Source organism: Rhipicephalus sanguineus, chromosome 4 (assembly GCF_013339695.2).
Source record: "Rhipicephalus sanguineus isolate Rsan-2018 chromosome 4, BIME_Rsan_1.4, whole genome shotgun sequence".
NCBI lineage: Eukaryota > Metazoa > Arthropoda > Arachnida > Ixodida > Ixodidae > Rhipicephalus > Rhipicephalus sanguineus.
Genome location: NC_051179.1, coordinates 134,679,935 through 134,824,113, shown reverse-complemented (window position 1 = coordinate 134,824,113; position 144,179 = coordinate 134,679,935). Strand labels below are relative to the sequence as shown.

Sequence of the window (144,179 nt, the reverse complement as noted above, 5' to 3'; positions counted from 1 at the left end):
CTCTTGGCTGGTACATTCAGTGTAGAGCATTTTCACTACATCGTGTATGTCTCCTAGACTCCAGCATCATTTCCTATGCCTACAATCATAGATATTCACTTGCTATTTTCGCCTGGCCGACAGCTCATTGCAGCAAATGCGCTCTCTAAGCCCCTGTTGTCTCCATGTCCATAGACTCATCTCTGGACAGTCATCCATCAGTCTGCTTGCTCGTTGGTGCATATTGTGACACTCTCAGCCACATAAGTGCAAACAGCAGTTGACAGAACCCTTCAGATTGTCATCAAGTATGTACAAGATGACTGGCCAGAAAAATGAAAAGTACACCCATGTACTCAGTGCTGGGATTGCAGAGATGATCTCAAGAACGACTGCTTTGCTGAGAGCTTTGCCTGGTTCTTCAAATAGCTGCCCAACCAGTGGCGCTCAGGAAATGCATATGCGTCATTGTGGCATCTGAGCATGCAAAGTCAGAGCATGAGAGGCCCTTTATTGTCCAGAGATGACACACGATGTGGAAAACATGGTAAGGCACTGCATCACATGTAAATACATCATGCTAGCCAACCACTACAAGCCATTGATGGATCTCCCTCTGCCAACCCTGCCGTGACAGAAATTGGGAATAGACCTATTATTCCACGATCGATCGCCACATTTAATTGTAACTGACTACTGCTCGAAGCATGTAGAAGATGAACAACTGTCCTTAACAAGTCGTGCAGTCATCTGCAGGCTCAAGAAGATTTACGCCCGTTTTGGAATTCCACAGAAAATCGTGACAGAAACTGGCCCCCGTTCGACAGCAAAACATTTGCAACCTTCAATGCCTCTTGGTCTATTCTGCACCACAAATCATCACCGCACTACCCCAGATCACAGACAAGCAGAGTGAGTCATCACAATGATAACAAAACACTCTCTGCTAGTCAGGAGAGGACCTGGACAACTACTGAGAAACATCCCCGACCAAACGTCCATCTCTTGCCGAAATGCTTATGAGCCGCCAAATTCGCACGTTGCTCTCATTACATCCGAACTTTCTAATCTCAAACTACGCAGCCAAAGCCCATCATCAAGGGCTTCAGGCCCGTCAAAGCAGAAGCGTGTGTTGCAGCATGTGTTGGTCCCCATGCGTATGCATGGGTACCAACACACGCTGCCCACGAAACCACTTGAGCATGGACAACGGGTCTGGTTCAGACTGAACGATGAATGCAAATTGGGCAGTGTCATGGCTTTGGGTGAAGAGCCACGTTCATTCATCGTTGAATATCAATGAGGATCAATATCGCAGGAAGAGCTTCCATCTAAGAAAAGCGAACATGCACCCCATGGACCCAGAACCATCATCTCAAGCATACCATCCACAGGCAAGGCACGTGGAAAACCTCTACCCTCTCCCGGCAATGAGTGAGACTCCTTAGCCAGCACATGAACGCTGCAGCACTAACAGCTGTCTACCAGCCCCAGCCACTACCCGATCTGGAAGACAAGTTCATTCCCCAACCACTGAGACCTCATTCAGCACATGCACCCTGCAGCACAACGAGCTGTCCACTAGCCCCCACCACTACCGGATCTGGAACACAAGTTTGTTCCCCACATAGAATAGACTTGTGAAGAAAAAAGCAAAACAAAAGGTGCGTGTTACATACAGCAGTGGCTGGCACCCTCTATGTGGCACAAAAAATAATGAATATGCCCAACCTGGCCACACTGGGAAGGGGGGGGGGGATCTTGTCAGAATAAGCATGTCTCCCTGACATGCGTACGTGTTGTGTGCGTGCTCAATCCAGGTCATCTGACGCGACCCAGAGCGCGTATTATGGACTCACCCATAAAAAAGCGGACAGCACAATGAACAAAGGAAATGAGGAAATGAGCCATGAACACCTGCAGGTTGCACACTTGATAACAGATATCTGGAGTTCTTGAAGTGGAATTTTTACTAGTTACAATGAACTATGGTTACCACGTAAACTATATTAGACGAATGCTTTTTCACAATAATGCCATCTACTTCTAATGCACGTCCACCTACATATGATGCAGGCATCTTGAACAGAGCTGCATTATTCAAAATGGTAATTTTTTCAGAATTAGTAAGAAGCACTGTATAGTTACCTCTGAAGAAACAGCATCGTTCTTCGGTTGCTTCACAGCATTCGTTTGTTCATGCAGATAGCGGGATGCCTTCAAATCTGCGTGGCATCGAACCATCCAGCCGTTATCGCCCCGTGTTCGCCTACAGACTGCTGCCGCCATGGGGACTACGTTGGAAATGACTTGCCTTGGCAACCCTCCTGGACCATGGCTCTGTCGCACAAGTTCTGTTCATCGACTACGACATCACCGTTTCCTCCGGATTTAAACGGACACCAACGGCCCGCGCCTTCCAGTGGGCGTGTGAACAGCATCGTTCTTCGGTTGCTTCACAGCATGCGTTTGTTCATGCAGGTCAGTAATGACACTTCGTTGTTTGCTAAGAAATCTAGCAATGCTTGTCTTCTGCTGTTCCCATGCCCACGAGTGCTCCTTGTTTTGCTTGTGCAATCAATTGATGTGTGTGGTAAGCTGTTTTTGCAATCAGGAGACATAGAGCTCAAACCCTGGCCCTTCTAATGGTGCTTCTGGCGTTGTTACACGGTCTAAAGACAATGCAAGCGATGATGCACTACAGAAGAAGCTTAATGACATGTTAACCCTGTTTCAAAGCGTAAACTCGCGCACAGCTATAATGGAATCTGAGCAGTCACGTTTAGTTACGTCTATTGCTGTATTAAAGGAAGTTCAGGAAACCATGAAGAACAACATATCTGATATTGATGCAAGGCTCTCCGCAGATGAAACTAACCCGCCTGCCACAGACTCTGCTCAGCAAGATCTGTTGGCCTTGCGTAAACTCGCGGATAACCTAGCTCGTGAAAATGACAAATTGCGACTTGGTCAGTCTCAGCTGGAAGACAGGCAACGACGAGACAATTTATTGTTTTTCGGTGTGCATGACAGTTTATTGGAAACATGGGAGGCAACAGAGGAGAAGCTGTTAAACATGATTTCTAGATGCTTTATCCCAGAACTTACGAAAGATGCGCTTGAGCAGGCTCATAGGATCGGTGCATTCTCAGAGGGAAAATGCCGTCCTGTTATCGTGAAATTTTGTTCATTTAAGACGAAGCAACTAATTCTATCTCATTAAGTGAAGCTCAAAGACAGGGGCATCTCCGTAAGGGAAGATTTTTCTTTGGAAACGCGTCAAGCCAGGAAAAAGCTGCTACAATTTGTAAAGGCTCAGAGCTCGCATCACAAACTTAGGTACAACAAACTGTACATTAACGGTCAGTGTTATAGCTACAGCGCTGCTCATGACCGCGTTTTTATGGAAAATAATTTTCGGGGACAGGCACTACTTCATGATAACGACGGCCCTAATACCTGTGACTCTTCACCTACTGTGCACGCTGTTCGTTCCGCTTGTGCGCAAGTTCACAATCAGCAGTTAACCTGCGATGTCACTGTTCTACCACGCACTGCGTCATAGGGATGCGCGAGGGGCAGTGGTTCAGTGCCTGCTACAGCAAACACTGTTTCTTTTCTTTTCACCAATATAAGAAGTATATTACCAAAGCGAGATGAACTTGATTTTGCAATTGATTCCTGTGATGCCGATGTTGCTTTACTAACCGATACGTGGCTTTCTTCCAAGGTAATGAACATGGAACTGTTTAACTGCAAAAAGAGGTTTAACGTATTTCGCCAAAGATGTGGAGGAGGTGTTTTAATAGCTGTCGCGGAAGATTTTGTTGCATCGCCCATTCATTTCCCAAGTAACCTAAAACTAGTCTGGGTTGAACGTTTTGTACGTTTTAAGATGATTTTGGGCATATGTTACCATCCCCCATCTTCGTGTTCAACTTTCGCTGACGAATTGCACGACGCGCTTAACATGGTCACTGTACGCTTTCCCAGCATTCTTATCCTTTTAGCTGGGGACTTCAACTACCCCACTATTGTGTGGAATAGTCCGACGCCTCATCTTAGCCCTTTCTCGACTGAATGCAACAAGTTTTTAACGACCTGTTGGGATTTCAACCTGTCACAGCTTGTTTCTGAATCTACTCGAACTACTTCAACTACATCAAGTATTTTAGATCTCGTTCTAACTAACGTACCGCATCGTATTTCTTCAGTCACGCATCTACCTCGCCTCAGTGATCATTCCTTGCTCCATTTTGATGTTGAAATTCTAGTGTCTAAACACATTAATCAGATAAAACACACTAGGAACTATAAACGGGCAGACTTCAATGCGATTAACCGTGAACTAGGTCTTTTTCTGGATGAATACTTGCCGGAGTTTTCACTGCGTTCTGTCGACGCTAATTGGGAATTGTTTAAGGATACAATTGAACGCCTTACTAACGTTTTTGTGCCGCTTAAGTCTTTGAGGTGTGACAGAGAATCGCCTTCGATTAATAAATTTTTGAAAAGACTGTCAAACAAGAAGAAACGTTTGTTTCGCTCGGCAAAGGTGTTAAATTCTGAGGTGCGCTGGGAATCCCACTTTGTCGTGGCCGCTGAGTACAAAGCTGTGTTAAAAAACGCCAAGGACAGATTCTTCAACCAAACTTTGCCTGCTATATGCTGATTAACAATCCTAGACACTTCCGGAATGTCATAAATAAGAAGGACACCACCTCATTACTACTTACATCCCCTGATGGAGTTTCATTTCCATCAAACGAATGTGCTTCTGTTCTCAACAATGTCTTTGCGGAGGCTTTTTCTAACGATGTTTCTTGTATTAACAGCGACTACCCTGTTTTTGACGCTCCTCGCATGGACCCAATGGTTTTGACGCACCGGGCATTCAGAGCATTATAGAAAATCTTAAACTTTTCTCTTCTTGTGGCGTTGACAACATTAACTATAAATTTTTGATTAATACCAAGTCGTACTGTTCCATAATCCTTACTAAATTGTTTGAACAATCGCTTGAAAGAGGTTGTATTCCCAGTGATTGGAAAGTAGGGAGGGTCATTCCTCTGCACAAGTCTGGAAATAAACATTGGCCTAACAACTTTCGACCCATTTCACTCACCAGTATACCGTGTAAAATCATGGAGCACGTCATATACTCTCATCTTGTCTCTGTTTTAGAATCTAATAACTTCTTCAGCACAGCCCAGCACGGATTCCGTAAGTCATTTTCTTGCGAAACCCAGCTCCTATGTTTCACACATGGCCTTCACTGCATCCTCGATCACGGATCCCAGGCAGACTGCATATATTTAGATTTTTTTAAAAGCGTTCGACAAAGTCTCACATGGGCTGCTATTTCTTAAATTACGTAATCTTAACATTGACCCTAATGTACTTGCATGGTTGATCTGCTTTCTTTCAACCGTTCTCAATTCGTAGCAGCCAATAACTTTGATTCACATCACTTACCTGTCCGTTCTGGCGTGCCTCAGATGTCCGCTCTCGGGCCCCTTCTCTTTCTCATCTATATAAATGATTTACCGACTAACATTTCATCTTCAATAAATCTTTTTGCTGATGATTGTGTTATTTACCGCGAAATTAACGACAATAACGACGTCTCTTGCATTCAATCCGACATTAACAAGGTTCTGGATTGGTGTAACACTTGGAGTATGAAACTAAACATTAATAAGTGCAAGCACATGCGCATTTCTCGTAATTCCAATGAACCTCCTGCTTACCACATTAACAATGTTACTCCTGAAACTACGTTCTCTTATAAGTACCTCGGTGTTCACATTTCTTCTAACCTGTCCTGGAAAACTCACATCGATCATATCATAAATAACGCCAATCGCATGCTTGGGTATCTTCGCAGGAACTTTTCTCATTCATCCAGTTCAATAAAATTACTGCTTTATAAAACACTGGTTCGCTCGAAATTAGAGTACTCTGCATCAGTCTGGAGCCCTGGCATTGATTCACTCATTTCAGACTTGGAAGCTGTGCAAAACCGTGCCTGTCGTTTCATACTCTCTAACTATCACCGAACAAGTAGCGTAACCGCCATGAAATTAAGTTTGTCCCTCCCTCCTCTCTCTCATCGCAGGTCTGTAGCTTCATTATGTCTTTTTCATAAAATTTACTACAACAATTATCTGAAAAACAAATTACTCAAAAGGCCCTCGTACATATCAGCTCGCATTGATCACCCCAATAAAGTTGGGATTCCATCTTGTCACACTAAATGTTTTCATGACTCATTCGTACCCAGAACTTGTGTCAGTTGGAATGCCCTTCCCTAGGACATTGCTGGCATAGCAGATATTATTATGTTTCGTAAAACAATTGCTATCTTGTGAATATATTTATGCTTGTTACTCTTTGTATAATTTCTATTTCTGTCATTATCAAAATTGTTCTCATTTATTCCCGCTGCCATTTTCCCTTGTCTTGTGAGTTTTCGCCAGCCACTTTGTATTTTAACTTTTTTGTTCTTTATGATTTGCTGTTTATTGTATTCTTTATGTGTCCCCACTCCCCTCTGTAATGCATTCGGGCCCTGAGGGTACAATAAATAAATAAATAAATAAATAAATAAATAAAAGTGTCCCCCCCTGAACGTGCAGCGTACTTGATGTTTAAACGGCCCCGCCACGGTGGTCTAGTGGTTATGGCGCTCGACTGCGGACCCGAAGGTCGCGGGATCGAATCCCGGCCGCGGCGGCTGCATTTTCGATGGAGGCGAAAATGTCTGAGGCCCGTGTACTTAGCTTTAGGTGCACGTTAAAGAACCCCAGGTGGTCGAAATTTCCGGAGCCCTCCACTACGGCGTCTCTCATAATCATATCGTGGTTTTGGGACGTTAAACCCCAGATATTATTATTATTATTGATGTTTAAACAGTAGTGTACCGCAAACAAATACTCGATGGCCATCTTCAATGTGATATTCGGGATCAGCTCCTTATCCACGAACAAGTGACAGGTGCATTCGAATATGGATTGACCTAGAAAATAGCAAATATGCAGTGAAAAAACAAATACTGCTATGTTTACACAAGCTGGGCAGTGTTACACATGTATTCTCTAGAAGCTAACAAGAATTAACTTTAGAACAGTCTTACAGGGAGATGAGCCAACACTTGTACCTTGAAGTGTGTCTGATAAAATAATACAAAATGAATAAGAATGTTGATTTATGAGGGCTCCGAACATATAAATAAGGGTCCTTAAATGCTTTTCTCGTCACGAAACTCTTCTGTCACACTATGGAAGAGCTTCGTACACTATTTCAAAGTTGCCCCATCGTGGTGCCATGCACTGCGAAGCTGAGGGCATCATTCGTGTACGTAAACGTTTGCACAGTGCAGCGTGAGCTATAGTCATGGTACATCTTCTACACATGCAGCACTATTCTTCGAGTCATACGAAGAATTGGCGGCTTGAGGGAGACGAAGATGCCACGCACATGTTTGGTGCTGACGGGCCATTCCGTTTACAAGGAAACAGCCAAAAGTTGTTTGATTGATCGAGTTTCAAGGAGCAGCATGAGAAATCAAGGTGGGTCATACCAATGCTAAAAGGAGGTTCCAACTTAGAGGTGAAGTATACATGTCTGTGCATGAAACATTTTGATGCCTCGAACATCAACACTGCCTATGACTGCAATATTAACAGCGACGCTGGCTGTGTCTCCGGTGTGTGAGGATAGAATGCGTGGTGTAACCCTTTGTAACGTGTTCTGATGACTCCTTCTTAAGAATTAAGAATATTATAAACTCTAGTGCATTTAGTGCCAAAATACCTAATCTCATTGTTTCAGCATCGGGACCACGAGCAGCATGAATAGGTGCTGCATATAATTTGTGGGGTATTACATGTCAAAACGGCAACATAACGATGAGGCATACTATAGCGGTGGGCTCTGTCAAATTTTGAGCACCTGGGGTTCTTTAACGTGCACTAACATTGCGCAGTACACAGACCTCGCGGCCGCGGCGGTCGCACTTCTCCTTAGTTGAAATGTGACCGCTGCAGCCAGGATCAAACCCGCATTTTTCAAGCCAGCAGCTGGGCACTGTAACTTGCTGTAACCACTAAGCCACAATACAGGAAAGTGGCGCAACATGGGACAAATCGAAGATGAGGGAACAAGTACAAGTGCGCTTGTCCTTGTTCTCTCGCCTTCGATTTTGTCCCGTGTTGCGCCACTTTCCTGTATTATAACTATGCACCAACTAGCCCAGCAAAAGGTTTTATTAAACCACTAAGCCAATTGCACAGTGACATACTAAATGCTCAGACAATTGCCTAATCAGAATGCAGTTTCAGCTGTGAAGGTCACGAAACTTTCCATTCACCTTCATGCTATGCTAATGGCCACAAGGAAGACATTTAGTTGTGAGGTCAGCCGTACATTTATATTATCTGAATCTTTTTCAGAAGTGGCATCGCTTTGCTGGAAAGCACGCGGACCAGCTCAGGCTCTGTTTGCATTTGACGAAGTTATGCTATGGAAGCAGCGCCTGCAGTAATGGTTTGTTTTATCTCCTGACAAGATATTGTGCACTGTTTAAGCGAAAAGTGAGCACCAGTGTGGGGTAACGATCTCGTGCTTTGTGCTTACAATAATTGGTGCCTACTTGCCAATTAATGTGGATGCAACAGCACACATGTATGACTAGGTCTTTCTATAAATGACACCATTGGGGCTTTGCTGTGAACACGCGGCGTTTAATTTTAGGCAAATATTAAAGAGTGGAACCTACTGAAGCCTTGAAAGATACAACGCTCGTCAGGCTGTGCCGGCCGCACATCATTCGGGGCAAGAAAAAAGAACAGCCAGCGGCCTGCATGTCTCAAGCGGCTTTTTAACAGCGAAGCTGTGTAAGCTGCCGTATTACGTAAGCCGTATAACGATTCATTCGCTCACCACTGATCCACTCATCATAAACAGGTCGTAAGTATCGCACTCATTGCTTGGCCTTCTCTTGCAAAAAAATTTTTGCTAGTGTATATAAAGTTTGTAGACATCTATATATGTGCCAGAGAAACGGGGTAAATCCCACTACTCACCACTGGTTCACTAAATAGCTCCTCCCTGTCCTGGTTACGACAACAGGGACTTATACTCTGTGATGAGCAACTGTCGTTTTTTACTATAAGGCTGCCGAGCCAATGATTGATTTGCCAAAGCTACAGTCGCTTGGTAATGCAACACAAGCCGAGACTTCGAAGGAGGAGCAACGACAAGAAATTCTAGTGACTGAAGATGAAACCATGGTCGAAGTCTTTCACGGCAGGGACGAGCCTGAGGAGGTCCCAACAGCCGAGGTTAGAGCAGATTTCTCTGATGATAACTACGATGAGTGCGATGACTAAGCTTGCTCAATAAAGATGACGTATCGTTAATAATTGCTGCCTTTCTCATTCGTACTTGGGGTCAACCTCGGTCAAACCATTTAGCCAACTACTGCGCCTAAATATAACGTCGTAGTAATTGGCTATACCGTCGTAGTACTTGGCTATGTTGTCATAGCACTTGGTTGAACTTCGCTATGATTTGTAGCACCTAGCTAAAGCCTAGCAACGATCTAGAAGCAACCCGCATCGCCCAGCTAAGGCCTAGAAACAACATAGAAGTAACCAAAAATAATTTTAGGCATTTGCTATCGGCCACCTTGTTTTTCAGCTTCATTTATTCATGATTTACATGATATAGTTTCCACCATTACAACAAAGTTCCATTCTGCGCCCAATTTCCTGCTTGGTGACTTCAATTTTCCCAACACAACATGGAATAATGGCCAACCTATCTTATCATGCTCTTCTGACTCACAAGAATTTTTGGGTTATTGTTCTACTTTATCCCTATGTCAACCGGTAATGCAAGCCACTAGAATTACACCAAACACTTCTAACACTCCTGATTTATTCTTAACCAATCGCCCTAGATATTCATCAGACACTCATCATTTACCAGGTATTAGCGATCATTTGGTAATTAGATTTTACCTTTATGTTTCGTTTCAAAAACTTCCAAAAAGCATGAAAATTATTAGAGACTTAAAAGCCAACTTTGAAGCAATAAACAACGAATTGTGCAAGTTTCTGGATGAATTTCTTAAGGACGTTGATAACCGTAATGTGCAGTCAAACTGGAATATGTTCGCGCCTGAGGTAGAGCGTCTAACTAACAAACACATTCCAACCCGTGCCATAACCTGTAATCTACCTGCGTCTTGGTACAATAATACTTTAGAATGCATGTCTCACAAAAAAAACGTCTGTATTTTTCCGCAATGCAAACGTCCACTGACTCTCGTTGAAAAGTTTACACACTTGCATCTAACGCCTATGTAGCCGCCTCTCAAACAAGCTAAAGAAACATTTTTTATCAACCACATTACCATTTGTGCTAACACCCAATGTCAGAGAATTCTGGTGAGTCATACATCCCCTTTTCGACAATTCCATCACCCTTAATGATAGCTCCGGTAACCCTGTTCTAGAAACCCATTGCGCAGCTCTGTTGAATGAAGTTTTCGTAAACAACCTCGCAAACTACCGATATTACTCTGCCTGTACTGAACAGCTATAACTTATATTTACCGATGCCTCTGATAACTATTGAGGTTACGGGTGTAATTCGCCTAATGGATTCATTGAGGATGCATTCGTCGCCTGGATTTGACAACATCAGTGCCAAATTTCTGAAAACACCTCTTCGTATAGCTCTATTGTATTAACTAAAATTTTCCAGCAATCACTCAAAACATCATCTTTCCCACTCGCATGAAAAACAGGAAAAAGTTATTCCTTTACACAAAACTGGAAGCAAAAACCTCACCTACAAATTATCGTCCCATATCACTAACTAGCACCTGCTGTAAATTATTAGAACGTATTATTTTTACTAACCTGATGATTTTTCTTCAACCTAACTCATTTCTCACACCTTCACAACACAGATTCCACAAAAACCTATCTTGTGAAGCTCAGTTATTGTCTTTCACACACAAACCACACAAGATACTTGGCCGTTCTTCCCTTGCTGATTGCATTTTTTTAGACATTTCAGAAGCATTTTATAAAGTAAGCCATAGACTTTTACTTCATAAGCTAAGCATACTAAGCCTTGACCGTAAACTTTTAAAATTTATTGAGTCGTTCCTTGTTAATCACTCCCAGTTCGTAACAGCTAATGATCATAACTCACCACTTAGTCTCGTACAGTCAGGAGTGCCACAAGGCTCGGTCCTGGAATCTCTTTATTCCTTATTTATATTATTGAATTAACTTTAGCAGTAACTTCCAATATACACTTGTTTACCGATGACTGTGTAATTTTCAAAGAAATAACTACCCCCCAAGGTATAACGACCCTTCAGAACAATCTTAATACCATCTGCAACTGGTGACAATTGTGGCGAATGCAGCTTAACATTACCAAATGTAAATTTATGAGAATATATATGTCGAATAGCTATCTGTCTGTGTACCATCCGCATAACATTTCTTTACAAACTACCCGTTCATATAAAAAATTGCAGTGGCTTAGCTCGGCTATGCCAGGATAAACGTAGCGTTAGCCAAAGGTTCAGCTGATTATTCTTAGCTTTCCAGGTTGTCTAGGATTATTAGCCTTCTTCTGCTCATTCTTCGTACGCTGAACCGCTAATTGCCAGGCAACTACTTCGGGATCCGATGATATAAGCTTCTCGGCTATTCTGCGCCGTTCAGCAGCATTTGCGCTCTCCTTCTTCATGGCGTCACTCACCTGAAAACGCCAGTCAGAGGCGCTATCAATCGGTTCTAGCGCAGTGTCAGACGGCGAGTACACAGCGAAGGTGAACTGCTGCGCGCGCGCTGGCGCCAGTGTGTCTTCCATGGCTACGACGTCACTCCTCTCGAAGGCGCAGGCAAGCAGCGGCGAGCCGCGCGCGGCGGTGGCGGAGAGCGCGCGAGTTCGCGGTGGCGGAGAGTGGTGAGCCAGCTGTGTGACATCACTGATCCTCGCGCATGCGCAGCGCGGCTCATGAGGATCCACGCGAAATCGGCTCCGGCTAGGCAAGTGTAGCTAACGCTACAATACTTAGGTGTACGTATAACATCTAACCTAACAAGGAAACAAACGTAATGAGTACATAACTAATCAAGCCAACCGTTTCCTTGGTTATTTGCGCCATGGTTATTTGCTTCTAGTGGCAGGCGCTGATTCCATATGAAACTGATGTGGAAGTGTCGTGCCCAGATGAAAGACTGTACTTAAAGTCTTCCACAAGTTCCCACTAATGTGCCCTCCCTCATCAACACTAGTGTTCAGCTATCAGTAATAAATTTCGCAATCAATTGAGGAATCGGCACTCAAAACTGGTGTTCAGCCACCAGCCATGAAAGCTAATTTTCATAATAAGTTGTGCTCGTTCTGGTTGCGCGGCACACAGTACAAGTTGCACATGGAAGTACACAAGCTGTCATCGAAATGTGCGCCTAAAGAGTGCTCTGTCAGTGACACTGGTCATGAGACTACTGTATTGTCACTCATGGTGTCTCTGGGGGATTATCTTCGAACTGGAGTTCTTGTGTGCCCACACTGCGCTTATTGACTACATACATGCTTTTTAACTGCAGCTCGAGTCTGAACATGACTTTGTCCAAAATCCCTTGAACGAACTGTACTGCATTGACTTCGTTTTTTTTTAATAATGCACCACTTTACATACACTTTTGTCATTAGGTTTATTTCTAAATTGACATCTACTGTCCTGCTTGATGATAATCAGCTTCCAAACGTCATCACTTTCAATTAGGCTATCAAGCAGTGCTCGCTGTGGCAACACTAGTATGTGGCGACATGCGCCATGTAGTCTTTCAGAGAATCCCATATGTACTTTGAAATATTTGCTTTGATATATGTTGAAAACTTGGAAATATTAGTGCAACTCATATTTTGAAACATTTATTACTTTAAAAGGCGTATCGAGCGCAACTATAGGTGGACAAACTGGAAGGTGGTCAAGGAAATCGCCTGTCATCTCAATAGATGCCTGAAACAAGAAATAATGTAGCAGCACTTAAATTGATCACAAATAACATTTCAATTATTGATACATTAGTATACATGCGAGATATACGTTAGTTCCGTTGAAGCACATTTGCTGTTAGGTCCGTTAGTGTCAGGACAAAGAAACCTGGCTAGTGAAATGAAAATTCAGGCTAATCATAATTTTTATTATATAGGAACATTTTTATGATTTATGTATCGGTATTTATTTTTTACAGCCGAAGAATTCGTGCGAGAGGAGCTGCTTGGCTATTAGGTCGCTATTTTTTCTCTGGATCTGTGCGTGCATGCTCGAAATGCAAAATAATCTAGAAGCACAGAAAGCATATTATTAAAATTACCCAGGAAGGTTTAAAACAAGACAGCATGATGATTATGACTGAACTGCAGTTCGAAAATTTTCGCAAGCTTCGTTCTTAAAGTTCAGCTTCGTGAAACCAATAACGCACAATATTTAGCCGAGAGCTCCACTGCCATGACAACGGAAATATTTTCTGGTATCATTGTGTTTTGAGTGTATGGCGTCAATAGCAGCATAATGAAAATGTGTGGCAGAGGCAGTGGAATAGTATGCGGTTGTATCACATACAGTGGTAAAATACTCCGATGTTTGTTCAAGATGCACAGCGCAGAGCTGGAGGAGCAAGCATCTATGAGAATGTCAAAAAGTGATTGAGGACGATTATTGCATGTACTGAGTACGGAACAGTCTAGTTCAATGTTATGCAGTTCCTGTGGTATGACACACGGTGGAAAACTGCACAACTAGATGTTTGCACCTACGAAGCTGCACATACGTGGCTGGTCGAGCATGATAAAAGGGCTAGGTTGATGGCGCTGCTGCTGATCAATGCAGCCACGGTTATCCAGAGGGAGGTGCAAGGGGGAGCAGCCGCACCCCATAAAAATTCCGAATAATTTTTTGTATGAAGGAGCAATAAACGACAGACATGCACACTCAGGTCCCTCAAATTTGTGTTTAATTGCCTAAGTATTGCCAGCCAACTTTATACGTTACACACTATTGACTAATTTCTTGCGAATAAACAAACACTCGCCAAAGTTTCAACGAAAAAATTGACCGCGTATCTGCGTGCTTCGCTGCAAATGTCGTGTAAAGACGATAGAAGAGGCGCTGTGTGAGATATAGACGCCATCTGGCAATACGTCGGGAAACATGAGTGCTGTGTTGCGTGCTGGTAGTCCCGGCGCAGCAGCAGGCGAAGACCTTTGCAGAGAAACGACCGCACTCAACGAGTACTCCCCACACACTCTTTTATTTACACGTCGCCTGGGTAAAACAGGAACGCCAGAGCGGCGCCCACAACCGGCAGCCTGAAGGCCGCCCACAACGCTGCTTTTTCATTTTTTAAATATTTTTTTTCACCTTCTTGGCCTTCTCAAAACTAACGTTTTTCAACACGAACCCATGGCATTCGTACAGTGCAATACAGAACCGAAACCGAAACACAACAATGAGCTCGTGCGAAGGGCACGGAGGAAGGCAAATTTCAGCGCAGTCGCATTTTCAGCTTTGCTGAAACAGCGCTCACTAGACGACGAGGAAGTAAAAGAAGGCACAGGACTGGCAGCGCCTGTCCTGTGCCTTCTTTTACTTCGTCGTCGTCTAGTGAGCGCTGTTTCAACAAAGATGAACGGATACCAACTCGCTCAAGCTTTCATTCTTATGCATTTTCAGCGCAGCTTAAGAAACTAGGGTCCTTAAAATTACGTATGTATGCATTTTCTATTAAAGGAACACGCCGCCTAATACTTACCTAGTGATGTTGCACCTCAGATATGCATATTTACTTTTTGATCGACAACGTTCACAAGTATGAACAGCCGTACCAGTTCAAGACGGCTGGCCCTTGGGCAAGTGGTTCAACTTTGGCCGAGTGGCTGAATCGAGGGACGTGCCGACAAACAGAAAGATAGACAGAAAGACAGACAGACCAAAATTTCTGCGTTTAAGTTCCCCAAGAAAGACTATCGTCTTTTAAAAAAAGAATTTATGCCGTTTCGACACCACTACGGGTCTCTTTTTCGCATACGCCAAAGTTGCGACGAAAAAAATGCCCCCACCTCCCCGAAGGGAATCGTGAGGAAATGCGAATGTGTTTCTTGCGCTGAGAGTACACGGCGTAGTAATTTTAATGGCGTAAAGCTGGACAAATCGACGCACTTAAGTGTCTCCCTTTTGGGCGCCTCTTTCAATGAACGCTTCCTACGTGCGTTCGTAATCACCTCAGGGATGTTGCCACCGCCTTCAGTGCAGCACAAACGCGTTTAGAACGCGCTGTTTTCAGGCTGTGCCACGGCAGCACAAACGCTACAAATGCGTTTGAAGCGCACTGCATTGAGGCGGTGGCGCAGGGAGAGAAGAGAGAGCGAACGGCGAGAGAAGGAGTGGCGAAGCACTGCACCTACCCTCTCCACACACGCGGAAGCTCCGCCGAGCCAATGCCACCTAGTAAAAAAAATTGCGCTGGCCGAGCCAATGCCACCTATTCTAGAGGGCGCTGGCCGAGCACCCGCGATGCGAGCGCCCTCACACGCCAGAACGCGCTCCTCCTCTCCACTCACTCTCCGCTACTCCGCCCCCACCACCTGCTCCAGTTGCTGGGGGCGAGGATAAGCGCGCGCGCCCGCAGCTGTTGCTATGGGAGAGGGAGTGAGAGCGGAGAGGCGTGCGGAGAACGCCGGATGCCTTACATAGCCCAACTAAGAAATGCATTCGCATTTAAAAAAGATTTCATGACGTTTCGAGACCACTACGAGTCTCTTGTTCACATACATGTATATGACGTTTCGAGACCCGAGTGTTTGTTTATTCATAAGAAATGTATGCCTCTCGCCAGGCGGTGTTCCGTCAAACGCTGGATTATTGACTAATCTTGCCGGTCATGAAAAGGAAGTGAAAAAAAACTCTGCATATGCACCCCCTGCAAAATGTTTGCAGAAGCCCTTGAATTTAGTGCAGCCATTCGCAGTAAAATGGGTCCTTTAAAGCACATCTCCCTCAGCATTTGACATGAATGAGGGCCTAGTGCAATGCTACGCAACTTTAATGAAACATGTGCAACTACGTAGATACATGCATTACTTTTTCCGTGATGAAACGACACCAAGAATGTCACTGTCTGGGGCAACTTGTTGGCACTAGCGTCGTTCAGGGGTACAATAGTTTACTCCCATGTAGCACTCCAAGTTTCAATTCTGTTACGAGCTAGATATGTTTTATAATTATTAAGGTGGTAGGCCACTCGAAGAAAATTTGTAAAGGCAGCCAGCGTTGAAATAATTTTTTCTTCAAAACAAGCATGTCTTATTTACCTTCCCCAGCCATTTATAATGCAAAATATTGATTATTTTTTAATGGGAGCTAATTTTTGTCAGAAATTGCATTAAAAGTGGTAGTCACACCAGCAGTGATAAGTGACTAATGGGCGGCTTAATTCAGCAAATCTTTAGCATTTCTGTAACTAAAAGTTGGAGCTATGCAATGAAGTAGGATAAATTTTATGCAGTAAGTATCAATGGAGTAATGTAAAAAAAAAAAAGACGGGCAAAAAGAGCCAATTTTGACTGAACCTGTTTGCAAAATCAGCTGTGAATTAAAAAATATTCCACCAATTTTTTTATTCTAGTTTATTGCACAGATATATATGCTGAAAATTATTATACAAAATTTCAGTTCAAAGTACACACTGAGAATGAAGTTATGACAGTTCGCGTCACATGATTTGGAGCAAGTTCTTATTTTGAGAAAAACGTAAACAAAGATTTCAGAGCTTGCAAAAGGTGTTGAAACTTAACATACAGGCCTAAAATGCACCAGACTCATAGGTGGGCCCTTCTTGAGAAGCGTTGTAGTCTTCTTTTGTTCGGGTGGCTTCTCGTCTTTTCTTCCTGGCCTGTTTTGTCCCATCCGCTGACTTGGGTTTAGCATTCTGCATGCGCTGGTGATTGTCCTGAGTGAGCTTTTGTCGTGTAGCACCCTGGTTCTATACCAGCTCGCCTCAGGATATCTCGGGTGCTTATACTGCCATTAGTAAAGTGTGCCACAGCATAATGCAAGGCAAACATTATTGTAGGCAAGCTTACATAGACATCTTTGGGAGCCCGCTGCCATAACAGACCATTGAAGCACTCATTTTGCATTTTCTGTTTTTTCATGCAGGCACTTCATTAGAAGTTCATCAGAGCACAAACCATTGTACACAGTTTTAACTTTGTTGAGCACATCATTTGGAAGTCCTCCTTTGTGCACATACTTCCGTTGGCCGAGTGCTTCGACCCTTTCTGTGCCCGCACCAGCTGTTCGGTCCAACTGGGCACAGGCCATGTCTCGGGTACTTGTCGGGGGAGCTGCAATGAAAAAGACTGGCAAGGCTAGCCTGTTTCATTGCAGAAAGGTTCCCCACACTAGCCCCTGTAGTGATGCCGTAGTAGTTTTGCAGGCGGTCAATGAGGGCATCAGTGAGCTTTTCGTTACCACCGAATCCACGCACTGTCTTCTCAGTTTTCTGAGGCGGCAGCCAACACGCTTCTGGACATGCCCAATACATTCGAGTTTCTAGACACTGTCCTTTCCATACATGTCTTCCACAGCGGCATAGCTCTTAGAAGCCTCTTTTTGGTTGCGACCTCTCAAATATTCGGTATAGACCAACCGTCTCCATACATCCAGCACTTCCTTCATTGTTTGCTTGACAGGAAGTGTCGTTTGCCTTCCATTCCTGATACGAAGCACCTTCTTTCCTGATACGAAGCTTGCTTTTGGTTTTGCAAGACTTACACGTGCTAAAAAGGGCCTCAACATCGATCACTTTTCCCGTGTCAACAGATATCACAGACACACATTCGTTCAACGATGAATGGCCACCCTTCTGCCATGTGCTATCACCTGAAACACCACACTCTGCACTCCCCACAACACGACGAACTTCCGCAGCAGCATCAGTCATCGACTTCGACGCCACTTCTCCTGCCGCTGTAGAAAGCCGAGACGATAACTTGTCGTAGGCGGAGTGGCGCGGAGGAGCAGGCATGTTCACGACTTTGGAAAACGTTTTCGCACCTGCGTGCCCTTTTCCTAAGTGGCGCATCGCGTAAACTAGACGAACATTATTCTCACTAGCACGCCACACCTTTTTTGACATATCAAATGGATGCTCAAACCTACAGTCGGTACACACGACCACATAAGTTGAGTATATCCCTTGGCGAGACCGTTCCTCGGGCTTCAGTGTTGTGCTCAGGCACTCACAACATGCCAGTGAGGAAAACACTGCTGAAAGGATGTCAATGTCCACCATCCTGTTCTCTTGGATCGTAGAGTTCTGTAGCGAAGCCTCGTACACCTGGGTTATGTCCCCAAGCTTCATAGCGGTCGCCAAAACACCCGCGCCTCTGTCAGAAGGCAGCCTCATGGTCATGTAGAGATTTCAAGAAAACTTGCGCTTCCTCCTCCTGTGTGTGGTGCACTTAGCCATACTGGCAGGAATATGGTCCAGGTGGCGTAAGCATAGAGTCCTAGCAGCGTTGACACGTGCAACAAATGCAGAACGAAGCCTGACGTAGCCTGACCAAGGTAAAATACAAAAATTCCACGAGCGTCGTGTGTCCCCCTTGTAGCCGTTTTTAGAGATTTAAAAACAATTAGAAACACAACATTACATTTAGTGACATCCTCTTATGTAACATTCAAAATAAAATTTATAAAGTATTTGGATTGTCATTAATATAGAGGAAACAACAGTTACTTTCTAAAGCAACACATCTGGTTTCGGTTTCGCTATACGAGCATGGGGTAGGGGAAAACTTGCGTTAATTCGAAAACTAAAGATGATAGGAGGATCACTTTTGTTGCAGCATATTTTTGAATGTCTGGGCGTACACAAAAAACAAAAAACTAAAAATTAATCTCGCGGAAAAAGCTTTGAAGGTGGCCTACCACCTTAGGTGTGATAGCTGCAATATGAACACCAGCATGAGCTCATGGTTCCTGCTTGGCCAAACACTTTGAAGAAGTGCTTAATTGCCTGCATCCCCAGCTAATAAACTTCTTAGCAATATTTCACCTATGCAGTAAAAATCGGAGAATGACCACTCACCAATCAATGACTGCCAACATTGCGCCCCAGTAACTGACACAACCGTGCACGAATGCGACTCACATGCAACTCATGTACGTCAACCGTGCCTCTCACCTCATGCACTTGTATCATTTGATTGAGGTTATCCTTGAAGTAAGCGGCTATTAGGGGTATTAGTCCTACTGTTCCAGCATCACTCTTTCCGAGGCTCATTTCTGCTTGACTTATCTTCAATGTCCACTCTAGAATAGCGTCATTTCCAGTGTTTGACCGAAAGAATGACGTCAGCAGCAGCACAACATTATTTGGCACGTTACTTAATTTTCCATTTAGTCGCACCCCTGTAAGTCTGAAAAAATTCAACACATCATAAGATTCAATTCATGTTACCACAGGCGATTCTTACAAATAAGGTAACCGAGAGCTGGCCGCATTAGTATATCACTAGAATACATCTACAAACATGAGCCTGTTGCATGTTTGTTTTAGCACATGCCAATCATCTGTCTGCATAAACACATGGTTTTTCTCGATTGTGTTAAGCAAATTGAATACTTGAATGTTTAGTAACATGTCAATACCTGAGCGTATAACAACTGTCTTTTCTTTTCTCTCATCTGCACTTTTACAAGTAGTCAGCTTCCTATTGAAAGCCATTTCCATTCGAACATCACTAAACAACTGGTGCGCTACACAGCAGGTTTACAAATAACTTATGGGCTTACTCAACTTATATTCTTGTGTTATTCAGTCCCAAGATGCTCACCCTATGCCTTTAAGCTTCCAAATTCATTATACATCAAGCATGATTTAGTTTAGTTACATAGCCATGTTGATATGTGCATCACTTTGCATACACCACATCAGGATGCCAATTTTTGCCCTTTGTTTTAGGCGTTTTTTATCGTAAAGTTCTTGTGTGCACAAAATGTTGCTTATATACTCTCTGGAACATCTGAAATTCTGAAGTTTACCGTAAAATCCCGAGCCAGCGCCCCCTGCCCCTTTTTGACAGACTTGAAATATGCGCCAGTGACCGACCGAGTGCACCCCCCCATCCCCCTGTAGCCTTTTTTTAACCTGTTCTCTGCTACAGAATCCTGCAGCAGCTTTTCGCAGGAACCCAGACTCTGAGTCTTCAGATATGTGGACGATTTTTTAGTAGTCGCATAGTGTGGTGCCTCGGGGTTGCATTCCGAGTTGTCAATATTGTCACATTTAAAGAACGTGTTGTTCTCCTTGTCCTAACATGAAATCCCACACGAGGACCTCCTCCGGTTCAGTGAGAACAGTAAACGCGGGCGTATTTTATAAATTCATTAGAAGCACAGGTGTGCAGTCTTCTTAGCGGCTCCTTCCCCGCCACATTGTATTTTGGTCCGAAACCGAGCAAGGGCCGCCCTCCAAATCTTATCTCATGACCTTTCACCGTAGGGGGGGGGCACTTGCTCAGGATTTTACGGTATATGTACTACAGCCTCTGTAGTGTAGTTCCTGCTGAAGTGTAAATAAATATACTTTTGCACGCTTTTCTTTCCTCCTTTGAAATAATGTTTGCGATATGCAGAAATGAGGTCTCGTTTTAGTAGCTGTTCAGTACTTGTAGGTCCTTGAGCTGTAGCTATCTACAATTAAAACTCTAACGAAACAATTTTACGAATTTCCCTCTCTAAGGAAGAAATTTCCATTCCCCGGCAGGTACCCATAGGGTTCAATGTTGTCATCAACCCGATTTAACGAATGTAACTTGGCAACTTGGCGCCAAATCCGATTTAGTGAAGCTTTTTTGTAATAAATAAGCAAAAAACAGTGATCTCTTTAGTATTATCCTACAGATCAGGTTTTCTTTGCGAATGCACTCTAAAGCTACCACGGTGAAATACTTAGTCACTTCAGTAACAATATTTCATTTTGAGGAGGCTGCATGCAGTGCCCATGCACAGAACGGACTCAACAGTCGGCAGTGCAATTACGTACCGGAGGGCGTTAGGGGTGGCAGCGGTTAATGTCCCTGTTAATGATCCAACAAGAGCACTACGGTTGCTTTCAATATTTCATAATTTGTGTGACAGAAGACACTGAGTGTCTTCTCATAACTATCTTGCTCAGCTGGCTTACACAATCACTGCATATATTCTCAACATATTTGCATATCGGCAGCCTTTCGTAGATTCACGTGTCCGTCTACCTGGCCTGCATCACTCAGATGTGGGAGGCTTATGTTCGGGCAATGCTCATGAATTTCACACATGCATATGCGTAAGCTAGCGGCAAATGCAATGTCATGGTAGCCTTTAGGAGTCACTATGTTACAATTTTGCATTTCCGAAGACTGAAAAAAATGTTTTGATTTTACGAAATAATTCGAGTATGCATGCATGGTTACTGTTCCGCTAAATTGAGCTCTAGCTGTATGTTAAAGCTAGAAGATCGCCCTGTATCTATGAACATGAACAGAGAAAGTAGTACTGAGGACCTGACATTGCTGACTTAAATATGGCAGTCACTACTCCACAGAGACTTTATAGACTTTCTGTGTGCATCTTCAAAACAATCACATACCTTAAACCAAATAAGTTCCTGTGGGTACTACACTAGCACTCAGTAAGTCGCAGAAGTAGAGGATGAAATGCTATGACACTTCCTGCTGAAATTGATGGTAACATTTTGAAATACATATTTTGCTCAGCTTGTTATTTTCTCGGTGGTCCTGACACAGCAGTCAACTGCAACAATCAGTTACGAAGACGCTTACCACCATTGCCACAAGTTGTCAATTTACTTTTGTTTAACGTCAGCAACAACTTGAGCTTATTTTTTCTGCTGCTACATTACACTTACAATATTAGTGAATGTCCCTAATAGTTCACTGAAATGTATACCCGAGGAAATAGTCGAGAAGATGTTCCTTCTTGAACAGTAATGGCCACATCTGCTTTACCTCCTTCGGTGAGTTCGCAGGATCGGAAGAATTTATATCTGCTCTGATGAGAGGGTAACATTCGCTCATAGCCTTCCACTGGAGGGGGACGTCCTCTTCACAGGGCGCTTTTGATGCTTGCTGTGCCGAAACGTTCTTTGCCGATTCTATCTCATCGGCCACTAATGCGACAGTAGATTGCTGCCAATCAATGCAGCCATAAAAAGAATTTGAGGTTTGTTTTCTTATTTTTGCGGAAACAGAGAGCGCCTCTGAAAGACGCTTCGAGCCTCTTCGTGTGTTCTCAATTCGGGTCTCAATTTTGTAGGCAAGGCCTGCCGAAGAAACCGGGCTTGACCCAGTAGCAGGATCACCAAGTGACCTCGGGTACTTGCTGACAGCAAGGTTCGCAATGCTCCTGATTTCTTTTGCCGATGGCCGGTCCTTTACTCTTTGGCACGCAGCAGCTACCATTCTTACTACTTCCTGCCTTTGTGGTGGCTTAAGAGATTCAGTACTGTTCATTGCGTCTATTAAATCATGGCTTCCACGGAAGTTCAACTTTCGAAACAAAAGATGGAGCTATGTCGGTGCGACTTGATGGGACTTCATTGGCATCTGGAAAACACGAAGCATTTCTTTCAATTATTCCAATGATCCAACAGAGACCACAGCAGCACTATATCTGGTATACAAAGTGTACCTTAAGCCACTGCGTGCTTTTTCTATAAAAGCAGCAATGTTTGAATACACTTGCCTGAAATCCACTCTCTGTTTCATACTGTAAATGTGTGGGTGCCACTCTCGGCGCTCTCCACCAGGCAGCTGAATGCTTCATCATCTACCTCTGTTCCGTCTAGTAGATAGACCTGCAAGCAGCGGAGTTCACATTTTTAAGGGCGAAGCTCCTTAAGGCGGCACCCGTTCGTCCCTCGTTGTCGTAGTCGTAGTAGTCGTAGTGCGTAACCAGTCTTACGCTTTGACCTCCAAGGTGGTGCCGGTGGGAGATTTTTCCTGTGCGTTGTTGAACAATAAAAAATTCGCAGCGTGCGCGTTAACTAAAAGCCGAATTCTTCTGTCTCTCATTCCCCATTAGCAGCCATTGGCATGTTCCAGTAGAAAACGTTAGTAGAAGTAGAAGTGTAAGTGTTAGCTAAAAGCCGACTTCTTCTGTCTCTCATTCCCATTAGCAGCCATTGTTTACCTCCAAGGTAGTGCCTGGTGAGATTTCTCCTGTGCGTGATTAAACAATAAAAATTTTGTTCAAAACGCCGTTGATTGATGAAATAAACCAACGAAAGACGCCAGATGTTTTCTAAAAGCAAAACGAAAGAACGCCAGATGTTTCTAAAGCAAAACGAAAAGACGCCAGCTGCTTAACGAAAGACGCCAGATGTTTTCTAAAGCAATGGTTTTCTAAACAATGAAAATTCACAGCGTACATGTCAAATTAAAGTGAGCTGCAAGTCGTCATAACTCATCGAACCTTTAGTATAAACGCGCCCGATCTCACGTCGGTGATGATGTACTGGGCAGAATTCACGGAAGATTCACGGTTTACCGATGAACCTCCGCAGCTTCGCCCACTGATCATCATTCAATCCGTGGATATGCTGTGATTTTTTTTATATTTTGCGCAGATATAAAATGCACATCAATTTCAGGCTTTGCAACAAGGAAGTGCTTGCTATATTCCGACTCCCTATGGAGAGGCGAGCACAAGTTTTTTTTTTTATCTTGTTCAAAAAATTATAAGTGTACGGACATCACAGTGCCAATAAAACCACTTGCATCTGCAGCCAAATATTCTGCATCGAGTTCACTATTAATTGCTAGACTTTTACGTGTCAAAAGCCAATATCATTATGAAGCACGGCGTAATGAAGGGCTCCACATAATTTCGACCAGCGGGGGTTTCTGGCCGGGTTCGAACCTGCATCTTCGTTTCAGCAGCCAAGTACTGTTACCCGAAGCTGCCGCCGCTGCTCATCAAGTTTATTCTTTTTCTCCGTATGCCGAAGGTAGAATATATGAATAAAACTAACATAAACACAAAAGACATTTAATAGGAGTAATCACATGGGATATTGAAGGCTTGTTAAGAAGAGAAGCAGCAGCAATGCCTGGCCATTCCAAAGTACTCAGTCAGCATCAGAAAATATACACAGCAATGAGCCCAGTTTTTGTACACTCATAAGAGGAAATAACGGGCTGAAAATAAGGAAAGGAAAAGGCAGTACGCACATCCTAGTTTTCGACTGCGGTCACAATGCATTATAAGTCATTAGCACTACCTCAAGATATATTTACGAATCTTAACGTTGTCACTTCGACGCATGTCAAATTCCACTGCTTTCCTTTTGAGAGCATCAAGATCGCTCACAACTGCAAGTTTTTTATGGTTTTGTCAATGCTCCATATCTTCCCAATCATCTTAAATAAAAGAGGAAGATGTATGGTCGCTTGTCTAAGAATGCAAGAAAGCTCTCTGGTTGCCAAGACAGACATACAGTCAAAGCAGCACTAAACGTGTCCAGCAAAAATGAAAATCGATAAAAGAATTCTATCAAACCTGCAAGGTGGGGAATTAACGGAGTGAAAGTGAGATACCTAGCCAAATCATAGCTACAAAGGAATACCATACAAGTTCCTTCAAGGTGAAACTTCATATCTGAGACAACGTTCTCCTGGTCCGGGACTCACACCAAGAAATACCTCCTTTCTGAAGTAGACACTCCACCGCCTGAATTAAGTGGCTTGCAATGGCAGCATGAAGGCGCACTTACCAAAGACCTGCAAGCAAAACTGCAAGGTTAGAGAAAGAAGTTCTGTAGAAATGTATCTGGGAAAAGAAAGGTAGATTAGTCTGCAATAAGATGGAAAGGAGGGCTGGTTAGTTAGGCTGCATAGAAGAAATTTCCGCACACCACACAAAGACACAACAAAAAAGTTCGCAAGGCCCAGTGCAGGCTAACTGACCTTTATTCCATGAGGAAGCACATATATATATTACCGACAAGCACCTCGTAATCCTGCGCATGAGCAACATGCACTGCATATTTCTTTACATAAAAACGACAAATGCAATGACAGAACCGATACGCTGTCCTGTCTTGTCGAGCAAGTTGATTTCGTCTTCATTCAATGCGGTAGACGGATGACTAACACGTGCATCTTGAAGGCTGGAGATATTCCAAGCTTCTACAATCTATCTTGTTGTGTGATTAGGGTGAACATACAAAGCAGCAGTTTGATTACACAATGGACTACAGGACTTCAATGAACAACGCGTGCAATCTAATGCTACATGCATGTCCAGCCTTCTCTACAGGTTGGTCAAGTGTTCTTTTATTGCAGCGTTAGCTACACTTGCCTAGCCGGAGCCGATTTCGCGAGGATCGTCATGAGCCGTGCTGCGCAAGCGCGAGGATCAGTGATGTCACGCAGCTGGCTCACCAGAGCCGGCATCTCACGCGCTGTCTGCCACGGCCGCGCGCGGCTCGCCGCTGCTTGTCTTCGCGTTCGGGAGGAGTGGCGTCGTAGCCGCGGCAGACAAACTGGAGCCTGAGCGCGCGCAAACTCTGCCACCGCCGCGCGCGACTCGCCGGCGCCCGTCTGCGCTTTCCAGAGGGGTGACGTCGTAGCCTTGGCAGACGTATTGGCGGCAGCGCGCGCGCAGCTATTCGCTTTCGCTGTGCAGTCGCCGTCTGACACTGTGCTGGAGCCGCTGAATAGCGCCTCTGACTGGGGTTTGCAGGTGGGTAACGCCACGGAGAAGGAGAGCGCAAACACTGCTCAACGGCGCAGAAGAGCCGAGAACCTTAACTCATCGAATCACAAAGTAGCTGCCTGGCAATTAGCGGTTCAGCGTACGAAGAATGAACAGATGAAGGCTAATAATCCTAGACAATCTGGAAAGCTAAGAATAATCAGCTGAACCCTTGCTAACGCTACGTATATTCTGGCATAGCCGAGCTAAGCCACTGCAATATTTCTAACCTTACATTTAAGCATCGGCCGGTCTGACCTACATAGAGAGAGAGAGAGAGAAAACTTATTTGTGCAGGCCTGAAGGATCATCCTCGTCGGGTGGAGCACTTAGTTCAGGGCCCCATTGGCTCTCGCCACACCACGTGCCCGCTGCATCAACCGACGCTGCTCCCGCGGTTCTGAGCTGGTCAGCGCAGTCTCCCAGGAGGATTGTGAGGGTGAAGGAATAGGGCGGCAGTCCGGAGGTTGTGAACATTCCCAGGTGCAGTGGTCCTCCACAATAGGGGCAGTATGAGGGATATTGTGTGGGGTGGAAGAGATGAAGGATGTAAAGGCAGGGGCATGAATTAGTCTGAAGCTGCCGCCAGGCAACAGCGTCCTCTCGGTTGAGTGATTTGTGTGGTGGTGGGAAGTACATACGGCTTTGTCGGTAATGTTTTAGTGTTTCAGTGTAGTTGAGTGGTTCTGTTGGTGCATCGTCTAGGTTGGACAGCTCTTCCGATGGCGCCCGGTTTGAGAGCTCTCGAGTTACCGCATTAGCGCGTTCATTGCCATGGAGAGAGGCGTGTCCAGGTGTCCAGACGATACGCACCCTGTGTACCAAAGTGGGGTGTATTGATGTCAGGATACGGTGTGTGTAGGGTGTGACCATTCCTTTCGCTATGTTCCTACAGGCAGTTTGTGAATCAGTAACCACGGTAATTGGTCCTTCCGATGCTGGTATTGTGAAGCGTCTATATTAGCCAGGGCGATGTCTTCGTACAGATTATTTATAGCGAGGCAAACACTCCCTACTTTGTTTCTTACTGAGAAAAGTACACTCACACCATACCTAGTGGCCGCCTTCTTAAGCTCATGTGAAAAACCATGCATGTAGGGGATTACCACAATTTCGTTAGCGTCTTGGCTTGTTTGCACCGCCTTCTCCTCAAATTTTTCTTCGATAGCCTTTTGCTTGCAGTTAGAAGAACCGAGTGAGTGTGCTTTTCGCGGCAAGAAGCAAAGTAGGGGATGGTTTCCCTGCTGTAAATAATCTGTATGAAGACAAGCCTAACGCTCGTATCACTAAGAAGTGTTCGAAGCGTCTTGACCACTAGATTGTACATTGCAAAAGAAACATAGTTTACAAGATCCTATTCAAATGTAGTGAATGCTATGTAGGCCAGACCAGTCGATGTAAGATTCAAAGAACAATTGGCCAACCTGAAGGGAAAGCCGGACACGCATTTAGCACTACATTGTGCACGTTGTTCATTGAAATCGTGTAGTCTATCATGTAATCAAACTGCTGTTTTGAATGCTCACCCTAATCAGCAACAGGAGACATAGTAGAAGCTTGGCATATCTCGAGACTTGCAAGACGCTTGTGTTAGTCATCCGTCCATTGCATTGAATGAAGACCAAATTAACTTGCTAAACAAGATGTGGTAGTGTATCGGTTCTGGTAATGGTTTTATCGCTTTTACGTAAAGGAATACATGGTGAATGTTCCTAATGCGCAGTTATTATGAGGTGCTTGTCAGGAATGCATACATGAGCTTTCTTATTGAATAAAGGTCAGTTGTTAGCCTGTGCTGGTCCTCGTGAACTTTTTCGTTGTGTCTTTGTGTGGTGCGCACAAATTTTGCACTACGTAGATTACTCTGTTTCACCTTGTGTTTGTATATCACCACCTCGCAAATTTTTCAGCTGCGAACCTTCATCGTAGAGGAACCCACATGGGTTTCCTTCGTAGCAATTTGTTAAGGCTGTATAATGTTCTCTTGATAAATAAATAATAAACTGGCAGCTTTCTTTAAAACTAAGTGCACTGTGGCATCACAGCAGAACTCGAGTGCCTTACTCGATGTCCCTGCAGCTACGCCAATACAGTTGCACTGCCAAAACACTGTTGTGTTCTACATATCACATACCTTCGTAACCTACCCAAGCCCATTCCCACCCCTTTACTTCAACTAAAATATCACTGAAGTTAGCACGCCTGATTTAATGATATTGTTGTCTTTAAGTTTAAATCAACAATTTTCTTTTACAGTGCTTGTCCAGTGGGGCTCCTTCACATACATTTATATCTCTTCTGGTGTAACAATCCCACCCCTCGAAATTAGGTTAGCAATTAACCCAACCCTTAATTTAGAGATTGTTATGTGCTTGATGAAAATAATGTCTGGGTCAAAGGTGTAGCCAGAAATTTTTGCTGATGGGAGGGGGGGGTGTTTAACTACCCTTTATGTATGTGCATGCATGTGTTTGTATATGTGGGTGTATATATACAGATTCTAGGGGTGAGGGGCCGAACCCTGTCCATTGCAATGTCAGTGGTCTGGGTCACGCAATATTAAAATATATAGTTGCCCCAGTTAGAGTCTTCCTTAAATAAATTGTACCTTTCTGGATTGCCCACTATGAAGATTTGGCGTAATGTTACTTTTAAACAACTGCAGGAACAAACGAGGTGATATAGCTGTTACCTGCACTGTCAACGTCATCTTACAAAAAAGTCACAGTTTCGCCGCAAGGGCGAAGCAATGAATGCGATAGCAAGGAACTAATGCTATACGAAGTGAGGCTCGCCAATGGATAGTCTCAGTTTGAACAGCGCTTCTGTTGCAAAGGCGGCCGAAGCAGCGAAGGAAACTAGCGTGCTTCAAGTGTCGAGCTGTGACACTTGATAGTTCGCGCGCTCATCTTCTGTTTGTTCGTTTGGCGGCGTCCCTGAGCTCGAGTGACATTCGTACGCGCCGTAACATGAGCGCGGACATCACGGTGAAAGCGTGAAACATTCCTCTACCCCTCGCCACGAGAAAACCGCGCGAGCAGACAGCGGAAGGGCAAGCTTCTCCCATGCGCAAATATAAGAAGAAGCGAGCGAGCTCGCCGACGACTTTTAAATGCGCCCGTCGGGCTCCTAGCGCCACCTCGCTGGTAATGAAGGAACGCTTATTATCGCCTGCTGTCTCTGAGTCCGTCCAGCGCTAAATGGTGTGTATATAACGCTCGCCGTTAGCTACGTGGAGGATCTGCGTTTCGTGGCGTAGTGGATAGCGCCGCTCGCTGCGGGGCAACAGGTCCCTGGTTCGGATCCGCGCTTCGGAAGCATTTTTCTGAGTTATTTTTCTTGGGGGCCTTTATATATATATACATACTTATACATATACGGTGCATGACGGCGGCGACGGCGACGGCGACGGCAAAATCCAGCCGAGACTGTCCATATAATTGCTATCGCAATAAAAAACCGCAGGGATGCTTCACAAAGTTATTGCTTCCTATGTTTTTACACGGGCACCTCGTACCTTGATAAGCCTCATACAAGTGTGAGGTCTGGAGCCTGATGACAAGGCGACTTTGGAGTTTGTATGGTTCATATGCATGGACGTCCTTCAACTGAGTGATAGGCTGGGTCAAAGGTGTAGCCAGAAATTTTTGCTGATGGGAGGGGGGGGTGTTTAACTACCCTTTATGTATGTGCATGCATGTGTTTGTATATGTGGGTGTATATATACAGATTCTAGGGGTGAGGGGTCGAACCCTGTCCATTGCAATGTCAGTGGTCTGGATCACGCAATATTAAAATATATAGTTGCCCCAGTTAGAGTCTTCCTTAAATAAATTGTACCTTTCTGGATTGCCCACTATGAAGATTTGGCGTAATGTTACTTTTAAACAACTGCAGGAACAAACGAGGTGATATAGCTGTTACCTGCACTGTCAACGTCATCTTACAAAAAACCGCAGGGATGCTTCACAAAGTTATTGCTTCCTATGTTTTTACACGGGCACCTCGTACCTTGATAAGCCTCATACAAGTGTGAGGTCTGGAGCCTGATGACAAGGCGACTTTGGAGTTTGTATGGTTCATATGCATGGACGTCCTTCAACTGAGTGATAGGCAACAAAAGTTCTTCCGCGTCGAGCTCTATTAACTTGTATAGTTTAAAATCTGGAAGAAACGTAGATGCACGTTTTCGCACAAGAAATAATGGAGGTCCTTTATGACCACGTTCGACGACTATATGCAGCAGCTTTCCAAAGTTGAGGTAGTACTGGTTTCCACCAAGAACGACATAACAGCCTGGCTTGTAATTTGTGCCACACGCAGTCACTGATGAAGCGCACAAGAGGAGTTGAAGGTCACATTTCAAACTGCTTTGGATAACGCTCTGTGAGTTCCTGTCCCAACTGGCGATATGAGAGGCAGCACTCAAGTCACTGAACTGTATAGGGCTACCACAAAGGCCATCCTTTAGCAAGTAGGACTGGAACAACTGGTGCTTTTGTGCTAGTTATTTTGTGACGTTAATGAAGTTGCCAGACGCCCTGATGCAACGCTTGAAGTAAATGTATTTACTTTCGAATCGAAGGGACCGCACCTTCACAAGTGGCCCGAACTGCCTAGTTAGCTCAGGGTAATGAGATAAATAACGGTGCTTTGGGCGGAGTGCAACTGTAGGAAACAACCTTCTTCTATTATAAATATAATCGCTTATCAGAAGGCTCAAGTATGACAGCTGATCACCAGATATAGCAGCGGCTGTGACAAGCTCAACAATTTCCTGGAGGTTAAGGAGGAGCACCACACTTCGTTGCTTGTATCCATGACCTTGTCACCAACTAATATAGGAAAGAGTAATAGAAGTGTGCAATTTTGCATTGCCTGACCTTCAAATCTTGTGCCCTTTAAATTCACTGGTGCTGGCTTGTACTTAAATTTCGACTCTACGGTTGTATTTAGGCGCTGGTAGGAATACCAGTTCATTGACTTCACGAAGTGCTTGATCATTAACGCAAGGTCGTAGTCCACCACACCATCAAAAAGGTCACGTACAAGGCATGATGGAAGGCCAGGAAGGCAAACATGAAACATGGAGAGCTTGTTGAACGGAGAGTCTTGCTTCACACCCATCAAACCAGCTTCGTTTTCTTTTGCACGAGCGACTGCCTCAGTGTAGGATGGAACAGTTCTTTGCTTTGCTGGCTTGTCATCTTTGAAGTCTTGCATTGTTGTCGTGTAGAATCGACAGATATAGGAGGCTCTGCTGAAGTCCTCAATAAAACCACCAATGCAATGGCTTCCTAGGTTGTCACCACATATGAAAGGAAGCTGTCCAATGTAATGACGGCCATTAACCATGATACCTCCTTCAAGGTCTTGCAAGTCACTGATGAGTCGCTCAAAGACCTTGCTGCAACAGAAGTGCTAAATATGCCTCGCGCCACAATAAGGCTAACTGCTGAGAATCAACAACAGTCCTTACGTAAGATGCTGGATTTCCAAGCGTGAGGTAGACACCCAGCATTTGGACCTTCCACAAGCAGACCCAAGGGTGTTAACAACTTCAAATGCATCCCGGTACAGAATAATATGAACAACATTGGCATTTGAAGTCCTACGATTCTGAAAAGCACGGCCATAGACGTCAGACTCTGGAGTTTCCAAGATGTGTGGCGCCACCTGTCGGAGAAGTATTGAGTAGTGCATAGTCCGACTCTCTCGTACAGTTTGCTATGGGACCAAGTGCAACTAGCGAGTGCGAAACAACGATTGAGCTTAATATCGCGTGTGTTTGCGCATTTAGCACTCAGAATGAGAGCTGTGAATTGCTCTCCGCTAGTCGGACGCGCCACCGAACCGTCGTGAAGTGCTTGCTGGATCACTCGCCTGAACGACGGCGAAAACAGCAGCAGACGAGAGCCCTCCGCACGCTACGAAGAAACTCCGCAAAAGACGCACTGTTGCGTTGTGATTTGCCACGGACGTAAAAGACTGAATAACAACGTTCAGTTTTACCGATTTCCATAGTTGTCGTACGAAGAAGAAAGGCGAGAGCGCTGGAGACGGGCCGTTGCGAGCGTGTTGGGTAAGCGAAGTACCCGCGTTCTCCACAGCCGGTGGCATGAATGTGTGGCTCTGCTGTTGTTTTGCGTAGCCCCGATGCAAAACCGTGGTAACCTTGACTATGAAGCTCAGCAGAGGCTCTGACCGCGGTGCTTGTCGTGTAACACGAAGTGAGCAGCTAGAGGCAGACTGGAGATGCGTGATACGCACACCGCGACGAGTTGGTCGTCACAACATAGCATTGCGGACGTATGTACGTTTTGAAGGCTCAGAGTTCTGGTTCTAACTAGCTAACACCAAGTGCGTCATACAAGTAAATCGCAGAATGTTGGTCGTGACCCCCTTCAGGTTTGTTTCGCCCGTGTCCTCCGCGGTTGCCGTAGCTATCTCGGAGGCCACGGTATTGCCTTTGGTTGTACCCCGCGAAAGTGGACACGCACGTATCCCCATTTTCAGTACATGCAAAGGAAGACGACCATCAAGAGACCATTTGAGGATGCGTAATAAAACACTCCAATGCACAGGAAGCGAGAGATGAATTAAGGGAGAATGCAACTGAAAACGTGAAAATCGCCGGAGCCATTCGCCCCTGATGAACCAAGTTTTGTACCACTGATCGTAAGATGCATAGCTAAGTAAATTGATCGTGTATGTAGGTACTTTATCGCTGTGGCATACGTATACACCCAATTTTAATGCATTTAGGCTCTAGATAACGGATGTCGGAGGGCTTGCCTCGAACTCGGTGTCGTGTGATGCTCGCTTGTACTTGCGAGTTGCAGCGCGCGGGAATAATTAAAACTTCTTTTGCATTGTACTCGCAGTTCGCTTTGATCAGCTTCCTTTGTTTCTGAAGCGTGGATTGGCGGAAGAAGCTTTCCAGGTCCTTGATTTTCAGGAAACCGCGCCTCGACACCAACGAAAGAGGAGGGTTATATTGCGGCCTATGCACATTCGCTTGCGGGCGGCTCTCCTTGCACTACCCAGTTAGTGCCAGGGCTACGATGAGGGCGCTGGTAGCGGTGTTTTTCGCAGCGCCGCCTGGGCAGAGTCTGACGTCTATCTGTGAACTCACAATACACTCCATTGCTGTTTATCTCCACATTAAAGGGCATTTGCAGCATATTACCAGGCTGAGACAGCAAGGAATAAAGGGTCTGCTTCACTAGCACGTAGCTATAATGTCGCATCTCGTTTTTTGAGTCTAATGCCAGGGATATTTGAACTATCCTGTTGTGATGAAGCTTCTCTGTATAATACAAATTCCTCATATAGCTTGAGCGGAGGGCACCATTGCAGGACAATGCTGTAGACAGCGCACTGTTTTCAAAGGAATGTTCAATTGCCCAGTCAACTTCCCCTGGTGACTTTGAATCGTTTAACTTCATCTTCAAATCTGACTTCAGCTGCTCTTGCGAAATACTGTGCAGCGTCTTAGTGTCCGCAACAATATTCTGCAGAGTTGAGCTAGGAATCAGATGCTTTGACTCAAGCTTCAGGGTAAATGTTGCTACACTTTCAAGAAAGGAGTCATGGCCAGAAATGCTAGGCTCAGACATCAGAAGGCAGTTCAGCCTGCAGTGTTGACTCTCCGGGAAACATGGACTGCCCATCAATGTTGTTGCTGCAACAAGGAACTGCTGCGCATTCCTTTTCAGCCACATGTGCTGCATCTACTTCGTTGATTTTCTCCTTGTGGTACTGGGAAAAATGGTTTTTCAGTGAAGGCGATGTCCTCAGCTTGCTACGACATCCATCATTTGGGCAACATACTGAAGTTATCACCCCTCCCATGAGATGTTTTTTAAGGTGCTGCATTAAAGCTGTTTTTACTGCCCATTTCTTTCCCACAGCCCTCAACAACATAGTCTGGCTGAAGGATGAAAGCTGCTTGGTTTATAAAGTGGTCCCAGGGAATGACACCTTGTTTTATGGCTTCGCATTGAGTTGTAGTTTTTGAAGGCAGCCTCATAGCCAGCACTGCCACATGGTACACCTCTTTATGACCCATTACGGTTCAAGGTGTGCTTGAAAAAAGCTTCCAATGATGAGAAATCTTCGTTGCACTTCTTGCAGTGGTGTGTCATCTGTCATGAAGAGGGGTTGGGAAATTTTTGCATGATTACTAGATTGCAGCTATGTATGTGATAAGTGTTATAAAAATTTTTCGGATTAATAGGGTGCATTTACTACCAATATTGGTCTGTCTGATTTAAAAGTTCATAATTTAAGAGGTCCATTCGTTTCACCTGCACTTCGTGAACGGGTTTATGGTGGTGCTGCACCCCAGCATTCATTTTACAAGTTCGACATAGTGATATCGGCAGCATGGTAATTTTTTACAAAAAGTGCAGGCGGTTCCAAAGTCTGCACAAATTCTCTGAACTCTCTCGTCAGGTAGCAGTGCAGAGTTCGTGCAGCACAAGATGGCTGGAACTGCAGCAAACAAAAAAAGCCAACTGCATTTGTGTCTATTTAAAAGGCGTCCTACAGGTACGTCAGTAAACTTGTTTCGATGGTTGCAAATGCCAGGCAACGTAAGGGACACCAACTTTCATGATTCACAACAGTCAGAACTCGCTAGACAACCAACAACAACCGAGGGTTTGCACGACACCTGCACTTTTCGTTTCGGCATCGCGCTGCTGAAACGTTTCCTCTACAATGACGGCGCCTCCATAAAAAAGTTCATGTTGTGCCAAGTGAATTGAATGGACCAGAAAGCATGCTAAGTAGTTATGTGCGTTTTCTAAGGACGCCTTTTTAATCAGCATGATTATTTGGGTACCTGCACCAGAGAGTTGAGAGTGGAGTGGAGTGCGAAATTTTATGCAAACAAAATTTCATAAAATTTTGAGCAAACGCCTCCCTTCCCAAGTCAAAATTACTGGAAAATGTGAAGGCGGGCGCTTTCCCGGAATGACGCCAGTATTCAATATGGCGATGGCAAAGTTTTGCCAATGGAGGACAAAAAAACTGGGAGGGAGCGTCACGTGGTAGTTTTGAAGCCAAGCCAGCCCATCCATAAAAACATTAAACTGGAGCATGCTGGGAATTGTGACCAGCGCATGGAGAACAAGGGGGGGGGGAAGCGGCGTCCGAAGAGGTTGGCTTGTAGACGCTAGGCGCGCGCGCCCGTCAATTATAATTTTTTATTCATGAGCCGACCAAAAAAAGTAAATGAAACAGGAGCATGATGGGAAATGTGACACGACCACGAGGAGCAATCGGCTTCAGAGGAGGTAGGCTTGTGGACGCTAGGCGCGTTGCCCCCTATTTTTTCTTCCGTGCCTTTCCCGCCGAGAGGACGTACTCAGAAACCTCGCTCACGCTCATGGCACGATGCATTGCAATGGTGGTGACAGAAAACGACACCACCAAGGCAACGCGATCAGATCGCGAGAAGCCTGTCATGGAAGCATCTGCGATGACGAGCTCACTCCAACGCAAAGGCTGTGGGCAAGACAGATCTCGAAGGCCTTAGTTTTTCTCGCTACATGCGAGAAAAAGAAAAGGAAAAAAAGAACAAAAAGCTTTTTATAAAGTATTCGCTTCGAACTGGAAATTAAGATTTCGAAGTACATGCTTTTGCTAGCGCGAACCTGAAAATCATCATGGGTGTCGTGCGCCAAGTTCGGGGCGCGATCATTATGAGACAAACAAAAATATGACATATTTCAGGCGCAGGCACTTAGGAATCGGTCTACTGAATAGGATTGGATTGGATTCAAGAAGACCAGCATTGCATGGACGTGGTGCGTGTGTGTCAGGGCTCTTGTCAGGGTGAACGTTTTAGATTGGTCAGGGTGCGCAGCGGGAGGCGGTGGGGAAGCTTTTTTGAACGGTGCGGATATTTGAAATTATCAGTGAAATTGGAGGGGGCTCGTGCTCAGGTTCGTGCACTTGCTTGGAATTTCACGGTAAGAAACGAACGATCGACATGTCATTATATTGGCTAAGCATTTTACAAAACAGGGACAATGTTCAAGCATATGCTCTACTTCACTAGAACTCCTTCATGTTTACGTAGCTACTCAATCATTAAGCAAGGAAGCACCCGAAATGAGCTTAATAAATGCATGTTCAGTAAGACTGTACATTAAAAATTATTTCGGAATATAGTTCAACTGTCCATTCAGCCGCATTCACCTTCACTGACTGATGTACAGGATTCATTTGCAGGCATACCCAACCCCACTTATGCGCATTTGACGCGTTCAAAAAAGTGATAACGACGCACACTCTTTAACCCCTGCTCCCGCGGTTACACCCTCTCAGTCAGATACTCATTCACGTCGTACATCCCTACAATCTCTAACCAGAACTAAACATGTATTACTTTCGCACCCCGCGGCGATACTAAAGCGTGTTCGTTTTAAGCACGAATGGTATTCCCCGGGACGTCGGCGCAGTGCGATCAAAATATCATATCCGTGCCGGCTGACACGCTGCGCATCTTCAGCGCGTCGGATTCATCAACATTTTAACCGATCTACGCTGCCCCAACTAAAATAGCCGTGCTGTACGTGACAACCACAGCTCACCAGAGTGAAATTTTTGAGAGCTCCGCGGCGACAGATGCAGCGGGAGAGATCGAGAGAGAGGGAGGTAATAAAATGAGAGAAAGACATAGAGGTAAAATTGTAGCATCCGGTTTGCTAGTAGTACAGGCTACCCAACGTAATACCACCGTTTGCAATATGCTAGCCCGCTGTGAATGACTATGCGTATTATGTGCGTAATAAAATAACACTTTAGCAACCACATCGCAATCTGCAATGTACTTATTGAACTTGCTGCATAAGAATGATTATTTTGGTCCACGAAAATGTCATTTCGCCCTATATTCCGTAGTAGCGTGCGCTGCCGAACCGTTTGAATTTTTTTCCCCTGTAGCGCGGATGCCATCTCTGATCGCACTTATGATATATAAGCAAGAGATAAGTGAGCACTCCGTCAATGTGACACCATACACGACGCGAATCACCACCACACCGGCCCATCAATTAATATATACGCTCTTGGAGCGTTTCAACAACGTATGAAACAAGCACCGGCACGCGATTCGAAGATTGGTTTCAAGTTCCCAGGGTGACCAGTCATGCAGCTGGACTGTACAGCAAGCTCTGCGGTCTAGCTGCATGACCTCAAAGAAAAACGATGGCTGAATATGATGAAACGACTCGCCCGAGATTTACAGCGAGGAAGCCCGCCAAAAAATAAAAAGCAGGCGCACGGGCATGCGGTGGGTCGGTGTTTCGTGGATATACAACTTCCTGACACAATAGATCAATCAAGTTACTGAAACTTACCGTACTATCCTTTGGCAGAGGCTGGCGAGTCCGTCACAATGTCGACGCTGCACGGCTGCACCTTGTTGAGAAAAGCGCGGGATCAAACCGGTGTCGAAGCCACGCTCATGAAAGACGAAAGTATTCCGTCGCAACAGCGGCTTGAGCGCGCGCCTGGCAGTGTTCTTGCGCGCGAGCTTTCGCGAGTGTAAGACGTCGCGGCACAAATTCCAAACAAACACGTAGTGCGTTCAAAGTTTTAATGCTGCAACGACGAAGTCGCTGTGGCACGGGCCGTTGTGAATTGTAGAATGTAACCGCACTGACCAAAGACCAATCACAGTAAATGTAATTACTTATCATGCCCCCTAACAAAATTCTGTTTGAAGACGGGTTGGGAACCGTTGAAGCGCGCTACAGATTGCGGGCGCTACGGCGTCTGTGCGGCTTCGGTCCCGTTGGCTGACCTCGTAGATGCAGGGGCGTAGCCACGTTAGGGCACACCGGGCCCGTGCCCCCCCCCCCCCCCCGAATTTTTTTTGCCATAGCATACAGAGCAGAAAATGACACTCGACCACATCTGCCTGCTCGTCCCCACTACAGATCAAGGAGGTGCACCCCCCGAAAAAAATTTCTGCCTACGCCCCTGCGTAGATGTACGGTTTTTAGTAACAGTATAAGCAATAAGTGCGCAAGCCAAAAAGTGCAGTCTGAGTAAAACTTCGAAACACTAGTAAAAAGTGAGGCTCGAGAGTAAAACTGCCTCACTTTACCTTGCTTACTTCATTCAGCTATTTTCTACATGCCTTGCTTATCCAATGGATGCGAAATCTCAATGGGGCTCTATAGAACATCATACGTGATAACTTTTACTTCGATCGGCTAGCCGATAAGGGTGGAAGCGAGAGCTTTTCTATAAAAGCAAGTTTCAAATGTAGGACAAAGCCGTCCATCTATTGTTGCTAACGAGAACGGCTGAACGCCATGATTCAGGGCACCTTACACAGTCAGATATCTCACACAATTGCACCTAATGGTATACGTTCAGCTGCTCAACCGCATCACCTTCACGTCGTTCTTATTTCGAAGAAAACACAAAAGTACGTATCGGTCCATCTCAGTGGCTCTGGACATAATAAGGTCCATTGACATATGTAACGAAGAAAAGGCCGAGAGGCGGCCTAGAGTCAATTATAAGTCTAATCAATTTTCAAGCCATATCGTTACTCCTTCCAGTACAAGCACAATACCAATCGGGGCAGCTACCGTTGTCTTCAGCGTAGCTTTACGGGGATGTATCAGGTTGGCTGGCGTATTAAAAGCAAAATAGATATAAGAGCAACTCAAGAACTTGTTCAGCACAACCTTCCAATCAGCATCAGAAGCTATTTTGTTTTTGTCCTTCTACCCACGTCTGTGCGGATTTTATGCCGCTACTTAATTTATGTTTTTTTTTTTGGAAGCGGGTGCACTCACTCTCCAAATGAGCATACAAGGGAGCATGCTGCCTAACTGAAGAACACAGCATCTTGTGGACACATAGCAGCCCATTGCAGGGGCGGCCCATGCCAGGCTTATTTTGACCAAGCAGTAGGACAGAAATATGGGCAAGTTGGAATCAATGCATACTAAAAAAACATCGCAAAGACGACGGAATATAATAATAGTTTTAGGGGTTTAACGTCCCAAAACCACCATATGATTATGACAGACACCGTAGTGGAGGGTTCCGGAAATTTCGACCACCTTGGGTTTTTAACGTTCACCTAAATCTAAGTACACGGGCCTCAAGCTTCTTCGTCTCCATCGAAAATGCGGCCGCCGTGGCCGGGATTCGACCCCACAACCTGCGGGTGAGCAGTCGCACACCTTAACCGTTAGGCCACCGTGGCGGGTAAAGGCGAGCGAGAACACGCAGAAGAAGCGCTTGCCGTGCGTCCACCTCCTTCTTCGTGTTCTCCGTCGTCTTCGCACTGTTTTTTTCGACCAAGTCTCCTTTGCAGCTAAAGAAGGCAACAAACTCAAGCGAGAGATAAAGGAGGTCATAGAGGTCGAGAAGGCGGGTAGCAAGTGCGTTTGTGCAGCATCTGTGCAGTGTCAGTGGTACTGACAAGAAAATAACTTTCGTATCTCTCTGGCAGGAAAAGAAAAAAAAAATAGTTTGTGGAAACGACGCCAGGTGACAGTAACTGCTAGATATCTTTTGGTGACTATGCGTGTTTGGCAGTTTATTTAGCCGCACCCGTAGGAATAAAATTTCGTTTCTTAATGCAGCGACGCTGTTGTCTATCTTCTCTTTGTCCCTCGCTTTCAGTTACGCTGCTCAAACCACTGTTAGTTAAGAACCAACTAGCTCCAGTGAATACCTAATATTTATTACTTGCGAAGCTTTTTCACTGTAAGAATTTAGGCAAAATATAAATTGAACGGCAGCAACGAGCGATAAGCCACTTTAAAGAACATTAGCTAAGCCTGGCCCAAAAACTCACGAATCCCTCTTCTCGGGATAAGAAGGTTTCTTTGACTATTATTTATTATTATCATCACACGTTAACAAAAGCGAAAAAAACATTCCCCTCTTTAACTTTACACACAATTCCACTTCTTCTCAGAGCGCATGAAAAGCAACCGGGAACCGCAAAGGCAGACAAGTTTCCTGCCGCAGCAGACGTAAAATAGAGCAGCTGAAGCTCGGCGTAGACCGCGTATTAGAGCTGCACTCACACCATCGATTCCGCCATCACATGGCCACAAAACCTCCACGGGGGATTCGGGCCTCTCAGTCCACATCCCTCGCGCACTGTGTGAACAGTTACTTGGCAGCTTTAATGAACCCACCACACCACCTGACGATGACACGTGCCTCCATCGGCTCAACCACAGAGCCCTAATGATGTAGTATATCGCGCACGCTGGCATAAGCTTGTTTATATACAATTGCCTAGGATGACATGGGCACTTTAGAAATTATCAAATTATATTAACGGTTCCGTCAATGAAAGGCGACGGTACGGCAGCTGAAAATGTCATTGGCTTTCACATCTTTCCAACCATACAACCAGGGGCGTAGCCAAGGGGGGGGGGGGGGGGTTGGGGGGGTTCAAACCCTTCCCCGAAATTTTTCAGTTTTGCTTGCGCATATATACACGCGCACATACAAACGCACGCACGAACATACATAAAGTATGGTTGAACCCCCCCCCCCCCCCGAAAAAAAATTTCTGGCTACGCCCCTGCATACAACGAAATCCTGTGCACTCCTTGAAAAGTCCGGGTTGACGAAATTTGGCTACTGACGACGTCGACGATTGTTCCTTGAAGTACTAGGAAGCAATGAAACCAAGATAAGACAAACCAGTCGAGTAGTTATAGTGCCTCAGGGGACCTTTTCTTCGTCGTTCGTTGCCACGCCGATCATAGCCTGCGAACAGCCGGCGCACAACACTATACAGAATGGATAAGCGTCATAATTAGGGGACGCTTATAAGGGGACCTGATAAGTCTTAAGAGTTTTCGTGGAGTACACCGAATATATACGAGGCTTGCGCCCCCTGCTTTATACATCACATAGATTCCGTCAACAGCTCTTAGGGGTGTGCTGTGGAGTTCGTTAAAACAGTTACTCTGACGAAACTGTCTACGTGAACTGCCACCATTACCTTTCTTTCTAGCATGAATATAAAGAGCAGTGCATCAACTTACATAAACTTTTTTGTACGACATCATATGGCCTTCTTAATTTTGAGACCCATTAATAAACACGCAGAAGGAAGGAAGTAAAAATAAATGGCCGCGTATCTGCGTGCTTCGCCTGCAAGTGTCGTCGAAAGACGATAGAGGAGGCGCTGCGTGAGATATGGACGCCATCTGGCAATACGTCGGGAAACCGGTTGCAGCACCTTATCGTCGGCAGAGGGCTTTTTCGTGCCTGGCGTCTCATTTTCCGGACAGCCTAAGAAACACTACACTCTAAAAAAAGGGGGAGCGAGAATGGAGGAACGGAGAGCAGCGACTTTCTCCTTTGCGGACGATTTACTCGTCGCGCCCTCTTGCGGCAAGCGCCAAGGGAGAAACTTTTCTCCCTCAACCACGTGAGTTGCGCGCGCGCGCATGCGCACGCCGAGTTACATCGTGATTCCGTGCTGCGGAGAGCGGCCGCCCTTTCGCGCTCACTCGGCAGCCTCAGACCAGACTATCCAGTGCTACCGATCTCGGCCAGTCGCGTGCCATTACTTGTACCTAGGATTGATGCGAGCAACACACGAGTGACGTTCATTGTTTTTGTTCTATGTGTTGAGTAACGTGTGTGGCGTTTTTTTTTTCTTCTTTTTTTATAGGCTCGGCGTGTGCGCGATGCGCCGCATACTTCCGTGTGTCTCGTGTTGTTTGTATACGTTTGCGCACGATCTGCTTTGTCATAAATACAGTAAGTCCCGCTTCACAAAACAGTCTTGTTTCAATGAACACCTTAGACTGTACACCAATAATTCAATTTTTTTCGGCGTTAACATACTTGGCAAGAGCACGCGTTTTTAGTTTTACATAGCACTTATCAATACAACAAGCAATATAAAGAAGCATGACAGTTATATTTTTACAAGATTTTAGCAAACGTTATACCACTGGACAGTGCATGCGTGAAAGTACGATAATATATAATTGCTGGAGTTTGACGTGTCGAAACCACCGTATGATTATGAGGCACGCCGTAGTGTGGGACTACGGATTAATTTCGATCAACTGGGGTTCTTTAACGTGCACCCGAACATAAGCACATGGGTGTTCTTTGCCTTTCATCCCCATTGAAATGTGGCCGCCATGGCCGCATTTTAACGTTCTCCTGCATCATAATTGCACGTATCTGAAAAATAAATCAATGAATTCTGTCAATTAAGCCAAAATTCTCAATCACATGCGTTTTGGAATACACAGGCCATCACTGAGAATTAGGACAGACTTATCCACGCGTGCAGTATGTATCTCTCGTTCTCAGGATTTTGCTTTGGCGTGCGAAACTCAACACAAAATGCGCTTCTAATGACAGCTGTGCACAGCAGGTAATGACTAACACTCTCACTCACCTTTGTGAAAAGAGTATTCCAAATCCAACGCAAGACTAACCACCGCCACAACGACAACTACGCAGTTGTCGCACAATGACCGCAATTTCACACGCCAGGCTAATACCTTGACGTAGCAGTAGCAGAGCAGCATGTAGGTACAGCGTACTGAAATATTACAGAACACGTAGTGTGGGTAGCGTTCTTTTCCATAATTCGCGCGGTGTAGCGCCAGTTTCTCTACTCAAGTAAACGAGCTGCCGCGACGCCAAGAGCCACTGACATCGCTCTCGAAAGACCACCGTCCAGTTCGAGGCCATCTTGTCTTGTTTCTTCGCACGACACGCGTTGTAACGTACGTATACACAAATGAGACGGCCGTACCGCATCAGAAGAATTGTCATTGAAGGGCTAGCAGTTGAACGAATCCATGGCCCATCGTCATACTTGTGGTCAACGCATAAATAGAATGTGAACAGATATCAACGCCAAACCACTCAACGAAGTCGACGCGACGAAGGCGACAGAATCTGAACCATCTGAAATGCATGTTGCCGATGTTGCGCCATCCCACAGTAACTACAAGGCCGATGGTAACTATTGAAAATAAATAAATCAGAGAGAGAAATTTCATCTGTGGCCGTTGTCGGAAGATGGCGCTACTCAAAATGTCGTCGGAATGGTATGAACGGTTCTCAATATGGTCGTTTTCGCACTAACTTAATCAACTCTGTAATTATATCGTTCATTATTATGCGGCTTTAGATTAACGGGTGCGCTTGTCTAAGCCATAGCTACAAATCAATAATGTCTGCGTATATTGTGATGCAGCCATGAAATGGTAAAGAGTTCAAGAAAATGACGCATCGCTTGTGCCACCATGGTCCACTGTAATTCAGTGACTATATGAGGGCCTGCGCTTCATTGAGGGGTATGTGTTAAACACGTGTGTACCTACGCGTCTGTAGTGAATTGTTCATGTCATAGGTTTTGTACATGCGAATGAATTGTGTACGTATTGAATTGAGTGTGTGTACTATGTGTCTGCCTAGTGAACGTGTGCGTATTAATAAAATGTTTGTTAACCTCCATGTGTCCTTGAGTAATCCATGAATGGGGCCACCTTGCCGAAATGCCATAGCCTAGTATCGACGTACGCCGCCTCAGTCAGAAACGTTTTTTTTTTAGTATCGTTTAACCCCTCTAGATGGCGCTAGCTACCACCTACTTCACGGCTGCGGCGCTCTCACAGCTCCACCTACTTATATGAAGTTGAACATCTATCTATCGAAACTATGCTCTGCTGCGCCGGGATTGTCTTGATGCTACAGAATGTACATTTTGGAGGCACATGTCGGTGCCTATTGCCCCGTAAACGCGTGGATAACGTCGCTACACCGTGTGACGCTTCGACAAATAAATACAGCAAGCCTAACGTGCAGTCTCCGGGTGAGAGCCCCTTTGCAGTATCCGTCTCTTTTAAAGTGAACGCCGTCTCGCTGGCCGAGCGAAACGTAGGAGTTCCGTCGTTCCGTTTCGCGAGGCTTTCGTCACTACAGGTTTGCCTGCTTGATTTTATTGTCATATCGTTCGATATTAAGCTCAGCGGGACCGTTTTTTGTGATTACCAGTGCCGCATACTCTTTATATGTCGAGAACGATGCACTCGCTGGCCTAAATCTATTGCTCGCTTCACTGGCTTGACGTCAGCCATCTTGATTTTGACGGGGGAGGAAACAGTTTCTCCATTGAAAAGGAATTAAAAGTTCCTCCATTTGAAGACGAACATTGGGGACATCGCCGTTTCTCCCTTAAAGGAGAGAGGGTCACTCCATTTTTTTAAGAGTGTAGCGCTATGGAATTATGTATCTATGTATTTTCTTGGAAAGGAATACACCACCTAATTAATATATATTGATATCGCGCCTCAGATATGCATATTATCGACAATGTTCACAAGTATGAACTTAGCCACCAGTTCAAGATAGCTGAGCGTTCAGCAAGTGGTTAAACATTGGCCGCGTGGCGCTGAATCGTGTGACAGACAGACAGACAGACAGACAGACAGACAGACAGACAGACAGACAGACAGACAGACAGACAGACAGACAGACAGACAGACAGACAGACAGACAGACAGACAGACCAAAATGTCTGCGTTTAAATTCCTTCAGAAAGATCTTTAATAAGTTTATTGGGTCCTGCTGAACGCGACTGAGTCGCGCACCCTGCTCAATCCCACGTAGGGACCGGCAAGCCAAGCCTGCCGGCCAACTCGCGGGCTACGAAGCCCCGCTCCCAATGATCAGCTCACGGTTAAACACGCAGAAATATCGAATAAGTACGAGCCCACACAGACAGGCGCTGCCTTCATGCTTTTAGAAAAATACCATCGCTCAGAAACCTACGAAAATTGCGTAGTATCAATATTGCTTTCTCTACTTGTGCCTTTATTTTTGTAGCGTTAGCTACACTGGCCGAGCCGGAGTGGTTTCGCGTGCCCGTACAAGAGCCGTGCTGCGCATGCGCGATGAGCAGTGATGTCAAACAGCTTGAGCACCGGAACGCTGGAACACTCTAACGCTATGAGCCCGTGGCTGCGGGCGGGCTGATCGCGTCGCTCTCGCGTGTGCAGCGTCGACTGTGTGCGTCCACTGCTGCCACTGCATGAACGCGCAAACTGCGCCACGGGCGATAGCGTCCCCCTCCGTGGGGCAAGGTCTGTGACGTCACGTATGGAGCGCGCAGGCCTTGTCTTGTCTAGGTGGTGTAGACCGGGCACGAGACGCTGCCGTAGAGACACTTCCATCTCTATGGCCCCAACGCCGGTGATGCGCCGGTAGTTGGGGCCATAGAGACGGCAGCGTGTTACTACACTGACCACTGAGCTGTCCTTGTGGCAATAAAGAAATGGCGTTGACCAAAAAAATAAATATACATGTGTCACATAATACGCACACCATGTGTGTGTCATTGAAGCAGCAGTAAGCATGATAACCAAGCTAATCTAAGACAACCGGGAGAGCTAATAATAAACAGCTAAACATTAGCTCACGCTACGTATATCCTGACATAGCCGAGCTAAGCCACTACAAGTTTTTTATACCGGCCACGTCTTCCTCTGTATTTTTAAAACTGTGACTGAATGTAACGGCAGCGCCTGCTCGGCGTGTAGTTGAGGTCTTCCAAGTGTAATGGCCACACAGTTTTTCATTTGTCCCATCACTACTTGTAAACCTATTGCGAAAAACCAGAGGAAAAGCGCCATGCCTTCTTGAGGGGGATCCGGAAAACGACCGTCACATTCCTGTGGGCCTCATTCGTACTGGTCCCCTCTTTTTCAGTGTAATAGAGAGACCACCACAACTACCACATTTCACGACGCACGGACAAGGATGTTAGCAGATTTGCAACTATAGGTGCCCTTATTTAAGAATAGGCTAATCTTTAACATTCGATGAAATAAAAGCTATAAAAACACTAGGCGACCCTAATATTCCAATCAAGTGTCTGTAATGGCCCCATAGCCAGTAGCGTTTGGTGAAAATTTCATTGGCTCGGGTGCAACTTAAGTTCAGTTTTGGTCGTTGACTTTCATAGCATCAGTGTATACATAATCCAATAAAACCGGATCCAGAATTCAAGCGAAGTGGAGCCAAAAGTAGTCGTTTCATTTATTCTTGGCGTAAGACTAGCCCAATAGAAAAGGGGTGTTATAGATGAATTTTACAGCGAAAGCTGTTATGAGATCATTTCACCGGCCGTTTTTGGCGCCGTAATTGTCCGCCGCCGCCACCGCCGCCGCTGCCGCCGCCGCCGCCGCCGCCGCCGGTGTCCGTAACCAGTATCGCTCGAAATAAGAAAAAAAAACGAAATAAGAAAAAATTCCAGGATGGAACGAGGTTCGAACCTGGGCTCTCTGCGTGGGAGCCCAGTATTCAACCTCTGAGCCATGCCGGTGCTTGAAACTGCTTTGCAAAAAGGTCCTATACAGGCTTCATGTCGGGAACGAACCACATTAGTATATGCAATATAGCTTGGTAGAAGAGTAAAATAAGCACCAAGCGTCGCACAACGCGAATTCTGTAACCAGGCGTCACACAATGCGAATTGCGCAACGAGTAGGTTGTTGAATGCTTCCAACCAAGGAGGTTTAAACCTCCTTGCTTCCAACCCATTACAGGGCTCTGCCATAATTCTTCGTCGTCATCAGGCACAGCATCAACAAAGTGCGCATAATGCCTTACATGCGTTTAGCAGGTACCGCGGCTCTCCGTAGAATGACGAAAAATGGCACAGTGCCTGCTGCCCTACTTCCCAAAATTACAATAATTTATGGCGTAGTGGGTTCCTCGCAAGTGCACTTGTATTGGTTGCCAAGGAAGCCCATAAGCGCATGATCCATTTCCTCGAGGCCTCAGTAAAATTACAATGATTTAGAGCGTAGTGAGTTCCTCGCAAGTGCACTTGTATTGGTTGCCAAGGAATCCCATAAGCAGATGATCCATTTCCTCGGGGTCTCAGTAAAGATCTTCGCCCCGCCCCCCCCACGGTCTCTATCTCACGTCAACGTATGTTATACAGTATGGCGGGAGAGGGAAATAGCGACCGGGCGTCACCCAATGCAAATACATAACTGGTGGGCCGTTTAAAGCTTCCAACCCCTTACAAAGGGCTGAGCCATAATTCTTCATCGTCATCAGTCGTCGCGTCAACAAAGTGCACATAATACCTACAGACGTGTAGCTGGTGCCTCGCTTCTCCGCAGAATGACAAATAATGGCTTAGTAGGTGCTTCCTAACTTCACAAAAATTGTGATTTATGGCGTAGTGGGTACCTTTCTAGTGTACTTGTATTGTAGCCCCAAGAGAGCTTACAAGAGGCTCTAGAAACGCCGCTCTTCCAGCTTTCGCTGTGACTGTGCTGCGGTTTCAGCGCAGGCCTGGCGTCTTTTTTTTGATAATCTGGCAATAATTATTATTTTGAATACGAACAAACGTAAATTGTCAAGCGTAATTTTATCTCTTTCTTGTTGTTCAGGCTACAAGTAAGATGTAAATAAATAATTAAATTATTTGAATTTCATTGCGCTAGCGCGTAGCTAATATCCTCTACAGAGTTCTTACCACACTGACTTCGGCCCATTCAAGTCAAAAACGCAGTAGTGACGTTACACGTTCCGTGAAGGCCTAGACTAAACTTAACAAATGAAATAGCCATAAAGCAAGTCCACCTTCACGTAGGGAAACATGATTAAAGATAATCAATCCAACTTCATTCTGCTGCGTACATCTGTTTCTTCGGAGCTAACAGAAGGGGACATGCGATAAGAATTGGAAACTGGCGCGGAGAGTCAGCATATCTGGCTGGTGCAGCGCCACTATCATGCCAGCCACGTGTTTCACAGCGTGAGCGCAACTTCGTCTATACATCTTTGCAGCTGCAGCGTGGTCCCTTCAGAATAGTGCCGCGCCACGCATTTGGGCGCTCCATGCGCACTAGCCTGCCACCGGGGTGAAAACGTGGGCGCGCACCTGACAATAGGAAAAAAAGTGCCAACAATGGGTTGTCTTTATGCCATCTTGCGGTTGTATCTTTAAAGATCTTCATCCGGCGTTTGTTCAGTCAATACTAAGCCCCTTTTCTTTGTTTTTTCTCTGCCTCCTTTTAGGTCCACTAGCAAAGATGCAAACGACTGCTTATTCGCCTCCTGTGACCGCTTTCGAATTAAGTGAAGCATGAATTGGTAGTTGAAATAACGGAACTTTATGAGCGCACGGCCACGGAAAACCAAAATCCTGGAATGTCTCCCAGGATAGACGGAATTGGTGCTGTGCTATAAAAAACATTCTGGATAAGTGTTATCTATCGCATGGCGATAGTACTTATCGAGGAGTATAAAGTAAAGGCGCTTCATCCGTCATTTGGTAACAATGGGTGTCATTGCCAACAATGGGGTGTCTTTATGCCATCTTGTGGTTGTATCTTTAAAGATCTTCATCCGGCGTTTGTTCAGTCAATACTAAGCCCATTTTTCTTTGTTTTTTCTGTGCCTCCTTTTAGGTCCACTAGCAAAGATGCAAACGACTGCTTATTCGCCTCCTGTGACCGCTTTCGAATGAAGTGAAGCATGAATTGGTAGTTGAAATAACGGAACTTTATGAGCGCACGGCCACGGAAAACCCAAATCCTGGAATGTCTCCCAGGATAGATGGAATTGGTGCTGTGCTATAAGAAACATCCTGGTTAAGTGTAGTCTATCTCATGGCGATAGTACTTATCGAGGAGTATAAAGTAAAGGCGCTTCATCCGTCATTTGGTACAGCACACGCATTGTGGTGGTTTATCCTGACACCCTGATAAACTGTGATGGTAACACTTTGTGGGAAGTGTTTCTGAAGAAGAGCCGCGATCGCCTATGCAGATATTTTTTTCTCGGGGGGACGGGGGGCAGGAGAGGGGGGATATTTCTTAACGATTCTTCTGCAGAAGGTGCGGCATATTACCTGTTCAGCAAAAAAAAATTGTAGCTTTGCAGTAAGCCCCGAGATTTGTCTTTCTATATTACTCGGACTGCAGGCAGTTGATTTAAATGAGGCAACAGCCTTGCAAAAGCAAATCACCAATATTTTGATGTAAAAGTAGAGAACCTTGTGAATAAAATACTGCAAAACGCGCGCGATGTCACCTACGTCGTAACTATCGTAAAGCGAACGAGCAACATTGAAAACTTCGAAGCACAAAAGGGAGAATATATATATATATATACCTTTAAGCAAAGGCAGTTTGATGTTGGTGTAGGGAAGAAACGGGACACAGGGACGAAATCTCGGCGGGCTCATGCTGATTGGTCAAAAAGCAATTTCTAAAGCAAGGCTGCCTAGTCACTGGAAATGCCAAGTGATGACGTCATGACGCGCGGTGCCCGCCGCACGCCCCATTATGAGAGGCGACCCGCGTCGAGCCTGTTGCTGGCGAGGTGTTGCTCCACTCCACGTGTTGAGGATGGCAAAACCGTGAGCACCATCCCCTCCCCCCACACGCACCCCGCAGGGGGTCAAGCTTCTCGCGACTGGAAATAGGGAGTGCGGTGGGAGAAACGCGCGGGAGGTCGTCACCGTGGCTATGAATGGATCGGCGCTGCGTTCCGACGAGCCGCGGCCAACAATGGAACTCAGATCCCCCACCTCCGAGGGAGCCCTCTGTGAAAAGCGATTTTCAGGCGTCGTCGCCCTTTTCTAAGCAACCCCGCGTTCACGCTCTCTTTATTTGTGCTTAGTGTATCGGCTAGTGGAAGCTCGGGAACTGGAACATACGCGTAATTCGTGAGTTGGGTCCGGCATCCAGGCGGTTTTTGTTGAGCTTCTCTCGTCTTTTATATCATTTCACTGCCGCGTCTCACTTGTCCCGGACGTTTTCTTATAACTACTTGATTTTCTAACTTCAGTAACGTTGCGCGCCCGCATAGAGATATTCTCTTGACAATGACAAAACGTACCTAAGACGGGATGAGTAAGAGAACAGGACTGTCCTTTGTTTATTTACCGCGCGCTCGAGAAGCCAGGAATGTTGAAACATACATGTTAAAGGCCCCTGTTTCGTGCCCGTATTTCGGCACGACATATAAGAATACAAACCGATGGCATGGCTGCCTTCTTCTTCCCCTTGTAATGCCACACTAATCTTCTCGTTGATTGTAGCCCCGCAGTGGGCAAACGTCATCGCCTTCTATTTTCAACACATGTAGCATGAAAAGTCTTCATTTAATTAAATTTAATAAATGTAACATGAGAACAGCGTTAGCAGCTGACACAGATAACCGCATTGATCATTGCAAGAGTGACTATGTCATTAGCTAGTATATATTGTTTTTTGCTCATACGCGTTTATTTAGGAATAGCGCATTGTGGAAAATACAGAATAACCTATACTATCTACTCAATGTTAAAAGTAATAAATCATTTAGATAAAGGAACTACATTTGGTGTCCTTAAGCATATCTTTGATTTTGCACAAAATGACAACATTTTTGTAAACGGGTGGTTCCTGGAAATAGATATTTTAGCTTTGATTGAGTATATTATATTTTATGTACGTGCCACCCAGTAGCCCGAAAAGAAACCTAGTTTTCTTATTAACTGCATAATTTACGACAGAAAAAATATCGAACATATTCAATACGCAGGGACGAATTTCTTTACCGGTGGTTCTCGAAAGTTCACAACGTTGTAAAACAAAAATATTACGGTTACAAAGAAGACATTTTGTGTATGATATGTGTGCGCACCAAAGAGTAAAGCAACATCGTTTGGAACTTGTAGAGCGAAGGAACCTGTTTTTGAAAAATGTCTAAATATGCGACATTTTAGTGTAGTTAAAGTTGATAAGGCTTATCAACTTTGTTTTGAAAATAAATTTTGCTTCTTTCTATCTTCAACTGCAGCGAAGTTTCTGGTTATTGAACTCCTGAGCGAGAGAGGCTGATCTTGAACACCCTCACATAAACGCTCGCAATGTTTGCGGTAATTATTCAGGTTAAAGTGAACAAGAAATGTTTTTTTTTTTCAGATATTTTCCGTGACTAGCCCATTAAAGAATTTCTTTACTACTGCAAAATTCGCGAATTTATTTTCCTAGTGGAAGCACGCGATCAGAATTATTGCAAATTTCGTGAGAGTTCATAGATGGTTTCTTTGCGAATAGCGTTGATGATTGAATCTCATATTTTGTATAATGTCACATTGAGAAAAATGGCTTCACGATATGCCATAGTCAGAAGCCATCACGTGTAAATATAAAGGCAAGTTTAAGCCACGATAACATTGCTAAGGTCCGGTACATTTGTGCAAATAATATTCGTTAAATCAGCATTTTGGGTATATTCGTTGTTGGGATCGAAGTTTTATGTGAAACATAAATTTCAGATTTAGAATATTCTTATTGTGGGTTCCTGCAGCAAAGACGCATTGATGAAAATTTATGATTGCTGAGTAACGGCAGAGGTAACGTCCGTTACTTTTTTTCGGTAACGGTAACGGTAACGCGTTACATTTTTTTGTAGGTAACGTAAGGTGGTAACGCGTTCCTTTTTTTTTTGTAGTGTAACGAGTAACGTATTTAGTTACATTTTTTCAGTAACGCCTACAACATTGCTGAAAGTAAGCCGCGCGTTCGAAGAAACAAAAAAGAAAAAGTGCTCAAAGTCACGACGCGCGCGGAAGAACAGACGCATCTACTTGCCCCCTTGTCACCCCATCCCTGCGTAGCTTTCAGCGCACTCGCTGGTACGAAAAGAGAGAGAAAGTGCTTGAAGCTTGCCACAAATCCCTGTAACTACGATCGTACTTGAAGGACTACTGTGTTGTCTCTCGTTTTTTTTTTCGTCCACGTCATACCTGGCAACTCATCAGAAGATGAAGGACTCTTAAAAATTCTTGCAGCAGTCGATTCGTGAAGCAATGATTTTTTTTTATTGAAGCCATTGTACGATATTACTTAGAAAAGTGTTGCAGGGCACCTTTAAGAAGCAAGTGTATTAACGTTTCGGCTCCTTGCTGTGCAACAAGGCCAGCCGAAACGTTAATACGTTAGCTTCTTAAAATCAATTTGGCCTGTGTCCCGATACTTTCGTTTAATAAATATTCACATGTTCCGCTCGCAAAAAAAAATTAGTGTAATATCTTTTATCAAGATAGGTCAATATTTCTTAAACATGCCATCGCCCCATGCCCTGAAGGCGTACGACTGTGGTGACAAAAGGGAAAGCTGCGTGATGTAGGGGACACAAAGACGAATTCAACATGTACGACTGCGCTCATTGGTGCATGAATAGGAAGGAAGGAAACAGTAAGGCATATTGCGGGGAGGTTAATTTTAAAATTGTCCCGCTGTCTATCTTACACTTTCAATTAGGTCTTGGTTAAATGCTGACTATATCTAGGCAACCAGACGAAAAATGTCCGGTTTCCTGGCTACATCTAGCACATTAAGCGGGACCTGATTAGGAGTGTACGCCTGGGAGATTGGGAGAGAGAGTTCGAAAGAGAGAGGAAAGTAGGAAAGAAGAAAATGAAATTACAAAAAAATTCAAGCAGCTCCGCTTCGCGGACACCGATGAAACAGCGATGCTGGTGGCCTTCCCTTCGCCAGGCTAACACAACTTCTATGTTTTGCAAGTCTTTCGGATATGCTGTGTCACTGCTCTTTAATACAGACTCTTTGTTAATCTTTGAGGTGGCAGTATAGTCTTATTGCATCTGGGCCATACCACTCTTATACACAGGTTTACAAAGAAGCCTTCGCTTAAGATGCTCCGATATCTTGCATCACTACTCGTTATTATACGCTCTTTGTTAATCATTGAGGTGGTAGTATAGCCACCACTTGTTCTAACCACAAAGTATCCCGTGACAGTGGTGTGGCTATAGTAAAGCGCACACAATTTGTCGGGCTAACTGTCGCCGCTTTCCTTTTTAGTGGAGGTTGTGTGCAGTGGGATTTACCCAATTCCTGCAGCACATACGCGTTATGATGATGATAGTTTCCTGATAGGGCACGCAGATGTCTGTGGCACATACCCGTTTGTTGGGCTAACTGTTGCCTTAATATTTAGTGGACCAGTGGTGAGTAGTGGGATGTACCCAATATCTGTGGCGCACACCCGTTTATGAAGCCCACAAACGTTACCACGGATCCCCGACACGAAAGGCTTGACAAAGAACAGCTTGGCTGTTAAAGTAAATGCCCCGACACGAGTGATATTGAAGTATCATTCATAGGCGTTCGCACAGGCCCGTCTTCCGTGTACAAAAGTACATGAAAAATATTCAAAGAAAGTGTTAGCTCAGCCCGAATGCCGGAAAAAAAAATCCCGGGTCCGTCGAAAGTTCCTGGGCCACGCTGCCATAGCAATACATGAGATAGCGGCCTGCGAACTTATGACGGACCCTGTACATGTCGGCGCCTTCTTGCTCAGTGTAAACTAGCTACTATAATCTTTGTTATAATCAGTGCACATCCACGCTTTCAATCGCAATGCCTCTAAGCTTAACATGGATGTCTTCTCCAGGGCTGGCGTGTCGAATATTATCGCGCTCCATTACAATGTTCTCGATGAGTTTACCGACTTTTTTTTTTTTTTTGAGCAGTCACATGTCCCATCCGGTTGAAAGTATTCTTCCCAAGTGCCTCTTTTTTTACCTCAGGCACCAGCTTCATCCGTGTGATAGCCCACATGATGCTGCCGGGAAGCCCCTTCGTGGCACGGTATAGTGTTGTGAAGCCCTCTAGAAATGTAGAGCAGATCGCACTAGAAACTATTTACATCGAGGATTTGCTTTGGTGGAATTTCCGCCACGTTCATCGGCGATTCGCTGGATGTAGAGCAAGAAAAAATACACGCAGAATCTCCTTCGGGAGCTGCCTCTTAGTGATGCGTAAGCGTAGAATTCGAATGGTGGACGCTCTCTGGTTGCGGTCATTCCTAGTACATAGTTGTTGGGCGGGCATCAGTGCGACGTTTGCATCGCCTTTTTAGCGTTCGTGAGCGCCTATAACCGTCTAACCGAAATTTCTCGAAGCCGGTGTTTACCTCAGTTTCAGTATGCTCTTGGTCGGCTTTGAATGCTGTCCTAGCAAAGTACTTAATTTCACGATGACCATATATTTCCACAATGCTTTCAAAAAAAGTTTTACTCTTTAATTTTGTTTGTTTGTTTTTTGCATCGTCAGTACAATGCATTCATGCGATTGAGATACATTCACGTTCTGCCGACGTTGGCTTGTAGCCCAGTCAGTAAGGCACTCGCATGTTTAGCGTGGGGTTCATAGTATGGAACTAAGCACAGCCAAAAAAAAATTTCTATGATACACTAATTGCTTTATAGCGATTTTTCTTATATGACACAGGGACGGATGGACTTTCGCTTAGTTTTATCGCTGATTCGGCATAGAGATGCTTGCGCATTTACAGTTGACGCACGCATGCACTTATCGTCCTCCCGATGACTAAATTTCACGCACCTGGCCAACCTAAAACCACCATCTCCACTCTGTTCATCCATCGCCTCTTGATGTGATGTCACGTAGGTAGATAGCAAAGGAAGGTGTACGCTTTACAGATGTGTGGTAAAAAAACGTCATGCATATTTTTTTTCCTGTTGTATGCATCGCCACAGAAATGTTACCGGCCTGGTGTATCGTGGCGAGGTCAAAGACGTCTCCGTCGTCTATTTCCCATGTGCTTTGCTTCGTGCGTTTACGTTTTGTCAGGAAATCGAGCGCAATTATAAATCGATTCATTAAAATTATTCGAGAAAAAAAAAACCGCAGCGGCATGCGTTTATTTTACAGCTCCCACTAATAGTGTTCTCTTCTGCCACTTGAAATACAGAGGTTTTTTTACATTAGAAATTTTTATAGGGTGCTTCTTATTACACATAACATAATGTTAAAGGTCACTCAGGCATAGCATACGAGTTTATCTTGGGCCAGATTTTTTTTTCTCGAAATCACGCATTTGGTGCACAAGAAAAGAAGGTGAATACTTATTAAGACCGTAAGTAATTTACTTAGAGCTGTAGCTGACTTCCCATCTGTCATTTGTGTGTTTGATAAAGATTCTGTTTCCTCCATATTGCCGTTCTTCGCCATGCCCCAACAGCTCGAGTCCGATTGCGAAGCATCAACTTCGGCAATGTTATTAAACATAATAGCGCTATTCTCAGCTTTGTTTACAACAAAGTTCAACATTGCTGTACTGATATATGCATTTAGTAATTGCAAATACGATCAGTACGCTGGCATTTTATTTAGAATACTTGCATATTTCCTGAGAAGTCAATATTTTACAGCAAGACACTGCGTATACAGGTACATATGCTGCACCAAGACCAGCAACGTATATGCTGCAAGGTCTTGCAGCAATTATGGTGACAAAGCCAGTACTACTTTTATCTGCGATGAAAAATACTTGGAATCATTCCAAGGCTCAATGTCGCTTGAGCCAAACGCTCAGGTCGCTTGAGCCAAACGTTGGCTCAAGCGACACCCCGTGACGGGGTGTCGCTTCAGCCAACGTTTGATCAAGCGGACTTGTGTTCCTAAGGGCTGCGACACAATTGCAGCCTCGAAGAAGACAAGTCCCCATGTTCCAAGTATTTTTCATCGCTTCAAGATTTCATCTTACCTTGAACTTCTACCGTTTTACCTGTTTCTATAATACTGCTGAACACTAATCGTATTATTATTAGTAATGCTACAGGGGCGTTCAGATGGCTACTTTCACTTACAGTTACAGGCTGTTCCGAGTACGTGTGTGTCTACTGCACGAGTTCATCGCGCAGATGACGCCTTCACTACGCACAGTAGCTCATAGAGGACCTAACTGGCAGTTAGCGCATTCTAGAAATGTAGTGGGTTGGTATTCCTCTTTGCCACAACTTCAAGACGTCTGCACATCTAGAAAAAAGTAAGAGCCAACAAAGTGTCACGTACTTTTATTTTTTCCTTCTTTCGGTGTGAATTGATCGCGTACTGCCCTTTAGGGCACGTATTCAACGCGAGATTCTAATCGGCTTCACTTAATCACCCTTTCATTGTGGATGACGCGCTTTTATATTGTCGCGGTGCAACGCGAACAAAGGACAAGAACAACTTGCAACAGCGAGACAGCGTGTTCAAAAGCAGCTGTACAGCCGAACGTCTTCTTTTGTCTTTCTTCTTGAAACCTCCTGCCCCACTAGCTAGAGTCTCTAAAACCTCCCCATCGTCATTGTCTTTTATCTATACAGCCGTGTCACTTGCCTCTTCTTAAAAGAGCATCGCCCCGATGCTAAACGAGGACCACCGTTTTATGGGAACGCACAGTCAGTCGCTCACATACGGCTTCATGCGTACCACATGCACAAGTTCAGGCCGGTGCTGGCGACGTCTCGTGCAATAGGGACTGTCAGGGACGACCTCGTAGGTGACGTCACTCAGCTGTCGCGATACGCGATATGGTCCGAAGTATCGCCTTAACAGTTTCTCGGAGAGTCCACGTTTTCGTATGGGCGTCCAAACCCACACTCTGTCGCCGGTTTCGTAGGTTACTGTCCTGCGGTGGGCATTATAGCGGCCTGCGTCGTAGTCTTGTTGCTGGCGGATCCGCAAGCGTGCGAGCTGCCTAGCTTCTTCTGCGCGTTGAGTAAACATATCGGCGTCCGTGTCAGTGTCGTCCCATTCGTGTAGTAACATCGCATCCAACATCGTCCGTACCTCCCGTCCGTGAACGAGGCTGAATGGAGTCATGCGAGTCGTTTCTTGTTTAGCTGTATTGTATGCGAACGTGATATAGGGCAAGATTTCGTCCCAATTTTTGTGTTGGACATCCACGTACATCGAAAGCATGTCTTCGATCGTCTTGTTTAGGCGCTCTGTTAGCCCGTTTGTTTGCGGGTGGTAGGCGGTGGTCTTACGGTGAGTCGTTCCACTTAGCATCAAGACGTCGTCTAAAAGGGCTGCCGTGAATGCGGTTCCACGGTCCGTTATCACGACGCTTGGTGCACCATGTCGCAGTACAACATTTTCGATGAAAAATCTCGCTACCTCCGCTGCTGTGCTTCTTTGGATAGCCTTTGTTTCGGCGTACCGGGTCAGATAATCTGTTGCGACGATAACCCAGCGGTTCCCTGCAGTAGAAGTAGGAAGTGGACCCAAAATATCCATTCCGATCTGGTCAAACGGCATTCGTGGGACTTGAACAGGTTGCAGCAGACCGGCTGGTTTCGTCGGAGGCGACTTGCGCCGCTGGCAGTCGAGGCAAGTACGAATGTGGTGCTTCACGGATGTCGGGAGTCTTGGCCAGTAGTATCTTTGTCGAATTCTTGCCAACGTGCGCGTGTAGCCTAAGTGGCCAGAAGTCACCTCGTTGTGGCATGCTTGAAGCACTTCAGTACGAAGGGTTGCAGGAATGACGAGCAAATAGGGAGATCCGATCGATGAAAAGTTTCTTTTATAAAGGATGCTGTTTCGTAGACAAAACGACGACAATATTCTTGCAAAAACTCTTGGTGCACTCTGAGACCGTCCGTCTAAGTAATTAATTAAACCAAGCAACTCGGGGTCATCACGTTGTTGTTGGACGATGGTGGAAGTGCCGAGGACACCAAGGAATGGAGCTTCATCCTCATCAGGTAGAGAAGCCGACTGTATTGGTGATCGGGACAGGCAGTCGGCGTCCATATGTCGCTTCCCTGACTTGTGTATGACCGTCATATCAAACTCTTGCAGCCTGAGACTCCAACGCGCTAATCGGCCGGTGGGATCTTTGAGATTAGTCAACCAACAAAGTGAATGATGGTCGCTAATAACTTTGAAGGGGCGGCCATACAAATACGGGCGAAATTTCATAACTGCCCATACCACGGCGAGGCATTCTTTCTCTGTTGTCGAATAATTAGCCTCTGCGCGTGTTAGCGTTCTGCTTGCGTAGGCAATCACTCTTTCTGTGTCCTCCTGCCGCTGCACTAGCACAGCTCCCAGACCTACATTGCTAGCGTCAGTGTGAAGCATCGTGGGGGCTTCCTCGTCGAAGTGGGCTAGCACTGGGGGTGTTTGAAGACGTTGGCGCAGATCATTAAACGCAGCTTCCTGTTCGTCGTTCCACTCGAAGGCAACGTCGTCTCTCGTCAGGCGAGTCAAAGGTGACGCGATGCGTGCGAAGTCTGCGATAAACCGTCGATAATAGGCACAAAGGCCCAGAAAGCGTCTGACAGCCTTCTTATCGGACGGTACCGGGAACTGTGCAACGGCGGCAATTTTTTCAGGATCGGGCCGAACACCTGCGTGGCTGACGACGTGACCAAGAAACTGCAGTTCTTCAAAACAAAAGTGACATTTCTCTGGCTTCAACGTGAGGCCCGCAGACCGTATGGCTCGTAAAACAACTTGCAGCCTTCTGAGGTGCTCGTCAAAAGTTGCCGAAAACACTATGACGTCGTCAAGGTAAACTAAACAGGTTTTCCACTTCAAACCTGAAAGTACGGTATCCATGAGCCTTTGAAAAGTAGCGGGCGCTGAGCACAAACCGAATGGCAGAACTTTAAATTCGTATAAACCATCTGGCGTCACAAAAGCGGTTTTCTCCCGGTCTCTCGGGTCTACCTCAATTTGCCAGTATCCGCTCCTCAAGTCCATCGAAGAAAAGTAGCGAGCGTGTCGAAGTCTGTCAAGGGAGTCATCGATACGTGGAAGTGGGTACACATCTCTCTTGGTCACCTGATTCAGCTTCCTGTAGTCCACGCAAAAACGCAGGGTGCCGTCCTTTTTCTTGACTAGCACTACAGGTGACGCCCAGGGACTCTGTGATGGCTGAATCACGTCGTCTTCAAGCATTTTCGCTACTTGTTGCTGTATCACTTCACGTTCCTTCAGAGCCACGCGATAAGGATTCTGGTGAATAGGTCTCGCTGTGTCTTCAGTAATTATTCGATGCTTGGTTAGCGGCGTGCGACCAACTCGTGATGTAGATGAAAAGCAGTCTTGGAATTCGGCTAGCAACTCAACAAGTCGCTTTCGCTCGTCCTTTGGCAAAGTAGTGCCAACGTCAAGAACGGGTACTGATTCTTGTTTAGGCGATACGTCCAGTACCGATAAACAGCCTTCTACTTCTACAATATTGTCGAAGTAGGCGACGGCTGTGCCCTTCGGAAGATGCCGGCGCTCAGCACTAAAGTTGGTGAGGAGTAAGTTCGTGCGCCCAGCAGTGATATTGACAATAGCTCGTGCAACTGAAATGCCATGGCTAAATAGCAGCGAGCTGATTTGGTCGGCAATGCCTTCGCCGTCAAACAGTGCGTCCCCTGCCACCGAAACAAGAGTGCATGACCGTGGCGGGACGACCACGTCATCGTCAGTTAGACGCAAAGGGGTATTTCTCGCCTCTGAACACTCGACTATATCAGGGCTGTTCTGGAACGTAATTAAACTGTCCGGGATGTTGATGACGGCGCCATATTCTCTCAAGAAATCCATCCCAATAATTAGCTCTTTGCAACATGAGGTGAGAACAACGAACGCCGCCACGAAAGAAGAACCACCGATGTCGATCCTCGCTGTGCACATTCCTATAGGCATAAGTAACTGGCCGCCTGCAGTCCTTAGGTGAGGTCCCTTCCACGGCGTCTTTACTTTCTTGAGGCGTACGGCGAGGTCTTCACTTATAATAGAAAAGTCGGCACCAGTGTCGACTAAGGCTGTCACTTGCTGTCCGTCCACAAAAACGGTAAGGTCTGCGGTGACAGTTTCGTCGGCGTTACGTCTTGTCGGCTTTACGGCGTCCTGTGGTGACAGTAATGGGGGCTTTTTTTCGGCGTCTTGACGGCCTGCAACCTTACCCCCGGAGGTCGCCGCCTTCAGTTTCCCCGGCGTGGGCTGGGTGACCTCCGTCCTCTGAGGTCAGAAAAAGTGCGGCGGTGCGATGAAGGTGAGTTGGCCGGAGACGGAGACCGTGGTCGATGTCCCAAGCCCGACTGGTAATCAGGCATGCTCTCGTCATTGTCGGTACGGCGGTCGGCGAAATGGGGCCGTGACAATGGAGGTCCTTGAGAAGAAGCGTCGTCGCGGCGCCATTCGTAGCCGTCGTTGGCGCGCCGACTGTCAGACCATGGCCTGAGAGGGCGAAACGAATCGACTCGGTGCCAGCAATGACGGGAAATGTGGCCTACACCTCCGCAGTTGAAGCAAAGTGGACGCCTATCTACAGTGCGCCAGGCGTCTGTCTTGCGAAGCTGTGGACGTCGCAACGACTCCTCTTGGAATGAAGGCCGTGGCATGCCAGCAGACGGCTGGTCGTATGGCGGCTGGACGGCAGGGCACCTCGGTGTGTCCTCTTGCGGCGGTGAACAAGGAATGGCTGCAGACGCCTGGCGGTACGACGGCGGGACGGGTGGGGAGCGCCGAAGGGCGGCTGCGTAACTCATGGGACGCTGCTCGTGAGCAGTGTCAGCCGCCGAGAATGCTTGGCGGATTTCGTCGCGGACGACTTCAACTACAGACGCCATGGGTGTTTCCACTACCGGCGTCCGTAACTTCTGCAGTTCCTCCCGAACAATCTCTCTTATCAAGTCACGCAAGGAGTCATGATTGTCAAATGTCATGGCGGCGGCATGAATTTGGGCGCTGCTGGACAAGCGATCGTACTGCCGGCATCGTTGGTGAAGTGCCCGCTCGATAGCCGTAGCTTCCTTGATAAAGTCCGCTACGGTGCTTGGCGGGTTCCTGCGAGGGGGTGAGCTCGGGAGCGAGGCCTCGCAGCCGACGGCTGAAGCGATGCACGGGAGTTGCGGCAGGTGCGTCCGGGCTGGATGAACGGCTCCCAGTGGGAGTGTGGAGCATCAGGCAGGGTTGCGGTCCAGCACCTCCACCAGTGTCGCGGTGCAACGCGAACAAAGGACAAGAACAACTTGCAACAGCGAGACAGCGTGTTCAAAAGCAGCTGTACAGCCGAACGTCTTCTTTGTCTTTCTTCTTGAAACCTCCTGCCCCACTAGCTAGAGTCTCTAAAACCTCCCCATCGTCATTGTCTTTTATCTATACAGCCGTGTCAATATTATGGGATCGCTGGTGGAATGAATGGCCAAGCGGTGACTAAGCGAACGGTTGTTTTTGTGTGTGGCGGTGTTCCTCTCTTTTCACCCGCTGTTTTTTGTATAAGATTTCCAATTTTTTCCCGCCTTACGGCTCCCTCGTGGCGCAAGGTCGGGGACCGCGGCGCATTCGACGCAGCTGGACGGACCCGCTCTTATTCTGACCTTACGCAAACACCAAAACGTATAGGAGCGGGGAAACCCCCGCTCGCCTTTGTGATGCCGAGGCGAAGGGAAAGGGCAGACAAATCGTTCCTTTTTTTTATATATAGGACTTGGCGGGGAGGGAGAAAAGCTACGGCCTGTTGCTCGGCCCTCACCGACCCAGTACACGCATATATATGAGGTAGGGACACAGGGACTCATTTGTATTTTTACTCGCATTGCGTGCTTCCCTTTTTTCCTTTTTCGTCTCTCTTATGCCCCGGCCGTTAACTGCGGGAATAGATATTCGGTTGCGTAAGTCCAATAATCGAGACGGCAGCTCCAGCTCACCGACGCCACGTTCCTCCACAGGGTGCAGGCACGCGCCATGTAGCATACGTGCAGTGAATACTGGCTTGTCGTGAGTCAGGTTACTGCTGTATGCGCACACACATGACGATTGTAACCCTTGAAATAGTGGAGGGAAAAGAGAGAAGTACCACTTGCTTCTTGCAGGGCGCAGGGGATAAAAAGTCCGATTAAAGACCAAACTGTCCCCGACGGCGCTATCGTAAGTACAGAGAGTCTAAAAGTATAAAACAAAATATTAAGAAAAGAAGGCTCATGGTGGAACTGGAATGTAGGGCGAAACAAGGCAATTTTTCTTTGCGTCTTTCGCTCGTTCGCTCGGTTGTGCGTGAATATAATAACAAACAAAGAATGAACCCGGCATGAGTGGTTGGAATAGTCGCCCGTATACGCGAGACCATTCCCGGTCATGAGTCAACGCATATAACAGGCCGTGGTCCAGATGCGGGGTGCCGTATTCGTTATGAGATGTCGTGGGCAGCGTTCCTTACGGAATAGAGTGGAGTGTTGGCTGCAAGGTTGAGAGTCGAGAGGTTTGAATTTGACACTGACAAGGCAATGAAACGAGCTGTAAGTATCTTCGTTGTGACATGCGCTTGTTACTCGAAACGTTAGTGTACGGGAAATCACTGTCGTTCTTGCTTTACAAGCCCTTCAGCGTTTATTCGCGCGTATAGAAGATACTGGCCAACTGTTTCCTAGTGATCAAATGGTTGTGACAAGTCCCCAACCTGTTCCCTTGAACGCTGCTGTTCGTGTAGTGTACGATCTCTTTCCAGTTTTTCGCCTTATTTTAGCAGTCATAAATGGGACAACCGATTGTGTAACCTATTGTAACCTCTCTAAAGCAGTGTGCCACCTCTGGGACTGTGAGGACCTTGAATAAGTAACATGAATGAATAACATTCGTAATTTAGACGGAATCGCGAAGCAATTAATGCGATAGCAACACGCCGGAATACAGTACGAATTAAGACTGGAAGCTTTAGGAGCGATGTGCTTTAGCTTTGTGTCCCCGAACTTTGATATCCTGTCGACAAGCCTCCGGCGTTGAACTGCAGCATGTCTCATGCGCCGCTGTACGTTGTACCTGCTTGCGGCCACGCATGCGCGTGCGGTTTTTATTCAGCACGGCTAGCGTTTCACGTTCTTTGGTTGATACGCGGTTCCGTTCGTTCATGGTACAGCTCACGGTGGGGGCTTCACGCTATTTAATGTAGACGCATCAAAACACGTCGCCGACGCGTGCATTATTGAGCGTGAAGGCCTGTACAGTGCGGCGATGAACGAACGCACTGTGTATCAATTAAAGAACGCTTAGAAGCTATTTCATATTTGGCGTGTTTCGCATGCTTTTGTTTTTTCTAAAACAGCGCAAAAGGAAAAAAAAAACAGGCAGATTTAACCAGAAAATAAGTGCTTCATTCTGGGGTTACTTGAAGCAGCCTACAACTTAAAGGTAATGTTACACCGATTCGAGCGAGAATAAAAGTCGGCTATTTAAGGTTAACTAAAGTGTTAGCGCTTAGTAATGAAAAAATACAGGTTATATATACACAAGACTACCAGTAATACACAACAGGTACGACATTCCTAGAGCTCATGATTTAAAAAAACAATCTTCATTCGAGTTAGCTGGGAGACCCAGTATATTGCTTGATCGTGGGCAAAATACTGCTTGAAGCCTTCGCATGTCTGCAACAATACTGCCACCATATTCACACAACTGTTTGTCAATAAGTTCACTTTGACATCAGTGAAAATATGTGGGTCTAAATTATTTCTCGGGGTTCCTCCTTAAAAAGAAAAAAAAGAAAACTAGCGCCGAAGGTTTTTATATAACGTACTGGCCACGTTATTAGTTTGAGTATTTACTTTGTGCAGACTTTCTGGCACCAGCATGATACAGTAGCAAACAAAGTTGCGTATTGATTACAGGGGGCGGTTTCCAGAACTCCATCTCCACTATTACTCCAGCCTCACCGATTCCCGGGTCTCTAGATCATCCCTCCAATCCTCGGTGTCTCCTGGCACTGAAGACTGGAGGACTAAGTAGTGCTCTAGGAAAAACGCAGCCGCGCGTTGCTTCCTCATTCGTCACTGTCTCTTATTTCCCCTTCGACGCAGGAGGCAAACTCTTTTCACGCACCACTGGACGTCAGCCATTGCGGGTGCTGAGTCACACGGCGCGTCAGCGTCTGTTTTCGACGCAAACAAGGCTTACACATACCGCCGCGTCCTTTCCCCACACAAGAGTTTCCCGCTGTTTCCATAAGCGCGAGTGCTCTGAGCTGAGAACAAACAGAAGCTGCACAGCTTGGCAATTCAGGGAGAAAAGGAAAAAAACAGAAAAGCAAGTGGCTGTTGTCGAACGCCCATTCTCCATAGATGAAGCGTATCTGTAGTATATATGAGAATCACAGTGCCTCTTGAATATGACAACTGTGGAAATGGGTGTGAGTTAGAAGTCCAGGTCAGAGCGAGTTGTTCGTTTCATAATAGACCTGACGCGACACGCACCACGGGCTGGCCAAGGATCTGACTCTTCATTGGTTTCGAAAACAAGTTCAGGAATTGAAAGAAAAATAACTAAATTGAAAGCTGCGAGGAAACGATTGAATGTTCCCGGAACACTTACTGTAGTAATTACGGATAAATGAAAAGAACACGAAAAAAGAAACATCGAATACGTGAAATTTCGATTGTGGTTACTCTTCCTTCTTTTCCTGACCCATCATAAGCAAGAACACCAGACTGTCTCCCGCTTAATACACAAGTTATTTACTTTGCATTAACGATTTCTGCTACCACTCTCAGCCAGGAACGGCGGCAATTTCCTTCTGCAGCATTTTTAGAACGGAGTTGTTATACTGTTCATAATGCCGTCACGCGCTCGCATAAACTGTCGTCATAATAAATGGCCTCTATTTTTCTAGCGCATGCAGCGCAATAGCTCGGCCAGCGCGTGCTCTCTGCGTCCTCTTCTTCACCTTCTGCTTCGCTCCCTAGCTAACATGTGCGCCCGGCACGCACTCTCCCGCTGCGCCGGTTTGTCCGGCATGGGATGCAATAACTCGGATGGGCGAGAAGAGGAGTAAAGAGTGAGAGAATGAGGGAGAGAGAAGAAAAGAGGGAATCCTTGGCGAAAAAAATTTCGAGAAGAGGTGGGATTCGGACCCTCGTACCCACGATCCGAAGGCGAGCTCCGTAACCACTGGGCTATCCAGGCACCCTAGCAGAGCATAGCATAGCATTGTATGCTTTATTACAGGAAGGGGGTGGGAATGGAAAGTGAGGGCAGGGAGGAGAGATGTGAAGGTGAGGAGGAGGGAAAATAGGAGAGGAGAGAGCAAAGCATAGCACAGAAAGAAGTGAAAGACTTAACTCGACAGAAAGATACGGAAAAAACAGAGAGAGAAAGAAAGATACAAATAGAGAGATAGAACCAAAGAAAAGGAGCGAAAGATATAAACAGAAAGAGGAAATAGAAAGAAAGATCAAGCGGGAAATAGAGAGAGAACGAGAAAGAAATATATAAAAAGAGGAAGAAATACATAGTAGTAGACAGAGAAAAAAGGACATGAAAAGATATCAAGTAGAGAGAAAAGGAAACTAGGAGATAAAGAAGGAAAGAGCAAAATGAAGGGCAACAAGGAAGGCCACCCAGTTCTACACTTCCTTCAGGCTTGACGCCACTAGTGCGCAGCTGCCTTAATTTTTTTATATGTAAAAGCATCGCCGTTTCAGAGAATTCAACATTGAAACGAGTGCAAGCTTGGTTGAGTCCGCGTAGTCGAGGCATATTTATTTTTTTTTTTTCAGCATAGCCGATCCAGTGTTAACGGGCCCCTCACCACCTCGCGTTCAAAGACGAGGGAGTAGGTTCCTCCTCGCCGTCGCTACCCTTTCCACAGGCCATATCTCCCCCTCGCCACTAATTTCTTAAGAGCACGTGTAGCATGTCAGCACTAAGCGTTGACACTATCAGGATATCGCGCTCGTCAGCTACACGCTGCTCTCTGTTTGCGCAGTCGGAAGCACAAAAAATGAAGGTAAATCAGTTGATCGCGCTCGATAGTCGTGCGAGGTAAGGAAGAACGGATGGGCGGCTGCATGGCAAAGCAGTGCGGGAGACAACTACAGCTGATATTTCGCGTATATGGACCAATCGAGAGTATGTACTATATAGACGTCACGGGAATCGCTGTTCTGCGTCACGAAGTGCGCCAAAAGACGAGAAACGCCAGGAGAGAGTATTGCGCTCGTTTTTTGTACTTCAGAGGCTGGTCAGGGGCCCTTTAATGAAAGTTGCTGATTACGAGATCATTTCCACCAGCCTTGTATACTATATTAGAGCAAGGTGGTGGGAAAGGAAAGTGAGGGCAGGGAGTTTGATCTCATTGTTTTCGGCAGTGAATTGGCGCGATCTCAGTTTTGCTGCATTTAGTGCAAGGTACTCATCGGTACAGGATACTACTGAGAATGGCCGCATACCTTGCGAGATCTTGTCATTTTCCACCAGTGAGGCTCATTGGTCGAGAAAATTACTCATTCGCTACGGGGAATCGTTTGGTTGGTTGGCTGGTTGGTTGGTTCTTATAGGGGAATAGCCCAACGCCCTACGGAGGATCGGCCACGAACCGTGCGGCAAATCGCTAGTTGAAGCATTCATAGGCGTCGTTTTCATTGTCGCTGCTGTGGCGGCCTCCACTCTATGGCGCGTGCCGATGAGGGCGAAGTTGCCAAGATCATATATGAAACCTTTTCGGGACTTATCCCTATTTACGTCCACACATCCATTCACAACAGACGATATTGCCACACGCGCTTCTTTTGCTCTGTTTGTGTAACTGGTCCGTTGCACGTGTGAGCGCTGTCTTGCGCGGGCCGCGCCAGAATGTCTGGGAACGTTCTAGATTGTAGTAGATCATTTTGTCAAGATTTAGCACATGGCGCGAATAGTCAAGAGTATTCCAGAGCTTGCGCAAACAGCAGTGATAAGGCAAGAAAGTTCGATGCATGATGTATAAAAGACGGCGCGTCCCAGCAGTCATCAGTTTTATCGACGGCCGACGCTCTGTTCGCCGATATCAGTGTACAGTATGGATTGTTGTAGTTTGACCTTCCTTTTCCTGGCCACAAGTTGGGCCAAATAAAGAGCTTCATCGTCGACACGCCGACTGATGCCTTCGTCGACGTCACGACCCCGTGACAATATTGTAAGAGATAAGGAAGACGTCCATTCGATTCGTTTGTACAAGGGCGGATCCTCGGTCAGTCCCCTGCATTGGGTATGAGCGATGTTCAGAGGAAACCGACAACAAGGGCGGATCTGGTGAGAGTCAGAGACAGATGTGCGCAAAAGGGGGGATTGCAGGGGAAGGGGCGTAACAGGAAGCCGTCCCCCTAATCATCTAAGGAGGCGCCAAGTCAGCCGCATAGCTTTACTCACTCGGACATGTCCCGTCAGTGTTTAAGAATCAGGGTTATGACCATGCGAGGTCTTTACGATAATGGCGGCCGAGGAACCGTTCTGTTTCATTCCAAGAGCGATTTACTTCCCATCATTTCCTCCGTAAAGCCGGGTACCAAGGACAGGCCCTTATTAATAGCACATGATTGATTCATTTTAATTTGTGCATACATTGTGAAGCATGTTTTTGTTCGGAACAGTCAAATCAGGGGGGCAGGGGGGGGGCGCTACAGCGAAACTTCGTCCTCCCCTTGCCCCTTTAATGGAAAACCCACCCTGCGCACGCCTGTGGTAAGAGACACACCTTTTCTTTTCTTGGCCACTCTTTGTGTCTGGACATTCTAAGCGAATCGTGGAATAACTCTCAATATAAACATTGTGTGCATACCAATGAAGCTTTTCTTGAGCAGATGTCAGTGATTAGCAAACCTATCAGCCTGTGGCTGTAGCACTGAATAAGCTCAGCAGTCAAACGTTCGGCGTGTTCCGCTTATCTTTTTTTCCCCTTCTGACGTTACCATTCTTTCAAAGCCATCTTTCCACTTTCCTTCCCTCATTTGAGGTTTCTGCTTATATAAAATGGCGTTGTCCAGCATGCACCTCACGCTGTCCCCACTCTGCTTCATATTTCAATTGCAGCCCGCACAAGAGTTATGCGCCATAGTTAACGCAACTGCATTCATAATCCTCATCAAGATTTGTTCATGCGCCGTTTCGAAGTAGTAGAAGAAGAACAAGAAGAGTCTAGTCTTTCAGGTATGTCGCCTGCTACCAATGTTCCGTGCATGTTTTGTCTAATGCTGTTCTTTGTAATCGCAGCAATGCGCCATGTTATTTACCATCAGATTTAGTGCACCGAAAAAAAAGCACTAACTTCTCTACTCATGCGAACGTATATTGAGGACGAAAAAATAAGAGCTGCAGCTCAGGCGGTCCCGTCATTTTTCATAGATGCTTAGTAGGATCTGAATTATTTAAAAAGGCACAGATAGATTGTTTTAATGTCAACACAATGCATGATATTGTAAGCCCTTTAGAAGCTTCTAACCATGCCGTGTTTTATTTTTTGCATGACAGACTGAATCAGGATGTCCAGGAACTCGTCGATGGTGAGCGCTCTTTCTGGTAAGTTTTCCAGCAAAATACATGACCGCATTAAGAATTACTAACCACGCTCTCGGCGAGCTCCGGAATTTGCGGAACACGTGTGAATTTCCAAGTCGCCTGTCTAAAAATACGACCTGTATGTGCATTTTATAAATGTTTAGGGAACTACTAAGCGACCCTGAGTAGTTGTGATCTGAGTTCAAAAATTGCGGCCATGATGCACCGTGAGGAAGGCTCACGAATACACTACAGTTTTGCGTTCACTATTGCAAAATTAAGACCCCTGATCTGGAGTAAGACTTTGGTTTGGGCGAGTTGGTTCATAGCAATGGGAAGGCACAGCGCAACTGAGACAATAGACAAGACAAGTGTGTGTTGCGTGTTCTTGTCCATTGTCTAAGTTGCGCTGTGCCCTCCCATTGCCCTGATCTGACCCACTAACATAAAACTTGTAAGTTGACGCCAGTGCTGCGCAATAGTCATGTACTTCTTGTAATAGGTTTCCGTCTTGGAAATCATTAAACCCCGTTTACACGGCTTATGAAGGAAGGGAATATTTGCGTGCTTGCTACTTTGTTTGACACAACCTTAATGAAAACCCGCACATAACGAAGCCAAGGAAGGTTTAGGGGGCGTTAACTGCACTGTTGTAAGTGTATTGTGACAATTGTGATGTAGATGTAAAGAAAGTAAAGTGGACGAAAAGACAACTTGCGGCTGGCAGGGACCGAACCTGCGACTTTTGGTCCGATGTGAAGGTCGCAGTTAACGCCCCCCACACATTCCCTGGCTTCATTGTCTGATGGTTTTCATTATGTTTACACTGCTTAGTGATTCCGAGTGGTCTAACGCTTTCTTTCCTGCATAGAAACCCCGATTCACAACATTATATTATAGAAGTTCACGTGTGTTGAAAGCAAACAGTATTAAAAACAATTCTCTTAAAAAGGTGGCAAATAGATAAACTAAATGATGTACAGATGATCATTTAGCGTATTTCACTAGTGCCGAAAAACTAACCTTTTTATCAGTAAGAAACAAATGCGGTCGGCTGTGGTGATGACGTGGTGTGTGTTACAGCGCTCTCATTGGGCAGCGCTCGACGAAGGAGACAGCGGCAGCAAACGGGGGAGCCCGAGCTGAGCTTCGGCGATCTCATTCCTCCCCTTGCTTCGAACGACGCCGACAGGTAACCGCTGTGCAGCAGCATTTGTCTTCACCTTCCTCCGTTGAAGAAATTAACTGAAATACAAGAAAATCTTGCATGCAGATCTTTGATGTAAACAATGTGTTTGTATACAATATTTATGCGCGTACACGCGCAGATATTTTACATTGTACTTTTCATTACTCATATTATTGCAGCTCACATAGAAGCGAAGTAGAGTAGCACAGTGCACATGCTTCTTACCTGAATGTTGAGCTACACAATGTACTGTATATCTACGCCTAAAGAGCAACTTCGAATTTAAACCGCATGACGTCTCTTCGTAACCTATATCGGTCTTTTCTCGGTGTCTTGTTCAACGCCGGTTACAGAAATACCAGCATTAGCGCCTTACGACATATCTGACGAATGCAAATTTTCCAGCGCATTACCAGCGGCTACAACGTGCAAATATTTCTATTACATTTTTCCCTCGCTGTTGGAAAGACCACACCACGTTAAACACTCGCGACGCGAGCGGCCCAGTTCAGGTTTGTTTTCCAGTGATAATGGACGAGTTCGGGGTTCACGGTAAAACTACTCAGTGCGAGAAATAGATAGTGGGGGGCAAAGTGAGTCTTTCTGCGGCGCCTTACTGATTCTTCACATGCTACATACGCAGGCGTGCCACTGAAAATATTTAGTGCTGCCACGTGCACCATTTCGTCCTGTTCTTGAGTCGGAAGTCTGTGCGAAACGCAGAACTTAACCACCTCAGTAAACATGCGCGAGAAGTCAATTCAGTTAGCGCTTCTATACATTTATATATTCTATACGTTTAACGGGCCTCAACTGTTGAATGAATAAAGCCTTAATCTCAAAGAATGAAGCTGGCTGTGGAGCGTGGCGGTCATGGAGTCATTTCATTTGTCCCGCCCACTTTGTATCGACAGTCACTCGCAGGGGCGTAGCCAGAAATTTTTTTCGGGGGGGGTTCAACCACACTTTATGTATGTTCGTGCGTGCGTTTGTGTGTGTGCGTGTACATATACGCAAGCAAAACTGAAAAATTTCGGGGGCGGTTTGAACCCCCCTAACCCCCCCCCCCCCCTTGGCTACGCCCCTGGACTCACTCGCATGTCCGCCTTAGCTCGACGGACGCAGTGTTCCCAATTTTCTCCCTATATATATATATATATATATATATATATATATATATATATATATATATATATATATTATATATATATATATATATATATATATATATATATATATATATATATATATATATATATCATACGTAGCATATAGAAGGCTTTTGTAGCCAGCTATTTTATTGTTATCTATCTAAAATATACATGTCTAATTAACATGGGCGCTGATTTCTAATATTCACGTTTGTTTTGTCTCCATGCAAAGATCTAAAAGAAAGGGATTTGTTCAAGTGGCTCTTGAATGATAGCAGTGCTGGGCAGTATCGAAGATGCACGTATCTTCGATAAAATCTTAGATACTTTTTGGGTATCTTGTATCTGTATCGAGATACGTCACGCAAAACAGGCATCAGTATCTCTATTTCCGACACATTGAAGAATGTATCGTGTATATTAAGATACAAGATACTGCGATCGCACCACCACCGTGCGAAGCAATACACGTTGGCTGAGCTCGAGCTTCTCAAGCTGATACTGCTGCCACTAAGCCACTGGAATAAAACAAAAGGCAGTGACATATTTTATCGTTCCGAAAGAGTTTTCCAGGGAGGATAGGCGATAAGCTCTGAGCGTTCCTATATATTGGTTGAGCAGAGTTACGAGGTGGCGCTCGCGTCGTCTCGACAGACAAGCGCGCGAGCGTCTGCGCCCAGCGAATTTTCGTTTAATCGATTTTTTTAGTTTTGTCAGTGCCATCACACTTGACACTTAGCCACTTGCCTGGGCCAAGTACTACAATGCGTGCGGCGTTTTTCGCACACATGTTGATGCCGCTGTAAAGTCATTAAGTTTCTCTTGTGTGGTGCTTGGTTACGAAGTCTGAAGAATGCAAGAATGGCGGGTTGCTTTGCCTCTCGTGGCTTTCTCACTTCGGCGATTTGAAAGATCTGGTGAATGTAAGTTTGCATTACATGCAATGAGATATACTTATATGCAAATAAGATTCTAACAGCTATAGCACAAACGGTACCGATGCTGGATTTAACAGAACAAGCATTCACCTAACAGACGCTATCTTGGCGTAAGTCTGTTTTTCTTTTATTCAAAGAGTCTCTAGAATCATAATTTGAGTGTTAGAAGTTATTTCTTAGCTGTTCTTATTTTCCATCCCATACATTACCTACGTCTCTATATTGTTTTTTTATGCCGGTCTGCTTACTGCAATATGCCTTTGATGCGCTGCCAATGTAAGCTCTCTGCTTTATTCCTAGTTTTAACTGTCTGCATCATTTCTCCCGCTGTTCTTCTTCAGGTGGAATATAAGTTTTTGTACTTATATGCTACTTGAATTTACTGTTATGTAAAGGTGATGTTGAGGACAAATATATAACAATCCGGGCGCGCCTGGAGTATACAGTAACGATAATTCTGCTTACTGCTAAATAAATTACCAAACTTGAGTTTGCATTATAATAACGTAATTATTAGGCGCCATCGTAAATACGAATTAGGCACCACCTTAAATACGTAAAAAGGTATTCGAGAAAAACTGTTATACCAAATGCTCCGTTTTTCTCATAAGCGTCACAAAGTGCCATTTTCCGACGCCATTTTCCATGGGCACTGAATTAAATTGTCGTAGCTATTAGTGGTTACCCGCCGCGCTGGTCCAGTGCTCATGGCGCTTGACTGCTGGCCCGAAGGTCGTGCTAGCCGGATTTGGTAGAGGCTCGTGTGCTTAGATGTAGGTTTTAGAACCCCAGGTGGTCAACATTTCCGAAGCCCATACAGCGTCTTTCATATTTATATCGTGGTTTTTCGACGTAAAACGCAACCATTATTATGAGCTCTTGGGGGTGCCTCCGGTATCGTGTTTCTATATTTATTCTCTATGTTTGATATGGAACCGCTTCTCAATTTTTCTTAGATATGTTTGTTTTCGTTGTTTAGGCTTCCCTGAATCCTTTTACTGTTGCTAATCACCAGGTAATGGGATCTATGAGTGTCAATAACGTGAATAGCGGTTGTCCTGCAGCGTCTTACGCAACTGTACAATACGTTTGATACGTTACTGGGCTGCACATGTTCTTGGCGACGTACACCCCTCCGGTGATCCGTCATTGCGAAAACCGCAATATGTTTACCAGCAAGGTAGAACTCCACAGCGGTATTTCCATCATAGCGCGGAGGCTTCCTATTGAAATCCATATGGTTGGTTGACAACCCGCTTGTTGGTCAGCAAACAGAGCAGTGACTAGCTCCCAAGCCTCCCATCAATTACAAAAGCTGAAAAGAAGAACCGCTAGCAGCGAAATGTATAAATAGCTGTCATGTTAAGCAGCTAAAACAACGCCGATAAGTTTTCTCGGAATTAAACAGATATACCTTGATCAAGAAGTACAAAGGTTTTGAGATACTAACAGAGCTTTCATTCGAATGGAACACAAGTGGTCGCAGTTAATAAATTTTCAAGCGAACATTTATGTGCGTAGGTTTCTAATGCTGCCTTATATAGATATATACTAACAAATTTGATAATGTATCGAAGTATCTTAAGATACAATTGGAATGTATAGTATCGGATACAATCAGTGTTGCAGTATCTTGTATCTGTATCTCAAATACTTCTTGCCTGAGTATCTTGTATCGTATGGCGATACAATTTCAAAGTATCTTTGCCCAGCCCTGAATGATAGGCTTCCGTATACTATTGCAGACGATGCGAGGGCACGATAAAAGAAATATATGCCAAAACTTTGTTAGGCGTTTGTTGATCTTATGCTGTAACTCATCCCTAAGATGGCAATAAGAATCAGTGAGCCCCACTTTTCTTGCCTAGTTTCGTTCCTTATAGTGTCAACTTGAAAAAAAAAAAAGCCGCAGGTGGACCTACAAGCGATACATCATTCTCTGTGCGTCGGCGGCTGCCGTTCTCAGTCTGCTGACAGTGTCCGTGAGCGTCACCACAGTGGCCGTCAAGCACACCGGTGAGCAAGCTTTCATTAACTATCCGAATACAATTTATATAACTACAGTTACTTTCCATACATACCTGGAGTACTAACAGTTATGTCGGCCCTTAGGAGACGTATGGAAAACAAAAGCCGGTCGTACATAACTCGCGCAGATATAGCGGAAAATAAAAAAAAAGATAACGAGAAGTCAGTACGGGCTCGTGTGACTGAAATAATGGGCTTAGAGCGGAGGGAGCGCAAGAAGTCGAGGTAGAGAACACAAAATGCACAAAAATAATTGCGCAAGCTGGACGCGCCATTAGTGGCACACAACTTTATTACGCCTGACGCAAGAACTTTTCTGCACTGGCGCCACAATTAACTTTCGATATGTGCGAAGTGATTCGATTCCGGCACGTTCACATGTTCCTAAACAAGACTTTTTTACTTTCAGTATCAAAAAGATTACAGATTGTCAACGCGACGAAGTCAGGTAAGAGAAACTATTTCGTCATCTTTCAAGCACCGGTCAGATAACAAAACCACGAGTGATTTGAAACAGTTAACAATGTTTGAGCTCACTATCGCCTTTTAGGAGCTATGTTTTGCAATGACTCTAAAGAGGGAGTGAAGAAAGCCTTCAAATGCAATCGGTAAGTAGTGCAAATACATATTTATGGCGCAAATTTCAGTCAATTTCAACGTAAATGGACCACAGAGTAGCACTTATGGAAATGTTGTGAAGGGGCTGGCGTGAGGCGCAGTTATAACAACAAAGGCTTTGCCAAGGCGGCAGAATGTTTTTATGACTGTTTCGGTGCATTTTCTAGGGAGCCCTACAGTATAGGATTGACGCTTACGACAGCTAAAATTGACCAAGTATCCCCTTCTACCAGTGCAAAGAGAAATATAGGAAGGTGTATGGTGGATTGGTGCATGGTAGCGCTTAACTCTTAGCAGAACGCCACAACCAAGGCTGATGCGTGTGGGCCTTCTGCATGCATTGCAGGACACTCGCACACATTCAAATCACCACTACAAATATGCACTGGCGTTACGGGTAAAAGGATGGCAAATTCCCCGTTTAAATTCCTGACGACGTTTTAGGGGCGAAGCTCCTTATGCCGTGGGTCTGTCCATCCTCCGTTTGTTCGTTTGTAGTAGCCACCTCTAGGTCGTGAGAAGCGCGCGTTCTGGTATGCAGTAGAAGAAGAAGACGACGTTGATGAGTGAGACTCTCGTGCGTGTTCGCCTGCGTGGCATTTTTTCTTCTTTACTGCGCGCGTTCTGGTATGCAGCAGAAGAAGAAGACGACGTTGACGAGTGACACTCTCGTGCGTGTTCGCCTGTGTGGCGTTCTTTCTTCTTTACTACGTCTCGTGTTTTCAACGACACCCGAAGACAACATTTCAGAAGTAACGCGCCATGAGGCTCCCTCTTGGCACGCTTTCTCTTTAGCTCGGAGTCAGAAAAGGCACAATATCTAAAACTACTACCAACGACACAACGGTGAATATACTGCCATCGATTTTGATGGATGCATTATCATTACCATGTACCTTGCACCCAACTTGTCGAGTGGGAATATTAAGACATTCATTGACACGGCATTGTGTAATTATGACAAGTACAAGAATAGACCATTTGTGTTAGTTGGTGACCTGATTGTCGATATTACCGAAAAGAACAATCAGTGGTCATACAACATATGGCAGCCAAATATGCTCTCACGTGCACGTCCTTTGATCATATGAAACTAACGACCATCCGAGGGACGTGTATAGACCTGGTATTTTCTAATTTCCAGTTGCAACCCGTACAAGAACCGGTGTCCCTTCACTTCACGGATCATAAAGCCGTGATAATGAAGGGACAACCCAAGCCAAGCATCATGTAATTAGGAAAAATAAAAGTTTGATGTTTGTAATATACACACAGTGTTTCTCACTCTTCATATGATGATTGATGGGGCGTTACACAGAACATTCACGGTTTACCGATGATTCTCTCCGGAGCTTCGCCCCACTCATCATCATTCACCACGTGGATATGCTGTGATTTTTTTTAAAACGTTGTGATTGAAATCCTGTTCGTTGTTTTCTTTTTCGTGAAAAAGTACTTTCTTTGAGCGAATGCGCATTTAGGTATCGAAATGTTTCAACAAAATATGCCACCACGGTTATAAAGTAACCATAGTGCTGGTTTTCTTTGTAGGTCACCTTCAACGACAGAAGGGTGCATTTTCCTGCTCGTCCAACGCGTGCGTCCGAGAAGGTAAGGATTATAATAAAAGTTGATGGAAATACAAAAATCTTTAGCGTAAGGTGCACACGCATAAGAACTTAAGGCGACGTGAGGTGCCCTGAGGTCGCCTTCTTTTTCAAAGCAACTCCTATACTGTTGTATGAAACACCTCAGCAGCGAGATCCTTGCTCCGTTAGGTATATACATAAATGTGGTCTTCTCATGCTAAATCATAGCTGCTGCCACTTACACGGCCCAGGACATACATTTGCAAAAGACAAAATTTCTTTATGAAACAAACGCCGACGGCGGAGACTGCCTTGACAAAAAGCGTAGCAGTACTTCAAAAAAAAAAAATAATAAGCCATTCTTTCTAGACCTTCTGTTCTGAAAGAAAAATTTTCATTGACCGGGATTCGTGTGCTGCGTTGCAGGCCTCAGTGAACGTTATATTGGTAGATGTCTATCAAAAGACCGATCGTTTTCAACGTATATTAAGACGAATGAGTTACGCCAAGTTCTAGCAGTTAGCGGCAAATAATGCCAAGTTTGCCGTTGAACTAATATTGCAATCGAGGACATGCAGCTACCAGTACATGCGTTCTCATCTGATAAACCTGGGATGTGCAAGAACACTGTGTCAGCCTTTGCTTTAATGAGAATCATTGTTTAAGAACCTCACTGCGATTTCCAGAGCCTTTCGGTCAGCTAAAAACAATTCCTGTGCTATATTTGGTATAACACTTATTGTATTGTAAAGCAGGACATACATGCTTTTTTGAAAAACCATTGTTAACACTAAATAGGCATTATAACTTTAGACGTGTTAAAAAACGAGCCATAATTTGTGTGAAGCCGACCGTATTTACTCGCACAACACCGACCCAGGCTAACAGTAATTAAATGCTTGCTGTGTTAGCAGCTGTTGGCTTATGTTGTCTAGTGTTGTGTTATCTTGGCTATCCTGTCTTACATCAATGTAATATGAAAAAAAAAATCCGTAAACAGGGGGTGGGCGCTCGAGCCGACGTTTCGACAAATGTACTTGTCTTTTTCAAGGCTGGAACTCCAGCCTTGTGGTCCAGCCTTGAAGAAGACAAGTCCACTTGTCGAAATGTCGCCTCCCGCACCCACCCCCTGTTTACGAATTTTTTCATCGCAAGCTTTTCACTTTTCCACTTCCTGCCGCTTTTTTGGATCAATGTAATATGGTCACAGATGTGGAATGCAATGCTTTATGCTTACTCTAATAAATTCTTCACAAACTATGTCATTTCCACTTAAGAAAATGTTGCTGGAAACATTTCTGTAATTTTGTTTTGCTTCTTTTTCATTTGTTTTGCTATTAAGACTGAGAGCGTGCTGGCTGGTTCAGTGGCAACCTTGGCCCATTCCACTTTTGCGATGAATGGATAGGAACTCTTTTTTCTCGTGATATGTCTTTACTGGCAGTTTGAACCCGCATAATGTTGCAAATAAACTTGTTCCAGTTTAAGGTAGGGTACGAAGTTCACACTCCTAATTGCTGCATATTTGTATTCTTTTACTCATTCGTCCCCTTGATATTCGTTACGACTCGAAAACATTTTTTGTGTACTGTGTGAAACTATAGTGTCGCAGAGCAAGATTACGCACTCTTGAAAGGTCGTGAGTTTTATTGACCACAGCGTGTAGCACGTTCCTTGGAACGCAGAAGTTCGTTCTCGGGTAGAGTTACTTGCTCGCTGAGAAACGCTTGGTTACCAATGTCATTTTTTGCAGTAAACTGTGGCATACATTGTTGCCCCTATACAAGTACGAGCAGTCATAACCGAGCGCCTCAGCTGTATCCCTCTTTCGTCGCGCAGCCCAACGCATCACTCAGTCGGTCAACAAGAGCGACGAAGTGGGTCCCTGCGATGACTTCTACACATACACCTGTCAGGGCTGGCTGAACGACAACCCCGTCGTGGCAGGAGCAGCCCGCACCTCGTACAGCCTCGAGATCAGGGAGCGGGTGGAAGCCGGCCTGATGTCCTTCATCGAAGGTACGCCCAGTACGACCGTAATGACAGCGACTCAATCCAGGAGGTACCACTGGTGTGGCGCCCACGAAAGGCACGCGTTCGCCGAAAAACTGGTTTCTCTGCCACTGCACTACAATTTTGCACGTACTGCTCGTATGCTGCAGCTAAATTAAGGAAGGCGGATGACCCTAAGTGACCATTGCCACTGCCCGACAGTAGTCGTTGTTAAATAAACATAAGGACTTCCTTGCAGTTGCCCCAATAAACCTAGTAAAAGACATTTTTTATGGACGCTGGACACGCGAGCAGTGATTGTACTGAACGCTCCACCAAGTTGTTTATTTCGTTTTTTCGATAGCTCACTCGCCAGGAGGTACATGAGCTCATTGGCGAAAAAAATGTACCATTGATGGAACTACGCTCAGCAACCTGTAAATGTAAGACGTGACAAGTAAAGACTTCTGCTACGGAAAGTAGAAATTATTACACAACAGAGTTAGAACTGGTGATATAAACTATTAAGCGCATGGATTTATAGGAGGCCAGTCTGGTACACTGCTCGCCTGTAACGGTACTTGCCGTCAATGTTGAATCAAATTTTGAAAGGAACAACTAATTTGTATACCTTTTCAGTGGTAGGTCAGGACGTTCGTGTATTTAATTTTTTTCTTAATTCATTAGTGGTTGAGCTTGACGCAGATATATGACAGATGTGGTTTCATTGATAAGGTATAGGTCTATCGACGAAATTAAACTCATTTGCGTTTACACACAGAGTATACATTTTTTTTCTTTAAAAATCATTTCTTATCACGTGAGCCTCTAGTGAAATTCAGACTCATCCGTGCACTTACGATTTCTAAGCACTTAAGATCTTGCGCCGTCCAAGCGTTAATATATCTCTAGCAGACTGTCTTCACAAATATGCTAGATAAAAGCGCCAGCGACATCAAGCATTGACATTTTTTTTATTTCGAATGGCACTCCGTCGGCTAGTACGACGAATCCGGACTTCGTTCCACCATAGAGTTTACCAATATTACCTAGAAAGAACTCCGGCACTGCGATCGTTCAGCCACTATGGGAATGATGGGTATTACACAGATTTGCCTAATCTTCGTGCTTACGGCTTTCAACGCACTTGTGGCTTTGTTTATTGCTGTGTTTGGGCGTTCGTGTCGGATAAAAGAATAGACCGTTGTGATTAGTGACCAGGTTTGAATTGGTGAGCCTAAGAAGGTTAAAATGGTGAAGGTTAAAATGGTGCTGACTTTTGCTGAACTTCGTTTTGCGACAAAGCGGATGCAGGGAGCCAAACGGAGCCGACACAACGAAGTTTAGACAAATCCGTGTACTACCCGTCATCCCCATGCTGGCTGAAAGAGCATGCGTTGCACAACTCTATGGGTTCAACATCCCATCCAGTGAGAGGTAATTCTCAAATACATGCACGTGTGCATGCGCGTGCGAGTGACGTCAATGCTGTACATTTGTGCACCGGATAAAATACATAAACATACACAAAATATTCTGGCAGCACAACTTGAACTCGGGCCGTCTCGTACCGAAGTCGGGTGCTCGAAACGCTACGCCATCGAAACGTTTACTTTTTCTTGCATTAGTACAACAGCATCAACAACGCAGCCCTCCGCTGACGTGATGGTGCACGCGTTAAAACCGCTTCAAAGTGGCGATATCATCCACCACTGTCAGCCAATCAAGTGGTGGTTCTTGTGCGTTAAAACACTCTCCCGTATAGAAATAACGCAGAAGTTCAGGGGAAGATGGAAGCTTGGAGAGATGAAAAATTCTTGAACAGGGGATGTTGCTGGCGACATCTCCTGTTCAAATATTGCTCATCTCTTATGTACGCGATACTGTCAATGAAAATTTTCGAATGTAGTATTTACGTAGTCGGCGTGTCGACGCGGTCTTTGTAGCTGTCCTGAGACTTAGAGACAGAGAAGGATAATGAAGCCTTAGGAGACACAATATTATCTTGGGTTTAACGTCCCAAAACCACAATATGATTATGAGAGACGCCGTAGTGGAGGGATCCGGAAATTTGGACCACCTGAGGTTCTTTAAAGTGCACCTAAATCTTAAGTACACGGGCCTCAAACATTTTCGCCGCCATCGAAAATGCAGCCGCCGCGGCCGGGATTCGATTCCGCGACTTTCTGGTCAGCAGTCCAACGCCGTAACCACTACACCACCGCGGTGAGAACCCTTAGGAGACACTATCGACATCCTACACCAGGAACTAACGAGTACCACGGCGAGTAATTCGAAATTCCTTTATAAGAGTCCGAAGCAATATATATCAGCGTAATATAACACCGAAACAGGAAATCAATGCATTTTCTACTGTCTCTGATTTTTGGCATAATTAATTAAGAACTCACTCTCCACGGAACATAGACGTCACTACTTTGTAGACGTAGGTTTCCTCCTGCATGCGGCATGAAGCGAAATGTAAGGTTTTTAACAACGTTCAGATGTTTGCACAGGGCTTATTGTTTCCTCAAGAATGCATTTCAGGCGTGCATGCGAGCCAGTTGCGACACTTGGTGCGCTTTGACAACGCCGTCGGAGTGTCGTAGAGTCGTCGTTGTGCTATTCATGTTTACACTGACAAGTGACACCTGTAAATTTCTCCTGTAGTTTAGCTTTTTCCCATCTATTTGCGCAGACATCTGTCGCTGTCACCAAAGTTGGATGCAATGGAAAGCTTTGAAATTTCTCGATAAATTGAACTCACTGAAAGGAATGTACGTAACACAATTTGGGAGCAGTGAAATGCAAATAGTAAAAGGCGTGTACGTAATAAGAAACGTTTAGGTTTTTCCATCGAAAAGGGGCAACTATCGCTACAATAACAGTGACTTAGGCTTGTTCGTGTTCATTAATAACAATTCTTTAGGAGCGCGAGTTAAGGTGTTGCGCTCCTAAGCACGAAGACGAGGGTTCGATTCCCAGACACTGCGGCCGCATTTTAATTGAGCTGAAATGCAAGAACGGCCGCCTTTTAGATTTTAGCGCGTGTCAAAGAGCCGCAGGTAATCAGAACGAATCCAGACCCCTCGAACCAAAAGTAACGTTGCCTCGAACTACGGCGTGTCCAATTATCACGTGAAATCTCAGAATTTGACTTTCAAGGGTTCTCGTATCGCGAGTGGTCGATGGACTACTATCGTCACCTTTAGGGGGAAATGACAAGCATTACTGTGATGCATAGCCTCCGAACTTTCCACTGCAGCTGCTCGTCGGCAATATGCGAGGCCATTATCGATCTCTATAAAGTTAGCTTCTTTGTCTACAGGTGGCGCCAGCTGCCTGTTGAATCGATGCATCGAATGAGAATTTTCATAAAGAATGCTGATGTCATGTTTTTCGTTTCAAATGATGTCGAAATACTACACCATCAAAATTAATGCTCATCTGTGACCAGTAAGTAAATATGAATAAAAAAGCCACAGCTTCGGCGCAAGGGCGAAGCAATGAATGCGATAGCAAGAAACCAATGCTATACGAAGTGAGGCTCGCCAATGGATACTCTCAGTTTGAACAGCGCTTCTGTTGCAAAGGCGGCCGAAGCAGCGAAGGAAACTAGCGTGCTTCAAGTGTCGAGCTGCGACACTTGATAGTTCGTGCTCATCTTCTGTTTGTTCATTTAGCGGCGTCCCTTGAGCTCGAGTGACTTTCGTACGCTCCGTAACATGAGCGCGGACGTCACGGTGAAAGCGCGAAACATCCCTCTTCCCCTCACCACGAGAAAACCGCGCGAGCAGACAGCGGAAGGGCAAGGTTCTCCCTGCGCAAATATAAGAAGAAGCGAGCGAGCTCGCCGACGACTTTTAAATGTGGCCGTCGCGCTCCTAGCGCCATCACGCTGGTAATGAAGAAACGCTTATTATCGCCTGCCGTCTCTGAGTCCGTCCAGCGGTAAAGGGTGTGTTTATATATAACGCTCGCCGTCAGCTACGCGGAGGGTCTGCGTTTCGTGCGGTAGTGGTTAGCGCCACTAGCTGCGGAGCAAGTTGTCCCTGGTTCGATTCCGCGCTTCGGAAGCATTTTTCTGAATTATTTTTCTTTGGGGCTTTTATATGTATATATATATATATATATATATATATATATATATATATATATATATATATATATATATATATATATATATATATGCATACTTATCCATATACGGTGCATGACGGCGGCGACGGCGACGGCAAAATTCAGCCGAGACTGTCCGTATAATTGCTATCGCAATAATAAATGGTTACATTGGGTGAGGTCATGGGCACAAATAATTCGTTTTTTCTCTCGCACTTCTGAGTATTTGAAATGATTTGTAAGACAAATAAAAATTTACAAGACTAGCAAATATAGCAAATGCAGTGAAACGCTATTGGTGACGTTTCAAACACTTCGGAAATATTGGCGGACATGCACACGTTTCCACATCTATCAGCTGCTCCTACGAGCCCCGTGCTCATGGCGCCCCTGAAACACGTGCTAGGGAAAGCCGCAGCCGTACGGTTTCCCGCAATAAAATACAATGTTCGTGCACCATTTGGGCAACTCCCGAATGAGATGCAACGTCAAGATATTTTCCCGACGACGCCTGTTATCAAAGTTTTTAGAACCAATTGAACTGTTTCTAGAAACGTTGCCTTTTATCATGCGCTTGCGTTTTCTGTGCTTGCGTTGCGCTGTGGCCTTCCCTCGAACGCTGTTGTTGTCGGATGGCGTCGGAGCGGCGTGTTTTATCTCCTCTCCAGCGTTCTTCGGCGTCTGGAACGGAGCAAAGGAAGGAGCATGGCACGACCACCAATACGCGTGTTTAACATTAAAGGTTCGGAAAGTCAGAATTTTGCTGGTGTTTATGCTCCATGCCAGATCTACGTGCTGTCAAGAGAGGTTCTATAAATACGTAAGCTTTTCTATATGCCGACTGAAAGAGAAGACATTGTGTCGTAAGACAAACGCCACTATAATGAAATCAAATGTGTAAACAATATAAACTTTCTTCGAGGTACTGGGGGCCTGAAAGAAGGCCTGCACGTCACTAGGGCAACTGCCTTAACCACTGAGCTACACACCTGCACTTGCAGAGTGAACATATTGGAACTGTATGAACGCGTCTAACGGCGACGTGACAAAAAAAAAGCTATACGAACACTTACTGTGAAGGCTTGTTACACATTTCGTGACGGTAGAATAAAAACCCACTGTAGGACAACATCTAAATTCGACATCGAGCACTGCACATATCTGGAAAATTCCGAGTTTTCGAAAATTACATGCCAAACACGCGCTTAGAAGATCGCGGGATGCGCCTTTCGTTGGACTGTTCCAGATGCTCACGAACGCTTGAAAGAGATTGGAGGGTGCCGTGGCGATACTGCCCGAAAACAAAGTTCCAGTGAACGTTAGCCGCGACTATTCACTTTCTGTGCTAAAACTTCGCGCTGACGCCTAAATTAGACAGCTCCCATAGGTAATTGATTCTTTGTGACTTTTATAATGAAGCTGTTTACCTCCAACCCATGCGCTTCGACGTGGGTAATCAGGGCAGCTCGTGTTCGTATGTACACAGCATTAGTAGACAGAAAAAGACTTTACAGAAAAAAAAACCACAGTTTCGCCGCAAGGGCGAAGCAATAAATGCGATAGCAAAAAAGTGGAATGTCACACGAGGAAAGACAAGCAGCTCGATACTTGCGCGCCGCTTAAGCAAAAGGAAGGACGCGCGAAAAGGACTAGCGTGAACTAACAACTATCACAGTTGTTACGTCTTTGTGCTTGAGCAACGCGCTGCAAGTGGCGACAATGAGAATCAGACGCTCTTAGGTATTTCCTTGTCTTTAAAACTGCGGCACGTGGAGTGACCCCTCTGCGTCTCCTGCCACGTGTGTCCGGTGTCGTTTTTTTTTTTTCGTTCCACATCACGAGTGGGTACAGAAAGGGGGCAATATGTCGGGGGCGTATCAAGGGCAGTGTTCAAACTGAAAGAATATGTAGGAGCGTTGCGTGCTAGAAAACACGCCCAACCACCTCCGAGATCTGCGTACCACCAGCGGGAAATGGCGCATACAAATAGGTGGCTACATGCATGGCGTGTGGTTGAGTTGACTAACGCATCGTACGGGGGAGCGAGGGGTAGCTTTTTCTTTCCTTCTGCTTGATTTTTCTTAGTGCCTTTTTATATATATACATACATATACCTATCCGGGACATGACGGCGACGGCAAAAATCCGCCGAGGGTGTCCGTATAATTGCTATCGCAATGAAACGGCAACTGTGCAGCTGGTGGAGCGCGCTCCCGCGGCGCCACTTGCCTCGGCGTTGTGTGGTGGCGCTGCAGTGGCCTGACTTAGAGCACTGTGAGAATCCGGAAATGGCAAGTCGCGGAGACGGCGCAGCGTTGTAACTCAGTAGAAAAAGCTAACAAAGCGGAGACGCGTTGACAGTAGCAACGCGAATACAGACAGCGAAAGCGAGACCTTGCAAAATCGGAGAATGCATTGAAAGACCATCACGGAACGTCCGCGGAAGAACTTCACCGTATGCAGTCACTGACGCCGGAGAAATGAACGGACAGGCGTCTAAAGCAGAAATTCGAATACAGATCCGCTGGTAATCCATTCTCGAGTGAATGTTGGGACCCAACGAGTTTCTTTAGTTTTGATTTCTTTATGATCTGAAATTTGTTCCAACTAAACCTTCACAGCATGTTCTCTGTTCGAAGTTTTTAACCACTGGTACAACGCATTACATGGTTCACATATATTCATGTTCTGACAACGTGGGTGCGTAGCCTCGGGACTAAGACACTTGGTTCCTGAACATGGCACCATAGGCGCGAAACCCACCTCCGGCAGAAAAATTTGTTTTGTTTCACACATTCTTTTTTTTATTTAGACAGATCTATCTCAAGTGACAGAGAGACGGACGCAAGGCCATGCAGGCTTCTCGTGGAGTTTTCATGTAAATGCTTACAAATGAGCTCTACCCTGCGAAGTAAGCTTCGCCTGTCCTTCTCTTCTGTAAGAGAGTCCTACATAGAGGCTTCCTCTCGAAGTGCAAGTTCTTTATCTATGCTAATGTCAGTACTAGGTACATCCACAAATAGAAATACCGCTTTCCTGTCTTACGTGTTACATTTTGCTGAGTACTGATGGCAGGGTCTGTAAATTTCTCGGGGCTTTCAAGATTTCAAGAAAAAAAAGTCAGGAGTTCTTCCCCTGTCGGGGAAAGGGCGGCAACGAAGCTTGGTTTTCGCGTGCCTGACCTACCACTTTTGTTTCCTTCTTTCTTTCGCATTGCGCAATGCTACCTCCTAAAGCAAGCGTTTAGTTTTATTAGAGGCTCGTAGCCGAATCGTCAGTGTCCTGGCAGGTGCTAAAAGCCCTCGTACGAACCTTACCGCTGAGGAACGCGATGCGCTCAAGGATCTCAAGTCAGACAATTCTATCGTCATCCTTTCGGCTGATAAAGGAAAAGGCACGGTTTTGCTAGACCGAAGGGACTATGAGGAGAAAATGTGCAACATCTTGAGCGATTCCTCGCATTTTGTGAAGCTGACCCGTGACCCGACAGCAAAATCGGAACGACAACTGGTCGAACAGTTACGGGTACTGCGCAACAAGGGAAGCATAGATCAAGCGTTGTACCGCCGACTGTTTTCTTCGGATGGGGCCACGCCAACGATTTATGGGCTGCCCAAGGTTCACAAGGAGGGCTGTCCTCTTCGCCCTATCGTGTCCTTCGTTGGGTCACCAACTTATAACTTGTCAAAGTTTCTGGTTGGGTTGCTGAGACCGCTAACCGAGAACAATGGCCGGTCAGTCAAATACTCTCGGGAATTTGCGACTGTCGTGCGTACACAGCAGCTTGATGATGATGATGTGATGGTATCGTTTGATGTTGTTTCTTTATTCACAAATGTTCCTGTTGTCCTGGCAATTGAGGTTGCGGAGGCCCGTTTGAAAGAGGACAGGAATTTGCAAAGTCGTACGTCGATGTCGGTGGAGGACATCGTAATTTTGTTGCGGTTTTGCCTGAAACAAACGTACTTCAGTTTCAACAACACAGTTTACCACCAAGTTGAAGGTTGCCCTATGGGAAGTCCAGTCTCCGTCACCATAGCCAACTTAGTGATGGAGCACGTCGAAACACGGGCGCTGGAGGTTCTACCTTTTCAGTTGAAAATGTACCGTAGGTACGTTGATGACACTTTCGGCATCCTGAAGAGGGCAAATCTGGTTGCTTTCCATGAGGCACTGAACGGCGTACATCCTGCCATTAAGTTTACCTATGAAGTAGAGAAGGATAATGCCTTGCCATTTTTGGATATACTTGTCCGCAGGGCTTGTAATGGCGGGGTGGAAACAACAGTGTACCGGAAACAATGCGATACCGGAGGCTTTTTGTCCTTCCACTCACATCACCCGGCCGAGCACTAACGGTCCGTCGTGAGGACGTTCTTGTCCCGTTGCGATACTTTGTGTTGTGATCAGCACTTGCGGCGACATGAAATAGAAAATGTGGTCGGTGCTTTGGAGCAAAGGCATTATCCGAGGACGTTTATCAACGACACCATGAGACGTATGCGAGGGGGAACAAGAAGTGCGGCACGAGAAAACACAACATCCATTGTTTCCATTCCTTACGTTCAGGGCGTGTCAGACTCTGTTCGGAGAGCACTTCGTCCGCTGGGCATTAAAACCGGTTTCAGACCTCATTGTACCTTCGGAAACGTGTTCACCAAGCCTAAAGACCGCACCCCTGCGAACGATCAAAGCGGGGTTGTCTACAAGGTACCGTGCGGGGACTGCGACGCCACGTACATCGGCGAAACAGGCAGGAAGCGGTCAACGAGGTTCAAAGAGCACAAAGGGGACGTCGCCAAAGCCACCCATGCCACGCATTCCAAGAGCGAACTCGTCGAACACTGCTGGACGACGGGGCATGCCTTCGACTTCAGTAATGCGACGACGCTGGCTCGGGAACAAAGGTGGGGCAAGAGAAAGCTTCTCGAGTCGTGGTTCATCCGCCGTGACAGGTCGGCGTGCAACAGCAACCGTGGCCCCCTACCGGATGTGTACAGAGACATACGAGACTAGAAATAGACTGGGTTACCTTCGCTCATTCGGTGCCAGTTCATACTGAAGATGCCACCCGCATAGGTGGCGAAACGTCTGTGTAGTTTTTTGTTATATTTTGTTGTGTTAAGTCGGAGTATCTGTTTTAATCATGAACTTTCCCGGCTTTTGGAACATTTTTGCCCCGGAACGCTGTTTTTGGGCTGAATCGGCATGGCGTCTTTATGCTCTTTCCAACGTTGCTCAGCCAGTAGAACGGCCCAACGAAAGGTCCATCACGCCATCATTGAAACGCGGGTTAGGAATTAAATTTTCTGGAAGTCGAAATTTTACTGAATTAGGCCACTTCCTGATATCTACCTTACGCGTTCTACAGCAGGTCGGTTTTAGTCCGCCAACGCGAAATCTTTTAATGAAGCGCCTACAGCAGGCGTGCGTCTTTCCTGTTTTTTTTTTTTTTTTTCATCGTTGGTAGAACGCATTCGTATGCTGCAGTACAGTTCCAATTGGGCAAGCATGGGCGCGTGGTCTCATGGTTAAGGCACTCGCTTTGAGACCGGGGGCAGCTGGTTTCCAACCGCAGCCCCGGAAGAAACGTTTACTTCGTTTTATTTATTATTTCTTTGGTGTGCGCCACTTGTGGGCGAGGAGGGTTTTTTGGGAAACGACCATCACCAGCTACACAGGTCAGTCGATACAACCTTCGCTTGTAAAGTAAACTCTACGGAAAAAGTGAAATGTATCTCCATGTGTCGCTTGAGGCCACAGCAGTGAGCTAACGTGATTGGCTAGAAGATCTAGCTGTGCAAATTCTTTTTGAGTGTAAAGGTGATGGTTGTGGGCGGTGCTTACATATCTTCTGCAGTTGTGTTTGGAACTGAACGCGCAGCGTTTAGAGTAGTCTACCTGGGCTTGGCCGGAGAAACAGCATGGAGGTTCCAGGGATATTACGCAACAACCCTTCAACTGCTGCAGACTTCGCCTACTTTAACGCCGAAGTGGAGGAGGCAAAGCGTGACGTAAAACGCAAAACTGACACGTAGTAACCACTAAATCGTTACACATAACAACACATTAAACCACTAAATAGTGCAGCGAGGCTCCATTTTACTCTACAATTAGGCCTATTAACGAATTGTTCCAAATGTGAATTCTGAATTCTTATGCACCTTCTGCTGTCTACTTTAAACGAACACACCGCCACAAGCTGGAATGTGGTGTCGCGTTAAAAGGCCTGCGAAAGTAACCTAAATAGCATCGCCACCAAAATAATCAAGACAAAACTTTAGATTTCCGCAGCAATTGGCTCCTTCTGAATGTTAGTACAATATTTTATTGTTGCCTGAGAACGACGACGGCTTGCCGTCGTTCATATGGCCAGTCCACTGCGTAGAATTTACGAGGATGCCGTCAACTTTTTGCAATCAAATTCCGTAGCGTTGCACGGATTTCGCGTACATGAAGTAAGTTCTAACTCTGCTAAATATGGACTCCAGCCGATTGGAATTGTTTGCCACATGATTAAGGAAGCCTTCCTTAAAAACATCAGTTGCTTTCTTTCAAAATCTACCGTGCACAAAAATTTGCTGACTGTTGTGCAACACATTTTACAGCTGAGAGTGCCGGACCGTTGGGCGACGAGACAGCGCACAACATGTCCATCATCAAGAAGCTGGTCAACTTCATACGAGGCTGCGAACAGAAAGGTGGGCACTAGTCATCGCGTTACTTTCGCCGCGTTATGCCGCGCCTGTATGCGTGGCTCGAATCAAGTGCATCGGCAACCTCGATACTACTGTTCATAGAAACGCTTACTTCGAGTATATCTGTAAATCTCATGCGAACTTGAGGTGTACCTCCACTTCCACTGGATTACTGCGTTCTGACTACGATATTCTAATGTCAGTTTTGAGGACACTATATGGATAGCGCATTTGCTCGCGCACGTTTATTCATTGCAGAAAAAGGCTGCTTTAACGTAACGATTCGTATCGCTGAGTATTATTCCTTCTTGTCGATCATTGGTGGATTGCAAATAACCATCTGATCTCACAATCACAATCAGAATTTTTATTGATAAAAATACAGGAATGATACTGGAATATTACATGTGTTTATTATACATAAGGTGGTCACAAATCGGGGGGAGGGGAGCACCTCATGCCTTGAAAGAAGTGCGTTAAAGGAGCAATAAAAAGTAAATCCTTAGGTTGACAAAACGCAGACAGCACTTTGGTCCCTGCAGCTTTTGTCTAGACTGGTACACGTCGACGCACGCTTTATCTTTCATGTACCATTTTCCTTCCCCTTTCATATTTTTCCTACCCGCCAGGTAACCTGTCGTATTTCTAAGCTGAGGATACGGGTTCTATTCCCGGCCTCGCGGCCGCATTTCGTTAGGGACGAAATACAACAGCACCCCCGTAGTGGATATATGTCCGCATTTTAAAGAACTCCAGGCGGCCAAATTTACTCCAGATTCCCTCAATACAACATGCCTCACATTCACATTGTCGCGTTGGCACGTAAAACCCCAGAAGTGATTATGAAAGATATTTCTGTGGGCACAGTTTCATGAAGATAAGTTTTCGTCGCAGGTCGGTACAGTTAGTCTATTGCTAAGCGGTATAACGTTATAGACGAATGTTCCTTTCCTACCTGTTTTTGTTGCTGCTGCATAAAGTATGATGGTCGTCTTAACCGCCTGTATTGGCTGATGACCAGAAGGTCACAGGGTCGATCACGGCAGCGACCGTCCTATTTCGATGGAGGCTAGATGCCCGCATGCGATGTCAGTTCACGTTCAAGAAAGCCAGATGGTCGAAATTTCCGAAGCCCTCCAATGCAGTGTTCCCCATGAGGATATCGTGGTTTTGATGCCTGCAAACACCGCAATAAAAATTATTAATTGTATGAATGAAACATTTTATTTACCAGCAGCCTGAATTCTGAAAATGGGTGGCGAGTATAACAAAGTTGGAATGATCCCGGTAGCGCTTCATCCTTTGAGTAGCAAAGCTTTCCTTAGCAGAACGGTAGACTATAAAGATGGGTAAAGCTGAAACGGTACCAGATGCAGGAAACTAGTAATAACCGAGAGCTATGACAGTACGCATACGTTAGCACTTTGGGCTTCCTGCTTGCTTGTTTAGCAAATTGATGTTCCAATTAGCGCTGTTGCAGTTATAAGCATTCCGTCAGTAGTAGCAAAGGCATATTGTACACTAGCGGAGAAGTTGAACCGGGCCAATAATAAACAAGCATAAATGACTTTAAAAGAATATATCCGGGTGCAATGTCTCCAGAGAGCATGGTGGATGTCGGTGTGCGGCCCCTGAAGCGGGTGCTTGCCGACTTGGGTCTGCGCACGTGGCCTAGCGTGCGGGCCACTGAACCGGCTGTCGAGATGGTCGCCGGACTTGTCACCAGAGCGCTTGGCGAGTCCACCGTGTTTTCAGTCTCGTACGGTCCGGATCTGGCCAACCAATCTCGCAACATCATCACGGTGAGAGATGTGCTGATGTCGAGGAAATTTGTTGTCGATTTCCGCACACTATATTGTGAGCAAAATGGCGAAGGGCAGATGTTGCTTTCATATTGAGGGTAGACTGAAAGGTTTGTTGCCTGAACCAGAATCATTCGGGCCTTTGGTAGGAAACTTACATATTTAAACGCAAGTTTTGATACGATTCCTGGCACACTTGCAATGATGTTTCAACCTTGCGCATTTATTCTGCGGGGAAATTTTTAAAGCACGTTGATATGCCTGATATGAGCAGCACATCGCTGAGCGTGCGTTGATTTCTTTTTGGTCATAGGAAACTGATCATCAAGAAAGTTCTTGAAGGCATAAGAAACTTGGAGGCCGCTTGAGCTTCGCCTTCAAGAGTAGAACGCGATAGCTTAATCAGGCCCCGTGCGCATCGCCTTCTCTATTGATAGCTTAGCTTCGGTTCTCGGTGCATGCCTCAACCGAGCCATAAGGAAACAAACGACTGTGCGCCTAACATTAGCCGTTTCATAGTATCCTAGAATGCCTACTGCAAGTACAGGTGTTCCCACTACGCCATAATTATTCCTTTTGCGAATCAGTGAAGTGCCCACTGCGTGTCCGTAAGACAACACGCAATCCTACCACGCTGTTCACATTGTTGATGCTTTTGCTGCTGATGATGAATAAATATGTCTGAGCGCTTTCTAACATGTGCGCCTTTAAAACACCCACTCGTCGCGCAATTCACATGTTTTGACGCCTGGCGCGATTCTACGCATCTGACACGCAATGTTACATGCGTTAACGAGACTCCTTTCACTATAAGACATTAATATAGTGCTTTTACCGAAGCACTTTCAAGAAATAGCGTGGCTCTATGGTAGAGACCTGCTAGCCACTCAGACGGCTTCGATTCGGTTCTCACTCGAAGCCGAACATTTTTATTATTTAATTATTTGCATCTTTCTCGATTTTTCGGCCACGAACAAGATGAGTTCGCGCTCTTAACCATCGACGCCGTCGCCGAAGCCGACGCCGACGCCTACACCAAAATTTCTGCGAAACGAGCTCTGTAACGCTCACGCGGTAAAAGACACCTTGGATGGCTCTGATGATTTGTATGCGACAGGGAATTGGGAGGGTAGACTGATTTTGACGTGCATGACAGATACACAAGAACGTGTCCCCTTTGGCCCACTGGATGCATCCACGTATATAAACATCATGAAAGGTGTTGACATGGTCATGCCGGATAGCCGATAGATACAGGAAGCAGTCGCAACCTGTATGCGTAACCAGTATGGGCCCTCCAGCGTCCCCATGTGTATTCTAACGACTTGCTGTTAGTCGGACATCCGCCGCGACCATATTGGGCAATTTCGCGATCTTCCCATCAGTGCAAACTCACAGTGGACACCCCACACGTGACTCGTCATTGTGGGACGGTCATTCACGCTTAAAATCATTCAGTTGCCACTTCACTCTTGGAAACAAAGTGTTATTGCCCTGGGAGTTCTCGCTCATCCCTACTCGAATTTGTCCATCAAATATTTTCTCGCACGAATTACAGAAGAATGCGCAAGCGGCAACGTGTTGCTTTACGCAGATACATCTGGCCTCCTTTCAAATTCCGGTGCAAGTTCACAAGTTCGCAAGGCTAAAACATCGAATGAGGCGGGAAGCACATAAAAAAATCTTAATTTAGACATACAAGAATTTTTAAACTGTGAACTACTTCGTCTGGGTCAGGCCAGAAACCTTCCGGCTCACCGTCGAAAGTATAAGCACTATATTAATATACTTGGACTCTATCTTTACGTAAAAGTACAAATATTGGTTTAGTTTAACTACGGAAGTAATTATTCTACAGTAACATAACTTTAGTCTTTGTGTTATGTGGATAATTATGGATGCAACAATTACGTCAAAGAGCAAGCAAACTTATTCTGCAATGCCGCTCACCTTCGAGCACATTTTTTAACGCTCTCTATCGCTCGATTCTTTATTAGTTAAATGTCGTCATCTTCATCATTATCAGCCTGACTTCGCCCACTGCAGGGCCAAGGCCTCTTCCATGATCCACTAATCAACCCGGGGCTGTGCTGCTGCGCCCACGTTATAGCCGGAAACTTCATAATGTTTCCACGCACGCTTCTTGTTTTATTTTGATGGTATCGGGTTTCACCCACAAAAACTGTTAGCAATGCTGGACGCGGACTCTGTCGCAATTTTCGGGAGGATTCGCGATTGTTCCACATCATTCTGTTAAGAATTCACGCAGGACGCGAACGGTCAAGTTTATTCCAGAGCTTACGCGAGCACCAGTGATACTCGGTAAGGTACAATGACGCACGTATAAAAGACGACACGTTTTAGCAATGATCAGATTTTTCCGAGGGCTGACGCTCTGTCCGCCGCTATCAGTGTACAGCGTGTATTCCTCGTACTTGACATTTCATTTTTCCGCGCACATGTTCGCCCAAATGAAAAGTTTCGTATTTCCGAATTCTGCTGGAGCCTTCTTCACCGTCACGGCGACGTGACAATATCATCTGCCCACCTGACTTTCTGTCTGGCCCTCGCGCGTTTGCCTTCCTTTGGAATTCACTCTGCTACTGTTAATGACCAACGGTTATCTTGCCTACGCGCTACACGCCCTGCCCATGTCAATTTCTTCTTGAGTCCAACTAAGATGTCCTTAACATCAGTCTCTTCCCTGACCCACTATGCCCTCTTCTTGTCCCTTAAGGTTACACCTATACTTTTCCCTTCCATTGCTCGCTGCGTCGGCCTCAGTTTGTGTTGAACCGTCTTTGTCAGCATCGAGATTTCTGCTCCGTAAGCAAATACCGGTAAGATGCAGCTCTTATATACCTTCTTGAGGGACAGTGGTAAACTACTATTCATGAAATTGAGAATGCTTACCGAATGTGCTCCACCCCGTTCTTATTCTTCTAGTTACTTCAGTCTCATGGATTGACGCCGCGATCACTACCTGTCCTAAGCATGCGGATGTACCTGTACTGAGTGACGCAATTAGATGTTAAATGTATCGCCACCCATTCCTTTACCTGCCGCTGCTTCCGTGCCCCGCAGGTGGACCAACCAGCGTTGTCTATCCGCCGAGGCCACCTGCTGGGCAATCCGCGCAACCTGGAGGCGTATCGCGTAGTCGTGAGGCAAGCCATGAAGCTAACCAAGCCTCAGGAGCAGCTCGATGGACTCGCTGGCGACGTCATGAACCTGGTACACCGCATTGCCCGGGTAAGTGCGAACGATATTTCAATTTGTATACAGTGTACAGGCTTAGCGGTACAATATCAGAGATCTTTAATATTATCTGCGAAACACCCTTCAAAATCCCGGACACGCCAGCAGAAAAATATCTTCAGGTTAGCGAATACACGAGCTATGATCTATCTTGGAGAAGTTACCGAAAAGACAACGAATCACTGCGCTGTGTGTCTTAATTGCGCGAGCTAACGAGGCGAGAATTAGTAAGTAGATTCGTCAAACGGTCGAAGACTTATGTGGCCCCGATAACATTCGCAAAAAGCAAAACGCAACCGTAAACTGCGTACTCGCTTCATCAAGCTTGCGGTATTTCGCAAACCAAAACCAAAAGAACACTGTCATCTATTGGTTTGTTTCTTCGCCGGTAGCTGACACGGAATTCAGCAGAACTCTGCAATTTTGACAGCTGCCGTGTTTCGATTATGATACGTTAAGCATGCGCGGAGCTCCTCAACTCGCCTGATTGAAGAATTCCAGATTGAAAGCTTTATAAACTATAGTTTCATTGGTTTAGGGAGGACTCTCTTCAACTGAGGCTCTTTTGGCCCTTGACCCTTTTTTTCAGTCAACAAAAACGCCAAAAGAACGGCTGAAAATCGGTTCTCACTTTCTCCGAGAAAGAATGGACAGCCTTCAAGCGAAGACGAGGGTAAGTGGCAAGCGCACTGCGATTCCTTCAAAGACTATACTTGCGTTCCTCTACATACATCTCGAGCTTTGTACGTTACTGTAACGAAAAGGTTCCTCGCAGCTTCTTAGCCGAACTTACCAGAATGATAATTCATTAATTCAAAATAACATATCGACCGCAGTTGCGATCATCACAAAGCCGACGCCACCCCTCTGGCACACCACCGAACACTTTATCGGAATCCATACAAGATCGAAATTGAAGTCATTGCGTGGAATGCGTAATTCCCAAACTGGTGGACCCTTCGTTTGATGTCGTCAGAGCAGGAGTGCATAAATGAATAGCTGCAGCGGCAGTGAACGCTGTTCTTCGCATTCGCGGGATGGTATGAGTTGAGGTGTAATTCCATCGTGTCCCAATGCCAGCAAGCAAAGCGAGCATGACGCCACATACACATGCGTCTACAAAAGTGCGGAGACAGACAGCGACAGCGGCGAACGTTGCTGTACGTACATTTGCGAATGTTCACCAAGGTGGGCGTACGCTTTATTAGAAAAGGGAAATGACATGGTTTCGTCAAGGTGACCTTGATGTGCTCCACAGACAGACTCGCGTACTTCGAAAATACGGTGGATTCGTTCTGTCATTAGCAGTCATAAGATTTACGTGTTTCTGATGTATTAACAAAAAAACACTATAGTTCAGTTATGTGAAGGAGCTTATTCCAGAGGGATTCCTCTTATATAGACGGTGTTTCGCTATCACAAATAACTGGGAAATTGCAACTTCGCAAAGCACTCATACATCTGGTTGGACGGCGTGTGTTCGTGCAACTAATAGTATACACGACTTCGTAGTAACGGCATTCCTTGCTGGTTTTCGAATTAAATAAGAGCCGCTGGAAGATCCCTGTGAATATAGACATGGAGAGCAGTACTTATAAAAGAGCCCAAGTTTTTGAGTCCTTAATTTTCGGGGTCATAAATAATTGTTTCTTATTAGAGCGCATACTGGCCACCGGCATAATATCTCGCCAGGTATTGCACAGACGGCTAAAGTTATTCTCGCCAAATGGATTGCACCTACAGTATCATGCATCATGTTGGCAGAAAATATGCAGAGTGGCAAGAGATGAGGCTTTCGTCAGAAATAGTTGTGTTTTCGATTTCCTCTTTTGTGTTCACAGAGTGAAGCATTACATCTCGTTTAACCAGTGAATATTCTCTGTGTTCATAGATAGGGCGGCGCCTCTTTGTGGAAAAATTGCTGGTTCACTATAACAACCGCACTGCGATGTTGGCGATGCTCAAGATGCGCTTTTTTACAGCGCGTTAGTATTATACTCAAGGTTGGCAAACTGCATTGGCTGTTTTTCATCACAGTGCACCTTATAATAAAAATAATCTGTTATGAATTTTTTAACCTTTGACCAAGTGATCATGTTATGCGATGACGTGAACATGTGACGTGATCACATATAGTGATGACGTCGTCACCAATAGTGACGTCACGAATTTTGGCGGTCTGTGACGTCGTGATGACGCCATGTGGCGACTTCATCGCGTGATAATGATTTTTGCATCACTCGTGTTGACGCCCACGCCGCGAGACGCCGACGGTCATTTTCATGTTTGATGAGCAAATTAAGGCTTTCGCCTTAAAAGGCGAGGAAGCCAAGTACGAGAGAAAAAAATGCATAGACTTTGCGGCACCCACAATGGGAGCCTTGTGCACAATCTGGTGTGATCAAGGCTCCTATTTTCGCCCGTGCCGAAACGTTAATGCACCTTGTTGTTTCGCTTGCGGTCAGCGTCATCGCCTTTTGTTTAAGGGTAATGTCATGAGCAGCAGTAACCTGATTGTAAGATGCTTGCTGACTGTAAATACCCATCACTGAAAGGTAAGCATATCACCGAGCAATGGTTAATGACGCAATAATGATTAGAAAGAATTCGGCCGATCCCACGCGTTCTGAGAATCGGTTTCATGCGAAGCAGTCAGCGAGTGCTTCTATTCTGTACTTTAAGGCTTTCATCAAAGCGTTACGAGATGGATCGGCGAGGTTTTGTAAGTGTAGTAGTTGTGTGCATATCGTGGGCTTACCAGGTACGTCGACAACACTGGCGTTTAAAGGGTAGCTTATGGTGCGACGCCAGCCCTCACGTTATAACGCACGTCAGTGTTCTCGAAACTAAGTGCGCATTATGGTGAAATCGTGTGAATATCATACGTAATTTTCGTTAATGTATCCGTCCGGGTGGAGCAATGCTTCAATATAGCTTGCTGAATCATTGGAATACTAATGTAATGTTTATTAGATATAAATGTGGCGCCAACACTGGAACCACATACATATGTAATGACGCCTGTACCGTGGGTGTACATAATTAGTTTTTATTGCTTTTTTATGAGATTAGATAGCCAGCACCACAACACCAATTGACATTGCAACGACATTGCGCCTGCATAGTCTCCATAGGCTTTGGTTTTTCCAAAGCAGTTCCTACAGCTGCCGTGGCTCTGTGGTAGTATAGCTGACTGCCACGCAGAATGTTTGGGTTCAAGAATATTTGGGCGAAAGGTTCGCTAAGAAATGCTTCGCATTAAAAAAAATGGGTGTTGTTCGGCGCTAGTCAAATCTGGATCACGGAGGCTACCGAAGTGGCCTGGAAGGCAGTTCTAATGAATGATAGCCTTTGGTAAATCTCACGAACTAAAGGCAACAGTTCTACGTTAAATACGTTGGAAGCCCAGCGCATCAAGCCTGGAGAATTAATTTTAGTTGTGAATTACTATTGGTGTCGCATATAATTTATTTTCGAAGAGATATTGGAATGTTCTTTTACAACTTCCAAGCCGAGCTGCAACCTGTCTCTCGCAGTGGCACTGGGCAAAGTTTCTCAACACCGTCTTCGACGGAGTCACTAAGGTCCACGACATGGATTACATTCGAGTGAAGAGCCCTTTCTACGTGGGACACATGTCGCGCATTCTCAACACGGTCTCAAGGTGATTATTGTGTTTCTTTTATACTCTTCACGTTTCGGCATATGCGTTCAAGCAAATTCACCTGAAAATACCTCCCGTTGCCGTGGCTCAGGTGGTCCGTGTAGTCATCTTCATAGTTTACTATGTTTACTATTTGTGTAGACATAGTAAACATTGTAAAGGCTTAATATGATTTTTTTATACTTTGCGGAGTTTTGCATATTGCTAGCTGTGCGTCTTTAAATGTTTGCGGAAAGCGCAGCGTAATCTGTATATGACGCGCTCAGCGCCATGTCTCGAAAGGCGGATGTAAGCGTTGAAAACATTGCAAAAGCAAATGCATAGCTTTCTTGACATCCTGTAGTGATGTTTGTGCGATGGATTTATCGATCAAGAAAATGAAAAGATGACTAAATTCTGTATGTGTGTAGATATTTTTACTCTCGTGTATGAGTGAAATATTCCTTGCTGTTCCATTAAAATTCAGTTTCGGTCTCTGTTCGATGTTGCCGAGCACGCATTTTTGCGTATGTTAAGTATTGTATAAAAAAAACATTATGGCAGACAAGTAATTGATCCTAATCTCATTAAAATAAATCGTTCTGTTACGATTCTTCCCGCTAGGTCATCCATTACCTTCTTTTTGCCGAGCCAGTTGCCCTGTCATATAGATTTCAAATCTGCGCGACTTCGTCGAAGCTTCACTTATTATAAAGTATGTTCTCACTATCTCTCATAACCAGTTCCACGGTGTTCAACTACGTGGGCTTCCGCGTGGTTCTCGCGCTGTCTCCTTTGCTGTCCGAGGAGTTCGCCAGTGAAGCGGCCCGGCTGAGGTTGAGACGACGCTTCGAGTCCCGTGGTGAGGCAGCCCGTCGTCAACGCGTTTGCCTCCACATGGCCGAGGAGGCGATGCCACTGGTCGTACTTCACGTGTACGCCATGGTCTTCAACAAGCTGTACACGCCGAGTGTCGAGAAGGTAATCTCTCTTGCATCTCGTGCCAGCATCCAAGTATTGGCAGAGAAGCGTGCGCCGGGCGCTTTTCTCGGTCACGCTTCCCATGTTTATTGACAATAAATTGCTCATTGACTCTCAACTCTACAAGATCACCCTACCAATGAACTTTCACGGCCAGGTGACTGTACAAAGTCCGCTTAGGTTTCTATTACCAAGAAAATTCAATAAGCACTGGCGTCTGCGTTAGAGAGCTTATGGATCACAAGAATCTGCCCGACACAGAACACTGTCCCCGAGGTACCTCTTCATGACGATATTCCTTGGCAGCTTTTGTGATCGCGACACGAAATAATTTGCTTTTCGGGAGGTTCGGCCTCTCGCTGCACTTTTGCGGTTTTAATAACGCGCGAAAAGCAGTTTTATTTTCTAATTCCATCTCGTCACTCATTACTTCAAACGAGATCCCGGAACTTCTATTATCTGTATGTGTCCGCTACATCACCTGACATCCGCTGTGGTGATGCAGCGGTTGCTGTGTTCGGTCGGCTCCTCGAAGGAGGCGTGATCATCCCCGCTGTGGGAGTATTATATAGATGGAGATGAAAAGCTAACGGCCCATGTACTGTGGGATATCAGCGCACGCTAAGGGGCTGATGGTCAGCGCTTCTCCTGTTGCTCCTTTTTCTTTGTCCCGGCCTTTTTTGCGCTGTCAGCATGAGTGCATACCAAAGAGCCTGCATCTCGATGCTTCTAGAGAATCCCACGGTGTGGAAATTATCCGGAGCCATCTACTAATGCGCACCTCATAATTCCACCGCGGTTTCGGCGCAAAAAACAGCAGCAATAATTGTTATCATTTCGCGACTGCTGCTATGTCTGAAAACGTCATTTATAAATATTGTATAATGTAGTTTTCGTGTTTCTAATTTACCATTGCCATATATCTTCAGTGCAAGAAGTGTTTTTTAAGGAGACGTAGCCACTCAGTGTTCCACTCCGGTTTTGTGCGTGCGCGCTGGTTAATTACAGCTCTCGGGGATAATGCTACTGTTTCCGAATATCCAAAACCATAGCTCAATTTACCTAACGACCTGAAATAAAGCTGCATGGAAGGTGATGTGGACAAAAGCTAGGACAAATACTTTTTCCGTTCTGAATTTGCATTTACTAACGCTATCTGTGTATGTCTTCCATACGGTAATCGGAGTCGGTGGCAGTGTCGCCGATTTCCCATAAGAAAATATCTCGAATGCTCTGTTAAGATAGGCGGCAGTCACGTGATATTTTACCGTCTCTATGGCTTAGTCATGCCCCCAACAGCCCTCCCCGCCACCACCCTCGGCTATGTCACTGATGGGAGCCCCGACCATAAATCCGTAAATGAACTGCTAACATTTGATCTGACTGTGCCATCGCATAAAGTAAACGATTAGCAACCTATGTCTTGATATAAGCATGGATAATGAATAAGCTTAGGATATAGCAGGCCTAAAAATGATATTAAGTTGCCGCGAGTTAGCTGACTATAGAAGGAAACCGCCGCACATCCTTGATGGTGGCTCAGATTGCGGTTCTTGACGTTTGGCGGAGAAGCATTTCGTGCGCAGATATGTCAGTGACGGGGAGCAAAAAAAAAAAACGCCAGGTCTGCGCTAAAACCGCAGCACAGTCACAGCGAAAGCTGGAAGAGCGGCGTTTCTAGAGCCCGTTAAGCTCTCTTGGGGCTACAATACAAGTACACTAGAAAGGTACCCACTACGCCATAAATCACAATTTTTGTGAAGTTTGGAAGCACCTACTAAGCCATTATTCGTCATTCTGCGGAGAAGCGAGGCACCAGCTACACGTCTGTAAGGCATTAGGTGCACTTTGTTCATGCGACGACTGATGACGATGAAGAATTATGGCTCAGCCCTTTGTAATGGGTTGGAATCTTTAAACGGCCCACCAGTTATGTAATTTGCATTGGGTGCCGCCCGCTCGCTATTTCCCTCTCCCGTCATGCTGTATAACATACGTCGACGTGGGAAAGAGACGGGGGGGGGGGAGCGAAGAACTTTACTGAGACTCCGAGGAAATGGATCATACGCTTATGGGCTTCCTTGGCAACCAATACAAGTGCCCTTGCGAGGAACCCACTACGCTATAAATCATTGTAATTTTACTGAGACCCAGAGGAAGTGTATCATGCGCTTATGGGCTTCCTTGGCAACCAATCCATGTGCACTTGCGAGGAACCCACTACGCTATAAATAATTGTAATTTTTTAGAAGTAGGCCAGCAGGCACTCTGCCATTTTTTGTCATTCTACGGAGAGCGTTGGTACCTGCTAAACCCATGTAAGGCATTATGCGCACTTTGTTGATGCTGTGCCTGATGATGAATTATGGCAGGGTCCTTTGTAATGGGTTGGAAGCATTCAACAACCTGCTCGTTGCGCAATTCGCATTGTGTGACGCCTTGTTACAGAATTCGCGTTGTGCTACGCTTGGTGCTTATTTTACTCATCTACCACGCTATATTGCATATGCTAATGTGGTTCCTTCCCGACATGAAGCCTGTATAGGACCTTTTAGCAAAGCAGTTTCAAGCACCGGCATGGCTCAGAGGTTGAATACTGGGCTCCCACGCAGAGGACCCAGGTTCGAACCTCGTTCCATCCTGGAATTTTTTTCTTATTTAGTTTTTTTTCTTATTTCGAGCGATACTGGTTACGGACACCGGCGGCGGCGGCGGCGGCGGACAACTACGGCGCCAAAAACGGCCGGTGAAATGATCTCATAACAGCTTTCGCTGTAAAAAAGCGTATATTCCTCCCCCCCCCCCCCCTAGCGGTATGGTCCACGGAAAGGCGAAGCTTGGCGGACAGCTTTAATAGCGTCAATTTCCGGTTGAATTTATTAAGGCAAAAGCCTTACGTGCCTCATCAAACACGCAAATTGGCCATCGGAAGCGTCGGCGTCCCGCGTCGGCTGCGTCAACACGAGTGATGCAAAAATTAACATATGAGGGCGTCATGATGACGTGTACGTGTGACGTCATCATGACGTCACAAATCACCGAAATTTGTGGCGCCACCATGACATCACTATGACGTAATTACATGACATCGTCGCTCTGCACAGCCTCCGTGATCGGAGGCCCGATCACGGAGGCTGTGCAAAACCAGGTGAGGTGCAGAAAGCTTGCAATGCCCCCGATGGTGGAGGGCGTGCGAAACCACGGTACGTGCAGAACGCTTTTGGAGGGGTTGTGGGGGGGGCGGGGTCATTAGATCGACCGACAAGAAAAAGATGAATAACATAGCTTTCGCCTTTCGGTCCTCTTACATAAATGCATAAAGGGCCCTGTGAGTTGTCTAGTGGTGTAGTATACTGTCGGGATGAACCTTGTATATAAATAATCTTCTATTTTCGATATCTGTCCCCATCAGCACACAACTACTTTCGCTTGCAACGACGGCCTCCCCCACCCCAAGTCGTTTCGCCTCCTTCCACATTTGGTGAGCTGAGAAAGCTATGTCTATGTTTGTCGCTACATCACTGGGTTCTCAAAATTCAGCTCACCTTTTTGTACAAAATGCAGTGTGCTCTTATGGTTGTTGTGACGGTAACGGCGATCAGCAGGCAAAACACTGCTGTCCCAATGTAATTACAAAAAAGATATTGGACCTGCCGTCCAGTTCTTGGTGTGGGTTGCCTGTCAATGTTATTCTGGTACTTAGTCAATAATATCTGCACACGAACAGCGTGCTCTTTCTTCCTATAGCGAGGAAGGAAAGTGCATGTAGCGAGTATTCTCTTGCTCACATTGACACATGTCGAATACCCAAATTTAGAGAACGCTTGCATCAGTACGTGAACATTATCTTACGTACCGTAATGCCTCGATAGCTAGAAGAAATTCGGTGTAATGGGTAATGCACATATTTCATGTCCAATTTCGGAATGTCCAAATCGGGAAACTGTGCCTCACAGAAAGAGACACTCAGAAAGATTAATGTTATGTGTGTCTCTCTGAATATGAATGACTTGGAGATATCTATTTAACACGCCTGTCTCATGCCTTAACAGCAGCTAGGTGAGTTCAGCCTTACTTTTGCTAAATACTCGATAAATGAATTTAAGATTCTCTAAATATTGATGTAGTGCTCCATTAGGGTAAAATCACTCATGTACATGCATTTGTGCAGGTAATATACACCGTCGAAAGCATCCGCTACTTCATGAAGGCCTTCGTCGAGCAAGCCCACTGGATGGAGTATTCATCGAAAATGGCAGCTAAGTACAAGGTACACTAGTTCGCATTTGCGCATGAAGAAGTAATTTCACTCTAGTTGTGGTTAAATATTTTAATCTGTAATGTGCTCGATGTTACAAATAGAGAACGAAGGGTGCGTAGCACGATCATCGGGCACGAGCGCTTGCTCTCTCAGTTGCCTTCATGCCATCAATTCAGTCAGGCGTTCGGGTCCAGGTCTCAACCTCTTTTGTTACACGCGATAATGGACTTAGAATACTGAACGCCGAAGTACGTAGCGCTTGATTATGCCGGAATGTTCTCAGTCAGAACGTCATCACTAATGCAGTAAAACCTCGGTGATACGAATCTCGCGGGTTTACCAAAAATATTCGTATCATCCGAAATTCGTATCACCAGAAAGCATGGAAAATTAGTATGCGACAAAAGAAAGTTGGGATACGTTTTGATTCAGTGCTTCTCAGGGCCGCAGCGACGTCATGGACAGTTCTGAATGATTGCCAGTAAAGTTTTTAGACGTCAACGATCATACTTGTACTCGTAAATATACGGTGCATGCGCGCGTGTGTAATTAATGAACTAGATGTGTTGTGGCCCGTGACCGCTAGTAGCCCCTTCCTAATCTTACTACGCTTTTTTGCATGACACTAGAGTACTGCGGCGAAAGTGACTTAGGAAGCGCTTCGCTCACGATAGATAGCGGCCAAGCTCCTTCGACAAGACCGTCCGCTTCATCTATTGGGGTCTTCGTAAACCTTTAATGGGACTTTATGACGTACCCGCAGCCCAAGTTTCAGTCTTGTTTCATAGAACGTCTGATTGCGGGGACATGACTTGCATCGACGTGGCAGGCACGTGTTTACACAGTACAATGACGCTGCTGCCTCGAGCACAGAAGCACGCGTCAACGCGTCGAAAAAAAAAAGCGCAACGTCAACGTCATCTGTATGTATACGCGAAGACGCCTAAAGACCTCTAAGATTCGCGCGCACTATCTCGGAGGCAACGACGCACCGTTGATGGTCGCGCAGCCTGCACGCCCTCGCGTGACTGCCGCGTCTTCCGCAACAGCGCGGGTAGCACCTGTTCGTACCTGTGCTCTAGCGTACGTTCGTATCCAACGTCGCGGGGTGCGAATCGGTTCGCAACAACCGTACTCCTATACATTGCAGGCTAATGGGCCTTGGCCGGGACCACAGAAAAATTCGTATCACCCCGAAATTCGTACGAGCCGTGATCGTATCACCGAGGTTTTACTGTATATCACTTAAAGAATAAAAGAACAAAATACCGCTTCTGAAACGGGGAGCATTTCATATGCAGTGGACAATTTCTGCGGTAGCACATAACTGAAATAAGAGACTGCGTAAAACGAATTTACATTCCCTAAAAAGGTGGTCGCAATGTACTCCACTTTGGCTCGTTGAGCAGTGAAATCTTGCCAAGAGCGCTCTGAGACATTTATGTTTCAGAGCGCTCTTAGCAAGATGGTACTGCTCAACGAGTCAGATGGTACAGCAAGATGGTACATAAATATTTGCATAAAATATTTATGAAAATATTTTAGCGGGTGAAACACAGTGGTTGAGTGCCCTTATCGTTGAAGTGGCAGCGCCCACAATTGAGAACCCTTTCATTCGCATTTTCTTCTTTATGACTAATATACGGTGACTGATAACTGTACTTACGATTGCTGTACTAATTATAATAACTATACGACGCTACACCCTTCGCTCAGAGAGATATATTCCGGCCACCTCGATGAGCCGTGTGAGCGGGCGATAGAAAACTTCTACAGCTCCAGGGAGCCAGGGTTAGATATGCAGCGTAGCTGTAATATCTACTTTCCAGCGGATCGCTGCGAGCGTACACCCACCGCGTAGACCAAAATCAGCTGCAGTTGGCGGCTCGTCATTGGCCGCTGCGGCAGCGCGCCTGTGGCGGTATTCTGCCCGTTATGATTCAGCGGCGTACTGATAATGGAATGCAAGCCACCTGCAAAGTAGAGGCGAACGTAGAGGCGACATGGAGAATTGCACACAGCAGGAAAATTCTGGGTTTCCGAAAATTTCGTGCAATACATGCGTTTCGCCATGCACTCTCTAGGGGACTCCTTCAAACGTTACCGAACGCCAGAAAGAAGACGCAATGCCGACGCCGAGAGCAGTGTTTTAGGGAAGGCAGCAGTTTACGAAACTCACAGGGTCTTTATGCATTCGCCTGAGATGACTCCAGTGAGAAAGCCGGCCTGTTTTTCTTTTCACTCATTTGCAATGATCCCCCCGCCCCCGAAAGCTTCCTGCAACTACCCTGGTTTTGCACTGCCTCCGGGATCGGAGGCATTGCAAGCTTTCTGCACCTACGTGCCTCAGGGATCGGTCAGCCCATGACCAAGCGTCGACGTCATCATGTGACGTCACGTTTTGTGACGTCACATGTTGAGTCATCACGTGATGATTGTTTGCATTACTCGCGTTGACGCCGACGGTCACTTTTCGTGTTTGATGGGGCATGTAAGGCTTTCGCCTTAAGAAAACTAGACCCTTAAACTTTCCTTATACTACATTCAAAGGAGATTTTGCGCCCGTCAGCTCCGCTAGTCACCCCTGCACCTTCACCGAGTGGTATGGTCTCTCGCGTCTGCATTCCAATCCCAAGCCTTGCAAGCATATCGGCTAAAGACGACAAATGTGACAGCACATTGGTTACGTTACCAATAATATTCCACTCTATACAGCATTATTGAGGCGGAAACCTTACATGCCCCATCAAATGCGAAAATTAACCGTTGGCTCCGGTTTCGGCGGCGTCAACACGAGTGACGTCAAAAATCGTCATCACGGTGACGTCTCCATCGATCATCATCATGGCGTCACAGGTCGTCCATATTGGTGACGTCACCTTTATGCCATCATGGCGTCACTAAGCGTCACATAACGCGCCATTACATGAGGGCTTCGCCACATGACATCGTCGCTTGCTCTAAGGTGGGTCGATTACGGAGGCAGTGCAAAATCAGGTGAGGTGATCGCCATCGCGTCGTCTTAGGCGAATACATAAGACGAAGCGGTGATTTTTTTTTTGTAGGCCTATTAAAACCCGTGTACTTGCTGTGATCGCTAATAGCACGTGCAACAAATTTGTTCTGGAATGTACGCGCGAGCACACGGTACATCTGCTTGCCACGTGCATTCCAGAGGCGACAGTGGTTATAGTCTACCGCGCCGTCCTTTCGTGCGCACTTATATGACTTTGGAATTGTGTTGTTTTTATTAAAGGTGCAGAATTAAATGCATACGCGCTTGGGCGCGTCGACAAGAATACCGCATGCCGCAGAGCGATCGCTGGCTGCTGTTTCATTCCATCTCAGAAACGAAAGTCGCAGTGGTATCCTTTGTTTTTTCTGCCTTTGACTTCGCTGCCTGGAAAAAAGAGAAAGCTTTTGCTCAGGAATGGCGGCACGCTTGTTTGGAGAAGACGCAGTGCTGGCTTGCAAAATCAAAACTCAGCACTTAGTGCCTGTGATAGCACTAACGCATGCTATTAAAGCAGTTCTCTTTCTGCAATCTGTACTGACCTCTAGCAGTCACTGGCGGCAAATGATTGTCTTGTTTGGGCTCGTCGCCATTCCTCTACAAGTGAACGATGTGGCACCCACCCGCATGGTTTACAGCGCGCCAGTAGGAAGGAAAGAAGAAAGAAAGTGTGTGGACGAAGCGGACACACGAACTTACAGACACGGGTGCCCATGTCTGTCAGTTCGTGTCTTTGCTTCGTCCCCATCTTCTTTGCGCCATACCCGTTTTTCCTCAAGTAATGAACCACCTAGCCCAGCAACAAACCCTGTTGGAGAAAGAGAGGCATGCGCCACCATGATAGCATCCTCGAATTGCTCTAATACTTCAAGGATTAACGAAAACTTTTTCGCAAGAGATACGTAAGGAAACAGCCTCAATTTGTAAACTCATCCTGCATTTACTTGGAGGGCCGTTTTAACGATTTTATGACGCACTTTTTGAAGGACGAAAGTGAGTAGGGTGCCAAGGCTTACATTTACTGTTTTCTCAAACAGTGTTGGCCTTCTGCACATCGAAGACGTTGCAAATTGAGAACACCTACGTTCAGGTTGCGTTCTCAGCACAAATATACAGAACAAGTAATGTCTTTCTGTCGGTCAAGTTTCACGCATTCACTTAATGGTTGCTAGATAAGGAGTAATTGAGCATTCCAATTTCGACGACGATGCCAAAAGGGTGCCACATTATCCCCGTGAAGCCAGGGCTGCCCGAAGGCAGTTATAATAATAATATCTGGGGTTTAACGTCCCAAAGCCTCGATATGATTATGAGGGATGCCGTAGTGGAGGGCTTTGGAAATTTCCACCAACTGGCGTTCATTAACGTGCACATAAATCTAAGTACACGGGCCTCAAACAGTTTCGCCTCCATCGAAAATGCAGCCGCCGCGGCCGGGATTAGATCCCGCGACCTTCAGGCCAGTAGTCGAGTGCCATAACCACTAGACAACCGTGGCGGGGCAAGGCATTTATAATGCTCCGTATCACTATGCTCCAAAGATTCTTTCCCGAAAACAGCCACTCTTACGTACCATAGTCAAATAGCTACTCCGCAGGACTGATGACAAAAGACGCGAGAATTGGCACCAGTTATCTCATTATGAGTGACCTTTAATTAAGTTCTGTATTTCTTTTCTCCTTGTGTATTTGCAGCTGAAGGCGATGACCGTGAACATCTTTTATCCGCTCTGGATCATGGATGCCGACAAGCTGGGAAAAATCTACGCTTCGGTATGAGCAAACCATTAGCAGTATTTTTCATTCACAGGGCTTCCGTCTATGCGGCGTCCTTTCTATAGAGTCGATAGCCTTTTTGCGTTACAGAACTTGCTCTTACTGAACCAACAGTCGTGTATTTCATTCGCATGCCATGGAAATTCCGTCAATGTTTGTAAATTGCGGAAGGGCACAGTGATAGCCATTAAAAATTCATGTATGCACAAATCAATAATACATTTTTGAGTAATATACAATATATTATTTTTATTCCCAGAATTCTTGAGTTGGCACTAGTCGTGCTGTATAATATAGCCTCCGTTACCTGTATTGTGCATTTTCCTTTAAGACAAACGCAAGACTGCAACGGGTACCATTGTTACATTCACATTAATGATTCGCAGCGCTAGATTTCATAATGCTTTCTGCCGTGGCACGGTGGCTATTGTAGTTCCCTGTTCAGAGCGTATTCGCTTTCTCAGGTGACGGCGAATGTATATTGCAACGACGACCGTGTATTGCATGGAGTCTGGATGGACGTTCTACATTTATTGGCACACCACCTTCAGACCATGCACTCCTCAGTAAAGCGAAATTACGTGCGTCACATCGCTCAAGCATTGATTTTAGAGCGAGGCCCTTAAGGGTCGATTCGTCCATTCTTCACCGTCCTTGTGGTCGGCATCACGATATGCACCGGGAGTGCATAAAGATAGCGAAAGCAGAGCGTAGCGGAGGTTGAATGACGGTGATAGAGAAGAGACAGAAAGAGAGAGAGAGAGAGGGTGCAAGAAAGCGGAGGAGGGTGCAGTGTAAGATTGAGGGGGAAATTGGTGGAGGAGAGCAGCTTCTGAGGAAACAGAGCGATGCATAAAAGGAGTAGGGGTGTGCGAATATTCCAAAATTTCGAATAGCGAATAGAATAGTACATATCGAAATGCCGAATATATTTTTAATAGTTTTCGAATAATGAGCACCGACGGGAGAATCCGAAAGCAACGAAACTCTGGAACAACCACAGGTCGTTTTTCTTCTTTAATCACTCAATTACCAATATGTGTGCAGCCCACGATTTTACGACTCCACCTGCGCTATAGTGATTACCGGATGAAGGCGTTTTCTTCAGAAAACTCCACTCTTACTCACTTTTTACTATTTTGAGCTGCATTGCATTGATCAGTTTCTGTCTTCATCTTGCAATAACTCGAGGTGTGGACTACGGCTGCATTCAGCTTCACGAATAACAACATCCGCAAGTGTTGTGCTTGCGTAAATTATTTTTGCAGATACAGCTATCAACACTGATGTTTACGTGCTATTGGTGCCGAGGTCCACGTTGTAATGACAGGTTCATCAGTTTTATTACAGTTTTAGCTGTATGCGTGGTGTTCGGGTCCAAATTGATTAGTTTTAATGTCTCAATTTCATTCAAAAGCAGGCGACAAAGTATCAGTTTGATTACGGTAGTCACTACTGTATTATTTGTTTAAACTAAAATTTTGTGCAGTTCTACGACTGTTTAGAAATTGATTGTTTTACTATTCCAAAATTATTCGACTAGTATTGCTATTCGATTCGGTGTCATCACTATTAGATTCGTATTCGATTCGGTTCCAAAATTCGCTATTCGGACACCACCAGGAAGGAGGCTCCATCTGCAGTAGGAAAGAGGCGGCGCCATAGCAGCGCGCCGTCGTCCATTCGCCGTGACTTCATAGGTACGCGTTGACCGTGCCCGCTGATAACCATAGGTGGAAACTAAGCGCTTCATGAGCGAATGTCTGCCTGTGGTCTCTGCTTTGAAACGTGGCCACGCATCAATAAAATATGCCAAACAAAACATTGTCAGCATGAGCCAGACTATCTTAATGAGAATACAGCGTCACCTTAATGATCATACAAAATAGTCTCAGTCATGTCTTTCTGAACAATAAATGATATAACTGGTAGAAGTTCTTCGTCGGCCACTGCTCGTAAACGTACCACCGGAGCAGAAGCTCAGGGATGCCGACGTCAAACTTCTGATGTTCGCGCTTGCTACGTACTGCCGACGAGAGGAGCTTGCCGTTCGCAACGCTGAAGTAGAAGGTGATCGCCGCTCGTGATGCATACTGGATGCGCTTGAATACATTCTCTTATAACGAATATACACGAATGATCAATTTGATCGGTAAGAAGAACACGTACTCTCTATCGAAGCCTCTTTGTCCAATTTTGCAGACCGTGGTCAACCGCAAGGAAATTGCCGAGAGTTACTACATCCTACGCCGGGCAACCATGCACCGGTATTGGTCCAAGTTCTCGAAGGAACAAGCCGAACCAGAGTGAGTGATTACGTTTCTTCAAATAATGGCAGTCTCTCTATTTCCTTGAAGCTACCCCTAATGTATCAACACAGGGTCTCAAAAACTGCCAGTAATTAAGTTGCTTCGTCTTCAAACCCTTGGACACTTAACAAAAACGTATTCATGTTGACATGTACATGCTTCTTCTTTGCCTTGAAGGTGGCAGGGCTCCGTCTTCGACATGGAGTGCAGATACGACTGCGAAGCCAACGCCTTGTGTACGTAACAAGATAGATATAAGCGCGAACGTTGTGTGTTGTGTGTGTGTCCCTTTCGTGCTTCCCCTATGTACTTTTCAACAATTATTGCCACTGCCTTTATCATATTCAACTCGCTTCGTTTAGCGCTTTGAGGTACAAGATTAGTATTGTTTTATGGGTGACCATTTGCAAGAACAAAACAAATATAACAGTAAATGCTAATACTTGTGTACATACTCCCCAGTATCCATCAACTAGCTTCTTGCGTGCTATGCGGGCGTGTATTTGCGGCATGTGTTTGGGCAAATGTGCGTTTTACGCGTGTGTTGGAGCTGAGGTGCGCCCAACAGCAAAAGTTTGCAGGACGTGAAATCACCGAAAAACGTATATTCCCGCTTTGTCTGGGAACATAGCCTACAGTCAAACGTTCCAGCATGAAGTATATTTGTTGCCACCCATACAGTTACCCACTGGATTAGAAGTTTCATTCAATCACAGATCAGAAATTCTCATTTGCTTTGAAGACCACGTCCCGCAAACTTTTGCTGTCGGGTGTACGTTTTATGCATGCATCATACCGAGGTAGATAATGGATCTAATCCTTGCAGATATACCTATGGGCTTGTTCAGTGAGCCTATTCTTCATTCGGACGTTTCTTCGTAAGTTTCATCACCTGGATTATTTTATTTGTGCCAATTTCTCAGCGTACACATTTTCTGTACCCTGATATTGGATTTTTTTAACGTGCCCGCTCGCGCCGACACTTAGCGATGTGGTTTCGGCGTGCTGAAAATTTTCGCTTCGATTTCACAGCCTATTCAGCGTCTCCAGGCCGGGTGCTAGGATAGCTCATGCCATGCTGGCCGCCATTGACAAACGAGGTAAAGATTAATGGTGACAATTTTACTTATACTTTTATACTTCCACCAAATTTATTTCATGCTATACTGATTGCAAATAGCACCAGGACGACGTGAATGCTTACAGCAAAACGGCACAGATTTGCTCGTAGTGATCTCCATGGGTAGCGAGAACTTCAGGTCAAAATAAAACGCGAAATATCTTCGAAAGGGAGTACCGCTCGGCAAGCAGCTTTGTGTAATGGTACGTCGCGATCGCGTAACGGCTACACAAGATCAAAAGAGTGGGTGCAATCAATTGTTTGGAGCCTTAGAAACCAAAAGCAAGCTGTGTTTCGTTATTTGGAATAAATTTTCGTCAATACTATGTACGCTAACACGAAAAGTTTCATTTATCAAATGTAAGACCCCCTTTACATACGGTTGCGCACGCACTCAAAATCATTGTTGAATTCAACGGGGTTAACTCTCGTTCACTGCTCTTTCGTCTAGTCCACAGAATACAATAGCGGAACGTCTTACCTATGCTGCCACATCATTCAATTACTTATATGGCGGTATCGCGATTAGTATCAGCCTTCCTCACGGCAAGCTGCAATTCGTACTATCATAAACCAGTCGAAAGTGCTGAATTGGGAAAGGAAAGAATGGGCACCTATTTTGTTGGCTTTGATCTATGTCGTTTTGTAAAGCGTGGATTTGTTACAAGTGGCAAGTAATGGTCAAAATTAACACCACTACAAACAGAGAAGGGCATAAACTATATATAACCGCGTAATTGATCAACCTCCACATGAACGGTGACGACGTCCTGCCATTTTGCTCATGGCAGCAAGCGTTACATATTAAAACTCACGCAGGTTTTTTGTACACCGTGTCGAGCACGTACAGAAAGTGGTGGACGGAGGAGACGCACTACCGCTACGCCCAGGTGCTATCGTGCTTCATGGAACAGTACAAGGGAATCGTTGACCGCAAGCTCCATCTCAGGGTGAGAGGACCATTACCGATGGAGGGGCCGATGCTTGCAGGGGATTGTGGCATACTACGAGCGACTATACAGCTCTACGATCGACAGAAGGAAGGCAAACAAGAGACAATGAACATCCGTGTTTTAGTGCTCTTTGTTGTCCCTTCTTAGCCATCCTTCTGTCAGTCATTGCATGTAAGATGCGCAATATGCTCTTTCGGCCACACTTGCGAATAAAGAGCATATTGCGCTGACCTAAAAATGCTTGTTTCCTTTTATATATGGCCTTTTCTTGTCTTTTTTTTCAGCTTACTTCATCAGGAACCTCCGAAATGAACGTCGCCGACAACGCTGCACCGGAAGTACTCTTCGAGGTGAGCGTAGGACGCATCTGACGTTATACGTGCTTATGATACAATACACACAGACAGAAACGTCATTGCTAGCAACAGCGTTCTTCCGGCGCAGTATTCCCCAGTGCAGTGCTGCAGCGTCACGCGATTTTTAGCTATATTCAATTACGGCCACGCGTACCTGTGAAGGTATGTAGTATTTAGATAAATTTGGTCATGTTCCCTTTCTATGACAAAGTAGATGAAAGAAAGCTTGTGTATGAAATTTTAATTAAGTTATGGGGTTAAGTGCCAAAAGCGAGACATATGACTATATGAGGCACTCCGTATCAGGGGACTCTGGATTAATTCTGACCACCTGGGATTTTTTCACGTGCTCCTATGTCTTAGTGCATGGGTGCTTTGTATAACGCCACCACCGCAATGTAGTTTCTCTGGCGCGAAACTGAATGCTTCACCTTGTGCTTAGCAGTCCTACGGTGTAGCCGCTAAGCTGGCTTCGCGGGTAAGGTTCTATCATGACAGTACGGTCGAACACGTCATTGCTAATAATATAATTGGACGAGTGGTCTTACTTTTGTTTGCACCTCCGGTATTTAAATAAAGCGGCTGTAGCGTTACCCGTAGCATTGCTTTTCTTTGTGTTTATAGCCCTTTTTCACCAGAATGTAGACTTGTTCTGTCGTTATCGCTCGGTTATAGCAATCTTGCTCTATGCTAGGCTTCTCATCTCTGCCACTTATTCGACGGTGAACGAGCAGTATGTACTCATTTAAGCAATTGTTACACGAACACTACATTCCTTTATCTGTTACACTAATGTAGCAAATGACACGTGAGACCCTCACCGCATGTGCCGCCGCTATCTGGAATCGGTGCAAAGATTGAAGACCGTGATCGTATGAACTGATACACCATATATAAAAAAGTAACTGTGCAAAGTTGAACTGATCTCATAGGTGCGCTTCGCCATTGTAATGCGAACAGTCATCTTGTTTTACTGGCTTCAAGGTGCAAACACAAATCGAGGCAATCTTTTTGTCGTAAGAGGTATCCTGATGTCTGCTTTACATTTACATGCATAACATCACTATTGAGCAGCAATTCTCACGGACTTTCGGACAAGGCTGGTAGCACTTAACACAGATCCCAGGCAGCACAGCACATTGGTCCAATATTGTTTATACGTTGGCAAACGATGGCCCAATGATGGCCCATACAAACCACTATAAAACCAATGTTGGCAAGCCAGCCTACAAGGATGCCAATAATGGTCCATCTTTGCCAGCCAACATACAATATTGGTCGTGCTATTCTTTGAGGTTGGCAACATTGGCCCATGGTTCTCGATGTAAATACGATATTGGCAGAACCAGGCCGTATGGATGGCAATATTGGGCCAGCTTATCCGTTGGTAAAACAACATTAGTTAAGTAATGGCAGTAGATTGGATATATTGTCCAGTCAATCTGACTGGTTAAACAATATTGGACGGCCAATGCTACGCGCCGGACAATATTGTCCAGACTTACACGTTGTCGCTCCAATGTCTTAAACACTGGCAAGCATATGCATGATTAATCGGCAAGAATGTTTTTTCCCCTTTTAGCATCACTCAGGGAAGGTTAGCCCGAATCGAGCCACCACCTGAATGCACGCAGTTATGAAAATCACTTTGTCCGGCATCCAGCGCACCTCAAAGAAGATTTCTGGTTACTTATCACCAAAAGCGTGCGCAGGGTTCCCCATTAGGGGGGGGGGGGGCAAAGGTTCGTCGCAGCGTCCCCCAACCTACTAAGAGGTTCGTCCGAATTAACCGCGTTGCGGACAGGTATGGCCGAATTAACGAGAGTGTGATGCCGTTAAACAATAAACATGCTTGCATTGACCAGAGAACGCGTCCTAATTATCCGACTTTCCGAATTAATAAGTGTGGAATTAACGAGCTTTTACGGTATAAAGATGGCAAAAACAGTCCATCGTTGTCAGCCAACAAACAAAACTGCAAATTCCAATCTATAAGAAAGGGAACAATGGCGCACACAGGGTCTTGATTTTTAGGTTGGCATTTAGTGTGGCACAAATAGCTGCAAAATAGTTGGACAAAATTCGTTTTACAGATGTTGAGCAATGTAAAATAAGTACCAAGTTCTCAACTGAGTTTTGCGCGCTGTTGGAAATACATCTATGATAAAGGAAACACAAAACAAAATCTCACTTTGCAATGCTTGTTGAAAGTTAACGTTAATTGTGTGATACAGCCAGCGTATACATCGCAACTGTATAAAAACAACCAAAAACCCTACTTTTACATTGACTGAAGCTGTACATAGTGTTGACGAGTTAATGGAGTAGAATAGAAGTCATCTGCTTCGCAATGGGCCTCTGCGCTGGTGCGCCTTCTGCGCACCGCACACGCACCGAAATTATTCTCACGGCTTTATTAGCGGCAAACAATCAAAACATTTCATGTGACTTCAACCACGCTGTGTATTTTCGTGTTTGCTACACGACTGGTTGAATTACAGGATTATAACTTCTTTGTGTGCGCGCTACAGCGACGTGCTGTCCAAGACTACGGTATCGCCCGCGGAATCTTTAAATGATCGATGAGTTATGTTTGCACTTTCAACGCTTCACAAAACCAGACGTGTTCACTTTGAATAAATGTTCTCGGTGATCGGGAGGCCGGAGAAGCAGCGCGGCGCCATGTTTTGCTTCGGAATTTCACGTCCTCTCCTCGCGGCAATGGGGCAGCGCGGTGGTCGCTGGTCATAAAACACTTGTCACTTGACGGCTGCTCCGCCCACGACGTTTCGCTTTCAATGCCTGTGAAAACGAGGGGGGGGGGGTGAGGGAGATGGCGGGAGACGACGGCACCTCGGAAGATGCGTACGCGTTTCGGCCCCTTCTGGCCGGCGGCTATTTTTCGTCAGTCAGTGGCGGTTACTTTCCCTCGTTCGGGCTCCCAGCATCGGCGGGCGCGCTCCCCTCAGTATTCAGTCGAGAGTCATCGGGGAAAAACGGAGTCGGATACCGAGACAGGATGCCACGATCCTACGGATACCGAGATTCGACGGCGATGCCACAGTGAGAAGGCAGCTGCCCTGTTCTTCATCGGACCTGACTGTTTTGACTTTTGAAGAGCGATCCGCAGATGAGCGCCGATGTGTTCTGACAACTCGCAAACTTTCCGCCGGATTTTTGTGTTCGTATCGCGTTCAGTAAGTCGTTTTTCTCGTTCGCATGTTACTTTCCGTGTTGTTCGTAAGTGAACTGTGTGCTGCGTTTATTATTGTCTACATTACCGCGTAAGTTTTTTTAAATTTGCTAGTTTGTGAATACCGATGGGGGGGGCTTTATTGTGCGCTTCGAAGTAGGTTAGTTAAGTTCTCGCCCTCAGCGATGTTGTCAGCATTTGCGTGTGCTATTTTGTTCTTTTCTCGCGTTGTAGTGCGTCAGCTTAACGCCCTTTTTTCATTTGCCCTTCGCCGCTGGATTCGCGCAAAGAAATGATGGATTTGTAACACACAAATTTTTATTAGTTGTGAAGTTGTCGCAGACTTTCAAGCTCTTGCCGCAGTCACCTTTTAATTAATGAATAGGCGATGAACTTTCTGGTAGTTCAAGGTGGTTATGGATCTCGGCTGTATCGGATGTCTGTTCACGTGTACATGTTCATTTATTTCATTTTGTATCACGCTTCGCTTTTCACTGACTTCCTTTTGAACCTTCGGTGAACTGACAAATCAAATAAGCGCTAACACCTAGGGAGGCTGTGTGTGTTTGTGAGTGGTCCCGTTTCCCCGATTTCTAATATAAGGACGTTATTGAAGGTAATTAGTGTAGGTTCTGTGCAGCTGTTATCTGCCAGCAAGCGGTCAGCAGAACAAAGCGCGAAATGCGAAATTATTTTCAGAACTTGCAGTATCTTTGCCATATGTATACATGCAGAATAAACTTGTGTGTACTCTCAGCTTTTGTACGCTCATTATCCCTGCTGCTTGCCTAAAAGCAAAAGCGTGGGCAACATGCATTTATTTACGTGCACAAAAGCTACCTCACGTTGAACTACACATTCAGTGGAAAATGCTTTCATTTCCAGCGTTAAACGCTGGAAATGAAAGAACGATGGTGCAGCCAACGATAAAGGCTGGCAAAAAATATTGGAGCTGCCAATATTTATACAATGTTGGCAATACGTACGACGAACAATGTTGGCTACAGCCATCCTTGCCATTATTGGCGATATGTTGGACGGACAATGTTGGCTACAGCCATCGTTGCCATTATTGGAAAATCATTGGCATCCAATATTGGACCAATGCACATTTAGGTGTAGCAAACCCCCAAAAGCCAACGCAGGACCAATATTTCTGCCAATGTTTACCAACATTGTTCCGAGATTGGTCCAATGCCGGCGTGCTGCCTGGGATATAAGGAGCTCTTAGTCGTCCTTCTGTACGGCTGTATTGACCATTGAGCAGCTACATCGTTCTGGTGTGATTTCGGTCCTGAAGACGCGGAAAAATTAAGGCAGGCGTCCGGTCGTGCTGTTAAATTTAAGAAATTTGTGTCTTCAGTTCATTAACATAACGGGACACGTCACGTGGCTGCAGTGTTGACGTTGGTGGCTACATTGCGTCAGATTGGCCAATTTACGACCCCGTCTAGCGACAAACATTTCAGGTTCATTTCATGGCTACTTTCTGACCATTTCAAACTTCTCCTTCGGTGCGTTTAGGAGACATTTTTCTTAATTTCTGCATATATAATGCATTTTTCCCTAGCTTTTTCCTACTGTCAGCCGATACGAGCGCATGCCCTTCCCACGCCAGTTGGTTGGTACGCACCAAGGCCCACTAAAGCAAAGTGCGGCGCGTCTGCGAGGATGAAGGGACGAAGGGAAAACGAAGCCACATGAACTTATTCATTTACTTCCAACTTACCTATGGCTTGAACACCGAGCATCACGGGAAAAAAAAAACTCGTGGCCTTATTTATATGCTTGCGCGTATACAAAATGATAGTTATTGGTGAAATAAAGACTTCATCCGTAATATCGCTTCAGTTCTATTTGGCTGCAAATTTCGCTATATTGTGAAGTGGCATGGCTACTTTTGTCAACTTTTAGCTTGAGTCCTGGCTCTTTTACAAATCTACCCAGCGTCAACACTGCGTGCCTGTGTGCCTCACTTTGTCCGTGTCTGCTAAAGCGCAAGCCTAGTAGTATGCAGGGCTTAAAGTCTCCCTTCATTTAAGAGGGGTCCTCATAAAGGGTCAATATATATATATATATATATATAATATATATATCTATTTATATATATATATATATATATATATATAAGAGAAGAGACACAACTAAGCGGTTGTCTTAATTTTATTTGCCAACGGTTTCGACCGGAGGACCGGTCTTCGTCAGGGCTTATGAGCAAATACAGCGCTATACGAACATCCAAAATCGTCGTGGGCACTCTGAGTTGAAGGAAGAAAAGAGAGGAAATAATAAAACAGTCAAGTTGTCAGCGGTGACGTATAGTGTGTCAAACAGTTCCTCTCGGCTCATTCGGGGGGGAGGTGATTCTTAAAAGGAAGAAGGAAATGAAAATGGAAATTGGGTGTGGAGTGCACGATAACTGTCTCTCAAGTGAGGACACCTCAACCGATACACTCACGGGGGATTGGGGATTAAAGGGACAGTGAGAGTGAAAAGAGTATGGTAAAAGGAGAAAAAGAAAGGTATGAGTGAAAAAAAAAAAACAGTGAGGGGGTGGGGGGGCAGGAGAACGGGCGTCCGAGTCACCGTGGTGAGCGGCTAGAAAATTCGTTCGACTAGGCCGGCATCCTCGAGAAAAGCTAGTAGGGCCGCAAGGGCTGATCGGCGACGGCGTACGTGGCCGGTGGGATGGAGCAAGTCCTGTAGGGTCGCACACGGCAGTCCGACGAGGCGGTACTTCATGGCGAGCCGCTTCCGCGCAGTGTTGAGAGACGGACAGTCAAACAATAGGTGGCACAGGGTTTCGATCGCGCCGCAATCGGTGCAGTTCGGTGCAGCGGCGCCGCGAAGACGATGCCTGCGTTCCGCGGGCCACACAGAACCGGTCCTCAGGGCAAGAAGAAGCGCACGCTCGCGGCGAGTGAAACCAGTGGCTGGGATGGGAGGAGGGGGGTGTCCGGAGGCGACCCGTGCGTCAGGATGCTCGCGCACCAGCTCCCGGCGAAGGTTGTTGCGTGCCGAGTCGAACGAGCTGGCGTAATCCGTCAGCGAAGTCTCGGCGGAGTGTGCTCGTTTTGCGAGTTCGTCTGCAGCCTCGTTGCCCGCGATGCCGACGTGTGAAGGGAGCCACTGAAGGACCACATCACAGCCTCGTTCCTGGAGGGCCAGCAGGCTGAGAGCGGCACGCTGAGCAAGAAGGGGGCCTCGTTCCTCCCTCGCGAGCTGGCGGAGTGCAGGTTTCGAGTCGCAGAAGATTGATGCGCTCGTGACGGCCGGCGAATTGCGCAGGAGGTCTGCAGCCAGCTGGAGCCCGACTAGCTCAGCTGTTGTTGAGGATGCACAGTATCGCAAGCGGCACTGTCGTTCCGAGCTGAGCTGAGGGGCTATGCAGGCGGCCGCGGCTGAGCGATCCTGCAGGACGGACCCATCGGTGAACACCTGCGTCCTCCCGGCCAGGTCCTCATACATCCGCGCCGCGGCCTCCTGAGCAATGGCACTGATGGGGGTGTGGCGTTTGGATAGAATGCCCGGCAGGTGCAAGTTCACTCGAAGGGGCACTCGACGGTGAGGGGGTGGCCAGCGCGAAAGGCGTGCGGGGTCGTCAGCCACAACACCGTCGTACACGTCGATAAGTTGGCCGACACGTGAGTTTGGCACAGAACGTAACCGCGAGAGGAGGGGACCTGCATCAGGCGCTCGGTGGAGACGCTGCAAGTGGCACAATGCGCGCAGGTCCGCCGTGAGCGACGCAGGCCACGCACAAGCCTCCGCGAGGGTCTCGGCCACACGAGAGCCACGAGGCATTCCATGACACATGCGGATGACTAAGGCGGTGGTCCTGGTCGATCAGTCGCCACTGTGGCGCCTGGAGTTTGCAGATCGGCAGTGCGTAGTGGATGGCAGACAGAGCCATCGCCTCGTAGATGGTGCAGGCGAAGGCAGCGGGGCAGCCGTTGCCGCCTGCGAGTAGTTGGCGCACGGCCGATTCCACGCGACGCGTCGTCTGTCGTACACGTCGCACCGCCGGGAACCATCGGAGGCGATTGTCTATCGTCAGGCCGAGGTAGCGGACGTTGCTACTCCAAACTATTGGTGCACCATCCAGCAGAAGGCACGGAAGACGTCGTCGGGCTTCAGCACGAGGGTGGACGACGAGGGCCTCGGTTTTCGGCGCCGAGATCGCGAGTCCGATGTTTCTCACGAAGGCGGCCACACATTGGAGGGCCTCCTGCATGCAAGCGCGCACCACCGAGCACTTTCGGGTCGGACCACGCACATACAATGCGACGTCATCAGCGTACACCACTGCGCGAACAGGGAACACAGCCGTTTCTGGTAGGCACTTGACGAGCGGCGCGAGCACCAGATTAAACAAAAACGGGCTGAGGACGCTGCCCTGTGGGACGCCACAGCTGACAGATCGCGGCGCACTTGTCGCCCCGCCCACGCGCACAGTAAACGTTCGGTCAGTGAGGAAGGCCTGAACGTAGTTCAAGAGTTTGCCCTCAACACCTAGCGCGCGCACAGCACTGATGATAGACGAGTGGGGGAGCGAGTCGAATGCCGACTTTATGTCAAGGAGGAGTAGGATGGCCATTTCTCCATCGTGAAGGGCCTGCTCGAGGGTGCTCACGACTGCAGCAATGCAGTCGATGGTCGCGCGATGTGGCCGGAATCCACACTGCTCTGGTGGGAAAGCGTTGCGCACCTCCGCGATCCACTGTAGCCGGTAAAGAGCCATCTCCTCCATAGTTTTGCCCGCCACAGAAGTGAGAGAGATGGGCCTGTATGACGTCACCGATCGCGGCGGTTTGCCTTGTTTGAGGACAGGAATCACAGTCGCGGAACGCCATTCTTCCGGGAGGACAGCACTGGAGAAAACTCTGTTGAATGCATCCAACAAGAGTGGGCGCTGGGAGGCATCCAGGTTTCTCAACAGCTGATGAGTGATTTTGTCCGCTCCAGGGGCGCTGCGCTTGCGCTTTCTGAGGAGAACCCGTTCCAGTTCGTAGAGGGAGAAGTCCTCCTTGCAGAGAGAGCCAATGTCAGCTGAGGTGATGGGATCCACGGGAGGGAGCGGGGGTGCGGCGTTTGTCGTGACACCGCCAGCGCTCCCCGCTCTAGGAGGGGAAGGAGGCGCGAAAGAGGCGGCAAGCAGTTCAGCAAGCTCCCTTTCAGTGATGCCCTGCGCAACGGCTATGGCGAGCACTGGGTAGCGCGACACTTTCGGGTTTATCAGGACGCGCATGATGTGCCAGCCGCGGCGACGTCCTCGTGGATCACTCAGAGAGGAACAGACGCCCGTCCAGCTGCAGTCGCGTAGCCGCTGGGCGTGCCGCCGGCACACAGCGTCGAGTCGGTTGTACTCTGTCCATGCGCCGGGGGCCGAGGAGCGCAGCGCCCGCCGCTCCTCGGCGTTTGTCGTGACAATCATCACTGCTCTGCACGCTCGCGCACAGGTCACGGAAAAGTGGCCACCGTACAACACTGTATTCACGAACAGCACCACGGCTGGGGCGGCACGGGAGGAGTGTGATCGGGTAGTGATCAGAACCAGCAGTGATCAGAACCAGCAGGCTCATTCGCTAGAGCAAGCAAAGAAGAGAATGGGGAAACGGGAAACAAGCGCCGTTTCGGCGGAGTAGAGCAGATGCCGTAGAATGGGAGGAGGAAGAAGAAAAAAAAAGAAAAAAAGAAAAACAAATTTGAGATGGCAGAAGCGCAACAAAACGCAGAGCGCGGCTTCCGCGGCGCGCCTTTGAAGGTCGTCGGGAGCATTGTTGCTTTGCTTGCGTGGCAGCAATTACTTGCTGCGAGGGGTGCATCCGTGGCAGAGTAAGCCCGATCCCGCGCCTTTTGCGGTCACTTAAAGAGGGAGGAAAAAAAAGAAAGAAGGGGGGGGGGGGTCGGTGTTCTTTTGACGCTTACCCGTTGCGTGTGTGTGGGGGCACAGATTGTGCATGCGCACGAGGCCCCTTGTGAACTACACGTTAATCCTCGTGTCTGTGTCGAAGTGGCGGCGTGAGTACAAGAATCCTGCCCTGTTAGCGCGGCTCTCCGAGGCGCCTGTGGTTGAAAAATGTAGTGCGGGTCAGCCTATCCCATTTAAAAAATGAATTAATAAGTTAAGCAAACTGGTTAAAATATAGAAGGAAAGGAAGAAAATGAGAATAAAAACGAATAAAACGTTGAAAAATATAATAATAAAAAGGCAAAGGTAAGATGTGGGAAAGGTATACATTGAATACTGAAAAGTCGGAAAAAAATAAAACATACAAAAGCACATGTCAACAAAATTGCACAAAAGTGCAGAATATGCAAAGGTTTCCGGTTGGTCCGCTCCCCCAGATACTTGTTCGATACCATTTTAGCATACATGACGAGTTACAACTGTCAGGATTCCTTTTCCCGTCTACTAACTTTTGCATGACCGAAGAAACGAGAGGTTCCCCATGTTTTCATTTATGCCGTGTGTCACTGTTTCAAATTTGTGGATGAAATAGGACTCTCGTTGTTCCCGTTCACGAGTGCTGCGGAAGCCTGACTGCAGGAGGGTGACACGTATTTTGTCGAATGAGTGTTCTGGCAAACTCAGATGTTTAGAGGAAGGGAGATCTGGCAGAGTACGCGCGTGAGCTCTGTGGTTATTCAGACGTAGTCTAAACGCCGTCCCAGTCTGGCCTATATACTGCTGGCCACAGACATCGCAATGTAGCATATATACAACATTCTGACTGTCACAATTTAGAGGTCCCTTAATTTTGAATGTGAAGTCAGAGGACGAAGCCTTGGCAACACAGGTTGTGGTCATATGTTTGCAGACCTGGCAGCGCTGTTTTCCACATGGCCTGCAACCCGATTCCCTGTTTTCAGACTCGGTCGTCTTAGCTCTTACTAGGATGTCCTTTATATTCCTTCCGCGCCGGTAGACCACTCGCGCGGCTCCGTGAAAACTGAGGACAGGCGCGTACTCTGCTGTATAATGTTGAAATGTTTAGAGAGAATGTTGTTGAGGTGCGGTAGTGTGGACGAGTACGTGAGGACAAGGTTCGTTTGGTTTTTTGAGTGGCATTGTTTCGAGCCCGACAAAATTTTGTTTCTATCTAAACTCCTCGCCCGGCTTATAGCATCGTCGATGATACTCTCTGGGTAGTCCTTCGCCACAAGGGCCGTTCTAAGATCCTCGGCATGACCTTCGAAATCTGACACGTCCGAACAAATTCGGCGGTATCGATGGGCTTGTGAGTATGGTATGGCTGTTTTGCAATGACGTGGATGGCTACTCTTAAAGTGAAGGTATCGATGGCGATCCGTTGGTTTTTTGTATAGATTTGTATGGATGCGATTCTCATTAATTTTAACAGTGACATCAAGAAAGTTTATGGTTGATTTCGAGTAACTGTGTGTAAAAGATATTGAAGGGTGAGTTGAATTGAAATCATCTATGAACGAAAGGTGACTTTCCTCTCCGTGGTGCCAAATAATGAATACATCGTCTAAGAACCTTTTGTAGACGAGAGGCTTCAATGTTCTGGTTGCAAGAAAAGGTTCTTCAATAGATGCCATAAAAATATTCGCGTAATTAGGAGCCATCTTTGTACCCATTGCTGTACCGTTTATCTGGAGAAAATGTTTATTATCAAATTCGAAGTTATTGTGGCTAAGTACCAACCTCAGAAGTGTCGACAGCGTGTCCTCGTCTAAGCATAAGTGTGTACTAGCGTTCTTGAAAGCTTGCACCGTTGCAACAATGCCATCTGACTGTGGAATGTTTGTGTAAAGTGACACTACATCCATTGTCACAAGGATGCTATCCGCAGGAACCTCGAGTCCGATGATTTCGCGGAGAAAGTGGTTCGTGTCCTTAATGTAAGAGGGGATAGTTGGAACTATGTCCTTAATGATAAAGTCTAGCGCGCTTGACATTCTTTCTGTCACAGTGCCGTTGCTTGAGACAATAGGACGGCCGGGGTGGTTGGCTTTGTGGATTTTGGGGAGCAGATAAAAACGGCCTGGGCCAGGTTGAATCGGTCGCATTGCTTTGAGCATATCGGCCGTGATCTTTCCGTTCTTATGGAGCGAGTTTAGTTCGCGGTTTATTTCTGATTGGAATAATTTAGTGGGGTCCTCATCAAGTTCCGCATAGAAGTTCTTGTCCTCAAGTTGCCGGTAACCTTCTCTCAGGTAGTCAGCTTTATCTAGTACTACTACTGCGCCACCCTTATCTGCAGGCTTAATTACCAGATCCGCTCGACAGCCCAGGCACTCCAGTGACTTTCGCTCTTCCGAGGTGAGATTGTTTCGATACCGTTTTGCTTTTGAGCAAGCCGCTATGATGTCCTTTTGTACGGCCGAGATATACATATCTAGGTGTTTGTCCCGCTGCTCAGGCGGCGACCAAGTTTTTTCTGATGAACCGGGGAATGCTGTTCGGCTCGGTTTATGATCGTGAAAGTACTCCCGTAGGCGAAGGTTTCTGGCAAAATTATCCAAACCCTGATATAACTGAAATTCATTAAATTTGCCACTTGCCGGACAGAATGTAAGACCCTTTGAAAGGAGGCTTATTTCGGACGCAGATAACTGTCCAGAAGAAAAATTAATCACACTTGGAAGAGCTGTTTTTACGTTCTGGTTGGCCTTTATCGGTGTCGCCGGTATAGTTGCATGTGTAGTAGTGATTGTCTCAGTTACCCCATCCCGTTCTAGTTTGCGACGCTTGCGCTCTGTTGTCATTGCTGCTTTTTGATTTTCATATTCCACCAATTCATTAAGGTCCTCCTCGCTGAGATCGGCCTGACGCCTCATTGAAAGCTCAGCCTCTTTAATTTCGAGAGATTTGCGTTCACTGTGCTGAATAATTATTTTCATGAGCTGCAGCGATGCATCTTGAAGTGTTTTCTCCCACTTCGCTTGTTCTTCTCGATTTAATGTTGTCATTGCTGGATTTAGTTTTAGAGACAAGCCCTTCGGTACCGAATTAGCATTTAAATATGCAGTCAGCGTCGAATAGTGGAGATCGTACTTCACCCGTTTTTCAATTAACTTCCTAATTTTCTGAAATGAGCGGGAGCGCAGTTTGGGGGAACGGACCATACCTGAACTATTCGGCAGTCAGTTTACTTTCGGCTGCGCTGGTCGTCGGGCGGCTTCAGAATAGCTCCGGAGGTTGTACGTCGTCGTCGGCGATGTTGGGGCAATGACGGGCCTCGGGACCGGTGGCACGGGAGTGCGCGATGAGGAAGAGTCCGCGGGTGCCATGTTTTCGCCAGGCACCACGAGGACCAGCCGCTGGCACCCGCTGGTTTCACAGCCGGCCAGGAACGGTGCCCTGGCCGGTGCCGGCTCTCCGGTATATATATATATATATATATATATATATATATATATATATATATATAATATATATATATATATATATATATATATGGTGGGGTGAAATTCAATGGATCCGGTGGAAAATGCGGTAGAAAAACAGGTCGACAAACGTGCGAAACACAGGTTTTACTAACGTTTCGGCAGGAGGGCCTGCCTTCGTCAGAGTTCATTCACTCTGACGAAGGCAGGCCCTCCTGCCGAAACGTTAGTAAAACCTGTGTGTCGCACGTTTGTCGACCTGTTTTTCTACATATATATATATATATATATATATATATATATATATATATATATATATATATATATATATATATATATATATATATCTCGAAGAAAAAATCGCCTAGCAGCGATCTTTTCGCCGGAACACCGATGCTGCTGTGGCCTCAGCGGCTCTGCAACGTGCAGATCGTGGGTTGTTGGAACGCGTTGCGAGCTAGCATACCGACGAATAAACGCAGGATTTCTAGATATATCGGTCAAGATCCACTTTTGCGGTCGGATTATCTAACTTTGCGCAAAAATGTGATCGTATTAAACGCATGAAAACGCATTATTTCTAATGAATGTTGGCCGGGAATAAAAACAAAAACGTATTAGGCTGAAAAACGTATTATGCAGAATTGTATCAACGAGATTTCCCTGTATATATGTATATGCTCTAGATTAAGCGTTAGAAGAGGTGTTTGCGATTATCATAGTGCCTTGAAGCGAACTGTCTCTAGAACTGAACAAATGCTTATGAATGCTACACAAATACATTTATTATTCATGTATTAAAGATATGTGAGCTCAAAGTAAGTTACATTAGTTCACTCACTGGACTCAGAACCTCAGGCACGACGATGCTGTATTTTATTTTCACTACCATTTGTCTTATAAAGTAGACAAAATACATGGGTCTTTGCAATTAAAGATTTATGGTGCACAACTAAAAGAATGAAAATTGAGTGGAAAACTAAACAGACAAAGATGAACCATTACTTATTCACGAGCAGGTAGCTTCACACTCAGGTGCCTCGTCAAACAGTATGCTATGCCATGACGCTCTGTCGAACAGGGTGGTGACCCGTGGTTTCAGTAGGCGTTGCCCGTGGTGTTCAGTGTCTCAGTGAATTGCATTCAGCAGTACGACGATACCTGTTTTCTTCTGTTTTGCTGACACCCCGTCAACCCAACATTCGCGATTAAATCATTATACTTAAAATTGCAGAGTATAATTTCCCCGCTCAAAACACTACTCCCAAAAACTTCAACTGCAGCACTTGTCAGACGGGTGCCGCAGTGCGACCGTCGGACTGCCGAGAGGGGGCCTGCACCCTCCTTAAAATACGGATGGGGGGCCGGGGGGCCCGGCCCACCATCCGTATTTTAAGGAGGGTCTAGCCCTGGTAGTATGTCACTCTCAGTCGTTCATGGAGCAACAATCTTCAGCTGTTTTAGTTGTCTGTCACTATGCACTCTCCCGTATTTGTGACATGCTTAGTTCCATACACAGACATTTCCATGTACAGCTTATGGACCTCAAACAAAAATATAGGCATCTGCTCAGGAAAATACGTTCGAAAGTAATTAAAAATTCTCTTTGTCTTGATGGCCAGCCAGTGCACTATTTCTTTAATAATATTTGTTGCGTAAGACTATTTTTGTGAATGCGGGCCCTTCTCCTTGCGTTATTCACTTAAACGCTAAAGAGATCACTCTGTAATGCCGGGTTCAAATCAACTTACGTGATGTTACACGGCACCACGTTTTTCTTTCTTTTCTGTTCATCGCAGGCCTTCCGCCAAACAGTCGACGACATGGACATCGACAACCGCCACTTCTCCATGGCTGGTCTTAAGAAGCTCACTCTGGATCAGCTGTTCTTCATCTCCTATGCCATGGTATATCGATCAATCTTTGTTGCCAAAACACTCCGTTTAACCTTTACATAACGTTTAAGAAGAAGTAATGAATTTATGCCAGACAAATGAATAGGAAATGAACGATTTCTAAAAAAAATGTTTAAAGTGTTCACAAACTCCTACAAGAATTATAGGGTTGTGATAATTGGCGTGCAGAGCGAGGAGTTTAGGAATTGCAGAGTAATCCACGCACAATGCTTTTGTTGCAACGCCAGCGTTTGCCGAAGTGGACGCGAGACAGAACTTGCATGCTTCTTCTTTCTTGCCTTGTTCCCCCTTTGCCCCCTTCCCCTCCTTTCATGATATAAGTTAGAAGCGCACAATAAACGCTGGCCTTCCGCCTGGTGACACCGACTTGTTCATGTCTCCGGCGGCGTCTCTGCTGCCAACGTAACAGTGGCGACGAGTAGAAGCGACCCACGGAAAACGCCTATGCCGACGCTGGCCCTGCGTCGCTGGCCTTTCAACGCTGACTATACGACAGGAGCTCTGCAACGCTAACTCTGCGCGGGACCCAGCGACAGCCATGGCACATGGGCTCCCGGATTTCGACCAAGAAACAGATAAGTGGAACGCTTATCTTGTAAAAGTTGAAGCGTATTTTGAAGCCAATGAAGTTACTGATGAAGCTAAGAAGAGGGCATTGTTGATCGCTGCGCTGGGGTCTAAGACGATAGAAGTCTTATGCGGAAGAGTGGCGCCGCGTCAGCCGAACGCTCTCAGCTACAGCGAGGTGGTATCAACGATGAATGACATTTATGCTCCAACGCCTAACGAAATCTCGGAGAACTTCAAGTTTTTCCACCGTAAGCAACAAGAAGGGGAGTCCGTGAAAGCGTTCATTGTTGAAATTGGAAAGATTGCCCAGAACTTCAATTTTTCGTCTATGTTAGACAGAATGTTGAGAGACAGGATTGTATGTGGCGTTCGCTCAAAAAGTTTGCAAAAGCAGTTGCTGGCGAAAAGCGACTTGACTCTTAAAGAAGCAGAAGCCCTTTTTTTGGCTGCGGAAAGCGCAGAAGACGGTTCGCAGCAGATAGATAAGCACAATGATACTTCAACTGTTCTGAAAGTTAGCCAACGGCGCGCGTCCGATACCACAAGGACTGAGCAAAAAAATGAGCCGCGACAATGCAAATGCTGCGGCAAGTACGGTCATAAAGCTTCTACATGCTTTGAAAAGAGCCGTCGATGCTACAGTTGTGGTCGGCAAGGGCACTTGGCTCGCATGTGTAAAAAGACGGGCGGCACCGGAAAAACGCTAGCATTAACTACGGAAAATTCAAAACAAAGTGATGACAGTGACTCTAGCACATTGCAAATTTGGTCCGTCACTGGTATGGATCCTCTGGTTCCACCCATAAGGAAGTTCATCGTGTGGAATGGTGTCACCATAAAGATGGACGTGGATACAGGCTCTCCTGTCTGCACAGTTCCTAAAGCACCGTATGAGGCACATCGCGACCATTGGTTCCAGCTGCAGAATACTCACTTAAAACTTTCATGTTACTTAGGGAAACTGCCCGTGTTAGGCACATTGGCAATGAAGGCTTATTATATGTCAGCGGAGGTCGACTGTAACCTTACTGTGCTGGATTGTGAAGGTCCCAGCCTGTGTGGACGGGACTTATTGCAGAAGCTTGCAGCAGAAGGAACGCCGGTTGTGCACGTCACTACGCCACCGAGCGGGGCAAGCCAACAGAAGCCAGCAGGAACTGATGCCATATTCGCAGAATATGCTGACGTGTTCACGGAAGATATTGGTCTAATCAAGGGTCCCCCAGCTAGGCTTTACATCAAGGACACTGCAGTCCCGAAATTTTGCAAGTCAAGGAAAGTTCCTTTTGCACTGCTGGATAAGGTATCCGCTGAGCTGGATCGATTGGTAGAAGCTGGGATAATATCACCGGTACCGTATGCAGAATGGGCAACACCAATAGTACCGGTATTGAACAGCAACGGCGCCGTGCGCATTTGTGGAGATTTTAAGGTAACATTAAACCCTGTGTGTGAAATGGAGCGATACCCTTTGCCAGTCATAGACGACATCTTCGCGAACTTGCGAGGCGGAGAAAAATTCAGCATCCTGGATCTACAAGATGCTTACAACCAGATTGCACTGGACGAGAACTCGCGAAAGCTGGCTGTCATAAACACACATAAAGGGCTGTTTTGTTACAACAGGTTGCCTTTCGGAATTGCTTCAGTACCGGCAATATTCCAGAGAACGATCGAGTCCATACTGCAAGGCATACCCGGGGTGCAAGGGTACTTGGACGACGTTTTAATCGCGGAGGCTGCTGATAAGCCTTACGTAAGGCTTCGACAGGTTTTGCAAAGAATCATAGAACACGGCATTAAACTTCGCGCTGACAAGTGCCGGATAAACGAGGCCTCGGTGGTTTACCTAGGTCACCAAATCGACGCCGCAGGATTGCACCCAACAGAAAAGAACGCGGAGGCCGTCAGACTTGCTCCAGCCCCTCGGAATGTTGCTGAGCTCCGATCATTTTTGGGCATGCTGACCTTCTACAACAAGTTTTTACCGAACCTGCCGACTCTACTGGCACCCCTGTATCGACTTTTGGAAAAAACAAGCCGATGGTCATGGGGAGCAATAGAGAAGGATGCGTTTGAAAAAGCTAAAGAGGCATTGTGTACCGCCCCAGTACTATCTCATTTTGACCCGTCTATACAGCTGTTTTTATAATGCGATGCTTCACCCTATGGTGCAGGAGCCGCTCTCTTTCATCGAGTGGATGAGCAGTATAGACCGATAGGGTTTCGGTCGCGAACCTTGACCTCGGCCGAGAAAAATTACTCTTAGATTGAGCGAGAAGCACTGGCTTTGGTCTACGGCGTCACACGGTTTCGCGACTATCTACTTGGAAGAGAGTTCACTTTAATGACCGATCATCAGCCCTTGCTGGGTCTCTTGAGGGCGGACAAGCCAACCCCTACCATGGCAGCAGCTCGGATACAGAGATGGGCTATCACGCTAGGCGCCTATAGGCACCGTTTGCAGCATAAACCTGGGAGACTTTTGTACAACGCCGATGCACTGAGCCGTTTACCCATACCCTCACAGCATGCATCGGAACTGGAGGACTTCACGCCAGTCGTCCTATCCCTAGATCAGCAGGGCATCGCTGCTGTGCCAACTAAACAGTTGCAAGCACTAACGGCGACAGACGACCTCATCTCTCAAGTATGCAAATACACCCGCAGTGGTTGGCCACGGGGCGTTAAAGGAGACGGCGAGCTCTCAGAATATTATAAGAAGCGGTATGAGCTGTCGGCGGAAAACGACCTGTTGTACTGGAGTCATTGCGTGGTGGTACCTACGGCCGCCCGCAAGAAGTTTCTCATGCTACTGCATGACTGCCATCAGGGAGTGTCATCAATGAAGGCTAGAGCAAGACCGATATTTTGGTGGCCTGGGTTAGACCAGGACATCCAACGCGTAGCTGCCAACTGTAATAACTGCGTGCAAGCACTGCCTATGCCACCAGCACAAACTCCTGTAAACTGGCCGGAGACGGGCGAAAGGTGGTCGCGGCTCCATATTGACTATGTGGGACCTCTGCGTGGCAAGATGGTGTTAATTGTGGTGGATTCACATAGCAAATGGATTGAGGCTGTGCCGGTAGCACATGCCAATTCCCAAAGTACCGTCGAGATCTTGAGAACAATGTTTGCCCAGTTTGGAATACCACGTGCGGTGGTGTCAGATAATGGGACGCCTTTCACGGGCTTCGAATTCCGTCAGTTCATGGAGCGCAATGGCATTGTACATATCAGAACATCTCCGCATCACCCACAGAGCAATGGGCTGGCTCAGAGAGAGCCGCATATTCCTTCGGAGAGTTCGGCGGAGGGGCGGAGCCAATAACCATCCAAATTTAGCGGCGGCGCTGTCCGCCATTTTGTGCCGCGGCACTGTAAGCTCGTGGTGGCGTGCGCCCGCAACGCTCCATCTTTGACGAACCCTTTCTTCAGCGAGTTAAGGGGTTGATATACTCCAGCGTAACGTCGACGCGCGCGCACGCTCGGCACAGTGACGCTACGCTAACAAACGTGCAGCACTCTATAGGCCAACGCGCGATGCGACTGACGCGCCCAGCGTCCGTCAACGCGCCCCGGCTGCAGCCGGAGCGAGATGCTACATGCTGCATTCCACGCCAGCGACGTTATCCAGACTGAACTGCGTCTGTGTCTCTACGTGAAGAAGGGACGCCAAGTGCGCTCAATTGCGCATGCGTCAAGGCGGCGTAGTGCGTCGCGCAAGTGAGAGTATAGAGTGCTCTGTTTTCGCGTCAACGTAACGTGACGAACCTAGCGTCGCCAACTCCCGCCGCCGCGGGCTGACGCGAACGCACGTCGGAGTATAACAGAGCCTTTAGAGCAGCCTACTGCGCTGCAAGCCCCTATTGCGACGTCCGTGCAGGTCCACGATGTTCCACGCAGCCGACACGAGCACGAACAGCAGCAAAGACACACCAGGTCGGTCACAGAGGAAGCATAAATGCCGACAGCGACGTCACGGGTACAGCATCACGAGAAACCTCGGCACGAAATGGCGTAGGTGGCGCGGAAGCGCGCTGTTGCCAGACTGGCGGCGAGATCAAAAGAGCGCCGAACTCTCCCAAAGGGAATATACGGCTCTGGGCTGGCTGAGCGCGCTGTGCGGACTGTGAAGGACTGATTAAAGAAGATTGGAAACGCCGAGTTGACGACCTCCCTTGCCCGCGTGCTTTGTAACTATAGGAATACTCCTCAACAATCCGGACTGTCACCTTCGGAAAGGCTTTTGGGCTACCGGTTGCGCACAAGGCTGGACTTGTCTTTTCCTACCAGGAACCACCACAGTGTCTCGACCAAGCCGACGGAAGACACCGACTGGAATTTCGCCCCCGGTCAATCCGTCTATGTGCGAAACTATGGAACGGGCGACAAATAGACGCCGGGAAGGGTCAGGGCCACGATCGGTGCTCGACTTTTAGAAGTGGAGACTGAGGCAGGGATTGTCCGTCGCCATATGGACCAAGTACGAAGGTGCGACAAAGGATTGTTTTTGGAGAGCAAGGACACTCGGAAATCGGCGCTACCTGACAACAAAGCGACGACCGAAGACGCCAAGGACGCGTCTGCAGAAGCACTACTACGACGGTCAACGAGAACAAAAAATCACAGCATATCTACGGAGTGAATGACGATGAGTGGGCGAAGCTGCGGGGGTTCATCGGTAAACCGTGAATCTTCCGTGAATTCTGCCCAGTACATCATCACCGACGTGAGATCGGGCGCGTTTATACTAAAGGTTAGATGAGTTCTGACGACTTGCAGCTCACTTTAATTTTACATGTACGCTGTGAATTTTCATTGTTTAGAAAACCATTGCTTTCGAAAAATCTGGCGTCTTTCGTTAAGCAGCTGGCGTCTTTTCGTTTTGCTTTAGAAACATCTGGCGTTCTTTCGTTTTGCTTTTACAAAACATCTGGCGTCTTTCGTTGGTTTATTTCATCAATCAACGACGTTTTGAACAAAATTTTTATTGTTTAATCACGCACAGGGGAAATCTCACCAGGCACTACCTTGGAGGTAAACAATGGCTGCCAATGGGAATGAGAGACAGAAGTCGGCTTTTAGCTAACACTTACACTTCTACTTCTACTAACGTTTCCTACTGGAACATGCCAATGGCTGCTAATGGGGAATGAGAGACAGAAGAATTCGGCTTTTAGTTAACGCGCACGCTGCGAATTTTTTATTGTTCAACAACGCACAGGAAAAATCTCCCACCGGCACCACCTTGGAGGTCAAAGCGTAAGACTTGTTACGGACTACGACTACTACCACTACGACTACTACGACGACGACGACTACGAGGGACGAACGGGTGCCGCCTTAAGGAGCTTCGCCCCTAAAACACGGCATATCCACGGAGTGAATGATGATGAGTGGGCGAAGCTGCGGAGGTTCAACGGTAAACCGTGAATCTTCCGTGAATTCTGCCCAGTACATCATCACCGACGTGAGATCGGGCGCGTTTATACTAAAGGTTCGATGAGTTATGACGACTTGCAGCTCAGTTTAATTTTACATGTACGCTGTGAATTTTCATTGTTTAGAAAACCATTGCTTTAGAAAAATCTGGCGTCTTTCGTTAAGAAGCTGGCGTCTTTTCGTTTTGCTTTAGAAACATCTGGCGTTCTTTCGTTTTGCTTTTACAAAACATCTGGCGTCTTTTGTTGGTTTATTTCATCAATCAACGGCGTTTTGAACAAAATTTTTATTATTTAATCACCCACAGGAGAAATCTCACCAGGCACTACCTTGGAGGTAAACAATGGCTGCTAATGGGAATGAGAGACAGAAGAAGTCGGCTTTTAGCTAACACTTACACTTCTACTTCTACTAACGTTTCCTACTGGAACATGCCAATGGCTGCTAATGGGGAATGAGAGACAGAAGAATTCGGCTTTTAGTTAACGCGCACGCTGCGAATTTTTTATTGTTCAACAACGCACAGGAAAAATCTCCCACCGGCACCACCTTGGAGGTCAAAGCGTAAGACTTGTTACGGACTACTACTACTACCACTACGACTACTACGACGACGACGACTACGAGGGACGAACGGGTGCCGCCTTAAGGAGCTTCGCCCCTAAAAAACTGGTGGACCGTTATGGTTACTAAGGCGGAAGAAGTGTTGCAACGCCAGCGTTTGCCGAAGTGGACGCAAGACAGAACTTGCATGCTTCTTTTCTCTTGGCTTGTTAGCCCTTTGGCCCCTTCCCCTCCTTTCATAATATAAGTTAGAAGCGCACAATGAACGCTGGTTTTCTGCCTGGTGACACCGACTTGTTCATGTCTCCGGCGGCGTCTCTGCTGCCAACGTAACAGCTTTACTATATATCGAAGAAGAGCTGACATTTGGGCGAATTGGTGAACCTATAACCACGTGTGTGGTCACGTGGTTATAGTTTGTGCTTTAAAATATATGTTTCTGGGCAAATAAAGTTGTGAAAAAAGCGCTGGCGTTCGTGCCCCTTCTTCATCTCTGTCCTCGTTGTTCGCGCTGAATCCACCCAATATGTTCTATATATCGCGGGGGGATGCTCTACTTACCTGTCAAACGCCTTTGTCGTGTGCTTAGCTTGGTTAACATTGCATATTTTTCGAATTGGAGGGACGTAAATGAAGAACCAAATAAGAATTGCTATGATGTACTAGCCTTTTTCCGTCAAGTGTATGGAAGAGATGCTGTTATCTACCTACAGGCATAAAGGTGAGTATATGCTATGTCGACCCCTTTAAATGATATGATAAAAGTATAACCCGCGATATTGTGAGATGCTGCTAAGTACTTTCTCAAACTAGAGTTACGCACATCCTTAGCGTGTTGGCTCCTTCGTGTGTTATATAGTAGTGTGTGTGCCTTTGTATTCTATCTCCTATCCAAGCGGATAGACGTGACACCCGTTACAGGAAACGATTGTTAGTCCACGTGCCTTTCTTTCTGTGTGATTGCTATGTATTTGTTTGAATAATTATTGTTACTACGCAGGGATTTTGTGAAGAGCAGAAAGAAGACTTCCTTAAGAAGCAAATACTTCATGGTACAACAAGTCCACCAAAGTACAGGTAGGTAGAAACAAGTGATTTTTTGAAGCGGTATCACTGATTCTGTTGTAACTATAGGTGGGCGAAAGGAAAGCGCCTCTTCAAGTGTTAAGTTCAGGACCCCGGCTTTTGTTTTTTAGAAGTACCTGCGCAGCATGGCTATACCTACTAGCAAACATGACACAATCGGTGTACAAATGTTGCCAACTGGTGTAAAGATATAGACACTAATAATAATAATAATAATAATGCCTTTTATTTCTTCAAATAAAGCAGTACACGTGGCTAGGCCTGCCAAAGCCAATTGGTGGCTTGAGTAGCAGAGCCTGGCAGACAGCGAAACAAACCGAACGAATGTACCCCCAAATAATGCATTGGCTTTTATTACTCTTTAAATCTGCACGGCAGTGGTTTATGTAATGAGCGTTTTTTTAAATTGCCAGCAAAATAACGCCTTTTTTATGGGCAACGTTTTTGAAATAAGTGTCACCATTGTTATTGGACAGCCGCCTGCGTAACGTCAAAAATTATTAAGCCTTCGTTCCTAACCATATACTGTAGCGTATGATTTGTAGAGCGTAAACTAGTGCCGAAACCAGTCAAAGAAGTAGGTAAAAAGCCTACAGGGAGCCATTGACATGGTGTCCACAGAGTAGGCAAGACGTTGCCCTTGTTTTAATGCTCGTGGAAACCACCAGGCGGACTATTCCTTCGCATACTAATATGTACATTGGTCGTATAATGGTGCCGCAGGGTGAACCTCCCATTCAGCAACATGCCCTCATTCGCCAAAGCCTTCGGTTGCTCCGAGGACAGCCCCATGAACAGGACACTACGGTGCACCTTCTGGTGACGCGAGAGCTGGGCAGCCCGCTGCATTGTCGAGAAGCTCCCGTGATTCCCAACGCTTCATTTGCTCGTGTTGTCGCACCGGCTTAGTTTGTTGGACTGCGCTTTTCGAACATATGATCAAAATAAAGACGTCTTTTGCAGTTTGTATAGTAGTAGCAGTAGAGTTTGTATAGCGCCACTGTGAGCAGATGAAGCAGTTATCGGCCTGGCCCTTACCGCATAAGGCGCATGGATTTTGCTATAGCCAATAGCTTATCGTTGAGGATACGGATGCAGTTGTAATCACTGTGCAGCTCGAATGGAAGTGAAGACAGAGCTTCTGCAGATAAATGTTAAATGAAACCTTAGGCATCCTCTGTTACTGCTTTGGTTAGCCAAAGGAAATTTCGGCGGTAATTTTTTTGCCATTCTGTCTTGGTTAAAATGAAATACCTGATACAACCTATGTGTTTTGGCTCTTCTGAAGTATGGTAACGTTATTTCAGTAATGTTACTTCCTTCATGTTCCACTTAATTACAAAACCCGCACATATTGTCGCATATATAAGGTTGCTTTTGGTTTTGATTATCAGTAAGTTGATTCTGGATGACACATCACTTCACTTATTCCTGTCTGTATGCGAGACGTACGATTCAAGACACAGCAGAGGCTAACTGTAGTAGGTTGAGGATGCTTTGGCTAAAAGATAGCTTGCGAAAGATAGCGTTAAACTGTTATGCGGGCAGAAGGATGTAAGGAAATGACGGCCCTGCATATCAATAATCATATTTATGGCAGCGCTAAATCCTGGCTGTTCCATTAATCCCTTCGCGCTGCAAGGGCACTTGGCCGCCTTCACGGCAACATTAAACAAGCTTTGCCACACATGCGTGGTTCCAATTCTGGCGTTTGAATCTTCACTTTATTGTTGTTCAAGCAAAAATGCTTACCCGCTGCGTAATATCAGTCGTAACCATTGCAAGTCCCTAGTCGAAACAAAATAGCTACCTTCGCAGAGTGAAGCGTGCACCACCATATTCCCTGTAGTCATGATGTGACCTACGCAACGAAGGTAACTGCTCGCAACTGTTGCGATGTCTCATTACTTTGCAAAATATTGTGATCATATGTACTGTTCTGAACCTCGTTTTCAAATAGCGCGCGGCTTAGACACAACGATACGGCTATCAAGTGACAGTAGTGTGCTCCGCGGGGCGTCTGTTACTGCACATCGAAATATTGAGTGACATATGTTAGACGTTGCGTGTAATATAGCGAAGGTGTTATGTTGCATTATTTGGAGCGCATCTTAGAAACAGTCAGTGGACATCACGAGTCCAATAGGCGAGAAATTGTTCCAATGCCTAACGCCGTTGAGGATGGGCAAGGAAAAGCTGTGTCATGGGCCCCGTTTTGTCCTTTATGATAACAATTGTAGGGGTTTAACGTCCTAATACCAGGATATGCTTATAAGGGACGCCTTGTGGTGGGCTCCGGAAATCTCGACCACCGGGGGTTCTTTAACGTGCACCTATATCTATGTACACGGGCCTGAAGCATTTTCACCTCCATCGAAAATGCGGCCGTTGCGGCCAGGATTCGATCCCGCGACCTTCGGGTCAGCAGTCGAGCACCATGACCACTAGACAACCTTGGCGGGTGACCGTCTTTTACGGCGGAAGCCAATAGTGGACCTTTTTGTTATGCACTGGCCGGCTTTGTCGGAACATGCGGCTAATCAATATTGCACACCCACTTCTTGATTGCTTGAAGTACAGCTTCAAAGCGCCGGAGGTGTTCGTCGAAGTTTGAGGAAGACGCAACGGCGTCGTCCAAGTACACGAGGGACGTCTGCCACTTCAAGCCGGCCAGTACTGTATCCATAACCCGTTGAAAAGTCGCAGGTGCCGAGTAAAGACCAAAGAGCATGACCTTGAACTCGAACAGGCCATCTCGTGTTATAAAGGCAGTCTTTTTTCGGTCTCTCTCGTGCACTTCTATTTGGCAGTAACCAGTCTTGAGGTCCATCGACGAAAAGTACTTTGCGTTGTGTAATCGATCCAGGGTGTCGTCTATCCGGGGAAGGGGGTACACGTCCTTCTCCGTGACTTTGTTCAGGCGACGATAATCGACGCATAAACGTACAGTTCCATCCTTCTTCACTAGCACCATGGGGAATGCCCACGGACTCTTCGACGGCTGATGATGTCGTCGCGTGACATTTCGTCGACCTGTTTCTTAACGGTCTCGCGTTCTCGCGTCGAAACTCGGTACGGGCTCTGACAGATTGGTCGGGCAGCTTGTTCTGTTATGATGCGATGTTTCGCGACTGGGGTCTGTCGAATTCTTGACGACGACGAGAAGCAGTCCTTGAATTGCAGGAGCAGGACTTTAAGCTGGTCTTTTTTGTGCTTCGGGAGGCTCGGGTTCACGTCGAAATTTGTTTGGAGACTTCGAATTTGCGAAGAAGGTTAGGTAGCATCGAAGAGGGCGAAAGCATTACTGGCGTCCACGAATTCGTCGATGTATGCGACCGTCGTGCCAATTTTGAGGTGCCTGTATTTGTGGCTGAAGTTTGTCAGCACTACCTTTGCTTTGCCACCCCGCAGCTCGGCTATGCCTCTTGCGACGCAAATGTGACGGTTCAGAAACAGGCGCTGATCGCCCTCAACGACGCCTTCCAGATCTGCTCATTTCTGAGTGCCGACGGAAATGATGACGCAGGGGCGAGGGGGAATGGTGACCTGGTCTTCCAGCACATTAAAGGCGCGCTTTCCTGTCGGCGTGTACGGCGGTATTGCTTTTTTATGGATAGTGTTGTCGACTTGGATCTAAGATCGATGACTGCACCATGAAGGCTTAAGAAAAGAAGTCCATACCAAGGATGACATCTCTCGAGCAACGCTGCAGGACTACGAAGTTCGCGGGATAAATGCGGTCGTTAATGGTCAGTCTCGCTGTGCAGATTCCCTCTGGCGTTACTAGATGACCTCCAGCTGTACGGATTTTGGGGCCTTCCCAGGCTGTCTTAACTTGCTTCAGCTTCGTGGCGGTTGATGACAGAATAGCCGGCTCCGTTGTCGACGAGAGCTGTGACGCTGTGGCCGTTGATTAGAACGTCGAGGTCACTAGTTCGTCGTCTTGCGTTGCAGTTAGGTCGAGGCGTCAGGTCAGGGCTACGTCGGGTCGTTCAGGTGCTTCCACGTTGCGTCGTTAGGGCTTCTTCCGACCGCGCGGTTTGGTCGTCAGGGCTCTGTCTAGTTTGCGTCGTGTTTTAAGGTTTCGTCGTGGCGTCGTCGTCGGCGGCGGAGGGTCTTCGGTAGTTCATCGTGCAGCATCCACACCTCCTTCGGTTGCTGGCCTTAGTTTTCCGGATACGAGATCGCGGAATGGCCCCGGTTAGGGCCGCTGTACTGCTGTCGTCGCTGAGGGGACCGGTAGCGTCCTGGGAACGGCAAACACGACGCATGTCGAGGTGTCCATTCAGTGGCGGCCAAGTAGTCGGCGCGGGGCGTTGACGGCGAAGCCGCGTAGGCCCATCTGACGGTACTGGCAGCTGCAGTAGGTGTGGTCGGCTTCCCCGCAGTGGTAGCAGAGCCGGCGGTTGTCAGGGGCACGCCAAACGTCGGTTTTCCTTGGTGCGTAGCGCTGGCCAACATGACGACGGTATGGTGGCGGTGCTGGCGGCGGCGTCTGGCGACGGTAGTGCGGCTGTGCGACGTGTTGACGTGGGCGTGGAGAGGTAGCGTCGCGGCGGGCTACAGCAGCGTAGCTCACACTGCAAACGGGTTTGAGCCTTTTAGGGAGTTTCGGGCTCGACGCATAACGTGCATCCTAAAGGTACTACGCAAAATCCCCTTCAAAAGGAGGTTTCATTTACACCCTTTGTTAAGGGAGTGATAAGACGGAACTAAGGAGGTAAATTTGTGTTTTTATTGAACTTATTTTGGGGGCTTGAACGGAGTGCATTGGAAGTTTTTCTGGTTCTTTTCAGAGCTTTTAAAGCCTCCTTTTGGAGGTAAAGTTGGTGTTTTGATGTAACCCATTTTGGAGGCTTGAACAGAAAGCATTGATAGTTTTTCTGCTTCTTTTGAGAGCTTTTAAAGCCTCCTTTTATACGAGGCCCTAGAGCGGTCGCGAGATGAAAAAAAAGAAGTATATTTTAGGCACTATATTACGTTTACCAGCCGATTCCCGCTACTATTCATCACTAGGACATAATAGAGAATGGGCATCAAAGTATTTATGCACAACCATGACATTTGCATACAAGTACGCATGACACAGGAATCGAACTCGCGACCACAGGCACCGAAAACTAACACTATAGCCATTACTCCACAACGCACAACTTGCTCGCGTTTTTTTTTCGTGGGTTTATATATGTACCAATGTATGTACAAAGCGGCTGGTAACCGGTCGGCACAACTTCGAACTTCTGTTCTTGTGCCATCGGCGTGTGTTTGCTCTTGCGTAAGGTCAATACATAATTTGCGGGGCGTCATGCAGGCCAAGCCGACGTAAACACCCTCGGCTCCGAATTCTCCGGTTCACCGCGTCGTGCCGCTAGAGAAGAATTCGGCAGATCCCACGCACTGTGGGAATCGATGTAATGCGAAGCAGCCAGCAAAGAGCTGCATACATCGTCTTGTTTGGCTTTCAGCCAAATGAAATCATTCATGCCCTGGCATCTAGTCCACCATATATCGCATGTTTGCCATGCACGCATGCATGCAAAATCTAGTGTACACCATGCCAATGAAACGCATATTCTGGTATATAAATGCATGACCTGTCGTTTATGTTCATCACGCACTCGTGTCATGCCATACCAATTTTGGTATATATCACGTTAACAAAACGGCCGGAAGAGCACCATGACAGTGGCATGTAAATCATACCGTACATGACACGCATAACATGATTCGCATGTTAAGACCTCTCATTTATGTTCGTCATACAGTCACATCGCGCAATACCAATTTTGGTGTATATCGAAGGAGCGAAATGGCCGCGAGTGCACCATGCGTAGAGCATGTAAATCATGCCATACACGACATGAATATTATGGTTTTTCATGTTACCACCTGTCACTAATGTTCATCATACAGTCACATCGCGCAATACCAGTTTTGCTGTATATCAAGCTGTCGAAACGGCCGCGAATGCACCATGAGCGTGGCATGTAAGTCATGACATACATGGCATGCGTGTCATAGTTTTCATGTTACCACCTGTTATTCATGTTCTTCATACAGTCACATCGCGCAATACCAATTTTGGTGCATACCAATCTAGCGAAACGGCCACGAGTGCGCCATGAGCGTGGTATGTAAACCATGACGTACATTTCGTGCATGTCATGATTATCATGTTACCACCTTTCATTTACGTTCGTCATACAGTGGCGTCGCGCAATACCAATTTTGGTGTATGTCAAGCAAGCGAAACGGCACGAGTGCGTCATGAGCATGACATGTAAATCATGTCGTGCATGTCATGCATGTCATGATTTTCAAGTTACCACGTCTCATTTACCTTCCTCATACAGTCGCTTCGCGCAATACCAATTTTCGTTACATCAAGCTATCGAAGCGGCCGCGAATGCATCATGAGCGTGGCAACTAAATCATGACATACATAACATGCATGTCACGGTTTTCATCTTACCAACTGTTATTCATGTTCTTCATACAGTAACATCGCGCAATACCAATTTTGGTGTATATCAATCTAGTGAAACGGCCGCTAGCGCATCATGAGCGTGGCATGTAAATCAGGTCGTACACGACTTGCATGTCATGATTTTCATGTTACCACATCTCACATTCGTCATACAGTCGTGTAGCGTAACACCAATTTTGGTGTATATCACGCAAGCGAAACAAACGCGAATGCACCACGAGCGTGGCATGTAAATCAGGTCGTACATGACTTGCATGTCATGATATTCATGTTACCACGTCTCACTTACGTTCGTTATACAGTCGTGTCGCGTAACGCCAATTTTGGTGTATATCACGCAAGCGAAACAGACGCAAATGCACCATGGGCGTGGCATGTAAATCATGAAATACATGACATGCATGTCATGGTTTTCATCTTACCAACTGTCATTCATATTCTTCATACAGTCACATCGCGCAATACCAATTTTGCTGTATAAATATCTACTGAAGCTGCCGCTAGCGCATCATGAGCGTGGCATGTAAATCAGGTCGTGCATGACTTGCATGTCATGATATTCATGTTACCACGTCTCACTTACGTTCGTCGTACAGTCGTGTCGCGTAACACCAATTTTGGTGTATATCACGCAAGCGAAACGGACGCGAATGCACCATGAGCGTGGCATGTAAATCATGACATACATGTCATGGATGTCATGGTTTTCGTGCTACCACCTGTTATTCATGTTCTTCATAAAGTCACATCGCACAATACCAATTTTTGGTGTATATTAATCTAGCGAAACGGCCGCGTGTGCGCCATGAGCGTGGCATGTAAATCATGTCATACATGACATGTATATCATGATTTTCATGTTACCACGTGTCAGTTACGTTCGTCATACAGAAATGTCTCGTCGTACCAGTTTTCGTATGTATCCCTTCATTTAAACGGCCGCGAGCCCCCCGAGACCATGTCATGTAAATCATGCTGCACATGACATGCGCGTCATGATTTGCATATTAGGACCTGTCATTATGTTCGTCATGAACTCTTGTCACGCCGTACCAATGTTGGTATATATGAAATTAACGAAACGGCCGCAAGAGCCCAAAGGCCGTGCAATGTAAATCATGCTGTTCATGACATGCGTGTCATGTTTTTCATGATATGACATATCATTTATGTTCGTAATGAGGCCATGTTACGACACACCAGTTTTGGTATACATCCGATTAACGAAACGGCCAGGAGAGCACAAAGTCGTAGGCGGCTAGATAGATAGATTAGATAGATAGATAGATAGATAGATAGATAGATAGATAGATAGATAGATAGATAGATAGATAGATAGATAGATAGATAGATAGATAGATAGATAGATAGATAGATAGATAGATAGATAGATAGATAGATAGATAGATAGATAGATAGATAGATAGATAGACAGACAGACAGATAGATAGATAGATAGATAGATAGATAGATAGATAGATAGATAGATAGATAGATAGATAGATAGATAGATAGATAGATAGATAGATAGATAGATAGATAGATAGATAGATAGATACGCTCAAAGTCGCAGAAGTTCGCTAAGAAATGCTTCGATTTAAAATTATAAACGTGTGCCCTCTTTAGTGCCCCTCCATACATCGTAAATGCTTCGCTCGCGCTGAATTCGTGAATACCAGCATGACAAAGGATATTCAGATGAGCGAACGTATGTGCATTCCATGAGCGTATGCTGTGGAGCAATTTTCAGTATTTCTGCAGCCGCGAACTGCGCGCGTCCAGATGCGGCAGCGTGTTATGAGCGGTTCGAAGACCGCCTGCCTTCTCATATGAAAGTTACACACGCAGATGCCCGACATACAAGAACATTCTAACGCGCCTACATTAAGTGCATTTAATGCGCGCGTACTGCCGCGAGCTGCACGCAGGGGCAACAGGCACTCTGAGCAGCTGAACGAAAATCTGTTTCCGCAATTAGCGCTTATTCGCATGCACTCTTTAGCGCGGCATACAGTGGTTCTCTATAACTCACATTCAATATTCAGTTGCTTTCATACTCGAATACTACCAACTATCTTACTCATTAATCATTTTGTTAAGCATCACGCCTACGCGTTAAAGCGAATACCCGACGCTTGCCCCAAGGTCAAGCACATCCTTCTCAAATTTACAAGTGACAGGTCCCCTGCAAAATAAAAAGTTAATGTGCTTGCACTTCTCTCTTGTGAATGCCCATGTGTACTTGGCCCTCCACTAGCACAGATGCTGTAGTACGAATTAAGAAATAGGCATTACCGCCTTCCTCAATGAAACAGTGGTTATTCAGAAAATGATGGTTCTTTTGAATTACCAGTATAGTATTTTCACGGCAGCAGACCGGTTGTTTTGTTCGCAATTATGAAGTTCACATTCATCACACAGAAATATGAGGACTGTAGCAAATATGCAAAAAACTGGAAAAACTCTATCATATATGTACTCTTTCGACTACCTGCTCATTATGATAAATTTTGTTTATACAACAGGTACTTTCAATTATGCTACTATGGATGAAAGATCACCCAATCTACGTTAGAACACTGATTTCTGCCTAACTTTCCGTTGTCTATCTGTCCTCTACAATGTGTCATAATGCGTTCATCATCTGTTCAACTCGTTTGGTAATAAAACACAAGCCGTTATATTGAGCAGACAGTGTTTCAGCAATTTGTTTTACATGCACAAGTTCATTTTTTTTTCATTTCAATGCACGACAAGTAGTCATACTTCAATTGATACAAGAACCAGTGTTTGGAATATTTTATTGGAATCAAAACAGTAGGAGTCTGATGTCAATGTAAGGATATATATATTTCGGTCGTGGCGCACACAACCTACTCCCAATACTGAACACGTGGAACAACATATACAGTGGAACCTGAGCACTACATAATTCACAGCAGTAAAGCAACAGGAAAGTGGGGTGTAAAATTATATCATAATGCACACTGGCATGTGCACTTCAGCGGACCAGTATGTAAGTACAATCCAAAGAAATGGGATACCCGAGAAACTTGCTGTCAGCCTACATATGCAGGTAACTAAATAAGTACAAAAGGCTAGCCTCACTTTTGAGAAATATGCAACCGTGAAGACAGGCAGGTTGTACGGTATTGTTTTTTTTTTGCGTTAGATTGCCATATAGCATCAAAACATGTCACACATGATTGTGCAGTTAAGTTTCCTGCAGAAAAGACCAAAATAGACCGGTGGTGTTCACTGTAGGTCCACTTACCAAAATTCATAAAAGCATTCAGCAATGCCCACAAAAGGACAAGGTTGTTTTCACATATTGCTGTACATATTTACTCAGGTATCTGAAAACCATTGTAAATTTCAGGACTTGTGTTTGCGAACTTGTCGGCATAATCACACGACTGCAATATACCAGTACTTCAAATATGCATAATTAGTGCAGCTATGTTTCAATGTTTTCATGCGAGCCAGTGCCATCTGCAACTCTAAGGTTCTGCATCTTTAATTCCTCACTTTATGGCTTATGCATAATTACCCCATTCAAAATAATCGAAGTATTATGGCTGCGAAGTCAACTTGGAATTTCGCAATCACATGGAGTGAACAAAAATTTCCTATATATAGTGACTACTGGCTTTGCACATTATGACTTGATATGTCATGAGGTTGAATAGAAATTGACCACACATGTATAGAGGCTGTAACACAGCCAGGACTTCAGTTCATAGTTAAACAAAACGCGAAAACAAAACCACAACACATAGAAACGAAGGGGA

At 46.0% G+C, this 144,179-nt stretch overlaps 1 protein-coding gene across 1 annotated transcript; it reads left to right on the top strand.

Moving 5' to 3' along the window:
- Positions 1–67,866: 67,866 nt before the first annotated feature.
- On the top strand, positions 67,867–134,861 carry LOC119390725 (neprilysin-1-like). The gene is made up of 23 exons (XM_037658411.2): positions 67,867–67,995; positions 69,058–69,166; positions 73,159–73,268; positions 73,690–73,728; positions 75,450–75,509; positions 77,327–77,506; positions 88,207–88,299; positions 89,899–90,098; positions 93,183–93,350; positions 93,946–94,029; positions 96,893–97,020; positions 97,743–97,980; positions 102,152–102,250; positions 106,949–107,026; positions 109,232–109,335; positions 109,516–109,574; positions 110,165–110,216; positions 110,371–110,438; positions 111,278–111,408; positions 111,696–111,761; positions 126,117–126,224; positions 133,816–133,892; positions 134,625–134,861. The coding sequence occupies exons 1-23, from the start codon at positions 67,959–67,961 to the stop codon at positions 134,722–134,724; spliced, it is 2,388 nt and encodes a 795-aa protein (XP_037514339.1). The 5' UTR covers positions 67,867–67,958; the 3' UTR covers positions 134,725–134,861.
- The last annotated feature ends 9,318 nt before the right edge of the window (positions 134,862–144,179 follow it).

What these genes read in the sequence shown, in the direction of transcription:
- LOC119390725 (XM_037658411.2), top strand. Translation starts at nt 67,959, where the DNA reads ATGTCCAGGAACTCGTCGATGGTGAGCGCTCTTTCTG. An exon ending in GCCTTCAAGCGAAGACGAGG is followed by an intron (nt 94,030 to 96,892) that starts GTAAGTGGCAAG and finishes TGTCTCTCGCAG; the next exon opens with TGGCACTGGGCAAAGTTTCT. An exon ending in ACACGCCGAGTGTCGAGAAG is followed by an intron (nt 97,981 to 102,151) that starts GTAATCTCTCTT and finishes GCATTTGTGCAG; the next exon opens with GTAATATACACCGTCGAAAG.